Source organism: Medicago truncatula, chromosome 2, assembly GCF_003473485.1.
Source record: "Medicago truncatula cultivar Jemalong A17 chromosome 2, MtrunA17r5.0-ANR, whole genome shotgun sequence".
NCBI classification, from domain to species: Eukaryota; Viridiplantae; Streptophyta; class Magnoliopsida; order Fabales; family Fabaceae; genus Medicago; species Medicago truncatula.
Genome location: NC_053043.1, coordinates 44,050,179 through 44,188,847, shown reverse-complemented (window position 1 = coordinate 44,188,847; position 138,669 = coordinate 44,050,179). Strand labels below are relative to the sequence as shown.

General features: G+C 31.7%; 20 protein-coding genes and 2 long non-coding RNA genes across 28 annotated transcripts; 5 read left to right on the top strand and 17 right to left on the bottom strand.

Moving 5' to 3' along the window:
- Nucleotides 1-7,142: 7,142 nt before the first annotated feature.
- On the bottom strand, nucleotides 7,143-10,729 carry LOC25487595 (vesicle-associated protein 4-2). The gene is made up of 7 exons (XM_013609571.3): nucleotides 10,232-10,729; nucleotides 9,510-9,580; nucleotides 8,672-8,753; nucleotides 8,463-8,581; nucleotides 8,102-8,179; nucleotides 7,898-8,017; nucleotides 7,143-7,421 (listed from the first exon to the last, which is right to left on the bottom strand). Exons 1-7 carry the CDS (start codon nucleotides 10,509-10,511, stop codon nucleotides 7,356-7,358), a joined length of 816 nt encoding a protein of 271 aa, XP_013465025.1. The 5' UTR covers nucleotides 10,512-10,729; the 3' UTR covers nucleotides 7,143-7,355.
- Nucleotides 10,730-16,807: 6,078 nt separating this feature from the next.
- LOC25487594 (uncharacterized) lies at nucleotides 16,808-17,414 on the bottom strand. Its single transcript, XM_013609570.3, has one exon. The coding sequence runs from the start codon at nucleotides 17,160-17,162 to the stop codon at nucleotides 16,890-16,892; it is 273 nt and encodes a 90-aa protein (XP_013465024.1). The 5' UTR covers nucleotides 17,163-17,414; the 3' UTR covers nucleotides 16,808-16,889.
- A 940-nt stretch (nucleotides 17,415-18,354) lies between these two features.
- LOC25487593 (uncharacterized) lies at nucleotides 18,355-19,045 on the bottom strand. The gene has a single exon (XM_013609569.3). The coding sequence runs from the start codon at nucleotides 18,838-18,840 to the stop codon at nucleotides 18,565-18,567; it is 276 nt and encodes a 91-aa protein (XP_013465023.1). The 5' UTR covers nucleotides 18,841-19,045; the 3' UTR covers nucleotides 18,355-18,564.
- Nucleotides 19,046-23,285: 4,240 nt separating this feature from the next.
- On the top strand, nucleotides 23,286-39,463 carry LOC25487592 (uncharacterized). 5 transcript variants are annotated; one of them, XM_039830764.1, is made up of 14 exons: nucleotides 23,287-23,614; nucleotides 23,723-23,779; nucleotides 24,613-27,458; nucleotides 27,816-28,064; nucleotides 28,142-28,864; nucleotides 29,098-29,907; nucleotides 30,605-31,345; nucleotides 31,533-32,363; nucleotides 32,803-33,543; nucleotides 33,764-34,579; nucleotides 35,897-36,640; nucleotides 36,726-37,550; nucleotides 38,179-38,242; nucleotides 39,159-39,463. In XM_039830764.1, exons 3-13 carry the CDS (start codon nucleotides 24,657-24,659, stop codon nucleotides 38,209-38,211), a joined length of 9,315 nt encoding a protein of 3,104 aa, XP_039686698.1. In that variant the 5' UTR covers nucleotides 23,287-23,614; nucleotides 23,723-23,779; nucleotides 24,613-24,656; the 3' UTR covers nucleotides 38,212-38,242; nucleotides 39,159-39,463. The 5 variants fall into 5 exon arrangements, with proteins under 5 accessions (XP_039686701.1, XP_039686698.1, XP_039686699.1 ...); XM_039830765.1 differs by having other exon boundaries at nucleotides 23,287-23,618; nucleotides 31,545-32,363; XM_024776671.2 differs by having other exon boundaries at nucleotides 23,287-23,618.
- Nucleotides 39,255-39,760, bottom strand: LOC25487591 (uncharacterized). Its single transcript, XM_013609567.3, has one exon. The coding sequence runs from the start codon at nucleotides 39,677-39,679 to the stop codon at nucleotides 39,407-39,409; it is 273 nt and encodes a 90-aa protein (XP_013465021.1). The 5' UTR covers nucleotides 39,680-39,760; the 3' UTR covers nucleotides 39,255-39,406.
- Nucleotides 39,761-40,762: 1,002 nt separating this feature from the next.
- LOC25487590 (uncharacterized) lies at nucleotides 40,763-41,421 on the bottom strand. Its single transcript, XM_013609566.3, has one exon. The coding sequence runs from the start codon at nucleotides 41,204-41,206 to the stop codon at nucleotides 40,916-40,918; it is 291 nt and encodes a 96-aa protein (XP_013465020.1). The 5' UTR covers nucleotides 41,207-41,421; the 3' UTR covers nucleotides 40,763-40,915.
- A 3,457-nt stretch (nucleotides 41,422-44,878) lies between these two features.
- LOC25487586 (uncharacterized) lies at nucleotides 44,879-45,436 on the bottom strand. Its single transcript, XM_013609562.3, has one exon. It carries the CDS (start codon nucleotides 45,254-45,256, stop codon nucleotides 44,981-44,983), a length of 276 nt encoding a protein of 91 aa, XP_013465016.1. The 5' UTR covers nucleotides 45,257-45,436; the 3' UTR covers nucleotides 44,879-44,980.
- A 518-nt stretch (nucleotides 45,437-45,954) lies between these two features.
- Nucleotides 45,955-49,153, top strand: LOC120578417 (uncharacterized). Its single transcript, XM_039831120.1, has 4 exons — nucleotides 45,955-46,423; nucleotides 46,511-46,601; nucleotides 46,673-47,704; nucleotides 49,133-49,153. The coding sequence occupies exons 1-4, from the start codon at nucleotides 46,089-46,091 to the stop codon at nucleotides 49,151-49,153; spliced, it is 1,479 nt and encodes a 492-aa protein (XP_039687054.1). The 5' UTR covers nucleotides 45,955-46,088.
- Nucleotides 49,154-49,808: 655 nt separating this feature from the next.
- LOC25487587 (uncharacterized) lies at nucleotides 49,809-50,066 on the bottom strand. The gene has a single exon (XM_013609563.3). The coding sequence runs from the start codon at nucleotides 50,061-50,063 to the stop codon at nucleotides 49,809-49,811; it is 255 nt and encodes an 84-aa protein (XP_013465017.1). The 5' UTR covers nucleotides 50,064-50,066.
- Nucleotides 50,067-52,493: 2,427 nt separating this feature from the next.
- LOC120578416 (protein FAR1-RELATED SEQUENCE 5-like) lies at nucleotides 52,494-54,007 on the bottom strand. Its single transcript, XM_039831119.1, has 3 exons — nucleotides 52,995-54,007; nucleotides 52,776-52,873; nucleotides 52,494-52,669 (listed from the first exon to the last, which is right to left on the bottom strand). Exons 1-3 carry the CDS (start codon nucleotides 54,005-54,007, stop codon nucleotides 52,494-52,496), a joined length of 1,287 nt encoding a protein of 428 aa, XP_039687053.1.
- Nucleotides 54,008-57,222: 3,215 nt separating this feature from the next.
- LOC25487585 (uncharacterized) lies at nucleotides 57,223-58,049 on the bottom strand. The gene has a single exon (XM_013609561.2). It carries the CDS (start codon nucleotides 57,833-57,835, stop codon nucleotides 57,560-57,562), a length of 276 nt encoding a protein of 91 aa, XP_013465015.1. The 5' UTR covers nucleotides 57,836-58,049; the 3' UTR covers nucleotides 57,223-57,559.
- A 2,693-nt stretch (nucleotides 58,050-60,742) lies between these two features.
- On the bottom strand, nucleotides 60,743-82,915 carry LOC25487584 (uncharacterized). The gene is made up of 2 exons (XM_013609560.3): nucleotides 82,658-82,915; nucleotides 60,743-61,148 (listed from the first exon to the last, which is right to left on the bottom strand). Exon 2 carries the CDS (start codon nucleotides 61,143-61,145, stop codon nucleotides 60,870-60,872), a length of 276 nt encoding a protein of 91 aa, XP_013465014.1. The 5' UTR covers nucleotides 61,146-61,148; nucleotides 82,658-82,915; the 3' UTR covers nucleotides 60,743-60,869.
- On the bottom strand, nucleotides 63,692-64,471 carry LOC25487583 (uncharacterized). Its single transcript, XM_013609559.3, has one exon. It carries the CDS (start codon nucleotides 64,197-64,199, stop codon nucleotides 63,945-63,947), a length of 255 nt encoding a protein of 84 aa, XP_013465013.1. The 5' UTR covers nucleotides 64,200-64,471; the 3' UTR covers nucleotides 63,692-63,944.
- Nucleotides 66,497-67,567, bottom strand: LOC25487581 (uncharacterized). Its single transcript, XM_013609557.3, has one exon. The coding sequence runs from the start codon at nucleotides 66,906-66,908 to the stop codon at nucleotides 66,630-66,632; it is 279 nt and encodes a 92-aa protein (XP_013465011.1). The 5' UTR covers nucleotides 66,909-67,567; the 3' UTR covers nucleotides 66,497-66,629.
- LOC25487578 (uncharacterized) lies at nucleotides 82,275-82,723 on the bottom strand. Its single transcript, XM_024777303.2, has one exon. It carries the CDS (start codon nucleotides 82,652-82,654, stop codon nucleotides 82,379-82,381), a length of 276 nt encoding a protein of 91 aa, XP_024633071.1. The 5' UTR covers nucleotides 82,655-82,723; the 3' UTR covers nucleotides 82,275-82,378.
- A 4,315-nt stretch (nucleotides 82,916-87,230) lies between the features above and the next one.
- On the top strand, nucleotides 87,231-87,958 carry LOC112419021 (uncharacterized). The gene is made up of 2 exons (XR_003009028.2): nucleotides 87,231-87,353; nucleotides 87,526-87,958. It is a non-coding gene; the product is annotated as an uncharacterized lncRNA (long non-coding RNA).
- Nucleotides 87,959-97,766: 9,808 nt separating this feature from the next.
- Nucleotides 97,767-99,055, bottom strand: LOC120578254 (uncharacterized). The gene is made up of 2 exons (XR_005644204.1): nucleotides 98,350-99,055; nucleotides 97,767-98,088 (listed from the first exon to the last, which is right to left on the bottom strand). It is a non-coding gene; the product is annotated as an uncharacterized lncRNA (long non-coding RNA).
- An 8,707-nt stretch (nucleotides 99,056-107,762) lies between these two features.
- On the top strand, nucleotides 107,763-111,069 carry LOC25487573 (protein THYLAKOID FORMATION1, chloroplastic). The gene is made up of 5 exons (XM_013609549.3): nucleotides 107,763-108,135; nucleotides 108,904-109,171; nucleotides 109,649-109,865; nucleotides 110,111-110,226; nucleotides 110,636-111,069. The coding sequence occupies exons 1-5, from the start codon at nucleotides 107,937-107,939 to the stop codon at nucleotides 110,697-110,699; spliced, it is 864 nt and encodes a 287-aa protein (XP_013465003.1). The 5' UTR covers nucleotides 107,763-107,936; the 3' UTR covers nucleotides 110,700-111,069.
- Nucleotides 111,070-111,423: 354 nt separating this feature from the next.
- On the bottom strand, nucleotides 111,424-118,939 carry LOC25487572 (diacylglycerol kinase 5). 2 transcript variants are annotated; one of them, XM_024776667.2, is made up of 13 exons: nucleotides 118,775-118,939; nucleotides 118,262-118,492; nucleotides 117,909-118,031; nucleotides 117,521-117,649; nucleotides 117,091-117,176; nucleotides 116,147-116,270; nucleotides 115,759-115,807; nucleotides 115,179-115,261; nucleotides 114,605-114,672; nucleotides 113,150-113,224; nucleotides 112,431-112,518; nucleotides 112,174-112,290; nucleotides 111,424-111,981 (listed from the first exon to the last, which is right to left on the bottom strand). In XM_024776667.2, exons 2-13 carry the CDS (start codon nucleotides 118,457-118,459, stop codon nucleotides 111,667-111,669), a joined length of 1,455 nt encoding a protein of 484 aa, XP_024632435.1. In that variant the 5' UTR covers nucleotides 118,460-118,492; nucleotides 118,775-118,939; the 3' UTR covers nucleotides 111,424-111,666. The 2 variants fall into 2 exon arrangements, with proteins under 2 accessions (XP_024632435.1, XP_013465002.1); XM_013609548.3 differs by having other exon boundaries at nucleotides 118,262-118,471.
- A 5,312-nt stretch (nucleotides 118,940-124,251) lies between these two features.
- LOC25487570 (coumaroyl-CoA:anthocyanidin 3-O-glucoside-6''-O-coumaroyltransferase 1) lies at nucleotides 124,252-125,913 on the top strand. The gene has a single exon (XM_013609545.3). It carries the CDS (start codon nucleotides 124,317-124,319, stop codon nucleotides 125,781-125,783), a length of 1,467 nt encoding a protein of 488 aa, XP_013464999.1. The 5' UTR covers nucleotides 124,252-124,316; the 3' UTR covers nucleotides 125,784-125,913.
- A 702-nt stretch (nucleotides 125,914-126,615) lies between these two features.
- Nucleotides 126,616-128,174, bottom strand: LOC25487569 (malonyl-coenzyme A:anthocyanin 3-O-glucoside-6''-O-malonyltransferase). Its single transcript, XM_013609544.3, has one exon. It carries the CDS (start codon nucleotides 128,172-128,174, stop codon nucleotides 126,732-126,734), a length of 1,443 nt encoding a protein of 480 aa, XP_013464998.1. The 3' UTR covers nucleotides 126,616-126,731.
- Nucleotides 128,175-132,301: 4,127 nt separating this feature from the next.
- LOC25487567 (coumaroyl-CoA:anthocyanidin 3-O-glucoside-6''-O-coumaroyltransferase 1) lies at nucleotides 132,302-133,915 on the bottom strand. 2 transcript variants are annotated; one of them, XM_024776070.2, is made up of 2 exons: nucleotides 132,711-133,915; nucleotides 132,302-132,629 (listed from the first exon to the last, which is right to left on the bottom strand). In XM_024776070.2, the coding sequence occupies exons 1-2, from the start codon at nucleotides 133,873-133,875 to the stop codon at nucleotides 132,475-132,477; spliced, it is 1,320 nt and encodes a 439-aa protein (XP_024631838.1). In that variant the 5' UTR covers nucleotides 133,876-133,915; the 3' UTR covers nucleotides 132,302-132,474. The 2 variants fall into 2 exon arrangements, with proteins under 2 accessions (XP_024631838.1, XP_013464996.1); XM_013609542.3 differs by having other exon boundaries at nucleotides 132,302-133,915.
- Between the last annotated feature and the right edge of the window lie 4,754 nt (nucleotides 133,916-138,669).

The following is a 138,669-nucleotide window of genomic DNA, read 5'->3' as shown; positions in this document are numbered from 1 at the left end:
TAGTTTCGTTCCTACACAAGAATTTCTCCTAAACAAGAGCCAATTTGAATTCTTCAATCATTAGCTAAGCACCAACAAATCCATAATTTTTGTAATACTTCTCACCCTGCTTAGTTGGTTGAACAATTGAACCATAATAAACAACAAGAGTTGTTTTTATAGTTTGACTCGAATAACTAAGAATAACATGGACCTAATTGATTAAATAACTACAAATCCACAATTTATTCAAATAACTCCTAAGATTAGATGAAACTTTCATGATGAAACCTATTATGGCTATTCTGTCAAGGGCACTTATACTTATCTCACGACGTCAGGTGACCTTCCGGAGCGTGGCCTGTTTGACGATTTGTGGAGGAAGCAAGTTCCGCTTAAGGTTTCTATTTTTGCTTGGCGTCTACTCCGCAATCGCATTCCAACTAAAGACAACCTTAGGCGCATCATTCCTTCAGACGACAATTCATGCATTGGTGGGTGCGGTTCCTTCGAGACATCAGATCATCTTCTCTTTCGCTGTGATCATTTCGGTATGGTGTGGCACTACATTTATCAGTGGCTAGGTATCTCTTTTATTGCTCCAACATCCGTTAGCGAGCATCTTCATCAGTTTGGCCATTTGGCGGGGCTATCGCGATCTACACACTCTTTTCTGACGGTAATTTGGATGGCTATTATCTGGGTTATTTGGAAGGAAAGAAACCACATGATTTTTAACCAGAGGACTGACACTTTGGATCATTTAGTAGACTCTCCTAAATTTATGTCTTTTTCTTGGCTAAAGGCTAACATGTCTACCTTTGCCTTCCGTTACAACGACCGGTGGCGGCATCCTTTACCATATATGGGTGTTATAGTGTAGCATTGTTTTGTTTTGTCTTTCTTCCGGAGTGCTGCTTTATAGCACCAGACTATTAACATTGTTTTTTGATGGATGGTTCTCCTTTGTACACCTTATGCGAGATGAATCACTCTTTGTGATATAATATATTCCATTTTACCTTGTTAAAAAAAAAGATGAAACCTATTATGAATAAAATAAAATAAATAATCCACAATCTCTATTGATACATTTACTAAATTGTTATCGGTAACATATTGCTATCTTATTTTTCACAATATCACACATAATTTTCTGATCATATGATAGCAAATCTAATAATTATGTTAATTAAGAGTTTTGTTTCAATTGTGATGTATATATACATGTTTAGTACTTTTTCTGGCAAACTTTACGTGCAACTGCAAAAATAACTTATCCCTCAAAATTATTGTGATGATCTTTACGTAAGGTTGACCTCTTTAAATGTAAATCTTTTCGTAAACAATAATAAGGGATCAAATTGTGTACTAGTATATGAGATAAAGTTGAAATATTAGAACTTTTACGTGGTTAATATATTTTTATCCAGAAGTCAAGCTCAACTGATAAAATGTCACAATTGTTAGGCCGAATGTTATTGTCATACCCCAATTTTTGACCTAAGGCCCCACTGACACATGTCACTCGACTCTGATCGATCTCTGATTTTTCAGTAAAAAAAATTCGGCAGGGAGGTATATATTTTAAAATACCTCATTTTTTGATTTCGAGTCGGACCCTCTTTTCTCTTTTTTATTTTCTTTCCATCTTTTATTAATTTTAATTTTAAGATAAGTTACTTTTTTTATATTTAATAATTTTTATTTTCCATCTTTTAATTTTATTTTTCTTTACATAATTTAGTTTAATTTATTTTTATTTTTATTTCGTATTAGATTTATTTTATTTTTATTTTATTTCTTTTTAATTAATTAGTGTCCAAAAAAAACAAAGTGTTAATAGGTCCAAAAATAAAATGCCCAAGGTCTAAAAAAAAAATTCAAATCAAAGTGTCAACTTTAACATTCCTTTTTCAAAATTCACATAATTATCCATCATTCCCATTAAACCAATTTTCCTTTTTTCATCAAACTCCTCACCTATAAATAGAGCCCTCATTCCACACAATTTCACACACCAAAAGTTCTCTTGAGTTGTTAAAGAACTTTTCTCTCTTCTCCCTCTTTAGCTTGTGTTGACGAGCTATTCTTTTCTTCTCCCTCTTTTTTCTGTCCCTTCGGAATAAGTCTCTTCGAAAAAGTCCCTTCGGTAATTTTTGCCCCTACAGTTGTCAATTTCTTTTATTTTCTTGCATTTTATTTCTTTTTAGCATTTTTGCATTTTTTTTATTTCTATTTAGCATTTTAATTATTGTTATTTATTTTCCAGCAATTAGAATGTATTTAGGTCCAATGTAAATATAAATGAGAAAAGTGTGTGGGTGTGTGTCCTTTTATTTCTTTACCGCCTTAGATATATCCAAAAATGCAAAAAAAATTAGATTAGGGATTTTGTGGTGATCCAACGTCACTACAAAAATCCACGCGCTTTTATTTTTATTGCTCCGTTAGTTTAATTTTTATTTAATATTTCAAAAAACAACAAAAAACATGCAAATAATCAAAATCACAAAAATATTTTCATAATAAACCTTGATCCAAATCAAGTGACCGCATTTTTATTTTCTTTTCTTAATCAAACTTCAATCAATTTAACTTTACTTAAAGTCTCTTTTTTCAATATTAAAAAACACAAACAAACACTTATTTGCCACTTGGCTTTTCATTTTAAAACCTTTTTCAAAACTAATAAAAAACATAAAAACCAATCAGACGTCAATTTCTACCCCGAATTACGAGGTTTTGATCCCTCACGGGTACGTAGGCAGAGGACCATGTCCTTCCAAATCAATAAAAAATGTAGATAATTAGGTCTTTATTTTTTCAATTTAATTCCTTCTTTTCAAAAATAAGCAAGCAAGTTATAGCACATTAATTAAATAAAATCAAGAGGTTCCCGTAGAGTACTACGGATATAAAGGGTGCTAATACCTTCCCTTTATGTAACTAACCCCCGAACCCTAAATCTTTTCAAATAGGGGTAGTTTGAACTTTTTTCCCCTTTTCATAATAAAATTAAATGTTCAGTCGTGAAATAATATGTGAGTCAAAAGCTAATCAAATAGCCTTGATCTCCGAAAAATGACGCGACAGTTATGATTGGGGTTCGAACCCTAGTACCTCCACATGTGTGTGAGTTTATAATGACTTTACCATTTCGTTTATCTAAAAAAAAATATATATATATATATATATATTCTCTAACCGAGTACTAGTAGTATATGAAAAATCATGACATCTCAATCAATGACGAGATAGTAAATAATTGAGATAACTTTGTATTTTAAGGTTTATTTCTAATCTTGTGAGTCTCTAAAATGGAACTTACTAAAAAATATTGGACCTTACTAACCCAAGTGAAAAAAATATTACTTCGAAGAAACATCTTAATAGAGAATTGTTGAAACTTTTCATATAAAAAGTTATTTATTTATTTTTTTTGACAAATTTTTTCAAAATTTCTTTGTTTTTTTTACCAACTACTTCTCTCGTTTCATACATATCAAATTTAATTAAATTAACTTTGACACACACACAATATTATAATGAGTTTAATTTTATTTTATTTTGAAAAATGAATTTAATTTTAAAGTGGAACATTTTTAGAGATCAAACAACTATGATTCATTGACTAAGTAATCTTATACCGACAATATATATAAATTAAATATGTTATTTTGTTTTTATTTTTTAGTTAATCCACTGTAATTAAAATCTCTGACTCAATAGAAGCTTCATAGTATCTATTAAGTCTGCTACAAGACTAATCTTCACATCAACATCAAAATATTCAGTTTTCATTTTGCCTTCTCATAATGATATTATGTAAAATTTAATATAAACTAACTTTGAACTTTGCTTTGCAAAAAAACTTTTTAGGATGTTTTTAACATTTATGCAAAAAAACCGTTCAAAAACTTTATAGTTCAAGGATAATTAATCAAAATTGGTTTTAGCATAGAGTAAAACGCATACAAAAATCTTTTGCTAGCATTAAGAAAACTATTAAAACTAAGGATGAAACTTAAGATCCTCATTTTATAGTATCAAAACATTTTCAACCCAAAATTATTATACATTTTTTAGAAAGAATACTATACTACAATAGTAGTACTACTTCACACGGCACGACTGTTTCAGAATATATATTTTTTGGCAACTGTTGCTGAATCATTAACGATAGTAACATTAGGGCTATTGTCAAGATTCCCCATAACAATTGGCACTTAAATAATGTGCTTTTCAAAAGGAGATAAGCTCATATGCTTACTTTTTATATGGACCTGCCCACTTGTGGTTCTTGAATGATTACTTTATCTTTGTTTTTTCCTTACAAATGAGATTACTTTATCTTATGATGTTACTAGTTATACTACTTAATTCAGCATTTAAACAACAGTGAGAGCTAACTAATTTATCTATTATTGATTAACTTTCTGTCCATTTCTAACCATTAAATTCTTTGTATTATTTCTCTCAAAAAAACTCATTATATTATTAGAATAAAAAAATAGTAAATGATAAGATATGCAGCTTCACAAGATCTTCAAGTGATCCCTTCAAAAAAAAAAAAAAGATCTTCAAGTGATGAAGTTTGATACATCAATTTAATAAAAGTAATACTATTTAAAACCAATTATTTTTGAACTTTTTCAAGCAATAGCCTTTCTTTTTAAAAAAATTAAGACCCAAATATAATACTCCAAAGTTGCTATGCCTTGTATCTCCGATCTAGAGAATATTATAAAGCAAGAGAGCTTTTCATCTCACATAAAAAGGTTTAGCCTATCTATTATTTCTCATTACTTGCACCTTTAAAAAAATGAGACAAAACAAAATGCTGCCAGATGGGAGGTGCATAATGCACTCTGTATCATACATAATATGCATTATTTTTTTACCAAGTAACATAATGGTTAGAATTCAACTTTTTCAAGTTAAATAAGTGAAATATACGAGATTCGAACTCAGACCTTTGCATATAACAATGCATGTCCCTACTAACTGAGATAAGTTCATGACGACACAATATGCATTCTATTAAGTGTCTAACACAACAACCCGGTTCAAAAGTTACAAAAAAAAACACAAATAGAGAATACATGATGTTTGACTGCGAAGTTTGGTCAATTGTATCTATGTCTTAAACATTAGAAAGGATACAATATACACACAAGCCCTAACTCAATTGATAAAATATCAAAATTATTAGGTCGGATGCCGTGACGGAGTTTAAGTCCGGGCTCCTCCCCTTATATGTGTGAGTTTCTAATGACTATTGTCATTTCGTATATCTACCAAAAATATATATATATATATATATATATATATATATATATATATATATATATTTTATTTATTTTTATAACTGAAAGCTTAAAACTTACGGATTACATCTTATGTTCAAATGCTAGAGTACATTGTTCAACATTATCACTAAAAATTAGGAGCCACACTCAACAAAGTGCTAGTTAAAACTGTTAATTTGTCCATAGTACACAAATGCACATAACACCATGAGACCAAGTTCTACTTATTGCACTAAGAGTACAATGCATCTGATAAATACTTATTATAACGAATAACAATAATTTAATAAAGCTTGATGAAAGAATTTTATCTGCGGATTTTATTTCCAATTGAAAATGCTAAAAGTTATGCTACTTAAGTTACGAGACTCGTTTACTTAAATCCTAACAATCCTACAAGCTCAAATGGTTCTTAATGATTGCATTATTGAAAACCGGTTCCATATACATTTATTAATCATTGCACTTGTTCTTGTACACTTCAAAAAAGTCGTACATCGCTTGGAAGTCAAGTTTAATGGCAGTTTATATACAACACACACTTCTCCACCAACGAGACACTTTTTTACAAAGGAGAAACCTTGAAGGGCTTAGACCAAAGCGGACAAACAATACCTCGAAATGCAGTAGTGGAAAGGAATATTCGCATCTTCGCTGGGGAACAAACCCAGACACGCTCCCTTAGCCTCAAATGGAAGGCAACTGTCCTTGCAAACCTTTAAAAGTCTCACATTGCTTGCTTGGAAGTCGAGTTCAAGGACAAAACTGTGAAAGATTTACAACATCCAAGGCGGACAATACCTCATAACACGGTGTGACATGTTGAAGGGTGGAAAGGAACAACACTATTGAAGATGGGAATGGGATATTTTTACAAAAGAATCGTTCTGTAAATCTTAAAGGTTCAGTTGAACCATAAAAGCTGATTAATGTTTTTAATTAAGGTTCCATTTGAGTCAAAAATTATCAGGGTTCTCAATTCTACTTGCCAATATAAGTCTCACTAGAAGGCCCCATTAGGACATGCTTCCTCAATTACTGCAAGCGATACAATCTAAACTTTTTCTTATCAATGAATAAAATGTCAAACTTAGTCTCACTTTTATAGGATGTATATCATATATTGATTTGATCCCTCATTTTTATACTTTACTCCCTCACTTACTAGTAAAGGTTAGTCCTAAGTTTATCATGCTGTATTGATCCCTGAAGTTGGTCATTGTAATTACATATTTAGTGTCTATTATAGGCATATACATATTCAGTATCAATAACGTCCCTATGATTAACAAATTGTAGGTCTCAGGGACTAACTTGACACACTTCCTGTATAGTGAAGGACTAACTTAACATTTTATGAAGGTGGACGACTAAATTGACACCCTAGCAACGTAAGGGATTGAGTTGGACATTTACTCACCAATCAATGGTTAAAAGTTTTTTTTGAGATGAATCAATGGTTAAAAGATAAAACTCATTTTTCCTTCCGCAAGTTTCTAAGAATATCCAAATGCAAAAAATTCAATTGAGAAATGAAAGTTCTATAATCAAAATTGTGATAAAATACAAGCACATATGCAACAAATTTAAAATCAATTTCCTTCATTTTCCTTTCCTATAAAGTGAATCTCATACTTTTGATAAATCAATTCCTTTCCTATAATTGTAAAGTTGTTGAAAATTGTGTTCCAACCTGAACATGGTAACAAAGAGGCTACAACAGTATGCAATCTGAAGCAAATCCAACAATTGCATGAAGTGAAAATCCGATTCAAAGTTTCGATTAAAACAAGCAAAGCTATGTACAAGTTGTAGGAGATGATGTGAAAAACAATGAAGTAAAGCCGATCATAGTATTAATTCACTCACATAACATTTACCACCACAAACATTATTGGAAATGAGAAAACAAAAATAAGTGTCTTCACAATATCTCTTCATACCACTTTTATAGGTCACTCAACCATAATTGACAGATTAGTGCCTCCAAGGAAATAAATTTCAGAACATACAAAAGATCTTTGACATAAGGTCAGAAGAAAAAAGAAACAAGTACTTTACAGTTTACACTGAATCAACAACAACACCTTCAACCTGCTGCTTGGCCAAGTATCTCTCCCTTCTTTCTTTCTACAATAGGAACAAATAAACAATTATTAAGAAAATGGAAGGTAAGAGCATACAATGGAAACAACTTGATTAATTGCTTATATCATAAAGTGCTGATATAAAGTTATTTGTATAACAAAAGATAAAATGAAGATAAACTTTTTAATGTGAGCTGTATAGGTTGTTTTCATAAGCTATCTTGGAGAGCTTATGTAAATGAGCTCAAAACAACTTATGAACATGCCTTTAACTATTTCCATAAGCTCTCTCAGATAGTCTCACCAGTGCTTATTTAAGTAGATAAACTCAATTAAGTCAATACTTCATTAATAAGGGTATTTTAGTCAATGAAACTCAATTTATCATAAAAATTATTACATTCAATGATTTTTTTAATCAGTGTGAATATACTCGAACGACACTTAATATGAGACGAAGGGAGTTTCCAAAAACTAATGAGAAAAGGTGTAAACTAAAATAAAAATGTAATTACTAACCCATTCATCTATAACAAGTCCTTCTCCAGCTACTCGTGGCCCTGTCTCCTCCGGTGGTTTCTTTCGTGCTTCCAATGCAGCCTCTGCCTCAGCTAATTGACGTTTAAGTTTATCCATGGCCTTCACAAGAAACAAAACTTTTCAACTTTCACTCCAAATGAAATTTGAATACCAAAAAAATATAGTTGAAATGTATAATCTTACAGGGCTGTTTCGGTCAGGGTCCAGAAAAACAACCCGAAGAATTTGCTCTACAGCTACTTGATCTCTTTGCTCATCAAACTGCAGGAAGAATCACAGTTTTTGTGAACAAAGTCATACATAATAATTGTCTTCAGCACAACACTTTTGAAAACAGATTTTATATTTGGTACATTAAAAAACTAAGAACTTGATCAGCATTTATGTTAACTAACTTTTGGCACAATAATATGATTTTATCAGACATATACAATCAGGAAAACTTCGATTTGCTTAGCAACAGAAAGGTTTCAACTTAAGCTTACATAAACAAGCAAGCATTACAAATGAAAACTACAAAGGTTGATGAGAAATGGCACATTACCAGTTCTGGTACATAGTCCATTTCACCTTGCACTTTTAGGCTCATGATTTTGAACTTAACCCTGCTTTTTTGATCAGTTGGTTTCTCATTGTTTTCAGGTGGCTCAACAAACTTGAATACTGCCAAATTTGTGAGACAATTTGTAAGAGAATTCACCGAATTCGAAGCATTAGATAGTTTGGTAAGACAAGTTTAGAAGGAGATATTACCAGTGGCAATTATACTTTCACCAGGTGCAAGAATACCACCTGGAGGGCGCATGTAACAACTTTTCGGTGCAGTTGTTTGAAACTAAGACAAAAGAAGACATCATCATTAGTATTTAGGCCTAGTTTGGATAAATAGTTTAATTAACGCATATAGTATAATCACTTGATATATAAGTGTTTAGGTATAATCTACGTTTATAAAAAAAGATAAATAAAGTCAAATTGTCTTGATCATATAATCGATAAACTGTTTTCTTAAGCTATCACGGAGAGCTTATAGAAATAGGCTGAAAACCTCTTATGGAAATGTCGTAAGTTGTTTTAAGAAGTTCTCTCAAACAATCTCACAAGTGTTTATGTGAATAGAAAAGCTCAAATATGTCAATCGAAACAGACCCTTCGCAAATAATGTGATTACTTCTAAAAAAAAAAACAGATAATGGCATTAGATGATCATTTTCAACAAATTAAACTTCCTATCATCTAGTCAAAATAGCAAACATTCTCAAGATTTTCAAACATTTGGTGAAAAAGTCCCAAGATGAAAGCTTTCTCAATTTTCAAATGGGAAAATTGCTAATTTTCGAAAAACATTTCTAATTTTCAATTTTCTAGGTTGAAACTTGAAACAGCAGCCAAATTGCAAAAAAGTCACTAATTTATGCTATGAGTAACATGATAATTGCAAAATAGTCACTGATTTATCCTATGAGTAACATGATAATTTGCAAAAGAGTCACTGATTTATCCTATATGAGTAACATGAGAATGTTCTGTCAAACAACATTTCAGAATACAAGTAATGACAAAAATAAGTGAATGGAGAAATAAACCAGACCTTGAAAGCTACATGAGACTTGCATGTGTTTTTAATTGTGATTGCACTCCTAACTTGCTTACCAGGTTCATCTTCAAAACAAAACCACACATTAATCAGAGTCAGTTTACAAAAATCTCCTAATCAAATTAATCGATTCTTGGGCTAGATATCGAGTTTCCAAAAAAAAAAACTGAGATTTTTTTAACAGAAAAACTTGTCAATAACTTCAAATTAGCCTATATCTTTCAGCTTTTAATAAATCCCCTTATTCAACTTTTCCACAATCATCAACAAACTTCTTTGCAAATGAAAAAATTAAGCTTTCATAAAGTAAAAGATAATCCAAACTAGGCAAGGCTAAACATTAACATCTACATGAAACTCAAATCATATACCCTCTTTTTTTGTAAATAGACGAAATGACAATAGTCATTGAAACTCACACACAAGTAGAGGAGCCAGGGTTCCACACCCCATCACGATGTCCAGCCTAGCAATTTCAGCATTTTTGCCGGCTGAGCTAGGACAGACTTGTGGACAAACTCTAGTTATATTCTAGATTCCACTCGTTACAATAAATCTTAACTTAATGTAACATAATTAAAAACAAAACAACATATTCATCATACTTGAGAGTTGAGACCAAACAATTAAAACAAAACATTAATCTATAAACAAATAAACACATGAAAAAAAAAACCAAAAAAGAAAAAGAAAAACAAGTTTGAAGAAACACATACAAGGAAAGTAAAGCTTGTTAGGAGGATCAAGACGAAGTCTTCTCCTAGTAGGAAGCAAAGATTTAGCTACAGAAGAAACTGTAGCTGAAGATTGAGGAACAGATCTATCAACAGAATGAATACTCTGACTCTGATGATGAACATTGTGCATGTAAGAAGTAGATGAAGAAGAAGTAGTAGTTGAAGATGATGAAGGATTGTTACTTGTTTGCCAAAATGGCATTCTACAAAAGTTCCAAACTTTTCCATCAGATCCTGGCTTTTCACTTTCCACTTCCATTTTTTCGCCGGAATCTCACCGGGAATTGAAGTTTCCGGCAAATGGGTTGTTGAATTGGGTGAAAAGTTTTGAGCTTTTTGTTGAATAAAGTGATGGGTCTTTTGTGGAAGATGGATTTATTTGGTAGTTGTAATAAAAATGCTGTTTTTGGGCGCACACGTAGAAACCACCAACGTTGTTTGGTTCACAATTTTCTGTTGCTTTGTTACAGTACGGTGATACAAAATGCTGATTTAGATTTTCATGCTGTATTTTAGCTTCTTTAAAAAAAATAAAATTCATGCTATTTTAAATTTTCTTTGTCGGTAAATGTTTTGGTATAAAAGTGATTCCGATCAAAAGAGTTGAAGGTAAATTATTTAAGTTTGAATACATTATGTAAACTTGAATTTAACTTTAAATTTGTTTGTGAAAATCAAGTATAGAATAAAAATCTATAAGTTCTAGTTTTAAACATAATCAATTATGCAGTCAAAATTAATTATAATAAAAAATAATCAAACATATAGAGTCAATTTTATATCTTGAGGATCAACTTTGAAGAACCTAAAAGTGAATTCAAACATATACGTAGTGATAAATATCGTTTGAATATCACATGTGAAGTAATCTCGAGTGAAGATGTATAGTTTAACAATATTGATATTGTGAGAGTTGGGTTAGACTCGACAAAATGTTTTTTTTTTCTTTCTTTTGATGATCCGAAATTCGGTTGTGAGGTAAGTATAGCTCGGTCAAAATTTGTTTCCTTCTGAAAGGAACTCTAGTTCTTTCGAACAATTTGTCATTTGTGGAATTCATCAATCATTGAGATTAATTGTTTGGTTAAACTATATTTTAAATTGTAATAGGTTGTTAGTGTCCTTATAAGTTAAACCAAGTGATAAATATCGTTTAAAACTCATACATACAACTGTCAGGTCATCTTAGATGACGACATATACTCTACGCCCCATGTTTAGTTGTACAATGATGAAAATTGTTTTTGATAAAATTGATTTTGGTTAAAATTAATTATTACTAAAAGTTATTTGTATTTAAATACATTTATGTAAAAGTGAGTTGAACAATAAATACGAGTCTAAAACTATAAATTCTAGATTTAAGTAGAATCAATTCTATAGGTAGTAGAATCAATTCTACAATGATACACCTCTAAAAATCAATTATAATCCATAATCAATGAAACACCTCTGTAATCAATTATAATCCTTTTAAAAATAAAACCAAACATATATTAATAATATTGGTATTATCTGTTAAACTAGATGAGACAATTGTGTTTTAAATTGTAACAGGTTGTTGTTATTGCCTTTATGAGTGAGACAATTTGGTGACAGTGGGGGATGGTGGATTGATTGGTTCGTGAATTTTACTGTGATGTGATGATGATGGATGGAAATGAATGAACAATTCGGATCTCAATGTTGCCAATTTTGTGAATTTGATTTTTTGTGTTTGAGATCCGGATGTTTATTGGTTCATTCTTTTTTACAGTTGGTTTTGATTTTGATTGATTCTACTGTGTACTCTCTACAGTCATATGCTGCTTTTTTAAGATTTCACGTTTAAGATTTGATACTCTTTTCTCGTTTGATTAGCATCATCTTTTTCATTTCTTATCCATGGTAGTAATTTCAAAATAGATTAAATAAAGAATACTATTTATTTATTTTTGGCTAAATTATATTTTTGATCATTTAACTATTTAGATAGTATCGTTTTAATTCTTTAATTAAAATTCGATTTATTTTGATCTCTTAACTTACCTCTGTGTTAATTGACTAACTAATTTTAGCTTCTCTTTTAGTTTTTTTGACATTCATGTTATGGATTGAATACTCCTCCTAGTGAGGTTTCAAGTCTCATTTTTTGTGATATTCCGAAGGCTTGCATGCCTAAAGATATTTGTATGATTATGTAATATTTTTGCTTGGGGCTTTAGCCCTCTTTTTTCATCGAATTTTTTTTTTTGAGTGATTGTCCCCCACAAACGTAACTCAATTGGTAGAGACAATGTATTATAATAATAGGCAAATTCTATGGTACATCCAAAATTTTGAGTGTACCGGTGCACCAAACCTTTAAATTAATAATCAAATTAGTTGTTTTTTGAAGAAAAAAAATTATTTTCTATCATTGAAAATTATAATACTTAAATCCTATTTACCAAAAGCATCGATAAATGTAAAATTGACTTTTTTTGAATTTTTATTACTCATAAGAAAAAATATTTATTATTTTTTATGAGAAAATGTTAAAAATTTAATATGATTCTTATAAATATTGAAATGAAGTTTTTTCCTTATGAAATGATGTTTTCTAAAATATAATATTGACAAATATCTATTTATTTCATAAAATGATCGTTAATTTATAAATTTATGAAGTAAGAGTACCGGTACACCTCAATTTGTGAGGTGTACCGTAGAAGTTCCCATAATAATAATATACATGAGTTGATGTTCGAACTTCAGATATCCCAATTAATTTACCTTTTAGAAGTGAATTTTTACCCATTACACAAAAAATTGATTGACAATGTAATGTTTATTGTCACTGTATTTTATTTTAAATAATAAAAATAAAGAAAATATTAACAAATGTTGCTGGGAAACTTGTTAAAAGAAAAACTTGTGTGAGAAAAATATAGTAAAACTATCTTTAAACTTGTGTAATTAACCACTTAAAAGTTTAATAAAAATAATTTTTTTAATACAATTTTTTTTTAACAAATGGTCAAGGAGCCCTGCTTAGCATGATCCTAGTAGTTTAATAAAATACACAAACTTTCAAATAATTTGGTGTATTAAAAATGTTTTATACAATATTTATTATTTATATATATAATTCCCACCCTTAAAACAAATATATAATTCCCATTACCCGAAGTGACCTGTAACTGTCTACTTAATGATTGCTGCATTAGATGGCTGCATTGCATCCATATATGATATATATGTATATGTCATTTTTATTGTGTCATTTTTATTTTTATTAATTTTTCTTCAAATTTTGTTTTTGGTTTTGTGAAAGACTTTCTCAACTTGTTTGATACTTCATCCGTTCCTTTTCAAGTGTCACTTTTGGAGAAATTTTTTGTTTCTATTTAACTGTCATTTTTGAAGTTCAATGCAACATTAAATGTTGTTTTACCAATATTGTCTTTAGTTATTTATTGCGGAGAGAGAAATATATGAAATGAGATATTAAATGAATAAGTTCATTATAATATAGCTTATTGCATCAAAAGTAGTATCAATTGTTGATTGTTTTGGTTTGTGTAAAATGTTAAAATATGACAAATAAAAAGGAACGGAGGTAGTAATAACAAAATCGATAATTAGTGGTAAACAAAACACTAGAGAAAGGTTTAAGGTAAGAGTTATGATGTCGACTCTTTGAAGCAAAAATCAATTAAGATAAGAACAAAAGTAAAATCAACATCCACCACAATCAAGTTGGCCACAGAAAGGAGAAGATTAACAACACCACGGTCCACGGGCATCGATTTATGCTTTTTACTAAATTGACGTTTATATCATCATTTTTCTTCTCTACTTTTGTTTGATTCACATTGTGCTCAAAAAGAATAGTGAAAAGTTTCTTTTAGCCAAGTCTTCTATCCAATATTATTTGTCATGATATGCTATAACATTACCTACTAGTGGTGCTGTTAATAATGACAACACAAGAAAACCCACTCGCCCTCTCATGCCCTCACGCGCAAAACTGCAAAAGGGAATCATTATTTATTCGATTTAGCTGAGTCATGCTAATTTTTGCTCTTACGATACATACATGTTAAAATTTCATAAATGCTACTCCTTCCGTCCTAAAATATAAGCAAAAATTTTTTTATTTTTTTGTCTTAAAATATATAACTAAAAAAGAGCAACTTTTATGTTATTATTATGATTATGTTTTTCAAACAAATCATCTTTTCCAATGTAAAATTATATACAAATTGCATTAATTTTTTTTTCTTCATAATTTTTAACCAATGAGAATTATTTTTACATCTTTCCAAAAAACTTATTCTAAGGAGAATACAAAAAATTATACTTCAAATCACTAAGTGTTAGTTTTCTTAATAAGTGTGAATTAGTGTTTTTTGCTTATAAATTAGGACGGAGGGAGTAAATATTTATTTTAAAACATTAATTTTGCATTAGAAACCAAAAATGACATTTTTTTTCTGAAACATTTTTGATAGAAATTGAGCAAGTGTATTGATTCTTGAAGTAATAATTCCAAGTTCGTATAAACGAGCATTGTGTTAGTCTCGACTCAACAATTTAATTATAAAAAAGGATTCAACAATTTTGGAGTATGTAGAGCATATACTTCCTCCGTCCCATATTATAAGCAAAAAAAAAAAAACAGTTATTAAGAAAACTAAAACATGGTAGTTTGTAACATAGTTTTTTGTGTTATCTTTGAAATAAGTTTTACAGGAAGATGTAAAAACAATTTTCATTGGTAGTTGATTATAGAGAAAATGAAAATAGAGCAAATTGAATGCACTTTACATTTAATTTTCCTTTGGAAAAGATAATTTTTTGAAAAAACATAATTAAATATGATAAAAGTTTGTCTTTTTTGCTTATAATTTGGGACAAAGAAAATGAGTTTTTTTCCTTATAATTTGGGACGGAGGGAGTATTTAAGTTTAACATAAAATAGAATGAAAATAATTTGTTTTGGAAAATATCAGAGATTAAAGTGATCAGGTCCTTTGAATCAATTAATTCTCGCTGTTTGGTCAATTGCACCTAGTCTCTAGAGTTATTCTTCTAATTTCACGACAAATTAACAAAAAAAATAGTTCTAATCAATTTCTTGACTCAGAGCTCTCTTCTCAAGTTACAACACCCTAATCACTTAGGTGAGTCCGTAAGCGTTGAAGGTTTTATATGAACGTTAATTTTTATGTCATAACCTAACAATCATCTATCCCTAAATTGACCCGTTAGATTAACCATAATTATTATATTCAATTCAATAGCTAGTGTCAATAGTCAATTGATATTTAAAATATTATGTATATCATCAATATACGAAAAGCATTAAGAACAAATAATTCTGAATAAAACTAGGATTATAATTGCATTGAAAAGAGTTTATACAATCACCTAATTCAAACAGTTCAAATTAAAATCATCTAAGACCTAATCAAGAGAAATTAGCTAGATATGATCAAAGGAATAAACAACATCGTAAAAAAAAAATCCGATGGAGTTCCATCGTTGTGGGCTTTACTCCTCAATTTCTTTTCAATCGCTATTGTTGATGTTGTTTTTCCATATCCATGTGCCTCCCTCCTGTCTCGTGATGCGTGAATAATCTATTTTTCCCTTCCAAATCGCGATGTCTTGTGTTTTCACATTCATTGTTTTCGATAAACAGATGGAAATGACAAAAAAATCTAGTGGTATGTTAACTACCGTCGATTTTCTAATTATAAGCCAACAGTAATTAACTACAGCTAGGGTGTTTTTTTATCATTTCCATATGTTTTTAAGAACCAATGAATTTGAGAAAAGCAATTTTCGTTCCTGTGCGTGATCACCCTTTTAATTCTTTCCTCCTCTTGGATCAACATAAGCCCATCCATTAATATGAATTCTTAAAGTAATTGCTTTATGTTACCTCTTGTTTTGCTCTTCTTTGCTCATATAACCAATAATAATGATAATAGACCACTAATTTTAATCATTTCACCGCTTGATTCAAAAACTCTAAAATGATAATTTATTTAAAGTGATTCAAAATTAAATAATAAATAAATAAAAATAGACTAAAAATTTAAATAAAAATACTCTAAAAATATGATATGAGACTGTCATCGTTTGTTTTTACTAAAGAGACATTCATTTTAAAACCGAGGAAATATTAGTCGATGCTTTACTAATTTTATGCTCTTTCTTCTCAATTTACGAGAGAGAGCAAAAAGGGATGGAATCCACGGCATTCTCTTATCAAAATAATCTCCCAATCAATGAGATGAAATCTCCAATTTCTCTTCTTTTTCTCATAATCATCCAAATCAGAGGAGTACTTGATTTTAGTCACATCTCTCCTTTTCTTTTTTAACAAAAGTCACATATCTTACGTATCTAATATTAAACTTTCCAATCACATTTAAATATCAAGAACTTGCAAACATGATTATATAGATCTTCCTCTATTGAGCTTCGGTTTTGATCGAGCAGAAAAATTGTATTTCAAAATGATATTGTTTCAACTTTCACTAGACGGCAAGTAAGCACAATAATGCTAAATAACACACATAATATTTTGAATTTTCATAACACTTCCATTTTCTATTTATCAAAATTTACATATAGATCAATATGTGTCATAATATAAATAGCTCTAATTGTTAGGACCCCAACAGCTTAAGTACATGACTGTTCTCAAAGATTCCTCTGATCGCTTTGCTTCTTGTTCCTTTAATCTACTAGAAACCATAGCATAAGAATTAGAGGTAGAAAGCTTCTTTGTTTGAGACGAAGATCTGAAATGATGTTTAACATGATGTTGAGCTGATCTTAAAGCACAATTCCACCTACATAAGCCTTGGTCTTTCAAGGCTTCCACAACTCCAACACTAGCTGCAACTGTCCAATTTCTGATTGATGAACTCATATTGAATAAATAAAAATTCTGCTTGAATATAGTGTAATTTTTAGGAAATTGAAGAAGGTTCTCTAGGTTGATTTTGTTTTGATTGATTGTGCAATTGAGTGAAGATGTTATTTATATACTGATAAGTGATTGTGTGTGAAGGTTTCTAAATAGAGGAAACCGGCCAAAACTTTGGGAAAACCAGTGGCATGAAGAGGTTGCTAGCTACTTGTTTTGGTGGAAACCAATGGTTTTGTTATCTTATGATAAATGATAAATAAAAGTGTCAGAATCAAGTTCATTGTATTCTCAATTTTTGGGACCACATGTCTATATCACATAAGTGTCACACACACACTTACATCTTGTTCATTTGTATGTGTCATTTTGTGAATGTTTGGTGTAAATTTCAAGCAGCTGTATGGCCCTGTCCGGGTTATTTTTAAATGCGACCGTGTGAGAGAAATCCTTATAAAATACACATATTAAAATATCTCAATGCTAGTTGCTTAACGCTTAAACGTTTGTTTGGTCTGTAAACTCATATTCAAATTTTAAATTCAAACTTGAGTGATAGTGTTTATTTTTTTTTTTTTGAGAGAAGTGATAGTGTTTAACTTAACAATTTTGGTATTGTCAACTGAGTTAGATTTTATAGAGAAACATTTTAAATATAAGAAAAACAAAATGACTTTCATTCTTATTATTGGTAGCATATTTTCACAACCTTATGTATTTGTCATAGTCATATAAATTGCATATAAGTAGTTTAATGGTGATATATATGGCATTGTATAAACTCACTGTTGAGTGGTTATTAGTGGAGTATACTTTATTTTTCTCTCATTCATAAACCCATCCATTTAAGCCCTCACATCCAATTATTATTATTATTATTATGATTTTTTTATCTATTCCACATTCAATTTGGTGAATCTAACTAATAAGTCTTTGATATCACCATATTGGTCATATTTTTAATATTTAAAATTAATAAAATAGTTTTTAAATTATATTTATTAATTTTTTTAAAACATATTAAAATTAAATTATTTGAAGAAATAGAAGCATTTATTTATATTTTACTTTTTTTTTTGGTAGAAATATTTTACTTTTTAGAATTTTATGAACTTACCTTCTTAAATGAAAATATCAATTAAATTATTAAATTGAACAGACAAAAACTTTAGTAAACTTCTTATTTCCAAAAAGATTTTTTATAGTAAATTTCCTTCTTTCATCTCAAATTTATTTACTTTGTTGTTCATTGAGTTGACTTGTTTTTCGTTACTAATTCAAGATAAAAAAAATAACATGGATAATACAAAGCATTGGGACCCCAACAATATCTTCATTAATTCATCATAATTTACATCAATATCTTTCAATAATATTGCACAATACGTGAAGAAAGATCAAAGAATTAATTGGGACCCCAACAACTCAAGTACATGACTTTCCTCAAAGATTCCTCTGATTGCTTTGTCTTCTCTCTTTGTCTCTTAGAAGAATTAGAAACCATAGCAGAAGAGGAAGAGGATGAAAGCTTCTTTGCTTGAGAAAATGATCTGACATTGTTTTTAACATGATTTTGAACTGATTTTAGTGTATGATTCCATCTGCATATTCCTTGATCTTTCAATGCTTCAACAACTGCAACACTGCCTGCTGCTACCCATGCTCTACTTGTTGAACTCATCTTGATTAATATTGATTCTTGAAGTCTTTTGCTTGCTTTTTAGATGACAAAGGAAATTGATTCTTGTGTTTTGGTTGGTTGATGAAGAAGAGTGAAGCAGGTTGTTATATATAGGAAGCTTTTAGATGCTAAAGTTAATGAAATGCCCAAAGAATGGGAAAATACCAGGGGCTGAAATCTGATGTTACTCTGTTAGTGGTTTTCTTTTCTAGACTATGGTTTTTGTGAGTTAGATAATTAAATATATAAAATAGATTGAGTATTATTTTTTGGAATTTTCGCACTCTCTATTTTTTTTCTTTAAAAATGTTCTTAAAGTTTCCGAATTTCATAATCCGAATTCATGTTTTCTTTTGTTATAGTGTGAAAAAATGAGTTATGGATTTTATAATCCGAAAACTTCAAAAAATAGGGTGTGTTATATGATTTTTTCGGATTACATAACCCAAACACCCATAAACACCCCTTTTCAAGGGAAAAACAGTTCATATTATATAAACCGAACAGTATTAACACAAATTCTAAATATGTTTGTAAAATGGATAGTCATTTTAAGGACAATATTAATCTTCATTACTCTCAGGTGGCATTTAGCCTAGGAAAGGAGAGTATTTTCCCATTATGGGAAAGTTAAATTTGAACCACTGATATAATAATAAAATATTCAACGGGTAAGATTAAACACTGGCAACCTGTTGTTCACATTTTTGGTACGGTATTATTCTTTTGAAAAAGGAAATCATTCTCTGACTAATTAAATTCAATTACTTTTTTGGTGAGAAAATTTAATTGCCTTAACTAATTAAATTACCCTTTTTATTTATTTAAATATCAAATGAATATTGTATTCACACAGAAAACATGCTTCCTCTTCTTCCTTTACTGTGTTTTGACCGCTCACCATCACCCTTGTAATTTTTCTTCTTCTTTCTAAGATTTGTCCCCCAAAAAAAAAAACCCAGGTTATTGAGATATGTCAACTTAATTTAACATAATTTTAATTAAAAATTAATTATTCATCTTCATGTGTTCTACAATGAAATCTTCATCATCTCCACCAATTTTTCTTACTAAAAGTTCAGATCTAAAAAACAACAACAAGAAAATGTACAGATGTAAAAAATCACCACATCAATAGAACCATAAACTTTTTTAACTGTACATATTAAGTGGGTAAATCATACATATTGTGAAAAACTTTACATTTCTTTGACTAAAAACAATAGCTGTTCTAGATCTGATGGGTGTGGTTGAACAAATTTGAAGTAAATTCTCGAACAGCCATTGTCAAAATTCTCTCAGCAAGTGAAAGAAAAATTGATGTTTTCAAAGAATCTTTCCTTAAACAATAGTAGGAGAGTATTTGGTTTTTTGGCTTTGCTGGGTTTTCCTATGAAGAACTTCACCAAACTTACAGTTTTATGTCTGAGTTAGAAAAGAATTCTGATACAAAATAAGATGGTGTATATTAAAAATAAATTGTTAGTGAAATAGTTTATGCAGTCATGAAAAAGGGGTGGTGAATCAGTAAAAGGATAGACAATATTAAAATATGAAAGCTAGAGTTTTTTTTTGTTTGGACTCAACAGGTGACAACCTCCAGCTGTCCTCAAAAATCAGCCTTTTCCATCATGGGAAACTCTTTCCCTCACCCACCCTAAATGCCACCTTACTCTCATTCTTCTGTTTTGGGTTATTGTTACCTGTTCTTAGTAAAAAATTAGATTTTCAGGCTATTTGATCGGATTGCTCCGAAACTTTCCCATAAAATCAGAAAAAATTCAAGGATCATGACTCCTGTAGAAGAGACTTCTTACGGGACTCCGCCCCTCAAAATCCAAAATTTCATCGTTTAGACCCATTTTAATTTTTTTTTTAATTTTTCATAATCTCAGAAAAATCCGAAAAAATTTGCTTTAGTTTTATTTGATTTTTAGAATTTTTTGGTGATATTTTTATGATTTTATTTGACATGTTTTTAGTATTTTTTTACTTAGTTTTTTTGTTGTTTTTAAAAGCAAAACTCAAAACTGCTGAAATGTGAGAGAGTCTGATAGCAGATTATACATAAGAATTGTCTGGATTATGAAATCCGGAAACTGTTTCATGAATTCGGATTATGAAATTTCGAACTACACAAGGGCATTTTAGAAAAATTTATAGGGTGAGGGAAAAGGCCATAGGGTGAGAAAAATAATACTCAAATAAATTTTATAATCTTCTTCTATTTTGAATAAAAACAACAATGATATTTAAACACCCTTTATTTTTAAATACTTATTCAATATTTAATTTTCTCTCTATTTTTCATTCTTTATATTACATCACAAACCTTTCACATCTAAAATATAATTAATGTTCACAATTATGAGTGCTAAAAATTCAAAAAAAAATTAATTTTATTTCGTTGACACTTTTGATGAATAAGATTTAGTTATTATAAATATAAATGATAAAAAATAATATTTTTCTTCAAAAATCAACTCATTTAACCATTCATTCAAAGAGTGGGTGTACAAGTACACTCAAATATATTGGATGTACCATAGAATTTGTCTATATATATATATATATATATATATATATATATAATAGATGTGGAAAAATGTAATATACTTATATACGAGCCGGCCTGATAGGCTTTTTTATAAGCCTAAATCCGGCCTAATTAAATTAATAGACTTTTTAAAAAGTTCAAGCTTAACTTATTTATTAAACGAACTAGGCTGAATCGGGTTTTTAGTAGGCTGAACCATAAACTCCTGATGGGCAGACTGGCCTATTCCAATTCCCACCCTACATGCAGCACCTACATAGAGTAAGTTACTCTATGTTCTAAGGCTACATGCTCACGTCTTGCCCACTCCACTCTGTTTTCAATGACCACGTAACCACCGACGTATCACCAAGCTCATGTATCCTTCCAACAATTTTGATGAACTTTAAATTGTTGGCTCTTGCAACGGTATCTTTTGTATGGTCGACTGTAATAACACTTCTGTTTTATTATGGAATTGGAACCGCTTATTGAAAAGCCAAAAGTGAATTTGAAAAGAAATTATTCCAAACTAAAATTTTTGTAAAGTTAAACCGGAAACGACATATTTATTTATCGGAGGAAAAAACTATTAACTCTTAAATTAAAAACTCGAAAAAGCTTGATAGATAATATTTATTTATTTAAATGTGGATATGAGAACCGATAGTTGTGATTTTTTCTTTTTGAGCAAAGTTGTGATTTTTATTTATTTATTTTAAAATTAAAATATATAAACAATTGAGAAGGCAGCGTGTGGACTGTGTTATCCTATAATTGTTGGACTGTGTTTAAATTAGTTTATAAATTTTATTTGAAAATTGTGTATTTTTTTTGGTATCTGAGTTCGAACCTCATACCTTATCTTGCATATATTATGTATTGTCCTTATCAACCGAACTAAGCTCACGAGGACGAAAATGTGTATTTATTAGGAAGCAGATATTCTCACTGTCTAAATTAATTTATTAATTTTAGGGATTAATTAAGTTTTTAGTTCCTATAAATATACCGAATTTTGTTTTTACTCTCATAAAAAAATTTGATAGTTTTTGTCCCTATAAAATTTTTTAACACATAGTTTTAGTTCCTGTTAAATTAAAATTTGTTTAGTTATGCTTAAACTTCTAAATTTTTAAAAGATTTTTTATAGACATGTTCTTAACATCGTAAGACACTCTTTTATAAAATCTTTTAATTTTTTTTTAACATGTAATGAATTAAATATGAATTTTTCTAAAAGACAAATTTTCAAGATTATATTAATGAAAATTTGAACGTGGTAATAAAATTTTGAGCTACTTTTTTGAGGAGGAAAACGTTCTAAATAAGTATGTGAAAAATATGTTAAAAATTTAAAAATTTAAACACAATTAAGCAAATTTTAATTTTACAAGGACTAAAAGTATGTGGTGGTCCCTGTTAAATTAAAATTTGTTTAATTATACTTAAAATTTTATATTTTTAACAGTTAAGAACATTACAATAATCTCTTTTATAAAAAATTAGAAATTTTTAACATGCAATGAATTAAATATAATTTTTTTTAAAACGTCAAAAATTCAAGATAAAACTAACAAAAATTTGGACCTAAAAATAAAATTTTGAACTAACCTATTGTAGAGGAATGCTTTATAATATTTTAAAAAAGTATGTAAAATATCATTAAAAATTAAAAGTTTTAAACATAATTAAACAAATTTTAATTTAACAGGGACTAAAATTACATGTTCAAAAATTTTATAGGAACCAAAAACTGTAAATTTTTTTATGAGGACTAAAAACGATATTCGATATATTTATAAGGACTAAAAACTTAACTAACCCTTAACCCTTAATTTTATTTGAAAATGTGTATTTTTTTTCTTCTTCAAAAGGGTTAGTACTTAGTACATGCAATTGCAGACGATAACAGCCACTCATTGAGGTCAAGTCAAAATCCAAACATATTAACAATAGTTCCTCAATACCTGAAACTGAAACCCATCTCTCAGTTTATTGCTCTTGAGCTTGAGCTGAAACAAAAAATACCTTTGCTCATTGTCTTTCACTTTTCATTCTTGAATTAATCTCTTACTATTTCTGTTTTATTAATTTTTCTTTCACTTTTTTGCTACTTTCCCATTCCTATTGCAAAAACAAAAAAAAAAAAAAACCCAAAAATAGTGAACGAAAGTTATCTTATATATATTCTCTGTTCATTTCAAATATTGGAGTTTCTTCAACTAATAGAGAGTAGTAGGTACACATTTATTTGTTTTCCTTCACTAATAAAGAGTAAAATTTTGCAATTTGTGATTGAAGTTTGTTTTAATATTTTGTTGTTGTTGTTGTTGTTCTTTGCAGATCATTTACTCTGCACATCAATAGCACCAGTTGTTCCATTGATTCATAATCTAGCAGGTAAGAGCTTCATGCTATGGTAAAATGTAATATACTTAACTGAAGCTATTAATTAGAATTTGGTTTAGGATTAATTATGTTTTGATTTCCTCTGAAATGATTGAATCTTGCTTTAGGTCACTCTAAATTATTTTCATTTGCTTAATTTCATCCCTATAATATAAATTTGTAATTTTTAATATCGATCATTATGCAACATTCGTTAATTTTTGTGTCTATGGAAAATCATGTAGACTGTAGTCGTCTAAACCAATACTTTTGGTGGTAAAATGTTAGCACATGACTACCAGAAAACATTTTGTTGAACACTAAAATGTTTTATATTGTATTTATCAAACATAAAAATAAATGCCTAGGACTTGAAATCATGAGTTCGGTGTAAAACAAAGGAAAATAATTATGCAAGAACCAAAACAAAAATTAGCACATTTCATTTAACATAGGATAAAAACAATACTTTTAATTCATTTTACATAGGATAAAAACAATACTTTTAAAACATGAAGGGATGGAAATAATTTTTCTGGGGACACAAAAACTAAAATCGATCTTTTTATAGAGATAAAAAATATATTTAATCCTTTTATTAAAAAAAAAGTTCTTTAATTTTGATTGGTTATACATAATTGTTATGAAATTCAATTTGCACAATCTACCTTTATTTTTGGATTTTATTTTGTCTATTTTTTTTTATTCTAACCAAAGCATATGCTCTATTTAATAATTAGAGTTTTTGGTCAAAAATAAGAGTAGCGTGTTAGTCTTCTCACATTTTCAAATGTTGCCCTTTTTTTCTTTTGCCCTCAACTATAAACAACATCTTTTACTTTCAGATTTTGACTCAAGTCACAAGGAAGACGAGAAGAAAAGAAAATCAATGGAAATTTTAACTTCTGTTGTTGCAAAAATAGCAGAATATACCGTTGAGCCTATTGGACGTCAAGCAAGTTACTTGATATTCTACAAAGGTTACTTCAAGACGTTAATGGAGAATGTTGAAAGCCTTCAGGCTGCAAGAGAAAGAATGATCCATTCGGTTGACAGAGAAAGGGGAAATGGTAAAGAAATTGAAAAGGATGTTTTGAATTGGTTAGAGAAAGTGAACGGGGTCATTGAAAAGGCAAATGGGCTTCAAAACGATCCTCGTCGTGCCAATGTAAGGTGCTCAGCATGGCCGTTCCCCAACTTGATTTTACGTCATCAACTTGGTAGGAAAGCCAGAAAAATTACAAAAGATGTTGTTCAAGTTCACGGAAAAGGGATTTTTGATCAAGTTGGTTACCTTCCCCCTCTAGATGTAGTAGCCTCCTCCTCAACAAGAGATGGTGAAAAGTACGACACAAGGGAGTTGCTTAAGGAGGACATTGTGAAGGCTTTAGCAGATCTTAATTCACACAACATTGGAGTTTATGGGTTGGGTGGGGTGGGTAAGACCACTCTGGTGGAGAAAGTTGCTCAAATAGCCAAGGAACATAAATTGTTCGATAAAGTGGTTAAGGCAGAAGTATCGAAAAATCCAGACATTAAAAGAATTCAAGGGGAGATTGCAGATTTCTTGGGTCTGCGATTCGAAGAGGAGACTATTCTTGGCAGAGCACAACGTCTAAGACAAAGAATCAAGCTGGAGAAAAGTATCCTTATCATTCTAGATAACATATGGACCATACTTGATTTGAAAACAGTGGGGATTCCATATAGTAATGAACATAATGGTTGCAAATTGTTGATGACATGCAGAAATCAAGAAGTGTTGCTGCAAATGGATGTTCCAAAGGATTTCACTTTCAAAGTTGAACTTATGAGCGAAAAGGAGACATGGAGCTTATTTCAATTTATGGTAGGGGATGCAGTTAAAGATAGCAATTTGAAAGATGTACCGTTTCAAGTGGCCCAAAAATGTGCAGGTTTGCCTCTTAGGGTAGTGACAGTAGCGTGTGCAATGAAATATAAGAAGGATGTTCAATCTTGGAAAGATGCATTAAGGAAATTACAAAGTAATGATCATACAGAGATGGACTCTGGAACTTATTCTGCTTTGGAATTGAGTTACAACTCATTGGAGAGTGATGAAATGAGGGCTCTCTTCTTGCTTTTTGCATTACCGATAGGTGAAAACATAGAGTACTTTCTGAAAGTTGCAATGGGGTTGGACATATTGAAGCATATTAATGTCATGGATGATGCAAGAAACAGACTTTACACAATAATCAAATCTTTGGAGGCAAGATGTCTTTTGCTTGAAGTTAAAACAGACGGAAATATCCAAATGCACGACTTTGTTCGTGATTTTGCTATCTCCGTAGCACGTAGGGACAAACATGTACTTCTAAGAGAACAATCTGATAAGGAATGGCCAACCAAGGATTTTTTTAAAAGGTGCACGCAGATCATTCTGGATAGGTGTGATATGCACGAGATTCTTCAAACGATTGATTGTCCAAACATTAAGCTTTTCACTTTGTTCAGTAAGAATCAATCTTTAGAAATCCCCGATACTTTTTTTAAGGGTATGAGAAGCCTTAGAGTGCTAGATTTAACATACTTGAACTTGTCATCATTACCCACATCATTTAGGTTGCTAACAGACCTTCAAACATTATTTTTGGATTTTTGCATTTTGGAAAATATGGATGCAATAGAAGCTTTGCAAAATTTAGAAATTCTTAGACTCGGGAAATCTTCAATGATCAAGTTGCCAAGAGAAATAGGGAAATTGACTCAATTGAAAATGCTTGATTTGAGCCATTCAGGAATAGAAGTGGTCCCACCCAACATCATATCAAGTTTAACTAAATTGGAGGAGTTGTACATGGGAAATACCTCTTTTAATTGGAAAGATGTGAATTCAACTGTTCAAAATGAAAATGCTAGTCTCGCCGAGCTTCGAAAACTAACCAACTTGACAGCTCTAGAATTACAAGTTCGTGAGACTTGGATGTTGCCAAGGGACTTGCAATTGATGTTTGAGAAGCTGGAAAGATATAAAATAGCTATTGGAGATGTATGGGACTGGTTTGACATTATGGATGGAACCTTAAAAACATTGATGCTCAAACTTGGTACAAACATACATTTGGAGCACGGAATTAAAACATTGATTAAATGCGTTGAGAATTTGTACTTGGATGATGTAGATGGAATTCAAAATGTGCTTTATCAACTAAATGGGGAAGGATTTCCATTTCTGAAACATCTTCACCTCCAAAATAATGCAAACTTGAAGCACATTGTTGACTCTAAAGAGAGGAATCAAATCCATGTGTCTTTTCCCATCTTGGAAACACTAGTACTTTTTAATCTTAAAAACTTGGAGCATGTTTGTCATGGTCAACCTTCAATTACTTCTTTTGGAAATCTCAGTGTTATCAAAGTCAAAAATTGCGTCCAATTAAAATATCTATTCTCCTATGAAATGGTCAAAGAACTTTCCCACATTTCTAAGATTGAAGTTTCCGAGTGCAATTCTATGAAGGAGATAGTGTTCGGAGATAACAAATCAAGTGCAAATAATGATATCACTGATGAAAAAATTGAGTTTCTTCTATTGCGTTCTTTAACTTTAGAACATTTGGAGACACTTGATAATTTCGCCTCTGATTATTTGACACATCATAGAAGTAAGGAAAAGTATCAAGGTCTAGAGCCATATGCTTCTACTACACCATTTTTCAATGCTCAGGTATGTTATTTTGTTTTTAGCTTCTTTAGATACAAATGATATAAATTGGTACGTTTAGTGAAGAAAAAAACAACTGAGTAAATTAACAAGATTAATATTTTCTGTTAAAAAAACTATAATGCTTATTTTTTCCAAGAAACTACAATAGATGTGATAATAAAAGTCATTCAAAAAATTATAAGCATACTATTAGTTATAAGTTAGTTTTTATTCTTAAAAATATTTAAATAGATTCTTGTATTTGAAGACTTCATACTGTTTCATAGTTTTTACTTTTTAATTATACTATTAGTTATATGTTGTTTCAATGTTTCATATTATAAGACTAATGATTTCTGTTAATTTGTTTTTATGTAGGTTGCATTTCCTAATTTGGACACCCTTAAATTGAGCTCACTTCTCAATTTGAATCAAATTTGGGATGACAATCATCAATCTATGTGCAACTTGACTAGCTTGATTGTCGATAATTGTGTTGGATTGAAGTATTTATTCCCCTCTACTTTGGTTGAAAGTTTTATGAACCTCAAACACCTTGAAATAAGTAATTGTCCTATGATGGAGGAGATAATAGCTAAAAAAGACAGAAATAATGCATTGAAAGAGGTATGGTAATTCTACTATCTCCCGCTTGCAATTTAAATAATTATTTATACTGATGATGGTTATTCATGAATTCATAGGATCATTTTTTGAAATTAGAAAAAATCATATTGAAGGATATGGACAACTTGAAGACAATATGGCATTACCAATTTAAAACATTGAAGATGTTGCAAGTGAACAATTGCAAGAAAATTGTGGTGGTTTTTCCTTCTTCATTGCAAAAAACATATATTGAGCTAGAAAAGTTGGAGGTTAGAAATTGTGCTTTAGTTGAAGAGATATTTGAATTGACTTTGAATGAAAATAACAATGAAGATGATACATCACATTTGAAAGAAGTTACTTTAAATGGATTGTGGGAGTTGAAAAAGATATGGAGTGGAGATCCTGAAGGAATTCTTAGTTTTCAAAATCTAATAAATGTACAACTAGATGGTTGTAGAAGCTTGGAATATCTATTACCATTCTCCGTAGCCACTCGTTGTTCACATCTCAAGGAACTTCTTATACAATCTTGTGCAAACATGAAAGAAATTGTTGCAGAGGAGAAAGAATCTAGCGCGAATGCAGCTCCCACATTTGAGTTTAATCAACTGAGTACTTTATTGCTTTGGAACTTACATAAACTCAATGGTTTCTATGCTAGAAATCATACTCTGCTATGTCCATGTTTGAGTAAAATTCATGTTGCCGATTGTACAAAGTTGAATTTGTTCAGAACTCTATCTACAAAAAAGTCAAATTTTCAAGATGATAAACACTCTGTTTCAACGAAACAACCACTTTTCATTGCCGAAGAGGTATGCATAAAATTAAATATTCTGCATGACTTGTCTGTGTGTGTGTGTGTGTGTGTTTTTTTTTTTAAAGCTGGTGTTATTCTTTTGAAATACCAAACAATTATTACATTTGTATTCATTTATAAATTTGGAACAATTTAAGACAACCCAAAAACTTTTTAAAATGTTTAATTCTTTTACATTTGTATTCTTTTAGTCAATAGTAATCATCGTTTTGTTTAAATATGATTTAGGTGATTCCAAACTTGGAGTTGTTGATGATGGTACAGGAAGATGCCGACATGATATTGCAAACCCAAAACTCAAGTGTCCTCTTTAGCAAAATGACATGTATTGGCTTGAGTAGCTATGACACTGAAGATGCTAGCTTTCCTTATTGGTTTCTTGAAAATGTGCATACTCTTGAAGAACTAATTGTTGAGCGGAGTTGCTTCAAGAAGATATTCTGCGATAAAGGAGAAATAAGTGAGAAGACTCGCACACATATCAAAACACTCACATTGAGTGCATTACCTGAACTTCAACATATATGTGAGGAAGGATTCCAAATTGACCAAGTTCTTGAGTTCCTTGAATGCTTAAATGTTTTTAGTTGTCCTAGTTTGACAAATTTGATGCCTTCCTCTGTCACCCTTAATCATCTGACGCAGTTGGAGATAATAAAATGCAATGGGCTAAAATATATATTCACAACTCCTACGGCGCGAAGTTTGGACAAGCTCACACTGCTGAAGATAGAAGACTGCAATTCACTTGAAGAAATAATTACTGGAGTAGAAAATGTTGACATTGCTTTTATAAGTTTACAAATTTTAAAATTGGAATGTTTGCCCAGAATCATCAAATTTTGCTCTAGCAAGTGTTTCATGAAGTTTCCATTGTTGGAGAATGTAATTGTGAGGGAATGTCCTCGCATGAAGACTTTTTCAACGGGAAGCACAAGTACACCAATTCTACAAAAAGTCAAAATTGCAGAAAATAATCCAAAATGGCTTTGGAAGGGAAACTTAAACGATACAATATACAACATGTTTAAAGATAAGGTATGTTTATTTACCACTTTACTTCTTGTGTAACAATATAATGATTTGGGTTTCTATTTTCTTTTGTTTTCTTTGGATGAATAATAGTTGATTTTTAATTTACAATGTTAGAAACTTTGTGGAAAAACAACTATTTGGAGATTTTAAAAGTATATCGCAATATACTAGTGTTAGCTCGTCCAACACTAGTATATATAAAGCACTTCAATTGAAAGAAAATTTAGCGTTTAGAAAAATATAATGATAATATAAATTATCATTTTGGAAAAAAACAGAGGTGGTTATTTATAAAACAAAACACCATATAATAGTTTAATATGTGAACTTATAGCTTACTAATGCTTAATAATAGCATACTTTTTAGGTTTGTTAAAAAAATAATGTTGAGAAACATTAAATCCACGGAAAGAAGAGAAAAAACTTAAAGTCGTGTTATAGGTGATTACATCCTATATATAGAGCATTTATCTACTAACAATCTACCCACTAACTACCAAATACTAATATTTCTTTTGACTGGACTAAATTTAAAATTTATTGTTAGAGAAAATTATTATTACTATCCTTAATTTAAAATGAATAGAATTTTTAAATGTAGTTTTACAATAATTAGTGTGTAAAAAACTATTTTGTACATGCATTATATTTTTACTACTACGTTTGTTTAAACTAACTCGCAATACAATTGTTTTTATAGGTGGCATTTGGTAGTTTCAAGCATTTTAACCTATCTGAATATCCCGAGTTAAAAGACTTGTGGTATGGTCAGCTTGAGCAAAACACATTTAGGAGTTTGAAGTATCTAGTGGTTCATAAATGTGATTTTTTATCCTATGTTCTCTTTCAACCTAACTTACTAGAAGTGCTGATGAACCTGGAAGAATTAGATGTGGAGGATTGTAATTCATTAGAAGCAGTTTTTGATTTGAAAGGTGAATTTGCAGAAGAAATTGTTGAGCGGAATTCTACTCAATTGAAGAAATTAAAACTATCTAATCTTCCAAAATTGAAGCATGTATGGAAGGAGGATCCACATTACACTATGAGGTTTCAAAATATAAATGATGTATATGTTAAGGAATGTGAAAGTTTGATAAGCCTCTTTCCACTCTCAGTGGCTAGAGATATAATGCAACTTCAAAGTCTGAAAGTAAGTAACTGTGGGATTCAAGAAATCGTTGCCAAGGACGAAGGAACATGTGAGATAGTTAAGTTTGTGTTTCCTCATTTAACATCCATCACACTTGAAGATTTGCCCAAACTTAAGACATTCTTTGTTGGGGCTCATTCTCTTCAATGTAAATCTTTGAAAACAATCAAGTTGTTCAGATGTCCAAGAATAGATCTATTTAAGGAAGAACCTTTGAGACAACAAGAAAGCTCAAGAAATGATGAGCTCAATATCTCAAAATATCAACCTCTCTTTGTGATTGAAGAGGTATGGGTAGCGTTAAATATACATGTACAAATTTGAGCTGTTTTTCAATGTTTGTTAATTTGAAAATAAATTATTCAACATGTCTATTATAATTGATAATTAACTTGAGTTATTATTCTATTATCACAAATAGAATATTTTTTATTGTTTTAAAAATATAGAAGCAAAATGTTTTATTTTGATTTAGTTTTTGCAACAGGTACTTGCTAATGTGGAGAATTTGAACTTGAACAGTAAAGATTTTGGCATGATATTGCAGAGCCAGTATTCAGGGGTTCAATTCAACAACATCAGACACATTGCCGTGTGTGAGTTCTACAATGAAGAATCTACTTTTCCATATTGGTTCCTGAAAAATGTTCCTAATTCCGAAAGCTTGTTGGTCCAGTGGAGTTCCTTCACGGACATATTCCAAGGCGAACAAATCATTAGAACTGAAAAGGAAACTCAAATTAGGCCGCAACTCAAACAGTTGGACTTATGGCACCTGAGCAAGCTTCAATGTATATGCAAAGAAGGATTTCAGATGGACCCCGTTTTACATTTTCTTGAAAGATTAATTGTTTCTAAGTGTTCCAGTCTGACAAAGTTGGTTCCATCCTCTGTTACCTTCAGTTACATGACCTATTTAGAGGTAACAAACTGCAATGGGTTGAAAAATTTGATAACACACTCAACAGCAAAGAGCTTTATCAAACTCACAACAATGAAGATTAAAATGTGTAATTGGCTTGAGGATATAGTGAACGGTAAAGAAGATGGGACAAACGAGATTGCATTTTGCAGTTTACAATATCTAGAACTAATTTCTTTACAAAGGCTTTGTCGATTTTGCTCATGCCCATGCCCCATTAAGTTTCCGTTGCTGGAAGTTGTAGTTGTCAAAGAATGTCCTCGAATGGAACTTTTTTCATTGGGAGTTATCAACACAACAAGTCTTCAAAATGTACAAACTGATGACGGAAATCATTGGGAGGGCGACCTCAATGTAACCGTAACGAAATTGTTTGATGACAAGGTATGTTTTACTTTACATTACAATACAGAATCAACATTTTGGTTTTGGGATAACATCCCTGTATGGGCATTAGTTGGATCTTTTCTGGCCTGTTTTTGTAGTATTTTTCATCATTCTATTCTATATCTTAAAAATAACTATTTGAAAATGTCCTTGGTTAGGAATCTCGTGCTGATGAGTATTTTTTACTTCATTTTCATATTCACACCCCCAATGAGTTGAGAGCCTTTTTGAGCCTCCTAACTCAAAGGAACAGTTTCACCTTCTATTTCACCTTATAATATAAATGAATAAATAAATAAATAAATGATGATGATTTGCTTGAGGATATTGGCTCAACGTTTTTAGTTTTTCACTTTTGGTAGGGGATATCTGCTTCTGCACTATATTTTACTACTACTTTTGTGTGAACTAACATGAAATACAATTGTTTTTGCAGGTGGGATTTGGTAGTTTCAAGCATTTAAAACTATCTGAATATCCCGAGTTAAAAGAGTTGTGGTATGGTCGACTTGAGTATAAAGCATTTAGGAGTTTGAAGTATCTAGTGGTCCATAAATGTGATTTTTTATCCAATGTGCTCCTTCAACCTAACTTGTTAGAAGTACTGATGAACTTGGAAGAATTAGAGGTCGAAGATTGTAATTCATTAGAAGCAGTTTTTGATTTGAGAGGTGAATCTCCGAAAGAAGTTGTTGTGCAAAATTCTAGTCAATTGAAGAAATTAAAACTATCTAATCTTCCAAAACTGAAGCATGTATGGAAAGAGGATCCACATTACACTATGAGGTTTCAAAATTTAAGTGATGTATCTGTTGTGGGATGTGAGAACTTGATAAGCCTCTTTCCACTCTCACTGGCTAAAGATATGATGCAACTTCAATGTCTTCTAGTCAGTAACTGTGGGATTGAAGAAATTGTTGCCAAGGAAGAAGGAACAGATGAAATGGTTAAATTTGTGTTTCCTCATTTGACATCCATTGAACTTAATTTCTTGACCAAACTTAAGGCATTCTTTGTTGGAGTTCATTCTCTTCAATGTAAATCATTGAAAATGATCAAGTTGTTCGGATGTCCAAAAATAGAGCTATTTAAGGCAGAACCTTTGATACACCAAGAAAGCTCCACAAATGATGAGGTCAATATATCTCAATATCAACCCCTTTTTGTGATTGAAGAGGTAGGGATAGCGTTAAATATCATCCTTGCTCTAAATATACATGCACACGTTTTAACTCTTTCAATGTTATGTTAATCTGAAGATAAGTTATTCAATATTTCTTTTTATAATTGATAATTTATTTTGGAGTTATTATTCTACTTACTACAGATAGAACATTTTTAATTGTTTTAAAATTTTTGAAGCAGAATGTTTTGTTTTAATATAGTTTTTGCAACAGGTACTTGCCAATGTGGAGAGTTTGTCCTTGAACAATAAAGATTTTCGCATGATATTGCAGAGCCAATTTTCAGGGGTTCAATTAAACAACATGAAACACATTACTGTGTGCGGAATCTACAATGACGAAGCTAATTTTCCACATTGGTTCCTGAAAAATGTTCCTAATTCAGTAAGCTTGTTAGTCGAATGGTGTTTATTCACAGAGATATTCCAAGGCGAACAAATCATAAGAACAAAAAAGGAAACTCAAATTAGCCCACGATTTAGAGAGTTGAAATTACGGAACCTGACCAAGCTTCGATGCATATGCAAAGAAGGTTTTCAAATGGACCCAGTTCTACAGTTTCTTGAAAGCATTTATGTTTATCAGTGTTCCAGTCTGACAAATTTGGTTCCACCCTCAGTTACCTTTAGTTACGTGACCTATTTGGAGGTAACAAATTGCCATGGGTTGATAAATTTGATAACACACTCAACAGCAAAGAGTCTTGCCAAACTCACAACAATGAAGATTAAAATGTGTAATTGGCTTGAGGATATAGTGAACGGTAAAGATGAGACAAACGGGATTGTATTTTGCAGTTTACAAACTCTAGAACTAATTTCTTTACAAAGACTCAGTCGATTTTGCTCATGCCCATGCCCCATTATGTTCCCGTTGCTGGAAGTTGTAGTCATCAAAGAATGTCCTCGAATGGAACTTTTTTCATTGGGAGTGGCCAACACAGAAAATCTTCATAATGTACAAACTGATGAAGGAAATCACTGGGAGGGTGACGTCAACCGAACTGTAAAGAAACTATTTGATGACAAGGTATGTTTTACTTTCATCCACCAATTTATTTGCTTTGGGATAGTTTAAGACTATCTATCTAGATCATGATCATTTTGAAGGTGGAAAATTGTATTGTAGATGGTGGGGGGTAACGTGATGGACAAATTTTACAAACAAAATTAAACATTTTTTGTCTACTTTTTTTTTTATTTTTTTATTAATAATGCTATATATGATAGTATTTTTAAATAAGGGTAAAAATGGAATAAAAAGTATAATTTATTTCATTTTGTCCGTTTTCCAAACAATGGAATAGAGAGTTTGTTCCCTTCCCTTCCTCCGTAGAATACTCAAACAGTGGAATGGAAACTCTATTTTATTCCGTTCCGCTCCATCCCACTCCATTCTATTTCGTTCCGATCTATTTCGTTCGTTTTAAAATATCCAAACATAACCTAAGAGTCAGTTTGGCAAGAGTCGGTCTGACAAGATTATTAAGATAACTTATAGCTTATAAATGTATTTCATATTAAAGGTATTTTTGTCATTTGTTGGTAAAATCAATTTTTTGGATGTGATTGGAAATTTCTTAATTCATTAATAACAAACAATTGTATTTAGAGCTATTATATTATATATATAGCGAAACAATGTCTCAAGAAATATCACTTCTTTAATTTTCTTTGCTCACTAAATATCACATAGGTCATTTTCTACACCCCTCAAATCCAAATTTGCTCTACATTTTTGGTCCATATTGCCTGTTACACATGAATCAAGTTTAGTAAAAAAAGAACTTTCTCAGTCTAAACTTGGTTTTGTGCATATAACAATCACTGTTACCGACTCAGACCAACAGAACCATAAACATATCAAATAACCATTAACAATGTTCTAATTTTCTAATAAAGAAGTGAAAATTTAGATAAATATTCTGATTTGATAAGAATATACAAATCCTTCAAACTCTAAATTTTGCAATTATGAATCTATGCTCTTTCTCTCTGAAGCTGGGTTCTTCTTCTTCTTCATGTTGCTTTGGTTTTGCACTTCTAGAGCAGATTTATATTTCTCCTTTGAAGAAGAAACTTTTCATTTTGTGATCAAGTTTTCAAATCGAAGTGATGAAGATCGAAAGTTACCTAGATGAGAAAAGTATGAGCTTTTCAGTGAAAGATACCTCTTTAAAAATTTAGTGGGAAGTAAGAAAAAATAGTAAGGTTGAAGGAGATGAAAATTGTTAAAAAATGCAACAGAGAATAGTGATGTGTGTGAAAGACAGAGATGACGACTAGAGTTTTTGATTAATTAAAGCAATTTTGATTTGTCTTTTGATTTATTCTTTTGAATGATCAGGTTGCATTTAGTAAATTCAAGTACTTAGCCTTGTCCGACTATCCCGAGCTAAAGGATTTGTGGTATGGTCAACTTCATCACAACGTGTTCTGCAATTTGAAACATCTTGTGGTGGAAAGGTGTGATTTTTTATCACATGTACTTTTTCCATCAAATGTAATGCAAGTGCTACAGACACTGGAAGAACTAGAAGTAAAAGATTGTGATTCATTAGAAGCAGTGTTTGATGTGAAAGGTTTGAAGTCACAAGAAATAATGATTAAACGAAGCACTCAATTGAAAAGTTTAACTTTGTCTAGCTTACCCAAATTAAAACACGTATGGAACGAGGATCCTCATGAAATTATCAGCTTTGGAAACTTATGCAAGGTGGATGTTTCTATGTGCCAAAGCTTGTTATATATCTTTCCATATTCACTATGTCTAGATCTTGGACATCTTGAAATGCTTAAGTTAATGTCTTGCGAAGTCAATGAAATTGTTGCAATGGAAGAAGCTGGATCAATGGAGATTAATTTTAATTTTCCCCAATTGAAAGTTATGATGTTGTATCATTTGACAAATCTTAAGAGTTTCTATCAAGGAAAGCATACTTTAGATTGCCCTTCATTGAAGACTTTGAATGTATATTGTTGTGAAGCATTAAGAATGTTTTCTTTTGACAATTCAGACTTGCAACAACCTTACTCGATTGATGAAAATCAGGACATGCTAGTTCAACAAGCTCTGTTTTGCATTGAAAAGGTAAATCCCACCATTTTTTTTTTCTTTATCTGTCCGTGTAATAATACGTTAGTATTTATTTTTATTTTGGATGTTTATTTTTCAGTTGAGCCCCAACCTGGAGGATTTGGCAGTAAATGGCACAGATATGTTGGGGATATTGAATGGTTATTGTCAAGAAAATATCTTTCATGAAGTAAAATTTCTTCGTTTAGAATGCTTCGATGAAACACCAACCATTCTTCTGAATGATTTCCATACAATATTTCCTAATCTTGAAACATTTCAAGTGCGTAATAGTTCTTTTGAAACATTGTTCCCTACTAAAGTAACCACAGCTTATCTCAGTAAGCAAATGTTAAATCAAATAAGAATGTTGATTCTTTTTGATTTGGAAAAGCTCAAGCACGTCTGGCAGGAAGACTTTCCATTGGACCATCCTCTTCTACAACATCTTGAAAACTTATATGTAGTGAATTGTCCAAGTTTGATAAGCTTGGTACCATCGGCGACATCTTTCACAAATTTAACCTATTTGGAAGTGGACAACTGCAAAGAGCTGATCTATTTGATAACATCTTCAACAGCGAAAAGCTTAGTTCAACTCCAAACATTAAAAATAAAGAATTGTGAGAAGATGTTGGATGTCATGAAGATTGATGATGAAAAAGCAGAGGAAAACATCATATTTGAAAACTTGGAATACTTGGAATTTTCTTCGCTGTCAAGTTTGAGAAGCTTCTGCTATGGGAAACAAGCATTCATTTTCCCATCTTTGTACAGTTTCATCGTTATAGGATGTTCTCAAATGAAGATCTTCTCATCTGCACTCACAGTAGCACCATGCGTCACAAAAATTAATATGGGAGAAGAAAATATGCGATGGAAAGGTGATCTTAACACAACTATTGAACAAATGTTCATAGAAAAGGTACACAATATTTATGAAAATTGTTTACTTTATTATTCACTTAATTAAACAAGGCTCACAATATTAATTTGGTGCATGTTTGGACGGTGACTTTGAAATTAATTATGGATTTACTACAAAGTTTCAAAGTTCCTGAAAAGAAAATTAAATATCTACATCCATTAATTAGTTTTTTTGTTCATTCTACTATATTTTCCTTATCCAAGAAAGTTTGAGATTTAATTGGCTAAACAAAATTATCTAATAAAAGGGCTTTAACTCCTTTTCTATTTACAAAAAAAGTCTAATGAAACATACTTCTTTTTTTATTTTGTAATTCTAATGAAACATACTATTACATAGTAATGGAGAAAGAGATACTGCCTTCTATATTTACGTTGAATAAGTCACTTTTATCTTAAAAAAAAACCCGACGGTATGATAATCAAACTAATTTTTTTTTTTAGAAAGCAAGATCAAACTATCATAACTGTCAAGTCATTTTAAAAATATGTATCAGACTTTATCTTAAAATTTATTTACAATCTACGATTTCAACGTTATATTATGTTTCAGACCAAAGATGTTCATACATATATTATTTAGGGGTTGATGTATTTGTTAATTAATGTTAACTATTTGTCGACAGGAAGTCCCACATTCTAGTCAATACGTTGAGTGATGAGACCATCATATATCCTCATATTTGCAAGGTATGCCAGAACACACGATATGTAATTTGGTTCAACAAGGATGATAAAAGCATACTCTTACACCAAAATGGTTCAACTTTTTGTGGAGAAAATATAGTACCAATTTTCCATTTGTGGTCTGTTTGCTTGTTCTTTTTGATGTTGTCTTTTGGAGATTGTGTTTTAGGTTTTAACAGCAAAAGTTTTCACTTCCACTTTTTCCTGTCCCCCGTGTGATTCAGATGATTTTTGTGCAAGATTCTGTTCCATTCCTGAATCTTTCTGCATTGAGCTTATTTGATTTTATGATTTTCTCTGCTTTGCACTTTGATTTTATCCGAAATGGATTCTGATTTGTAGCTGCAACAGCTAATGAAACTGACATGAAGTATGCTATAGATCAATTTGTGAATAAATGCTTCAGAATGTTAAAATTTTTGGTGAAAATTATCCACTGACAAATTACATTTTCTGAACTATTCTAGGCTAGAGCATGTTGTGAACTAAAGTGCTTACAGTTTAGTGATTTACTGATATGATAAGAACCTGCACACATAATCACTAGTTTGATTCCCTTTGAAAGAATACTTAAAATATATTAGGAAAAATTCCAAGTTTTCACTTGTTTGTTGTGACTTCATGTCAGCTCAGGTGTCATATTTTAAGGCAGTTGTGATTTAAAGTAATATTAATAGGAGTTTGCATAATGCATTCTTTTCTATGTTTTGAATTCCCTTGTCTTTTGTAACTTTGCTCATTAGTGTAATATTAGAGATTACATTAAATAATGCATTATATAATCTCTTGTCTTTTGTAACTGTGCATAAATCATAATGCATCTCTAATATAATATAATCTCTGTAACTGAAGTTTGGTTACATTAAATTGGTCATTGTATAAACATTGTGTAATTGTGTTCTTTTGGTGTGGTTTTAAGATGAAAATGAAAGCAATATTGAGGAAGAAGGATTGACTAATGCAGCTGGTCAAGAAGATTGATAAGATTGACAAGGGGTTTATTGACATACCAATATATCAATAAACGCTTATATTTTCCATTTATCAAAATTTACATCAATATATGTCACAATAGTGGACAATTAATTTTGGATACTATACTACACTGATCACTATGATTCCAGATACAATTTTTTTTTTCTTTCTTCCTAATAGCCCTTGATGGCTCTAATTGTTGGGACCCCAACAGCTTAAGTACATGACTGTTCTCAAAGATTCCTCTGATTGCTTTGCTTTTTGTTCCTTTAATCTACTAGAAACCATAGCATATGAATTAGAGGTAGAAACCTTCCTTGCTTGAGACAAAGATCTGAAATGATGTTTAACATGATGTTGAGCTGATCTTAAAGCACAATTCCACCTACATAAGCCTTGGTCTTTCAAGGCTTCCACAACTCCAACACTAGCTGCAACTGTCCAAATTTTGATTGATGAACTCATATTGAAATAATTAAAAATTCTGGTTGAATATAGGGTAATCTGTAGGAAATTGAAGAAGTTTCTCTTGCTTGATTGTGCAATTGAGTGAAGATGTATTTTAGATACTGATATGTGATTGTGTGTGAAGATTACTAAATAGAGGAAACCGGCCAAAAGTTTGGGAAAACCAGTGGCATGATGAGGTAGCTAGCTAATGGTATTGGCGGAAACCAATGGTTTTGTTATCTTATGATAAGTGGTAAATAAAAGCTTCAGAATCAAATTCAGTGTATTCTCAATTTTTGGGACCACATGTCTATATGACAGATGTGTCACACACGTATATTTTGTTCATTTGTATGTGCCATTGTGGTGTACATTTCAAACAGTTGTATGTGCCATTTTATTTTTTAGGGAAGAAAAATTTGACCTTTTAGAATTAACCTTCTAAAATGAAAATATCAATCAAATATTTTACTTTCTTTTATGAATTTTTTTATGGATTTATAAATTTACCTTTTAGAATTTATTTTGATTTTACATCAAAAAACTAACCCATTTCATAAAATAAAGTGGCATCAAGACATGTGAGGATATCAAAATAATCTTGAGAGCTAGCGGTGTATATTGGCTGCCTTAGCAAGTTCATGAGCAACCAAATTAGCTTATCTCTCAGATCAAGATGAGAATTGTTATAACTAGACTCAATTAGAGATGACACTTCATAATGATAAAACCGAATTCAGGAACATCTTGCATATTTGCTATTGAAGGCGTCATCTACAATCTTAGAATCAATGGTAAAAGTAAAATTGTCAAATCCACGCTCTTTGATCCAACAACTTGGCATGGAAAAGATAGGTTCCACCCAAGCACTTCTTGCACCAAGAAACAATCCTATTTCATCTCTAATATAGAATTTAACTTCCTTATTACGAAAAAGATTTTTTTTAAGTAACTTTCCTTCTTTCATCTCAAGTTTATTTACTTTGTTCATTCGGTTTACTTCATTGCTTGCTTCTCTTTGCTAATTTAAGATAAAAAAGAACATAGGTAATACAAAGCATAGTTAGAATAATCCTGAATTTACACTACCAAAAAAAAAAGAATAATCCTGAATTTCAGAGAAATTCAAGGTTGCTATCTTCATCAATTCATCATAATTTACATTAATCTCTTTCAAATATTGTGCAATACATTATACATGAAGAAAGATCAAATAATAGAGTTAAAAATTAGTTCTATGATCTCCTCTAATTAATTGGGACCCCAGCAACTCAAGTACATGACCTTCCTCAAAGATTCCTCCGATTGCTTTGCATTCTCTTTTTGTCTCTTAGAAATAGAAACCATAGCAGAAGAAGAAGAAGAAGAAGAAGAAAAAGAGGATGAAAGTTTCTTTGCTTGGGAAAACGATCTCACATTGTTTTTAAAATGATTTTGAAGTGACTTTAGGGTAAGATTCCATCTGCATATTCCTTGATCTTTCAATGCTTCAACAACTGCAACACTGCCTGCTGCTACCCATGCTCTACTTGTTGAACTCATCTTGATTAATATTGATTCTTGAAGTCTTTTGCTTGCTTTTTAGATGACAAAGGAAATTGATTCTTGTGTTTTGGTTGGTTGATGAAGAAGAGTGAAGGAGGTTGTTATATATAGGAAGCTTTGAAATGCTAAAGTTAAGAGGCTAATGAAATGCCCAAAGAATGGGAAAATACCAGGTGCTGAAAGCTGTTGTTACTCTGTTAGTGGTTTTCAAGAAAATGGTTTTTGTGAGTTAGATAATTAAATATATAAAATATTTTCTATTTTTTTTTAAGGTACAACTATTATCTTTCCTTATATAAAAACAAAGGAAGTTAAAGACGTCTAAAAAAGGAATTTTGTATTAGAAATTGTGCATTCATTGCATTGAAACTTAAAAAAGTAACCTTTTGTACTTAAAATTTATCAATTATTTCTATTTATGTATCCTTAACAAGTGTCTTGTTAGTAAGACTCTAAAAACAAAAATGATATTCAAACAACCTTTATTTTCAAATACTTATTCAATATTTCATTACATCACAAATCTATCACATCTATCTATCTATCGTACCACTCTCTTGATATCTTTCTTTTACAACATGTATACACCTATCTTGATATGGAAAAAGATAGGTAGACACACCAATGTCATACACCCTCCTATATACCACCCATGACATGACAATGAATACTTTAAAAAATTGATCATTAAAAAATAAAAAATAAAAACAGAATCTCTTTTCCTTCTCTCTCATCAAACCTCTTTTCCTTCCTTCTCTCTCTTCTCTCTCCCCCTCCCCAACAAACAAAACCTCCATCCTCCTTCACCACCATCCCTCTGCCGACGACATGCTCTCTCCCCACGCAGGCGACCTCATCAGGCACGCCATCGATGTTTTCTTTCTTTTAAGTCACGACATTCATGTGTCCTCTGTCTCAACCCATGGTTATCCTCCGAACCGATTTCAATCTCCACCCATCGTCCGTCACTCCGTTCTCTACAGTTTTTAGGTTTAAAGTTTTCTAGATCTTGAGTTGTTCCAATTTTAAGTTGTTAGCTTTAAGATAAAAAAAACTTTCTGGGCAGCTCTATCTCCGGTGGTGATGCATGAACGGAGACAATGTTATTGTGTTGGAAAGATGGAAGGAAAAACATAATTTTTGGGGTTATGTTTACTGGTGTGAAACAAAGGGAGGTTGTATGCTGGTTGATGGGGTTGACGGCAAAGGTGGTGGTGGAAAATGTTGGCGGTGGTTGTGGTGTTATGGGAGAGAAACAGTGGTTGCTGGTGGTGGTGTGTTGTTGATAGTGGTACAGATGAAAAAGGGACGGAGTGAGAGAAGAGAGAGAGCACTGGAAGATGATGAAAGAAAGTAAGAGAGTGAGAAGAGAAAGTTGGACAAAATTATCCTTTGTCTTTTTTTGTTAATGACAAAATTGTCCATGCCACATGGGGGTGGATGATGGTATGCCACATAAGGTCGTCTACCTATTATTACTCATCTAGATATCCACCAAATATTCCATATAAAAAGCTCACATAAGATAAAACCTATATTTATTCATAGAAAAAATGCTAAAGAGGACTCTTTAGACATTGGTTAAGACGCAAAAATAGAAATGCAGTGTTGGAAAGTGGAAAATACAACTTTTTTTAAAATATACAAATTATAATTTTTAATAAAAAATTACTACTTTTGATTTTCTAACAAGTGTTCCTAAGAAACTTGTTAACATGACCATTGTTTATATATTTTTCACTCTTCTAATGATTAATATAGAAGATAATGGCCACTTGCCACACAAGCAAGACTAATATATGATATTTCATCTTTGAAAAGATAAATATACGTTTTAAATGTTCAATGCGATTTTTCATACCTTAAAAATATTGAGTTATTTTCTTATTTTTAATGTAAATAAATATATCACTTTCATTGTAAGTAACTAAACAATCATTTAACAATTCATTTTTCATGTAATTTTGCATCTTATTCTTGCGCCACATATTTATCCAAAATCTTAAGACATTATGAAGGTGAGAAAAACACAAGAGGGGGGGTTGAATTGTGTTTTCTTTTTCTCAGAAAAATCTTCTTCTGATATCACTTCAGAAGCTGTGAGAGTGCTTCTGATGTAATAATACTTCAGATGCAATCAAATTGCCTCTGATGTATTGTTCAGAATCGGATACACAGCAGAGTAAAAACAGAGTAGAGAAAAGAAAGAGAGACACAAACAATTATACTGGTTCCTTCCACAAACCGGAAGTAGTCCAGTCTCCCTTGCACTTCCAAGGAGATTTCCACTAAGAAATAATCACACAGATTACAACTGCTCAATACTACCTAGTATGAGACTTCAAAAAATGCTCAAGCACGCAGGCAAAAGACTTCCTTTGCTCAAGCACTAAAGCAAGAGACTTCTAATCAAATAGAATTAAACAGAAAATTGTTTGAGTTTGAACACTTGAAATACAATCAGTGGTGTTCACAATATAATGCAATTGAAAGACTCTAGAAAAATTTCTAAAATATATCAAATCAACACAGAAATTCAAAGTGCTTTTGAGAAACTCTTTGTTTTCTTTACCTCCAAGCGGTCTAAAAACACTAAGAACCAAACTAAAACATAAAAAAAAAAAAAAAAAGTGATAAAAAACATCATATGACAACATCTCATCACCTCTTGCAACAATCATAGAACCATTTGTAAGTTTTAAGTGTCTCAAACATTGTTTCACATCCTTAAGAGTTAATTTGGTACCATTAGACAATTTCAAATTAACCTCTCTAAAATCAAGACACTTTAACGAACGTTCATGAGCCAACTTCACATCACCAAATTTATCTGTGTATAAGAGCAGAAAATACCCCTTCTAAGAATGACATGCACTGAAGTATCAACAAGATTAACAAGATTAAATTTACTATCAACAAGAAGCAAGTTATTTTATGTCACACCAACACGGTCTTCATCTAAATTTTCTTCATTCTTATTTTCTTTATCTTTGTCCTCTCATTCCCCTTTTTAAAAAACAAACAAACGATCTTGTGAATATATATGCCCATTTTCAACACTGATGTAGGACTCAACACTTTATACCAATTTTAGAAATTGCTTTTGCTTTGGCCTCTGTTACTTGAATAATAGTTCTTGTTTCTCCCCTTATCCAGTAACCAATGTATCCCCAGATCTATTTGTGTAAGAGGGTCCATTGATCAACAATTATATCATCTGGCTTCATTGCACCAAATACTATGCGATAAGTTGATGCTAGAACTTATCCCACAATAATTAAGCATCTTTCTTTTGTTAAATGTCTCAATCAAATTCAAAATTGGAAGAAAATTTCAAAAGTTTATATATAAATTATTATTTATACTCGAATCGAACGCAAGCGGGCAAAAAGCTGCGCCGCCAAAATCTATCCCACAATGAGATTGTTGATTGATGGAAAGTAAATTCACATCACAAAATTTATCACACAAATTATGGTATAGTCTAGTAATGTATACTTTTATTGATAGCAAATTTACACTACTCCATGATTGTAATACACAAACATCAACTTCAACAGTTCTGTTATAACCTTTATCACGAACAAATCAAGTTGTGGTAAGTTTTTATGGATAAAAAATTTACGGTACTACCAAATTCAATACTGATCGGGTATGCACTGAGAAACATAGATATGTGAAGAATAAACTTTCCTCATTGAATAATATTGCCGTTTAAGATTACAAAATTTACATAATTAATATAATCTAACATCACTATGTATAAGTTAATCAATTAGGACCCCAGCAGCTCAAGTACATGACAGTCCTCAAAGACTCCTCTGCCTGTTTGGCCTTCTTCTCATCCTTAAGTTTGTTAGCAAGAAATGAAGAAGAAGAGAAATTCTTTGCTTGAGAAATTGATCTAACACGGTTTTTAAGGTGTTGTTGAGCTTGTCTTAAACCATAGTTCCATCTGCAAATACCAGCTTGGTCTTTCAAAGCCTCCACAACTCCAACACTTGCAGCCACCATCCATGCTTTGCTTGTTGCTGTTGCACGATTCATGATTTTTGGATATCAAAATTTAGAAGTAGACAGTGTTGTTTGGTAAATAAGAAAATAAGATTGTTGATTTGATGAAGTAGAGAGGAGTCATGTTCGATCTTATTTATTATATTGAAATAAGATACCATGAGCTAGCTAGATAACTAATAATACACTTGGTTTTGGAGAAACCATAGGCTATGTCTACTGGTTTTGGAAATTAAATAAAACAAAATAATCTACCTTGGACCACTTTGTCATTACGTGATCACTGCATCCAACTCACTTTGATGGGTTCTTATCCTAAACGTGCCTAAAAAAATTATTTTCATTTTTTTTTCTCATTATGATTTCAATGTCATTGTGCAGCCCCTCTAGTCATTCATATATTCAACAAAAAAAGAATTTTTTTTTTTTTCTGACCCACTTTTCGAAAAAAAATTCAAGTATGACCCCCTTTGGAAAAAAATTCCCAAAATGACCCACTTTTGGTTTTTTTTTTTTTTTTTTGTCTTTTACTGGCCGCCGGAGCTGACAGCCGTCGCGTCAGGCTGGCGCTGCTTTTTTTTTTAATTTTTTTTTTCGTTCCCGCCGTTTCATCTGGCGGGACTGATTATTTTATTATTTTTTTTGTTTTTTCTATTTTTCAATTAAATAATGATGATAAATAATAATAATGATAAATATTTAATAAAAAAACTACTTTCTCCGCGGAAACCAATTACGCCAATGTAAAACAGAAGTTGGGTGGGACATTGTTGAACCTATATTAGGAAGTAAGCCATTAAACTCTCGCCATGACGGGAAGAGTATAAGATTATCATGGCTTCAAGAATATATCAACGGTGTTGGTATGACAGGTCCCCCCACAACTCTACATTTGTTTAGAGCCTATGTCTTATACTTGATAGGCTCTCGAATAATGCCTAATAATAGTGGTAATCTTGTACATTTGTCGTTTTTGCAATTGTTGGATAAATCACCTGAGGAGGTTGGACAGTATAGTTGGGGTTCAGCTTGTTTGGCCACGCTATATAGATCCTTGTGTGACGGTGCAATATATGGCAATACCGAAATGCCTGGGTGCACAATTCTCTTGCAAGCATGGGCGTGGTCAAGAATGTCATGCTTAGCTCCCGTGCCAAGGATACCCCCACAAGCTCATGCACAACTTCCGTTGGCAAATATGTAAGTAAAATAAATGTTATTTTTTTATTAATTTTTACATAAATTTATCCAGACTTTACTAATTATAACATTTTCAAAATTAACTAGATGGCTAGAACATGGTAATAAATTCGTGGAAAATCCTCGCCATAATCTCGTATGTACGCGTTTAAAAATCGACACCATGACATATGATCAGGTATTACACTTTCTGTTAGTCTTTGCTTTTTAGTCAACAATTGAAGACTAATATTCATTCTTTTTAAACAGTTCTCCTGGAGGCCTTATGTCAACTTCAATTACAACAACGAAGAAGAAAGCCAGATATGGTCTGCAAACACATATCTCATCTGTTTTCAGATTGTCGAGAGACATCAGACAGACAGAGTAAGGCTTCAATTTGGCTTACCGCAACACCCACCTTCCTTACCAGAAAATTTGAAAGATTTCCACAAAATTAATTTGTCAAAAGATAGAATTAAAGGCTCGTGGGGAGATAAGCATCATCGTCAAGTCCAAAACTGGAACCAACGTCATCAATTAGCACTTCACGGCGTTCGGTATAACCATGAGGTTTATCCAAATCGTCAATATTTTGCATGGTATTGGAAATTTTTCGGAGATTATCTGTGGCTTTCTAGAGAAGTATTATTGTCAAACCCAAGGCAAGCATGTGCATCAATTTTACCAGGATTGCCGCGTGACTATCCTGCAGTCCCACAAGCTTATACGGTGCCAGATGAAAATATGTGGTCAAATACACCTCCACCCTATAACCAATTCATGACACCTCCACCCACTAACTTTGACCAAACCTTTAACCCATCCACCAACTACAACTACAACCAAACTTACCAATCACCGCCACAACCCACAAACCAAATCTTACATAACACCCCAATCCCATATCCAAGCTATTCTCAACAAAGTCATCATGGAGAAAGTTCTCGAACATCAAACTATTCATTTGATGACTACAATCCAACTCAATACACCACACAAACCGGTTATCCAGACCAATCACAATACTCCTCGTTCAACCTACCAACCCCTCCACACTTTGTCAACTATCCCCAAACAAGCTATGCACCTCAATGGCCAAATTCACAAACAAATCCCATAGAAAATCTGGCAGCAGGGTTTAATGACGATGACTTCGTTAATGAAATCTGGACCAATTCAGCTTCACAAATGCAAAATGAAGTCGCTATGGAAACTAACGATGATGCTGAAATTCTTGACGAGGATGTGGAAGAGGAAGAGGAAGAGGAAGACGAAGCGGAAGAGCAACACCAACGACCCGTACGGAACAAAAAAGATAAATTATGTGCTACGGGAGGTCATAGTTTACATTGGCGTAATTGGTTTCCGCGGAGAAAGTAGTTTTTTTATTAAATATTTATCATTATTATTATTTATCATTATTATTATTATTTATTATTATTATTATTATTATTATTATTATTATTATTTATCATCATTATTTAATTGAAAAATAGAAAAAACGAAAAAAAATAATAAAATAATCAGTCCCGCCAGATGAAACGGCGGGAACGAAAAAAAAAATAAAAAAAAAGTTGCGCCAGCCTGACGCGACGGCTGACGTGACGGATGTCAGCTCCGGCGGCCAGTCCCGCCATTTCAGGTGGCGGGAACGCCACTAAAAGACAAAAAAAAAAAAAAAAAAACCAAAAGTGGGTCATTTTGGGAATTTTTTTCCATAGGGGGTCATACTTGAATTTTTTTTCGAAAAGTGGGTCAGAAAAAAAAAAAATTCACAAAAAAACCTCCAATCAAACACAATTAAATAGGTGACAATTTTTTCTTCTTTAAAAGTTTTCAAGATATTATATTTTGGCTTTGTCAACAAGAAAAAAGATATTATATTTTGGAATTTAATTTTAACTTTATATCATTTGACGTGGATGGGAGGGGCGGCATCAACAACCCAGTACACCATTTTTTAGGAATATTAAAATTATTATTTTTACTCATTAGTTAGTATTAAATTAATATATTTCTTTTAAACTTTTGACTAAATTTATTGAAAATATACTATTAAAGAATTTTGATTATGAATAAATCTTTTAAAAAAAATGTAAAAAGAAAAACTTTTAAATAATTAAAAGAACACAACTTAATTGCTTCATCTAGAGTAAAAAATCTTAGTCCTCGTGAGCTTAACTCAGTTGGTAGAACGGGTTTAAACCCTCACCACCACAAAAAATGTAAAAAATCTTAAGATCGACACCCTGATTAAATTATAAGTTACACATAATTAATTATCAATAAACACATTCAGTCCCCCAAATTCTATAACATTATCAATAACTTTCAATGAATATTCCAAGATTAGCTATTAATTCTCCTAATCTCAACTTTCATATCATTCTAAACTCCTACTCTCATCTTGTTTATAAAAGAAAATTAACTTTTTAGATTCATTTAATAAATATTGTATTTTGTAATAGAAATTAAATACATTATTTATTGAATAAATCTAAAAAATTATATTTTTCTTAAAAATAAAGTGTAAATCATTCAATCATTTGTCAATTGATAAAAATCATTACTATATGATCATTACTATATGAGATAGAAGAACAACGCAAGTTTGGACATCCTCGCGTTGTTTTCACGTCATTGGGAGACCGGATAGAAAAGAGAGCTTTCATCATAAGTGAATTGCAATGCGAGTTGTTGTCATTGAATATTATTTGATGATTTTAGTTGGGTGTCATTGATCTTTAATGCTTTGTTTTTATCTTGATGGTAATCAATCATTCTCTCTCGTTTAAATAATTTATTTTAAGAGTTGATTAATTGTTTTCTCTCATCTAAAATACATCAAAACACTAATAACATATAAAAAGTCAATGACAACCAAATAAAATCCTTATTTAGACGAGTTTAAAATCCTTATTTAGATGAGTATATGCTTTTTTATCGTAGAAGTTTATTCACCTCTCCACTTTATGTTCAAGGCTATTATATCTTACAAATTTTGTACATTTTAATTCAATTATTAATCTTACAAATTGTCGATTATTTTCTATCATTCTAGTATATTGCTGCCAAGTTTCGTCACAATGGTTGTTAAGAATTTTAGTAAATCTCACGTTGTTGTATAAGCTATTAAATTCTATATATAAATCCATGAATAAAAGCTTAATAAGAGTCATCTCCATATAAAATACATCTCATATCATTTCATATAAAAATAAATCCTATATATACACGAAAAATATAACCATGCAAAAATTGAATCACTTCCAAGACCACTTCATGATCCAAAGAAACAAAAGGGATGATTCTTTCACTTGTTTTAGACTCAATTAATCTTGATAAAAAACTTTTGTGCTTGATAGGATCTTCCCTAGCTAGCATAATTGAAATGTTAATATCTTTAGTTGGGACCCCAGCAACTCAAGAACATGACCGTTCTCAAAGATTCCTCCGACTGTTTGGATTTGTCATCCCTCAATTTGGTTGAAGAAACTTTGTTGTTGGCATGAGACAAAGACCTGATATTATGTTTAGCATGTTGTTGTGCTGATCTTATAACACTGTTCCATCTGCATATTCCTTGATCTTTCAAAGCCTCCACAACTCCAACACTTGTTGCCACACTCCACGTCCAAGCTCGGCTTCTTGAACTCATTGTATTAATTCTTGAAAAGTAATTTGATGTGTTTGATATTGATTAATTGTTGATGAGGTCAGGGCCGGCCCATAGCCCGTCGAGGCTGGGCGACGACACCGGGCCTCCAATTTTTTGGGGCCTAATTTTTTTTTATTATATGTAAGCCACGAAAATAATAGTTATATATCTATTAAAAGCAAACTAATTCAATTTGTACAGCTTGCTTTAGTGGTGTGGCCACTTTTTGTTGAGTGTGAGGTTATGTGTTCAAGACCCACCAAAGTGTGATTTTTAATATTTTTTTTTTTAAATGACTTATTTATTTTTTTGGGGCCCATATATTTTTTTTTTTGCATCCCTTATATAATTAAAACCGGGCCTATGAATTTGTTAAGACGGCCCTGGATGAGGTAGTGGTGTTAATATATAGTTTGGTAGGAAAACCAGATGCTGAATGGAGTGCGTGTGGGTGGGAAATAAAAAAGGGGGACATGGTTTTTGTCGTCACCTGCATTGAAATAGAGGGTTCCACTTGTGTAACATTGGGTATTTTAAGTTATATAACATTGTCCAATCAGGGTGTGCCACGTGGCACACCCTTTTAAAAAAAAAAAATCAATTAAAGGAGAATAAGAGAGAACACGTGACTGAGAGAAGAGTGAAAAATCAAAAACGCATTCCTCTTCTCTTCTCCTCTTCTCTTCTCCAGTACGACGAACCCACCACCCACCCACCATCAACTTTTCTCCGCCACCGCCGACACTTCCCTCCGCCTCCGCCGCCGCCGTCCTCTCCGCCAACGGCCACCGTTCCTCTTCACTTTCTCTCCTGCGACACTCTTTTTCAAATTTGATGAATTTGATTTGGAATTAATTTTGAGATTCATTAAGGGATTCATTGAGGGTTGTTATTGTAAAGATCAGTAGACTAATAACAACAAATATCCTTTCAATTGTCTCTTGAGAGGTGGGTTGATTTGTGATTTTTTGAATTGTGACAAAAATAGTGAAAAGAGGGTTACAATGATGTTGCAGAGAATTGCTATTATTAGTATGCTATGGTGAAATTGAAAATATGTGAAACTGAACATCTGTTATGAAAACGCATAAGCGGAAAAAACGCAATATGCTGCTATTAGTCTGCTAAATCTGTGAAATTGAGCATATGTTATGAACAATGCTCTTTATGGCTTGAGCATCTGTTATGAGCATCTGTTATGGCTTGAAGCATCTTGGAATAATATAATATACTCCTTTCTAATGAATCTGTTTAACAAATGTTATTCTTTTCTAAATCATAAACATCCTCAATTATAGTGTACATATATATGAGGTGCTAAAAATGTTCAATATGATGAAGTGTAATGTTTCAAAGACATCAATGAAAACCAATATCAAATTGGTGAAAGATGAAACAGAGAAAGTTGTTGACAACACAATGTACATGCAGAAAATTGGATCATTGACACAATGTACATGTATTATAAAACAACTCAATATAATTGTTAATATTTAATTCAGTATGGATGTGCAATTGAAACAACTCAATAAGAGAAAAAATGCATAAGCGAAAAAAACGCATAAATAGAAACGAACAAATGACAGAGGCTGCTATAACACAATTAGGCTAGCAAAATATTGTATATTCCATTCAAAATACAAAGTCAATGTATGGCAGAAGTTGCTATAATTCAGCAGGAAAAAAATGGGACAAACCCCAAAAAATACCCACCATGGGGAACTAAAGTTGCTGCTATAACAACTTAGCAGAGGTGTGGCTGCACAATCCTAAGACAGCACACTAACAGGATCCAAAATAACACTACTAAGTGATTTTAACAGCAAAAACACAGTTCCCATGCTCCAAAAAACCGCGCCTGAACAGCAAAAAACAACATGCAAACCGGAACCCCCAGGCACCTGCAGCGGAACCCCCCAGGTATCAAACCAGAAAACTTAATAACAACAAAAAAATTAGCATCACGATACTTGTTGAATGTATGAATAGTTCATTATGAATTTGTTTTTGAAATTACCATTAGCATGGTTGTGTAATCGACTTGAGACTCATGTGCTTGTGGGGGCTCATAAGTTGTAGGCGCAGAACAAGATACTCCATCAACCTAAAATGATTATGTCAAATTATTAAGCTAAGATACATGTAAAATTATGGCAGTCACCAAAACAAGTAAAACTAAAACAAGTACTTTAAATAACAACTCATATACCTGTGAACTTTTTTCTTTAGGTGGAGCGCGCCTAGATGTAGCGCGACTATGCTGTTTTTCCAGACAACTTTTGTGTCGCTTAATTCGCTTTGAACCGGGTCGTACCCTGAACCCCTTTGCTTGCATAAAATCCAAACTCACAACTTCTGGACGAGCACCATTATCACCGTTATTGTCCATAGCTTGTTTCCGAAGTTCAATTATTTTCTTGAACATGTCATCTACACCATTATCAAGAAACTTGAGCCATTCTTCCTTAGGTGATGCTTCAGTTGCCGCTTTAATGAACTTAGAGACAACTTGTCTGAACATTCGATTTCTAGACAAGTTAGGATCTCCTTCAACCTCCTTTCCCTTAAAATCTTGCACAACGCCATAACGGGCTTCTCTTGTCCACCTTTTTAAAATATAGTTCTCAGGAATTACCTTAACATCATTCAATTCAAACACTTTTAAAGCATGTGAACAAAGTATGCCAAAAGTATCAAATTTCCTACAACTACAAGTGATGGAATTTGAAACACGGTTAAATGAAACTCTCCAAGATCCTTCATGTTTTGCCTTTGTGATGACATATTCACAAAGAGAGTCAGATTCATGTCTAATTGGTACAGATAAAGTTAAGAATAACTTAAACTCATCTTGAAACAATTCAAATACAGTGTGTGTGTGTGTATGTTTTTCCCATTTGAATTAGTATTGGTGCAGTTTCATATGCTAACCTTGCAAGCTTATGGGAGGATTCATACACACAACTCAATTCTTTTGCTCTCTTCTCCTCAACAACTATTTCAAAATGGTTGAAGAATTCTAGGATATTCACATTCGGTTTCATACAAGACTTGAAGTGAGCATTCAAACTTTCACTAACTTGTGTACTTCGCATACCAAGTGTTAACACTCCCTTCATATAACATGAAGCCCATTTTTTTTTAAGCTCATAAGTTGAAATGATCCAAGATTTGTCATGAATATTAAATTTGTGGATCATGTCAAACCAAAGTTTCTCAAAATCTGCTTCAATGTCAATATCATACATGCATTTTTTGATATCACTAAGCAAAGAAGATCCTCCCTTCATCATGTTCCCAAGATGTTTAACTCCATTTTGTAACAAATGCCATGTGCATAAACCATGATGAGTCTCGGGCATCACATCTGCAACTGCCCTTGCCATTGCTTGATCTTGGTCAGTGAAGATCATCTTTGGTTTTTTGTTGTTGTGTGCCTGTAAGAATGTATCAAACAACCATCTAAATGACTCACTTGTCTCATCATACATTAGTGCCGCCCCAAATATGACTGAACCTCTATAATGGTTGAAACCAGAAAAAAAAGCAAGTGGTCTATTGGCATAGTTGGTACAGTATGTGGTGTCCAAAGAAACAACATCGCCAAAATACCCGTAATCCAAAATCATCTGTGCATCACACCAAAACACATTTGTAATATGTTCTTCTACATCCATCTGATATGCATGAAAGAAGGATGGATTCTCCAACAATTGTCGTTGAAAATATTTTGAAAGACATCCAATCTCACCATATGCCATACTTCTTTTTCTTCGTGCAGTGATGTAGTTTCTTACATCCACCTCTGTAAATCCAACATTAGCTCTGTGCCCTGCTTGTGTGCTCAAAAGTTGAAATGTTGACTTCTGCCTTAATCCAGAGTCATTAGCCAAATCAACCTCATATGCTTGCACCTCAGTTATCTTTCTATGTGACCGAAGCATGTGTTTTGTCTCAGAATTTTGTAGATCATGGTTATGTTCTTCTTCAAAGTCATTGATGACCAACTTTCCATTCTTACGAGAAAGTGTAATTCTTACAGGGCAATTTGTTCTAACACCGGCTCTCGTATATTTTCCTTCATATGCGTATCTTTTCTCCTTCCTTTTTAGCCCTTCCTTACAACAAACCAATCGACATGACAATACGCTACCATCTTCTTTTTTGTTTGCGAAACGTACTCTAACTCCGAAGCCCACACGGAAACTATAAGCAAGCCAAAACTTATTATCCTCTTCCATAGAATCAAATCCCATTCCAATCTTTGGTTTCCAATCAACATCTGAAGATGCCATATTTGATCAAACTATCCAAAGAACCTAAAAAGTAAATAAAGAACATAAGGCATAAAAAACAATTCATACAAAACATTAAGAAAGAAAACATTAAAACAGAATGAATGATAAGAACAAAAAAATTCAAGGATCAATCAATCCCCTTTGCCTTTTTTCAAAACAACAACAACATGAGTCAAGCTTTTTTAAAAAAAAGAAACAGAGTTTAGTAAACATTGCAATGGGTTATATACATCCTTAAATAAAACCCTAAATTTCCTAAAATCAAATCCTAATAAATTGAAACTAGTTCAAAAACAATTGTTTTATCTCTTGATCAACTGTTGTTATTCTCTATTTTCATAGAAATTTTGATTTTTATTATGGGTTAATCTCATTTCTATGAATATTTCAATCATTCTAAAGAAAAAGATAAAAGAAAAAGAAAACCTTATGATGCCACAGTCATGGCAGGTTGACGGCGGCGGCGGTGATCGACGGTGGATGGAAAACTGATGATGATGATGATGATGGTGAGTGAGTGAGTGAGTTTGTTTTGAAGTGGAAGGAGGAAGCAGAAGAGTTAGCGCGCGTTTTCTATTTCACTCCTTCTCTGTCACGTGTTCTCTTATTCTCCTTTAATTGAATTTTTTTTTTTAAAAAAGGATGTGCCACGTGGCACACCCTTATTGGACAATGTTATATAACATAAAATCCACTATGTTACACAAGTGGAACCCTGAAATAGAAGATAGGGCATATAATAAAATAGGCAAATTCTATGGTACACTCAAATATTTGAGTGTACCGATACACCAAATTGTTAAATTATTAATCAAATGAGTTGTTTTTTTTGAAGAAATCTATCATTTACAATTATAAAAATTAAATCTTATTTACCAAAAGTGTCGACGAAATAAAATTTAATTTTTTTGAATTTTTATTACTCATAATGAAGATTATTGATTATTTTTTATGAGTAATGTTAAAAATTTAATATGATTATTATAAACAATGAAATTATGTTTTTCTTTATATGAAATGATGTTTTCTAAAGAATAACCTTGACAAATAGCCCTTTACTTCCTAAAATAATCATAAATTTATCAATTTATGAAGCAAGGAGTACCGGTACACCCCAATTTGTGAGGTGTATCGTAGAAGTTCCCAATAAAATATATTAATCCCTGCATTTGGATTTGATTTGTAATTGTAGGACCATGCAAATTGCAGTTGGTACTGTACGGAACCATGGTTTGGAACGTGTGAGTAAAATGCCTGAAACCATTGTTTGTTGTTAAAAACCAGCAGGTGATGAGGTATAATTTGGTACACAGACCTATGTGAATATGAGTGGATAAATATAAAGTATGGATAATAAGGTGTGAAAATTCAATTGGAAGATAAAATATATATAAATAAATTTTGAAGAAATAATAATCGGTGATGCCATTAACATATTAAAGTAATAATTATAAAAAATGATCATTTTACGATGTTTTACAAAAGGAAAATCGGCTGTGCGTGTAATTTTCTTTTAAAGAACTCCAATAAGGTTAAATTATTTTTGATATGCATGCATCTGGATATTGTGGAAAGGTCGCAATGAGTTTAAATATGTAGAATCATAAAATTAAATTTTGACTCTCGAGTTAAGTTTTAATTTTGAAATATCTAAACTCTGAACGTATAGGAAAGTATTTGAAGTAAAAGAGAAGCTTGTATGATTTGAAACAAAATATGAAGAAAGGTCAACTAGAAAGTTAACATCCTAATCAGAAGATGCTTTTCATTGAGAAGCTTCTAAAGGAATGGAGACTCTAAAGGATGAAGCATCTGAAGATGACGTCAGTAACTGAAAACTTTGACTCAGCTTGTCGTCTTTTGAAGGAGTGTTGTTATCAGACTCTCATAAGTACAATTTATCATCTTATTATGACCATGTGCAAAAACACAATTCGCTATCGGATAACAAAATTCAAACCCTCGTGTTTTTCTCACCTTCAAATCATTACATTAATTGTATGCATAAAATTTTAAAAAAATAGTATATGCAAGATAAAAAAAAAAGATTAAATTACACTTAAAATACTTGTGTAAATTTAAATTCATAAGCATAACTCACATAATAGCATAGCATAACACACTAACACTCAAATATGAACAACATAACACTTGAAATACTTATGAAATTAATTACACTGGAATGTTTAGGATTAAAATCGGGATTTTTACTACCATAATTATATCTTCACCTAACTTTGGTTTATTAGCAGCAGTGAGCAGTGAACACCTTGTTTGTGCAGCAGGTGTGGGTGAATTATGAATAGTATTGGCTCATTGTATCTTATGCTACCTTTGCTTTGTTTGTGTAATTTTGGGGTAGCTAGTCTCAAATGTATAGGGTGTTGGAGTAGGTGTAAGTGGAGTCTGGTTGATTGGTGCATCAAACACCTTTCATTCAGCATTGTAATTCCTTTTGGTGGTACCACTGGTAACTTATCGTCTTAATAAAATCATGTTTGGCTTTTCAATTTTTTTGTTAATTCATGTAAGTTAAGAAAATTGCATGAGTTACTTAACAAATCTATGATAAAATAAACACGTTATATGAGTGAAATCAATTAGTTTTGCTGTCTTAGAATACCCTAACAGTACTGCACTCAAAACACAACACTATATGACTAGACTCACTCAGATTATTATGAAGTTGCATGACTCAGATTGCAATTTAATAGAGTGGATTCACAACACTAACTTAGAATGTAAAGTGTCCAATATTCTTTTAGTATTGTGGGATTAAAAAAAGTGACATGGTCTTTTCTAGAAACTAAATTCACATTAGAATTTTTTTTTCATCAACAAATTAAGCTGCTAAATTTGTATTGGTAGCAAATTTACATAATGAAAGTGCTATTTTAACATTTGAGCACTCGGCTCTCAAGTTTCATACAGAAATACATATATCAGTGACACCATATTTTTCTGTGATTTTGAATGTTGCTAATTTTGTTTCCATTTTTTGTTCTAAGAATTTGGACTCCATATGCGCTCAAGAACAAAAGGGTTCCCATAGACTCCTCTGCTTTCCTCTTCTTCTCATCACTCATGAGCTTTTTTGGAATTGTTGAAGAAGGAGTAGGATATAGCTTCTTGGGCATGAGCTGAGGAACTCATTCAATGTGCAATATCCTTGATCCTTCAATGTTTCCAAAGTTCCTCTTAATTGGGACCCCAACAACTCAAGTACATGACTTTCCTCAAAGATTCCTCTGATTGCTTTGTCTTCTCTCTTTGTCTCTTAGAAGAATTAGAAACCATAGCAGAAGAGGAAGAGGATGAAAGCTTCTTTGCTTGAGAAAATGATCTGACATTGTTTTTAACATGATTTTGAACTGATTTTAGTGTATGATTCCATCTGCATATTCCTTGATCTTTCAATGCTTCAACAACTGCAACACTGCCTGCTGCTACCCATGCTCTACTTGTTGAACTCATCTTGATTAATATTGATTCTTGAAGTCTTTTGCTTGCTTTTTAGATGACAAAGGAAATTGATTCTTGTGTTTTGGTTGGTTGATGAAGAAGAGTGAAGCAGGTTGTTATATATAGGAAGCTTTGAAATGCTAAAGTTAATGAAATGCCCAAAGAATGGGAAAATACCAGTGGCTGAAAGCTTTTGTTAGTTGTTTTTCTAGACTATGGTTTTTGTTGGTTAGATATATACCACTAACACATTCAATATATAAAATTTTCCAATTTTTTTTTTTTAACGTATCTCTCTTTTTCTTTTATATATATTTTGTATTCATCTAATGATTTGTTTTTTGAAGACAATATTAATCTAATTATAAATAAAGAAGACATTGTCATTGGCAAGTCGGCACACAAGCTAGCAATATCTATCTCACTCACGTGTGATTCTCATATAGTGTGACATGATATTAATCAATTCAAGTGTGATATGTGGTAATATATTTTTTAAATATAAAAATATGTGAGAGAGGGAGAGAGTGAAAATAATTGTGTCATAATTAAAGAAAAATGATACTTGTACAATCATTTTTGTACAACTTTTGTACAACCTTCTCTCTCATATTCACATTATCTTCTTATTCTCTCTCTTCCTTTTTCTCTCTCTATTGTTTTTGACCAATAAGAAGAGAACACAACAAGGTTGTTTCAAAAGTTATACTAAAAGAGTTGTTTAAATATCACTACTCTAATTAAATTGACCAATGTAGTAATATTCTCACCTTACTAAACATAAGTGGAGTCTCTATGTCATAGCTCAACTATTATTGAAGTATATGACATTTTTAATTATTTTTGCATGTACTTTGTAAATCGTGAATACTTCATACCTCTTGATAGACTTTTATTAAGTGTACTAAAACTATTAAAGCAATAAAATATTCATTTATGCGAGACCGCGTTAATCTTAATTCAACAATTTCGTTATAATGTTGGATGTATAAAATGTGGGATGTACGGGGCAATTGGATTGATTTAACTTGCATGAACTAAATAACAATGTGTAAAGATAGTTGGAGAAATATGATTAGGTCTTTAGAATTCCCTAATCGTCACTATTTGATAGACAACACTTAAATCCTATAAATATTTCTCTAGTTTTACGATAATTAACAAAATAGCTCTGATCAATCTCTTGACTTGGGATTCTCTTCTAAGATTACATCCCCCTAATCTTTTAGGTGAGCCTGTAATCTTCGAAGGCTTTATGGTACATGAATATATTATCACAACCTAACAATCATCTATCTCTAGACTGACCCATTTGATTGAACAATATAATTAGATCCAAATTAAAAGCTATAACTAGTTGTCATTTATCTCTGAAATCATTTAATATGTGATCAAGATATAAAAACCATTACACCCAATTATATTGAATAAAACTATATTTGCATTTACATAGAATAGTATTTCACAACCTACATGGTTCAAGCAGAACAAATCAGATTCATCTCAAGACCTAATCACTAAGATTCAATAACTCGATTCAAATAAAACATGATTACATACATAAGGATTGACTATTACATGGATGGCAAGCCATCGTTAAATCTTCAATCATCAGCTCAAAAATGTCTTCCAGATCTCCAAAATTCAGGACCTTTGCTTCAGAAACATGATTGGCTTTTACAAACAAATTTTTGGGCGCCTGAAATCGTGCCACGATGTACCAAAATCGTGGCATGATGCTTCATTAAATTCAAAATCTCAGGTTTGATGCTATCAAAACCGTGTCAAGATTCTGCAAATCATTCCATGATTTACAAGTTAGTAGCAACTCCTTATTCTGATTCAAAAATTGTGCCACGATAAAAGAGATTGTGTCACAATGTTGTAAATTCAAAATCGTATAATTCTTTGTTTTCTTTACCTCCAAGTTGTCTAAAAACACTAAGGACTAAACTAAAAATTAAGATAAGTGATAAGGAAAAAACATCATATGACAACATGTCCACACCTCTTGCAACAATCATAGAACCATTTGTAAATTTTAAGTGTCCCCCAAGTACAAGTTCTCATAACTTTCATAGCATAACATAACATGTATCTATTGAAAATAAATTCAACCAAATGTCTGAAACATTGTTTCACATCCTTAAAATTTAATTTGGTACCATTAGACAATTTCAATTTAGCCTCTCCAAAGTCAACAACATTCATGAGCCAACTTCACATCACCAAATTTATCTAGTGTATAAGAGCAGAAAATATCTTTTCTAAGAATGGCATGCTGAAGTATCAACATTGATCATCCAATTAAATGTACTATCAACAATATTAACAAGATTTTGCTCGTCAACAAGAAGCAAGTTATTATACGTCAAACCAACACGGTCTTCATCTAAATTTTCTTCATTCTTATTTTCTTTATCTTTGTCCTCTCATTCACCTTTTTAAAAAATAAACAAACGATCTTGTGAATATGCCCATTTTCAGCACTGATCTACAATTATATCATCTGGCTTCATTGCACCAAATACAAATTTGTGTGATAAGTTGATGCTAGAACCTATCCCACAACAATTAAGCATCTTTCTTTTGTATGTCTCAATCAAATTCAAAATTGGAAGAAAATTTGGAATGTAAATTCACATCACAAAATTTATCACACAAATTATGGTATAGTCTAGTATACTTTTATTGATAACAAATTTACACTACTCCATCTATTCGGTCTTAATACACAATCATCTACTTCAATAGTTCTGTTTTAACTTTTAAACACTCAGCTCAAAAATATTTATCACGAACAAATTAATCAAGATGTGGTAAGTTTTTGTTGATAGCAAATTTAAAGTACTACCATCTGATCATCATAACACACTCACTACCAAAAAAAAATAAAAAAAATACTGATCGGGTATGCACTGAGAAACAAAGATATGAAGAATAAACTTTCCTCATTGAATAATATTGCCGTTTGATATTACAAACTTTACATAGTTTATCTAATCTAACATCACTATGTAATATAATAATTATATTTACAAATTAATCAATTAGGACCCCAGCAGCTCAAGTACATGACAGTCCTTAGAGACTCCTCTGCTTGTTTGGACTTCTTCTCATCCTTAAATTTGGTAGCAAGAAATGAAGAAGAAGAGAAATTCTTTGCTTGAGACATTGATTTAGCACGGTTTTTAAGGTGTTGTTGAGCTTGTCTTAAAGCATAGTTCCACCTACAGATACCAGCTTGATCTTTCAAAGCTTCCACAACTCCAACACTTGCAGCCACCATCCAGGCTTTGCTTGTTGCTGTTGCACGATTCATGATTTTTGGTTGTTAGTTTTTGGATTGGATATCAAAATATAGAAGAAGTAGATAGTGTTGTTTGGTAAATATGAAAATGAGATTGTTGATTGATGGAGTAGAGAGGAGTGATGGCTAATCTTATTTATATGGATTGAAATAAGATACCATGAGCTAGCTAGATAAATAACACCCTTGGTTTTGGAGAAACCATAGGCTATATCTACTGGTTTTGGAAATTAAGTAAAACAAAATAATCTACCTTGGACCACTTTGTCATTACATTCACTCCATCCAACTCATCTTAATGGGTCCTTATCTTAAACGTGTCTAAAAAAATTGTTTTCACTTTTTTTTTTTAATTATGATTTGGATATCATTGTGCATCCCCTCTAGTCAAATATTAAAAAAAAAAAACCTCTAATCAAACACGATTAAAAAGGTGACAATTTTTCTTCTTTTAGTTTTCAAGATATTATATTTTGGCTTTGACAACAATTTTTTTTTTTCAATTTTAACTTTGTATCATTAAATTCAGTGGTGGCTCTGAGGTGGACGGAAGAGACGACATCGACAACCTAGGACACCATTTTTTAAAAACATCAAAATTATTAAGAGAATGCTAACTAGTGTTCCAATGACATTTGTTAAACATCCAAAACAAGCCCGTTTTAATGAAAAAGTTATGTAATTATTATTTGATCAAAGTAATATCTTATATTTTTAAGATAAAATTTCTATTTGTAGAATCTTTAACCTCACAATGAGGGTACTGGTTAGAGAAACCTAAATTATTAATTTTACTTAGTTAGTATTAAATGGATAGAAAAGAGATAGAAGATCAACTCAAGTTTGACATCCTCGTGTTGTTCTCACCTCATTGGGAGATTGGATAGAAAAGAGAGCTTTCATCATAAGTGAATTGCAATGCAAGTTGTTGTAGCTGGTCTTTGACGTCTTTAATGCATTTTGTTCCTATCTTTATGGTAATCAATCCCTTCTCTCTCATTTAAATAATTTATTTTAAAAATTCTTCTATTATTTTTTTCTCATCTAAAATACACCAAAACACTAATAACTTATAAAAAGTCAATAACACCTAAATAAAATCCTTATTTAGACGAGTTTATGTTTTTTTATCGTACAAGTTTCTATACCTCCCCACTTTATGTTCAAGGTTTATATATCTTATAAATCTTGTATATATTAATTCAATTATTAATCTAACAAATCGATGATTATTTTCTATCATTCCAGTATATTGCTGCCAAGTTTCGTCTTCAATGTTTGTTAAGGTTTTCTTTGAGAGTTTGGAGGGGAGGATTTTGGAAAAAATGAAGGAGCAAGTAGAAGAAATAGAAGACATTGAAAGGAGAGGGTTTTGGAGGTTAATTTTTTACTCATAATAAAAAATCTCTCTCATTTGGGGAACTCAAAAATTGTATTGGGGAGGGTTTTGGGGGGTTATGGAGAGTTTATATAAATTTTTCAAATCCAATCAATGTTGTTATAATATTCTTAAAATTAAAAGTATATTAATCATAAGAATTAGTTTATCATTCTCTAAAAAACTGTTCTTTCAAAAAATGTGAATTTTTTTGTCCATTTTTCTATATATTTTCAACCCCCAAAACCCTCCCCTCCCTTCCCTTCCCCTCCAAACTTGTAGAAAGGATTTTGATGTATTGGACTGTCTAGTGCTATGTAGAACAGTGTTGTAGATCAGAAATTTGTGGCTACCAATTGGAAATAAAAAAAAACTGGGTTAAAAAGGTAATTGTCAAATTAATAGACCTCATTCCATTCTATACACCCCAAATTGGGAGGAATGAAAATAAAGGAAGATGATGGCATGTGGTGGAATGGAATGGGATGGAGTGGTATATAATAGAGTTCCATTGTTTGGATATTTAAAAAATGAGTGGAATGGAGTGGTATATGATGGAATCCATTCCATCCCATTCCATCATCTTCCTTTATTTTCATTCCTCCCAATTTGGGGTGTATAGAATGGAATGAGGTCTATTAATTTGACAATTACCTTTTTAACCCAGTTTTTTTTTTATTTCCAATTGGTAGCCACAAATTTCTGATCTACAACACTGTTCTACATAGCACTAGACAGTCCAATACATCAAAATCCTTTCTACAAAGCCAAACTACTCATGAAAATCAATGAAAGTTCATTATAATTAAATAAAAAAATGTAAAAAACGCAACGAATGGAATTGGTGGGGGTAACGTGATGGACAAATTTTTCAAACAAAATTAAAACTTTTTTGCTACTATTATTTTTGTTACTATTTTATTATAACTATACAATTCTATATATGATAGTATTTTTAAATAAGGGTAAAAATGGAATAAACAAGTTTGTTCCGTTCCGTCGTAAAATGAGTTCTATAAAATACCCAAACAATGGAATGGAAACTTCATCCTGCTCCGTTCCATTCCATCCCGCTCCATTCTATTCCGCTCCGCTCCATTCCATTCGTTTTAAAATATCCAAACATAGCCTAAGAATTTTAGTAAATCTCATGTTCTTCTATAAGCTATTAAACTCTATATAAATCCATGAATAAAAGCTTAATAAGAGTCATCTCCATATAAAATACATCTCATATCATATCATATAATAGTAAATCCTATATATACACAAATTTCTATCCATGCAAAAATTGAATCACTTCCAAGACCACTTCAAGTTCCAAAGCAATAAAGAGGATGATTCATTCACTTGTTTCAAACTCAATTAATCTTGATCAAAAACTCTTGTGTTTGATTGGATCTTCCTTTGCATAATTCAAAATGTTTCTTTCTTTAGTTGGGACCCCAGCAACTCAAGAACATGACAGTTCTCAAAGATTCCTCTGACTGCTTGGATTTCTCGTCCCTCAATTTTGTGGAAGGAATTTTGTTGTTGGCATGAGACAAAGACCTCATGTTATGTTTAGAATGCTGTTGTGCTGATCTTATAACACTGTTCCATCTGCATATTCCTTGATCCTTCAAAGCCTCCACCACTCCAACACTTGTTGCCACACTCCATTTCCATGCTTGGCTTCTTGAACTCATTGTATTAATTGTTAAGAAGAAAGGTAGTGTTAAGCAATTTGATATTGATTAATGTTTTTTTTTTTGTTGTTTTTGACAAGAGATATTGATTAATGGTTGATGAGGTAGTAGTAGTGATGTAGAAAATAGGCTAAGGTTGTAGTGTTAATATATATAGTGTTGGGATAGAAAAAGTGACAATAATTTAGTTTGGGAGGAAAACCAGATGCTGTGTGGAGTGCGTGTGGGTGGGAAAATAAAAAAAGGGGAACATGGTTTTTGTTTTGTGGGTTATTTTTGTCGTTAATTAGCTGAATTGAAATAGATAGGGTATCTAATAAAATAGAGCAATGATATTTGTACATCATTTAATGATAACTTTGGTGACAATTTTGTTTCTCTCTCTTTTGATTGGTCAAAAACAATGGAGAGAGAAAAAGGAAGAGAGAGAATAATAACATCATGTAAGTATGAGAAAGAAAGTTGTCAAAAAATTATACTAAAATAGTTGTACAAATATCATTTCTCAATAAAATATATCAATCCCTACATTTAGACTTGATTTGTAATTGTAGGACCATGCAAATTGCACTAGGTGCTCATTGTTGCTCATGTAAGTGACAAAATTATAATGTTGTAGTTATAGAATCGTTTAGGACTGTACGGAACCACGGTTTGGAATGTGTGAGCAAAGTGCCTAAAACCATTGTTTGTTGTAAAAACCCAGCAGGTGATGAGGTATAATTTGGTGCAGCTGAAATTTGGTACACGGACCTATGTGTGGATAATTATAAGGTGTGAGAATTTAATTGAAAGATAAATATATATAAATAATTTTTGAAGAAATAATAATTGTGTTAAGAGTCCCACATCGGATAGGACAATGAGTTTATATAGAGGAGACAATCCTCACCTTAAAAATTGGTTCATAAGGTGAGAATTGTCTCCTCTGTATAAACTCATTGTAGGTTGAAGTTAGAATTTTTAGCTTCATAAAAGTGGCGTTGAACTTACATATGCATTTTTATGGCGTTGAACTTACATATGCATCTGGATATTGTGGAAATGTCGCAATAGATCAACGGAGACTTGGTTTGAAGAAATAAAATGACTGTTATGGAAATAGTTATCTAGCAAGCCGTCGGTGTTAATCAGTCTGCATCATTGGCTGAGCGTGAATGTCGAATTTAGGACTGTTTTGGTCATTGGATTCGGTTTGTGTTAATTTAGCAACAGGGGAGGCTGATCTTTTAGTAGCAATTCTTCATTTTTATCAACCTCAAATTCATTCTAATTATTATGAAATTGCATGATTCAGATTACAATTTAATAGATTGGATTCAGAACACTAACTTAGAATGTCAAGTGTCCAATATTCATTTAGTATTGTGGGTATTGTGAATTTGATGTAAAATCACACCAATAACAAATTTGATGTATGGAGCAAGGAATAATCAAGCAACCAAAACAAAGTGTATGGAACAATTATAATCACAAGCTAAAAGTAGAAAACAGCGAAAGAAAAGAAAGAGAAGGTTACAAAAATAAGTCTCCCGCCTAATTCTACCCAAAGCCCCCAATACCAAGAGACTCAATCCTAATAGTGTTTACCATGGTGAATCAACCCTCAAACCCTAGTGTTTGTTTCCAAGAGACAAACTCTACACAAACCCTAGTTTTGTTGTTGCCTTTCTAAACCCTTGTTTCAGCCCCCTCTATCTCTACAAAACCCTAGTTTTGTTGTTGCCTTTCTAAACCCTTGTTCCAACCCCCTCTATCTCCAGGTTTACACCGATACAATGTCTATATTTATAGTAAAAAAATCCTCAATAAAACTGGAATAAATCTAGGCCCGAAAATACGTTTCTGTTTTATTTTCTACTGTCAAAATCGGCCACTGATTTTTGCTGAACCAACAGACAAAAAAAGCAGAGTTGAAAATCGGCCACCGTGCTCTGAAAATCGGTGAATTTCTTCAATTTTGAGGCACTTTCACAACAGTGGGATTAAAAAACAAGTTAAATGACATGGTTTTTTCTAGAAACTAAATTCACATTACAAATTTTTTTCAACAAATTAAGCACGTAAATTTTTTATTTGATAGCAATTTTACATAATGAAAGTGATATTTTAACTTTTGAGCACTCAGCTCTCAAGTTTCAACAGATTTACATATTATTGCAAATTTTTCTGTGATGTTGAATTTTGCTAATTTTGTTTCCATTTTTTGTTCTTACAATTTGGACTCCATATGCTCAAGAACAGAAAGGGTCTCAAAGACTCCTCTACTTTCCTCTTCTCATCACTCATGAGCTTTTTGGAAATTGTTGAAGAAGTAGGAGATAGTACTTTCTTGGCATGATGAGCTAAGGAACCCATTCAAAGTGCAATACCCTTGATCCTTCAATGTTTCCATCGGTCCCACATCTGTTGCAACAACCAAAGCTCCTCTTAATTAGGACCCCAACAACTCAAGTACATGACTTTCCTCAAAGATTCTTCTGATTCCTTTGCTTTCTCTTTTTGTTGTTTGTTAGCATTAGAAACCATAGCAGAAGAAGAGGAAGAAGATGAAAGTTTTTTTGCTTGAGAAAACGATCTGACATTATTTTTGACATGATTTTGAACTGACTTTAGGGTATGATTCCATCTGCATATTCCTTGATCCTTTAATGCTTCCACAACTGCAACACTGCCTGCAGCTACCCATGCTCTGCTTGTTGAACTCATCTTGTCTAATTCAAGTGATTTTGTAGCTTTTTAGATGACAAAGAAAATTGCTTACTTGAAGTGGTATCATGTGTTTTGGTTGAGCTAGAAGAGTGAAGGAAATTATTATATATAGAAGTTTAAAGACGCCCAAAGAATATAACAAAACCAGGAGCTACGGTTTTCAGATATATGTATACTTCACCTCACCTCTATCTCAATTAAATATTTAAACTTTTCCAAATATTTTTGAATCTTTTTCTGTGTGTAAAAAAGAGATCAAATATATCATCTGATTCTTTAAAGTTTTGTTTTTACTAGACTAGACTAGACTAGATGACTCCATTAAGTTTGTGAGGAAAACAAGAGGCTGTGTTGGCGATGTATTGTTGGTGGGAAAAAAAGGCACATGGTTTTGGTTTTTTGGGGGTATTTATTTTGTGGTTACATGAACTGAAATAGGAAGTAGTATCAAAGAAAATCTCAATACTTGTATTTGGACTTCATTTGTAATCGTAGGACCACACATCTTGCAATTTGCCAATGCTCATTCATTGCTCATCCTTAATTCAAGGCACACATCGTTTATAGTAGGGATGGCACAAGGTTCAGCGAGGTCTCACAAGTACAGATAATTGTCGCGTCACAAGGTTTAACAATCAAAATAAACGGAAGGGGGTAATTGACTAACGTTTGACGATTTCATGAAAGTTTTTGAAATTTCGTAAAAGTCAGTAATGATTTTGACGAAAAGTTACAATTTCGAAGTTTTTTTTGCCTATTCACTCATTTTACTACGTGAGTTCTCACCAATATTGATCGAATTGTTTTAAAATATGTGTATTGTGACAATCATGACAAAGTAAACAAAATAAGATTTTTAGATTAATTGAATTGAGGCCGACTAATATGGAATACAGTAAAGCTTACCTCAACGAGTTCATTTTTAGATCATCCACAGCTCGCCAGGCAATATTTTCTCACCATGGCGAGCTCTGATCCTCTAATCCCAACGCTTTTACGCCTTATTACTCTCCATTTTTATTATTGTATTATAGTTCACACAGTTTTACAACAATCAATCAATTAAACCCTAACTTAAAATGATAATCGATGTTGAACGGTTTATGGGATCGCACTATTCCTTGAAGAGACTATATAAAAACATACTTACTTTTAATACTACATCAAATATGACGTAAAAAATATTAAGAAAGACAGAACTGTTATCTGAAATTACATTAAGGGACAATAAGAGTAATTTTTCCAAATAATAAAGGAATGTCCCTTTACACTATTTTTTGACAAGTTATATATATATATATGAGGAGGGATCAAATTACACCGCTTAAAAGTTACATCAATGTTACACTTCTCAATATCGTTTTACTCGATGCATATTTTTTAAATTTGACCGTTGCATTGTAAGTTTATATCACATAGATCATCCACGTAAATTTTTACGAAAATCTAAAGTTTATTAAGATACGTTAAGATTAACTGTGTTCTATAAAAGTGCATAAACCGTTAATCTTGATGTATCTTATTAACATATGAAACGATTTTAGATTTTCGTGAAGATTTACGTGGATGATCTATGTGATATAAACCTACAATCCAACGCTCAAATTTAAAAAATATGCATAGAGTAAAACAATATTAAGCGGTGTAACATTGGTGTAACTTTAAAGCGGTTAAATTTGATCCCTCATATATATATATATATATATTATTAATACCGTTGAAAAAAATATAAAAAAATCAAACGAAATCAATTTTTAGCTACTGAAATAAACCGAACTGAACTAAACTTATATACACTTATAGTTCGTGCTTATTAAACTCTTAAACAAAACTAGTAAACAAGCATTTTATATCAATAAAAAAATGAACTGAGCCACAACTAATGTCCAAAGCAGAGGACAATGACACTGATACATATAAAATTAAAATAAGTGTGATTTCAGGTTTTTGATTTTGTTTCTTTTAGTTTAAAATAAAATTATCATTTTTGTACGTGTTTACACTGGATATATGTTGCATAAATTCTGAGTGATTTCAGTATTTAAGGACTAGAAGTTTTGTGGTATTTGCACGTTTGCAGACTATCCTACATATATGTGTCTTACTTTGCAGGAGGATTACAACTAGAGTGAATCAAAATAAAGAAATTACAATTGAATATAGTTGATACAAAATGTAAATATTCACACACCAAAATAAAAATATGCATATATAATTTCAAATTGCTATGAATCTAAACTCAAAACTATAACATGTTATAATATTTTAAATTATACAAAAAAAACTTAAAATTATATATTTTAATAAATTCTGAAGTACAATTGCTACAGCTGGCTCAAGGACAAAGGCCACCAATGCAATTACAATATGCCTAAAAAAATATTAAAATATAATTACATGATAAAAAAGACTTTATATTCTACTATTTTTAAAAATTTACTTGATTTTGTCAAAACAAAAAAGTTAATTGAAAAATGTCTCACATTCTACTAAAATTAATATAGTCAATAAAGATTAAACCGGTTAATTCTATCATCGATAGAAAAATAAATATCAAATGAAATTGATCATATCAGTTTAATACATGATTTTGCATCTAAAATGTCTGGAAAAATGTAGTTAAAATTAAAATAAATTTAATTTTATTGAAGTACTATTACGAAATTTAAAAGGGTCTTATCTTAAAATTTGCTTTAGGCCTCAATATGTGTTGTGTCGTCCCTAACAAATGCTATTTAGATAAATCACATACAATTGATTTTTTTTTCAATCACAAACTACATGCATGAACCACCAATATATTTTTTGAAATAATACAATATGTCACATTCTTTGTGTATTAAATATGAATTTCATTCTTCATGTATTCAAATCACAAGCAACAATACCAACTACATACATGATCCACTTTTATATCTTTCAAAAAATATATATTCTTTTCATTCTTCATGTATTCAATAAGTCCCTTTGAATCATGTTTGTAATGTGAGAATAAATAATATATATGTTAGAAATACAAATAGATCCTAACTTTAAATCCTTATTACATTTATGCTTGCCTATAACACTCGCTTTAATGGTGAAGGTTGATCAACAACGTCTAATCTTTGGGTTCTTTAATTTCTTTTCTTTAGTGCATGTTTTTGTTGCACTAAAGAGAATAATCAGTAAGCATGTCATCACAGTATGAATCTAATAAAGTGAATAATACCACAAAACTTTTTCATGAATATGAAAAAAAATTGTGCACTTGAATGACCATATTAAATCATAAATTAAAACTATCGTTATATGTTGATAGAAATTTTGGAAAGTGTACCAAATACTATCGAAGTAGTAAAAATATTGTTCCCACGAGGACTGTGTTAATCTCAATTTAGCAATAACGTTAATATCTAGGATGTGTAAATTTCTTTTAGTGCCCGAGGCAGTAGTTTTGATTGCATAAATTTAAATAACAGAAAATGAGATAGTTTTGGAAAAGACAAGGAGAGAGATGAGATCAGGTCTTTCGAATCATCGATGTTCCCCTAATTGATATACTGAACCTATTCGTATTAATGATTTTCTAGTTCCACGATAGTTAACAAAATAGCCCTAATCAATCCCTTGAGTTAGGACCCTCTTCTCAAACTACAGCCCCTAATTCCTTAGGTGGTCTAATAATTCTCGAAGGTTTAAAGCACCTTAACCTAATATCACTAACAAATGATTATCCATTCCTAGACTAACCATGTTTATTAGAACAATTCAATTAGGTCAAAGTCGAAAGCTAGGGTCAGTAGTCATTCGTTCTCACTAAATCATGTTTATATTTGATCATGATATAAAAAGCATTAAGAACAATTGAATTGAATAAAAACTAGATTGTCATTAATAATAAATAGAGTTTCACAGCAACATGGATCAATTAGGGTTACAAGGAATCATCTCAGACCTAATCTCTAAGAGATTTAGCTACTCATAATTGAGTTTACAAATAGCATAATCAATGGAAAAATTAAAACATACATAAACTGGATTAGAGATGATGAAATCGCCCCTTCTGCAGTCTTCTGGGTGTTAAAATCGCACTTTAGCTCTCCAAAATCGTAACCCTTGTTTTCAGAATAGTCTTCAGCTTAAATAGGCAACATTTTCTGCTCCAAAATCGCGCCCCGCCTCATAAAATCGCGCCACGCCTCATAAAATCGCGCCACGATTCTGAAAAATCGCGCCACGCCACCAGAAATCGTACCACGATTTTTGTGGCAGAACCAAACCTTCATTCTGGTCAGAAAATCGCGCCAAGCCACTCAAAATCGCGCCACGGTTGCCAATTTCCAGCACTTCCAGAATTTCTGCGTTTTACACCCCCATGCTGTCTAAAATTGCTACAGACTCAATAAAAACATCAAAACAACTGTTTCTTCAAAATCTTGTATTTTTCATGCTTTCCTTGTTGTTTAAGCTTGCTTGTGAACTCAAAATTATCATAAAAAGACTCTAAAAATAGCAAATGACTGACTGTCATCATATGTAATAATTATTAACATTCTCCACTAAAGAATTCATCTTAAGATTTATCATAAACTTTTTCAACTTCTCCTTATCAATAACACTTTCAAATGTTCAAATTCAACCATCACCCTTGCTCATATTCTTCAATTTTGGGTTCTAATAATGCAACATGAAATAAATTAAATTCCTAACCAATTTCCCAAAAGTCAATTAGAAAACTTTTGAATGAGTATTATTTTAGACATAGTCCCGAACTGAACAACTGATCAACAGAAAACCGACCATACATATGCAATTCAAGATCAGAAAAAGAATATAAGCAAAAGGTTCACTCATGCTACCAAATATTAATCTCTGATATAAAGCATGAATCAAATATAAAAACAAAATAAAAACACAAATCAAGAGCAAATCAACTAAAACCCAAAAATTAACTATTTCTCATGTTAAAAAACATCCAACAGATTCTGAAAAAACAAAAAAAATCAATGGTTATCTACATCAAATGTAAAATAAAATTACAAACAAACAAAAAACATACAATGCGATAATTAAAAATATTAAATGCTAAACATGCAAAACAATAAAACAATCATTTTGTTTCAACATGGTATTGTATCTTTCAAATTATAAAACTCTCTACCCCTTTTTGTGGTAGAAAATTCTCCGGTCGTTAGAATTGCAAACGAAATTTGCATAGGTGATAGCTCTGCTAAATTTCCCAATTCATCGTGCAAATGCTTTCTAGGCGCTGGAGCATTTGCCGGAGTCTGCATTGGCAACTCCTTTGCAGGCCTAGAAGACGCATCCTTAGCGGCTTGCTTTCCATCAAAATGATTTTTCAGAAGGATTTTTACATCCTCAGGTGTTTTCTCACAAGGTTTCACTTCTCCCTTGATCCTTAATTGATGTTTTTTTTTGGCTCTAGTGATTCCTCCAGTTGGATGTCAGCAAAAATCACATAAAATTGTTTTTTTACTCTCGTCTTTGTAAGAACTCCATGGCCAACCAATATCAGTGGATTCATGATGAATAGGTTTAAAATAACCCTTGGCAGTTGGTGTTAGACTTGCAGATGAAGTTGATGCCATTGAAACAAAACCGAGTAAGAATTGGGCGAACAGAACTAAACCTAAACAGAACAAGAATAAACTATTAAAAATGAAGCAGAAAACACAATGCAAAGAGGAAAATCGAAGCAGAACACAGGGAAAAAACGGATAAAACAAACCTTCACACAAAAATAGAGCATCAATGACAGAACACGAAATAGAGATGAAGAACGATGGCAGAGCAAGACATAGGAACACTCAAATAGGAAGAAACTGGGAAGAAATGTAGGCTCAAAGAGAAGAAGGAACAAAACAAGATCCAGTGGCCACAATTGTGCTCTTAAACACCTAGGTAAGATAATTACGTCACCCAAAAGGTTATGAAAATACTAATATACCCTGAATAAATCAAAACAATTTAAAAAATTAATATTTACGAGAATTTTCTCCCAAATCGAAAATAACATGGTTAACCATGTTATTGTCGTTTAAGAGAGTACCATGAACAAATTTGTTAACCATGTTATTGTCGTTTTGGGAGAAAATTCTCTTAAAGATTTTTTTTTTTTAAATTGTTTTAATTTATTCAGGGTATATTAGTGTTTTCATAATATTTTGGGTGACCTAATTTTTTTACTTAGGTGTTTAAGAGCACAATTGTGGCTGCTGCATCTAGTTTTGTTCCTTCTTCTCTTTGAGCCTACATTGTTGCCCGGTTCCTTCCTCTTTGAGTGTTCCTTTGTCTTCCCTGCCATCGTTCTTCATCTCTATTTCGTGTTTTTTCATTGATGCTCTATTTTTGTGTAAAGGTTTGTTTTATCCTTTTTTCCTTGTGTTCTGCTTCGATTTTCCTCTTTGCGTTATGTGTTATGCTTCATTTTTAATAGTTTATTCTTATTTTGTTTAGGCTTAGTTATGTTCGCCCAATTTTTACTCGGTTTTGTTTGCAATGGCATCAACTTCATCTGCAAGTCTAACACCAACTGCCAAGGGTTATTTTAAACCTATTCATCGTAAATCCACTGATATTGGTTGGCGATGGAGTTCTTACAAAGATGAGAGTAAAAAAATAATTTTATGTGATTTTTGCGGACACCCAACTGGAGGAATCACTAGAGCCAAAAAACTTCAATTAGGGATCAAGGGAGAAGTGAAACCTTGTGAGAAAACACCTGAGGAAGTAAAAATCCTTCTGAAAAATCATTTTGATGGAAAGCAAGCCGCTAAAGATGCGTCTTCTGGGCCTGCAAAGGAGTTGCCAATGCAGACTCCGGCAAGTGCTCCAGCGCCTAGTAGGCCTTTGCAGGATGAATTGGGCAGTTTGGCAAAGTTGTCACCTATGCCAATTTCGTTTGCAATTCCAGCGACCGAAGAACGTTTCAGCCCCAAAAAGAGGCAGAGGGTTTTATGATTTGAAAGATACAAGACCATGTTGAAATAAAATGATTGTTTTATTATTTTGCATGTTTAGCATTTAATATTATTAATTATTGCATTGTATGCTTTTTGTTTATTTGTAATTTTATTTTACATTGTTGTAGATAACCATTGATTTTTTGTTTTTTCAGAATCTATTGGGATGTTTTTTAACATGAGGAGCAATAGTTATTTTTTGGGTTTTAGTTTATCTTGATTTGTGTTTTTTATTTTTATTTTTTTATTTTATATTTGATTCATGCTTTAGATCAGAGATTAATATTTGGTAGCATGAGTGAACCTTTTGCTTATATTCTTTTTCAGATCTTGAATTGCAGTTCTATGGTCAATTTTCTGTTCATAAATTGTTTAGTTCGATACTAAGTCTAAAACAATACTCATTCAAAAGTTTGCTAGTTGACTCGTGGGAATTTGGTTAGGAATTTAATTTATTTAATGTTGCATTATTAGAACTAAATATTGAAGAATTTGAGCAAAGATGATGGTTGAATTTGAATATTTGAAAGTGTTATTGATAGGGAGATGTCTGAAAAAGTTTATGATAAATCTTAAGATGAATTCTTTAATGCAGAATGTTAATAATTGTTACATATAACGGAAATTTTAATTTATGATTTAATATGGTCATTCAAATGCGATTTTTTTTTTTCATATTCATGGAAGAGTTTTGTGGTATTTATTTTATTAGATTCATATCTAATGTGATGACATGCTTACTGATTATTCTCTTTTACTGATTATTCACTTTAGAAATACAATTTTTTTTTCTTTTAATAAATTTATTAGTGGGTAACATATAAAATAGATTTTTTGGAAGTGCCAACAAAGTTGGAACGTTTAAGTTTCATCGTGGTGTTTAACCACACTTTTAATTCATTATTTTTCTTCTTCTAATAACTGAATTAATTTTTATAAATAATTGCATAAGATTTAATAATGTTCCTTTATTTTATGAAAAAAAATATAAAACATAATTTACAACTTTGAAATTATACGGGGAATATCAACAAAGTTAATTATTTATTTTTACTGTCATTTGTGTTCATTTATTTATTCTTTTTTTTTTTCTTTTTCCACAAATGCGTAAAATAAAAGACACTTTTGTGAACACATGAGTACTAAAAATGGTTACCTTTTAACTTTTTGATACTTAACATTAAGAATAATTGGTGCACATCTTAGTATTGTATGTATTATTATACCATAAACTTAGTCTGATATGTGCAATATTTTTTCTGTCAAGTTTGCATAGTTTTTTTCTTCTAAGGTTTCATTCAACCTTTAAGTATACTTATACTTATAAATTTGTTCAAATTGATTAAATATATCTATATATTTATCTACCTATCTATTAGTGTTTGTGTATGGGTTCGTTTGAATTGACTTATTTTTGAATATATGCAAAATAGCTTATGCAAATAAACAAGTTTATATATGTTATTTATGGCTTGGCAAAGTAGTTTATGAAAAAAAACTTATTATGATATAATTTTTGTTAGTGAAAACTTATGAATTAACAAAAAAAAACTTATTTATTTGTATAAGCTATTTTTCATAAGCTCAAAGATAAGACAATCCAAGGAGACACTCTTTTTCTTCACTTTTTCATCTTAAATTTTCATCATTCACTGCAATTATTTGAGTTTGTGTAATGGCATAAGTTTTATGAGACAATTTATGACATTTTTTATAAGCTTCTTTCAGCTTATTTCGACAAGTTCTTCAAGATAACTTACCAAACAACTTATAGCATATACATGAAATAATTTAACATTATTTTATCTTTTAATATAGAAACAACTTACGTAAGCTTAGACGTAAGGGCATATCATGATAAGCACTTGTGATATAAGCTGCAAATAAGTTGTTTATCTAAACAAGTAGTCGATGTCTGATCTTAGGACCAGTTATAAACCCAAATACTGGACATGTGAGGCAAATTCCAGCCATTGATGGATGACCCTTTCAAGCTTTTGATAGGCACAAATACCATTTTAACCTAAAGCATGACTTAAAAAATACAACATGAGATGCATAATCTTCACAACCATGCTGAAATTCAACTTATGATTCAAGTAGTTTACTATACAAAACAAACTAAGTTGCCATTTTAAAAAACTTACCTTTGTTCTGCCCAGCTTTCCAGAGTCGTCCAACCTTTGGCAATGTAGAGAATGATGTAACTCCAGTAAGATTGGTTATAATTTTAATACAATCCAAGCACTGTAAATATACGAATGATGTTGTAATTATTCAACCATGATAATGTCAAATAAGAACTAATGATATACTGTTAAAAACACACCTTGATGGCCAAATCTTGAGTCAGACATATAATAAGAGCCTCAGGAGAATATACAACATGATCTATGGTATTTAGGGAAGCAAGAACCATACACGTTGTCTTCTCAGCTCCTATGGGCTTGAGCAATCATGCTTCTCATAGGATAATGATTAATGAGAGGTAACACCACTGGATGTAACTCCAGTGGGAGACTTCTCACCCCATTATACTCATGAATATTTGGAAGAATACATTGTGATAACAGGTTTTTGTACGATGATAACAAATCGTTGTGTTGATATGGAATCGAATTGACCTGCATAAAATTCAAAAACTCATTAAATTTTTGAAGAGCTTTAAAAAAGAAAACAAACAAAAACTTGAGAAAACCTCGTGCACGGGGTAGTTCAGGGACACCATTATGATAACAAATAATTGCAATAAATTAAAAATGTTACATTCAAATTAATATGATCATATATACCGTACCGATCGAAGAAGACACTATCGAAAATTGTATCAACCAAAACCCTAAAAATAAAATTAAACAAGCAATGAAATAATAAAAGTTGAAGCTATAAAACCTATAACCCTAAAAATTAAATTAAATAAGCGATGGCATAATAAAAATTGTATCTTTGAACAAGTAATTTTAAACACCAAAAATCTAAAACCTAACACACTAAAAATAAAATTAAAGAAGCGATGAAACAATACAAATTGTAGCTTTAAACAAGCAATGTTAAACCCTAAAAACATACAATCTAAAAAAATAAAATAAAATAAAAAGCCACGAAACAATAAAATTGATCATATGAACATATGAAAATGTAAAAATCGAAGAATTAAGACGAAACCCTAAAAATTTAAAACTATAAATCACAGTAAGAAATGAAACCCTAAAATCAAATTAAAGAAGCAAAAAAACAAAAATTCGAATAACAATTAAATGTTACCTGAAAGTTTTTGGAGAAGAAAAAAGTTATGAAGAAACGGCAGTGACGAACAGCTTTGGCGATTGGTGGTAAGTAGGGTTGGACAAGGTTTTTAAAGCCGGCCGAAACCGGGTGGGCCGAAATGTAACGGGTCGGGCCGGAGCGGTTAAGTGGTTAATTCGGTTCAGTTGCAATGGTTTGGGTGGCTATTATTGGTTGGTTACGGGTTGTAATTACAACCCACAGAAAACTGTTCCAAACTGAGTACAACCCATAATTAGATCACTAATATCCAGCCCAAGATCCAGTCCAGTTCAACCCACATATATATAGTTAGTGAGAACATGAAACCCTAGTTCTCTTATTCATGTCTGTTGCGGCCGCTTTCCTTCCATACATCAGAAATTGTTTTTTCCTTCAAATCAAACATCATAAAAAAAAAAAAGGCTTAATTACACTTTTGGTCCTACCATTTTGACCAACTCACGAAAATGGTCCTATCTTTTTTAAATCGAACAAAATCGTCCTTAAACTATATGTTTTTTGCAGTTTTAGTCCTATCTCCCTATTTCCAACTCCATAAACGCACATAAATGATAGTTTTAGTCCAACCACCTATGCTCAACCATGAAATAAACAAAGAATAAAACATGTGGGTACAAGGAATCTACTTTATTCAGCACACTAACCTAATTTCTGAGACATGTTACATACCTGAAACATGTCTTAGAAATTAGGGTTTTTCTTGGTTAGTGTGCTGAACAAAGTACATTCTTTGTACCCACATGATTTATTCCTTGTTTATTTCATGGTTGAGCATAGGCGGTTGGATTAAAACTGTCATTTCTGTGCGTTTTTGGAGTTGGAAATAGGGAGATATGACTAAAACTGCAAAAAAACATATAGTTTAGGGACGATTTTGTTCGATTTAAAAGAGGTAGGACCAATTTCGTGAGTTGGTCAAAATGCAAGGACCAAAAGTGTAATTAAGCCTAAAAAAAACCCATAAATCACAAATCATAAATCACAAAATCGTTCATCTTCTTCCATTTTCCACAAAAAAATTCAAACAAAAATCACAAACAACTATGTTAATCAAGATTTTCAACCTTCCTTTCTTTTTTGTTACATAAATCCGAATCTCAATTCAGTTTTTAAGATCTCTCAAAGGTTTGTAAGCTCTAATCACATTTGTTCATATGTTTATACTTTTTTTATATTTATTTTCACCCTTAAGATTTCTAATTAAATCTTTTTTTTTACTTGTTTTTGTTTAGGGTTCATTGGCTTTTGGAAACACTAGAGATGGAGGCTGAAGAAGGAAATGATACTATAATCTTTGATAACAGTGAGTTGGAATTTGTAAATGTGCTGTTTTTTTTTTTTTTGTTGAGTAATTATGTTTCTATGAATATAATTTGTTGTGTTTTTTTTTTTTTTTTGCTGTGTTTAGTAATTATATTTCTATGAATGAAAAATGCTAACTGACCGACTGTCCACCTCTACTGATAAGGCTTTAGATTGTATCACAAGTAAGAAGCTTTCGTTTTTTTTTTTCTCAAAAAAAAATGAGATTTTAAAAACCTAATAATAAATTTTTTCCTCCTCTCAATTGTTTTTCTTTCTTTCCTTTCAAAAAAAAAATTATTTAGAAAAATAATAATAATATAACGAGCTTTTCTTTTCGCTTTTTGTGATAAAAGTTAAACTTTATTTAAACTAATTTTTTGATGGTATTTTAATTTTTTTTGGGTACACTTTTTTTTGAGTGGATTGAGGGTACTTTAATTTAACTAATAATAGCAATAATATTTAAAACTAAAACTATATGTCCCCATAAATATTTAGAATTTTATTTTTAGTTTTTATAAAATAAAATTGCATTTTTTAGTCATATACAATTTTCCATCAACACTTTTAATTGTTGTAAAAAAATTTGTCAGCATTTGTTGTCCTGTAAAATTTTCTGCCAATTTTATTTTATTTTAAATGCTAAAGCAAAATGTCATAGAAATTAAAAAATGTGATTTTATTCTGTAGAGTATTTAAAACAAAATTTTGAATATTTATAAGGACCAAAATCATATTTAACACAAATATTTACTTTTACATTTAACTATTTAACTGTTCTACAAAAAATATTTACTTTTCGATTTAACTGCTCTTTTGTTGTTAACAGAGTAATGACGACGACTATAATTATTTGAATCCTCTCTATGTCCTTGTTGGGCGAAATGTATTCATAGTTTAATTACTATTCTCTGTGTATGCAAGGTTCATGCTTTGTAGTCAATGTGTGAGACGCATTGATCATATGCAAAATCTCTTATGTGTTTCATTCTTCATGCGTTTTTTAATCCTTGATATGAGATTGGGACTTGAGACAAAATTCCCCCGAATTGTTTTGTCTTTAAATTTTCATTGTACTTGATTCTCTAGCTTTCGCAACTTCCATGAGATGTCTTAGTTTGCCAAATTACACATTCATACAACAACAAAAAAACGACTCAAAGCACATATGAAATTGTCTTATAAATTAGTTATAATTTTGACGCCGTATAAATTAGTTATAAGACTAAAAATATTAAAAATAATTTAAGTAAATTATTTTTATTAATCATTAGTCTATTTTTAATATAGTATAAGTAAAATAGATGATTACAGTCAGTCATTCACTGTTTTTAGTGTCATTTTCATGATATTTTGAGTTCACAAACAAGCTTAAACAACAAAGAAAGCAAGAGAAATAGAAGATTTTGAAGAAAGCAAAATCGTGTGACGATTGTCGAAAACGTGTCACGATTTGGAGCACAGGATGAGGTTCATTCGACATTGGTTAAAACGTGTCACGATGGCTATTTCGTGACACGATTTCAGGAACATGTGGCACAAGGAAATAAATGAAAGCAAGAGAAAATATGATTGATACAAAAGAGCCAAATAAGGAGGAGTTGTAAATCATTGGGTGGTGTCAATAAAAAGTAATGAGAAAAATATATTGGGCTTAGCAAATCAAAAGAAAGAAAAACGTGATTAGGCTTGGAGGAAAAGAAAGAACTTAGGTTTGAAACATTATAAAAGAGGCCAAACTATTCAGGTTGCAATTCATTCACGCTTTGGCACACATCACGCTTTTGGAGCATTACGGAGATTCATGATTGGGAAAGAAAAGAGAGGCACGCATCACAAGACGGCTAGGAGGCACATGGTTATAGAAAAACAACATCAACAGTAGCACGAGGAAGAGAAATTGAGGAGTAAAGCCGGCAACGACGGAACTCTATCGGTTTATTTTCTTTACTATGTTGTTTATTCCTTTAACTATGTCTAGCTAATTTTCTTAGAGATGAGGTCTGAGATCATTCTTTGTAACCCTAATTGAACCCATGATTCGCAAAAGAATCCAACACCTCCCTTTTTTTTTTTTTTTGGCTTTCGCACCAGTTTCCGATCCACCAAAGGTGGGCGACTAATCCGGCTCATGTGTAGAGGCATGCGCACTGGCCAAGCGTTGTTCCCCTTGGGAATCGAACCCAGTATTCCCCGGGTACGTCCTTGGAAGGAGCTCCTTGCCACTGGAGCCCAAACAACTTGGTTATCCACCACCTCCCTTCTAATCTCCTACTTCGTACACCCATTTGTTGCCCACATTTAATGTCTTAATCCCATTTCTAGGAGCCCTAGATTTGATGCACTTATGGAAGTACTTTGAATTTGCATCGCCCTCTTTAAGCCACTTTGATTTAGACCTTTGTAGCAACATAGCCTCCTTACTCTTCCACAACCTCCACAACTCCGCAAACTTCAACATTCTATCCCCTACTTCTTGCATAGTCAATATTCCCATCTCACTCTTAGCATCCAATTCCTCAATATCCTCCCTTAAACTCACTAACCTCATCTCCATATTCCAATACTCTGCCTTATTCCACTCTTTAATATCCCCCTTCAAACCCTTCAACTTGGACTTCAACACAAACCTCATCCAACCACTCCCATTGTGGTTCCCCCAAGCTCTCTCCACCACCTTCTTAAACTTCCAGTTTTCAAGCTAATGATTGTTGAACAGAAACGATTTTGGGCCCCAATCGGTAGTATCTGTTTTCAACACCAATGAACAATGATCAGACACATATTGAGGAAGCGCCCAAAGAAATCAAATACCCCAATACTTCCCCCACTTCTCTGATACCAAAGCCCTATCTACTCGACTCATAAATAGACCATTTGGATGAAACCAAGTAAACTTCCTGCCCACAAGATTCACATCTTCCACCTCCAAATCTTTAACAACCTCATTAAATAAGGTAATCTCTTATCGCAACTCCACACTCGTCACCCCATTAACACCTCTTCTTTCTTCCCTACTATTCGCCGCATTAAAGTCACCAATAAAATACCAAGCACCTACACCCAAGTAGTTCCGTAGAAAAACAAGCTTCTCCGACAACCTTCTCTTTGCCACCAAATCACATTTAGAATACATGTTGATAATAAAACACTTCTTCCGAGTAACCCTCCAATCTACGCACACTCCAACCCTTCACCCACAAAAGAAAAAATAAACTTAGCTTCGAACTTACGTCAAATAGATAAAATACCTCCGCTATTTCCCACCAAAGGACGGAGACCCATTGACAATCTTCATCACCATAAAGATTATAGCATAAAGACTCCGAAATGGCCTCCATCTTTATCTCTTGGAATATAATAGAACCAAAAAATTAACATTATACGATGCTTATACAAATGGAATAAAATGTATCTCATAGTTTCCTATTGACTAGGATTTACTAATTATTCTCGTGAGTCAAGTAAACTGCATAAATTACTTGATGATTTAACCGTTCTATGACAAAGATAAATACACTATCTGTGTGGAATCCAGATTTGCTATTCTTAAACAATGATGCAGTAAATCTAAATAGTTAAATAAAGGTTACAATACAATACATATACATGACTCAGATCAGATTCCAACTTTATTAGATTGGATTCAACCCACAACTTAGAATCTAATCTGTCCAATTTTCATTTAGTGTTGTGTGATAAAAAAGCATGTGTCATGTAATCAAAATACCATTACCATCTAATCATCGTAATACACACACTCACCAAATTCAATACTGATCGGGTATGCACTTTGAAACATAGATATGTGAAGAATAAACTTTCCTCATTGAATAATAATAGTACTGTAGTTTGATATTACAAACTTTACATAAATAATCTAATCTAATATCACTATGTACAAATTAATCAATTGGGACCCCAACAGCTCAAGTACATGACAGTCCTCAAAGACTCCTCTGCCTGTTTTGCCTTCTTCTCATCCTTAAGTTTGTTAGCAAGAAATGAAGAAGAAGAGAAATTCTTTGCTTGAGAAATTGATCTAACACGGTTTTTAAGGTGTTGTTGAGCTTGTCTTAAAGCATAATTCCACCTACAAATACCAGCTTGATCTTTCAAAGCTTCCACAACTCCAACACTTGCAGCCACCATCCATGCTTTGCTTGTTGCTGTTGCACGATTCATGATTTTTGGATATCAAATTAAGATATAGATAGTGTTGTTTGGTAAATATGAAAGTGAGTTTGTTGATTGATTGATGAAGAAAAAAGGAGTGATGGTTGGTCTTATTTATATGGACATTCCAAGATTGATCAGTGGAACAAGATACCAGGAGCTAGCAAGATAAAAAAACACATGGTTTGGAGAAAACAGAGGCTATGTCTAGTGGTTTTGGAGATAAATAAAAGAAAAAACAAAAGAATGTGACATAATCATGGAATACCATTTACTCTACGTTGGTTCCACTTTGTCGTTACTTTCACAGCTAGATAAGTAAGATATTTGAGCAGCATGCCTTATCATCTAACACATCCAATCCACCTGATGGTTCCTTATCCTAAACGTGCCCAAAATTTTGTTTTCAATATGTTTCTTTCATGATTTCAAATTTTCAATATCTTGTGTTGTGTGCAATCACTCTAGTCAAATAAAATTGGATTAAATAGGAGACATTATTGTTTCTCTTCATTAGATTAGGAATTGGGATTTGCTAATGAAATGTTTAGTTCTCTTTTGCGAAGAATTGATTTTGAGTGAATTGATTTTGATTAAAAGTTAATTGTAGATAAAGTCATTTATGTTTAGATACATTCACGTTTAGTAATTTGTGTTTCTGAGGAGCGGTTGGTGGAAATTAAATTTTTTATGGCATTAAATACTGTCTCTGTGATCGATCACAACTTTGAAATAAAGGTGTTATCATTGCTTGTTAGAGACAACAAAATTACTTGCGGATGATTTTAAAATATCTCATGTTTGATGCCAAACGCTTTGTATTTTGTTTAGTGGAAATGCTTTATGTAACGAAAATTACTCTCGTGAATGCATTGCGAATGGGTATTATTGGTTGATGACCTCTGTATTCCAACCATGACCGACTTGAATTTCTTTGCCTCTGTTATGAAAGGTCGACGCTTGTATTTTTCGAATGTCTGATATATAGCTTTTAATTAGGCAAAATAGAAAATATATAAAATAAAAGGAAAGAGATACAAAGACTGGGGGCATTAGACCTGATCCAGGAGTAACCCAAAAGGGAATACATCGTAATAAAACAGTCCAAGTGGATCGACAACTCTAAATTGTTCTAACAAAAAAATCACTAATCACAGGCGCAACCCAGCAAACCCGCGTACGGGCGCGAAACCAAGTTACAAAAAAATATGAAAAGTGAACATCTACATAGAATCATTAGAGTTTAAAAATGGCGAATGGATCGACCGCCAGCACGATAACAAAATTCTAGTGCCAACGGCTCCCTGATCAACATCAAACATAAAATACCCTTTCGAGCAAGACAACACGTAAGAACTCAGATCGAGGGATGAGTCCAATACGTTAGTAAGCATACCTTTTTGGGTTTTTGAGACGGTACCGGAGTGGAGGCAGACTTGACGCATAGAGACCTGCAGATCTAAACAGACCTGGAACATCAGAGAAACGAGCTAGGACCATCAATACAACCGGCTTTAGACGCGATTGAACCCATATCGAGGGATGAGTCCAACATGTTATAAAACAAACAGCCCTTTTGGGATAATAGAACATACCCTTTCAGGTTTACGACGAACCACTGCAAAATAGGCCACAACTAATGTCATCCGGTCTTTAATCTGAAACACAACAACAAGGTACAAACACAACACAATACAAATAGAGTAACCAAAAACAAAAACACATAAGAACATTACAGAAGCAGCAGAAAACAAAACGACACAAAAAAACCAAAATAGCGGAAAAGAATGTCTGATATATAGCATTTCGCTACTTATAGCATTTTTTTTTAGGTACAAAACAATTCCACATAGACCATTCGATCATTTTTGTTATAACTCCATGGAGCATTTGAAAGAAGAGAATTTTGAACCTTTGGGAGAATGACAATAAAACGGCCTGGACAGGTTTTAAGATTTTTGGTGTCCCGGATAAATCAATAAAGTTGTATCATTTATTATTCGAATGTCTTTCTTTATACTTTTTTTTTTCAAACTATTCGTTCAAAATTAAGGTTCTATAAAAATATATTTTGAATATATTTAATACGAATATATAGAGTTATCTCTCGAGCATCTAAAATATTACATTCTTGACAACATGCTTGCAAACTAGGTACTCCTACAACAAATGATTTTTCACCACTGTTAATCATAAATTTACACCTCCCCAAATGGATACGTGAAGTTCAATGTGCATGGTGCAATTTTTCTACACCAAAATCATGTCGGAATAGGAACTTGTGTGATGAATATGGATTGACATCTTATCATGGCAAGAACTAGTTGGTTCAGGCCCCATTCGAATTGCAGAAGGTGAAGTTTGGTGATTGTTACAATTTACCAAATGAATTACCTCAGTTGGAATACCAAATATAATTTTTGAGATGAATCGTAAACATGTAGTTGGTGATGGCGCAGCTAAAACAGTTAGACCATAAAATGGCTCACTCATAATTATTTTTGTACCATACTTGGAAGGTTAAGATAACTTTCAGATTGTTACTAGACAACAAGTTAATGACAATGCTGATGCTCTTGCAAAAATATCTATCTCTTATGCTCCTCGAAGTAAAATTGATCATATTCTTGATGGTATTTTTCAATTATATGCAATGAAATGAGTTGATTTTTTTTTTTTAAGAAAAAAAAAAAAAAAGAGTGTAACAACACATATCCACGATAGAGAAGATGCATTTTGTACAAAAAGATGTTATGTAAAGCAATATAATTGCAATACTTGAATCTCTTATTTTTCTTTGATTGGGTAAAGGTTAATAGGTTTTTATCCCTATGCCATTTAAGGGTTTTTTGGTATACCCCGCTATGAAAATAAAAACTTGGAGATTCTCCCCAGTAAAATAAAGATTCTTTGGTTTACCCCCCACAGCCAATAGTCAGCATCTGACTGGATAAATTTGATGACGTGGCGTGCTGATATGATATTTATTTATTTTTTAATTTCCACGTGGCATAATTTAAAACAAATATATCTTTTTATTTTGAAAAAAATCTGAAATTTTTTTAATTTCGATTTTTTTATTTTATTTTGATAATTAAATTTCAGAACTTTTAAATATCTTCTTAATTTAAAAAAAAAAAAAAAAACTGAATTTTTCTCTACTTTTAAATATCTGGGAGTTTTTTTTTCAAAATTTTAAAAATTAGAAAAAAAATTCTGATTTTTTTTAATTTAAAAGTTCTGAAATTTAATTATAAAAATAAAAAAATTGAAAAAATATGAATTTTTTTTTTCGAAATTTAAAAAATTAGAAGAAAAAAAAAATCAGATTTTGTTTTAAATTAAAAAGATATTTAAAAGTTCTGAAATTTAATTATCAAAATAAAAAAATAGACGCCTTCCGCACAACTTCAACACAATAGTTTACTTTTTTCTTTTGCAGCTACCGTAATTTCCTTGATTAATTATAAGAGGATATTGTTGGAGAAAAGTTGTAGAACCAAAAGAGTCTGCTACTCAACAAAGTTTCTGTCAACCTCGTCAATGTTGTATGTAAATTGTTTGTGTAAATTTTCAATTTTGTATGTAAATTATGTTTGTGTAAATTTTATTGATGCGCTAGTGTGTTTGTGTAAATTTTATTGGTACACCATGTTTATTTATGTATTTCTTTATTAAGTAAAGAAAATTGATGTATCAAATTTGATGGGTACACTAATGCTGAGTGATTTTGTTTAGTTGGGAATTTACACTGAGAATTAGGCATGGCAACAAAACCCATATCCGTGGTTAGTCGCCCGAACCAAATTCAATTTGACGGGTTTCCCCCATTTTGACTGGGTATGGGTATGGGTTTTCCCCGATCTCAAAACACGGGTATGAGACGGGTAACGGGTATATAAGTACCCACCCCGAACTCATACCCAAACCCGTCCCAAATGTAAAAAATTACTTTATGTTGATATGTTATGTTATTTTGTTTGATAATTGTCATGTTAATAAAAACTACCATTGATATTTAAAGGATCAACTAAATCATTTTGTCTAACAAATGTGAAAGTGAGCTTGTCGTTAGATAATGTATTACAACGTTGCTCTTGGGGATGCAAAAAAACTTCTATTTTTTATTAAAAAATTATTCAATGCGGGAACGGGGATGGGGCGGGGATACCCGAACCCGTCGGAGACGGGGATGAGATTCAATTTCTCATCCCCGTTGGATACGGGTAGGGTAACGGGTAATTATATGAGAATCGAGTATGGGGACGGGGAAGGTAAAACCGTCTCCACCCCACCCCATTGCCATGCCTACTGAGAATTGTGTATTTAGTGTAGATTTAAATTATTTAAGTTATTATTTAGTATTTTGAAATTTATTAATTTGATTAAAATAATATGGATCCTCTCCTTCACCAATTCTCTCCTTCTCCAAATACTGACCTTTAGATCAATGAAATGGTCAAAAGTTAAAATAGAGAATAAGTTATAAAAAATAAAATAATATCTTAACCCCTTTTGACTTTGACTTATCCCTAAATCCCTCATTTTTTCATTGCAGCTGTTAAGTAACTGATATACAGAATAGGTGCCACAGTATACTCTTCATACACAACAATTCATTAGATTGCATACTGAACTTATTTTAGTCTTACTGTCAATTTTCTATATCTTATTTCTTATCATGTAACCCATTTTTGTAACAATAAAGGTTAGATGTCGCTCACATGTGTTTGATCAGTATAAACAAAGCATTGTAATTTTATCAGTATAACCAAGATACTTTCATACCATTATTAGTTTTGAATGTTTTTAGATTTTGCTTTTGTTATTGAATTTTTCCCCTGCTTTTTGCTGATTATTTCTGTTGTATATATTGACAGGAGAATGTGACACGAAAATAGTGATATGGATAATGAGTCAATTACTACTTTGGTTATAGTGCAAAACTGCAGCGCTTTGAAATTATTCTACTTGATTTCTTGGCTTAGGAGGCACTCTTTTATGAATTGGATGTAACCTTGAGAGGGATATAGATTAATTAGTAGTGGTTGAGTTATGAATATTGTACATAATGTCTTGTCTCATATTGAATGAATTGGATGTAACTTTGGGATCAATGGTTGTAAAAGGGATTTATGGTTACTATAATGTAAAGTTTCATTTTGATTTCTTTGGCTTAGGATGCACTTTTTTATGAATTGGATGTAACCTTGATAGGGATATAGATTAATTAGAAGTGGTTGAGTTATGAATATTGTTTATGGCTACTATAATGTAAAGTTTCATATTTGAATGAATGGCTTTGTTTTCAAATTATTTTGTCCATAAGTAAAGTAATATAAATTGTTCAGGCTACAATAGTGGTGATGATATTGCAGAAAAAATGCAGCCAAGCAGTATGTTATATTGCATCTATAAAAACATCGGATTGCATCCAAAATGCAACCAAAATGTAGCCAAAATGCAGCCAGAAAAATGCAACCAAAATAGCCTGGAAAAACTAGAAAAATGCAACCAAATACCAGAAAATAAACTGTGCAACCAAAACAGCAAAAAAAAAATGCAACCAAAGAGCCAAAATGCAGTGTACTTTGTGTTTACACTAATCCTGAATTTGTACAAAATTAAAATATCCAAAAAGCATAACACCCTGCATTCACAACACTAATGAGTGTACTTTGTGTTTACACTTGTATCAACTAAACTGATCCTGAATTTGTACCAAATTAACATATCCAAAATAACTTTTATCAACTAAAGTAATACTGCATTTGTGCCAAAACAACATATCCAATAAACATCCAAAATAACTTGTATCAACTAGGATTTTCTTCACATCTTTAGTGATTGATCAATGTTGTGTTGTCCTCATCAAGGTTATCCTATAATTTAGAAGACAAAGTTATTTAAAAAACACAATATTTGACTTTGTTGAAAGTGACACTTATGTAGTTATTGAAACTTACCATCAGTAAGTTAGTAAAACTAGTGACATCATTGATCCCTACAGGCACACTTGTGCTAGGTCCCTCATGTTGCACTTGTCTTTGAGAATCCCTTAAGTCACCTGTTTTCCTTTTTTTGGGAGTTGGCCATTTACCCTCCTCTGATCTTGGTTCTGCGTATAAACACATAAATGTGAACTTCTTTATTTCACTAAAATTAATATTGAAATTCAATATTTTGATAATTTAATTTGTGAAGCACTTGAACCACCTTTTTTCTGCTTATTGGTATGTCTGCTCTCTACCCAGCCTTTTTTACGTTTTGTGCCCCTTTTGCTTTCTTTATTTTTTAAGCTTTTTACTTGTGTTGTGTTGAACCATCAATGTTACTTTCAATTTCTTCAACTTTGCTAAGAAACGCATTCACTTGAGAATCACTTACTTGACCATTTTGAAATTTCAGGATTAGCCTATCCAATTCATCAACAACTTTGGTAACTCATTATCATAAACATTTTTTGGAAGCTAATTTGATTCGTTAAGTTTTCCGATTAAATTTGGTTCATCAAATAAATTACAAAGCAAAAATATGAGAATTGATACAGGGCAATAAATGAAAATAATATGTTGTAATAATCAAGATATAAAATTTAATGTAGAATTGATTCAAGGAAAGCCAAAAGTTAGGAATTGTAGCTTTAAGGTGAATTACTTTTGGAGGATAGAAGCAATTATGAAAAGCCAAACCAAACAATATTGAAAACTCAATTTCCACTTTTGAGGTTTGTAGAATTGCTTCTTGTTGCTGAAAAGTCAAAAGAAACAGACACATAAACTAAGGTGAAGTTTAGCATGGGAAAGGCTAATTTTTCCCATCATGGGAAAGTTAGTTTTTAACCATTAGATCAAATCAAGAACACATCCTTATCATACTCCCTCTGATAGAAACATTTTAGTTTAGATAATTTAGGAGGAAAACCAGAGGCTGTGGGGGTGATCTAGTATTGTTAGTTGAAAGAATAAGGCACATGGTTTTGTGGGTTATATATGAGTCCTTGTAATTGTAGGACCACGCAACTTGCATTTTGCCATTACTCATTGCTCGTGTAAGCAAAAATTTGTGTTATTTTAGTGCTTCATATCGTGATTATCCTCAACGCACACGCATTGTTTACATTATAGAATCGTTTAGTACTGTACGGAACGGAACCACGGTTTGTAATATGAGACAAAAAGCCAAAACCATGAAAACTAGCAGGTGAAGATGTTTAATTTGGTGCATGCAGCTGAAATTTGGTGTGGATGATAAATTGGAAGATAGATATAAACTTTTAAGTAATAACCGGTGATGTCATTAAGTACTCAATGGAATCATAATAAAATATGAACATGATATCATATAAAAAAATAACGTTACAAATGGAATAAGTAGTAGAAGTATTTTTTTTAAGCAATTCCAATAAGGTTAATTAACTTCCTTGTAATTAACTTCCTTTAATTAACTATGATTTAACAGTTCTATGACAAAATAAATATATTATATGAGTGGAATCAAGATTTGCTATCCTTAAACAATGGTGTAGGAAATCTAAATTATTGTGCATGACTCTGATTACAATTTAGTAGATTTTGGATTAACAACCCTCGCTTAGAATGTAAAGTGAATAGTCCAATTTTCATAAATGTTTAGTTGAAATCTTCCTTATCCAATTTCCTCTTGATGACTAAGACCGTATGCGTATAGATAAATGAACAACTCATATTCAATTGCGGAAAATTTTCACCTAAAATGATTAGTTCCCCATTTTTAATTCTTCACTTAGATAAAACAAATTATTATAGTTCTAGCTTTATCATAAGAGTTAAAATCTCAGTATATATGAAGAAAAAAAATTCATTATAGTTAGTTGAGAAACTTTGTTCAAATCAAACGTGAAGCATACACTAGCTGATAACTTAAAGGAAACAAACCCCTAGGAAATATAAAGGAAATACAATATAATTATACTAGACCATCGACCCGTGCTAACACACGGATCATATGGAAGGTAATATTTGACGGTAGTAGGTAACAAAATAGTTTAGATAAATGTCATGATTGTCATATAGTATTTCATAATATTAAGAAGCATAGACGTTGGTATTGTACCATAACATAATTTTCCATGACATCGTCCTTGATACCGTAACGTAACATAATAGGTTAAGTATATCAAGACGGGTTAACATTTATAGTAAAGTCACGCGAAAAAAATTAGGTTAAATCTAGGGTTAATATTGCGTCACTAGTTAACATTTAGAAATAAGAGAGGAAAAAATTAGGCTAAAATTAGAGACGACATTTTGCATAAATTAAATCTAGGGTTAATATAGTAAAGTCACGCGAAAAAATTAGGTTAAATCTAGGGTTAATATTGCGTCACGGGTTAACATTTAGAAATAAGAGATGGAAAAATTAGGCTAATATTAGAGATGACATTTTACATAAGTTAAATCTAGGGTTAATATAGTAAAGTCACGCGAAAAAATTAGGTTAAATCTAGGGCTAATATTGCGTCACGGGTTTAGATTTAGAAATAAGAGATAACATTTTGCATAAATTAAATCTAGGATTAATATAGTAAAGTCATGCGAAAAAATTAAATTAAATCTAGGGTAAAATTTTGCGTTCAGGTTAACTTTTAAGAATAAGAGATATGAATGTCACTTGCACATTATTTGTGTTTGCATGAGCTTCTGGTTAGCATTTAATATGATCATGTTTTGATAATCCCTTGCCTCATAAATCAATTAACAAAAAGATTTTTCTTCATTAATGCTCTCTTGTACTAACATTAACATGAATTAACCACTTAATTATGAATGAAATGTTTTTTTTTGACAAAAACAAAACGATATTCATTCATTCAAATTGATAGAATACATCAGAATCAACATCCCTAAAATCGTAAAAGATGAATCTGCGAACAAACTCACAACACCCAAGTTAATAGCATATAACAGCAAAATGCCTACAAATAATATGATAAAATCTAAATCACCGGAATATTCTTTCTTCCGGATCTGCAACGCTGACGTCCAAATCATTCATTGAATTTGTGATGTGATTGACTGAAGCTGATTTTTCAATATGAATCAAATGAACACTGCAACAAGATGCAAAATCAAACAATGCCGTACAGGAAGACGAACAACACAACGCCGCACTCAGACAACGAAATCACGAAGATAAAAACACAAGAAAACACTTGATCTATGTGAAAATCACTTATTTAAATCGAAAGAAAGGGGAAACAAAATGCAGAGGGGTGATTCTAGGTCAAAAATGACCTAAAACCACCCTTCCTCGATGATTGAAAGAGAAAGAAAACCTAGAGAGAAGTTGGAATTAACATCATTTAGTAAAAAAAAAAAAATGAATTCCCTCTAACGTGAATAGTTTTATATTCTCACTCAAATTGAAAATTGGAGGAAATTTTGGAAAGAAAATTCACATCACAAATATTTTCATGGAATAAGCTAGCAAGTTTTTATTGATAGCAAATTTACAAAACCCGCGTCTAATCTAATCGATCGAAATACACGTGCACGCACCAACCTCAATAGTGCTCTTTTAACTTAAGAGCACTCAGCTCAAAAGTTTTATACAGAAATACATGGCTGGATATATTTCAGTGACACCATATTTTTCTGCAGTTTTGCATTATGCCAATTTTCTTTTCATGTATTGTTCTAACAATTGGGACCCCATATGCTCAAGAACATAACAGTTCTAAGAGACTCCTCAGCTTTCTTCTTATTCTCATCACTGTGCTTTTTTGAAATTGTTGAAGAAGAATTAGGACACATATTAGCTTGAGACAAGGATCTCATTTGATTCTCCACATGCTGTGCCATTGATCTCATGATTTTGTTATTCAATTTGCAATACCCTTGATCCTTCAATGTCTCCACCAATCCAACACTTGTTGCTACTACCAAAGCTCCTCTTGTTGCACACATTGAAAATAACTAGAATTTCACTGTATTTTGATAACAATAGTTGAAACTTGAATTGAAGGTTTATTATGACAAGTGGTGCTTATATATGTGAGGCTTTTGTTTTTACCTTGTGCGGTTTTGGTATTATTAATTTATTAGAATACAAGTGGTTTGGACTATATATGCTTAGATATACACGTGGTTTTGCAATAAGCCCATAATATAGCAATTTTGGACCCGTAGTTTTGGGAGTGATACCATTTGTTTATGGGAAATGTTAAAGAGTGTCTCTGAAGCATTCTTTAAACATTTTAAATAGTAAATTTTTAATAAAAAATTATGTATTAAATGCATTGAAAATTGTAATAGTTGATTTTTTGAAAGAATAGTTATTAAATTTAGAATGTTTAAAGAATGTCCCGAAGACACTCGTTAACAGAACTCTTTTTATTTAATCAACATATAAATGATGATGGGGTGGGGGCATAAATCCAAGAGGGACATGTCTCGTGTTAGTTTAGAATTGAAGGAAAAGGATTGAAAACAAGTACTTCGTATTTGGCTATCCCATATACACTTGTTGTACTATATCAAATTGTCCTTTATTGTATGATAAGGAGTGGAATCAAAGTGAGTGACTGTTGTATTTGCTTATTCACTCAACTTTAAGTGATGAAATCATCATTATGAAATTAGAGATGTTTAGGGAATTTAGATATACGAGGAGATGATAAAATTCCTCAAAATGTAATTTTGATAATATTTGGAGACTTTAACATATTTAAGGCGAAGGTTAACATGATTAACTATCTTTATTGATTTCCTTTAAAAAAAAAATGTTCATTGATCCATTACAGTGAATTCAAATATAACCAATCATTTTAACTAAAGAGACTTATAAAAAAATCGTATACATTATATACTAATAAACACTATTTTGTTTGTCCCCGTGAGTATATCTCAGTTGGCAGAAACATGCATTATTATATGAGGAGCCGGTGTTTGAACCCTTAGATTACTTGACAAAAAAAAAACTATTTTGTTTTCTATTTAAAAAGAGAAAAGTTAAATAACAACCAAATATGTTTCTTATGGTCTTGGGCTTCTCCTGTTTTCATGCACTTTTTAGAATGTTGCTCATCTCATTTTGCTCTCTCATACCTCAAAATGATATTTAATTACAGTTAATTGTCGTTCGCTCCTTAACATTCAGCTTAGGAACGAATATCAGTTAAAAGTTGTTGGAAGTTTTTTGATCATTTTGAGGTGTGGGAGAACATTTTCTGAAGTGTAAAGAGTAATTTCCACTTTTTATGGATGATGATATCCAATGTGGTCTATGTGAATGTTGTTATAAACTCCTAAGTTAGACTTTAGAGTTCAATCCTAAAAAACACTTATTTACCAATTAGCCCCTTTAAAAATATCAAATTTTAATTTTAGTCCTTCTAAAAAATTTCTTTAATTTTAAGTTCCTAACTTTTTTCATGACATATTAATGATAAGACTTTAAAATACTATTAGTTTAATAATTTAACTATTTCATCTTTAATCTTTATTGCTTTATCTATGACGTCAAATTAAATTTAAGATCAAATATTTAAATTATTAAACTAATAATATTTTATGGCCTTACCATGATATGTCATCGAAAAAATCCTTTTGTAAAAAAAAAAGAACTAAAATTGAAAACAGAAAATTTAAAGGGACTAAAAAGTGAAGAAAATTCTTAGAAGGACTAAAACTTAAAATTATCATATTTAGAGGGACAAACAACTTTTTTTTTGTAGGGAAGGGACAAACAACTTATCTAACCTTAGTTCAATTAAAAACATTTAGATTTACATAGGTATTGAGATGATATTCGATATGGATAAAAAAAATAGCATTGTTGAAATTAAAATGGAGTTTTGACCAAAATAATTGAACTTATAGTAAAATTATACTAATTCTCATTCAAGGGTCCTTTTTTTGAGTACAGGGGTGTTTGTTAAGTACATTAATGTACTTAAACTAATAAATAGTTTATGGTGAATGTTAAAATGCATTTTATCTATCTATAATGAACAAATGTTTTTTAGGCAGGTTATACTAAAAAAATGTTTTGGCGCATTTTTTATCTTGATTGATATCCATCCATTTTAATCCAATCCAAATATGGTAATCACGATGATTTTCATCTTATTTAAAATTTAAATAATCACATTCTTATCATCTAAATTCTGTGTATATGTGTGTTTTTACACACAAACTATAAGGTTGGTGAAACGACAAGTTTATCCATACATGAATTGTTTACTTTAACCATAATTAACTTAAAAGCCACTTAATTTTGATCCTATGAATCATACTTGTTTTTACCTTGTTTAAATAGAATTATATTTCCATACACAAAAAACAGCTCTTCACACACACATACGTACTCTTCCAATATTATGAGAGTGATAGCAGAAATTAAGAAAAATTCATGATTTAAGCTAGCTAGCTAGCCATGAAAGATCATCATTTTCCTTTTTTTTTTTAGACATTTTTCTTTTTTAATGTACATGCAGTTTGTCCTTTTTTGGTTAATAATAACTGTTAGGAAATTAATGATTATAACTTTTTTCTATAAACAAAATTTAAATAAGTTGATCCCCGGCAGTGTGTTAGAGCCGGAGCAAAGTTTCATGGCTTAGAGACCGCTAACATTTGTACATACATTTTATCAACTCACAAGATTTATATGTATTGGTGGTGGGAATAGAATTCAGATTCTTGTGGAATTTGTCTAGTCTTAATACATACCGCTGTGTAAAATGTGAGTTAAATCTTACATTAGATAAAAGAGTTTAGATTGAACAACATATGAAATCAATCGTAAACTCAATGCTTCAAGATTTTAGATGAAGATAAAATATCTAATATCATTTATGCAAGCGTTTCTTAGTACGATGTGATGATCCAACGTGATGTTAAAGCCCTTGTTTACATTCACAATCACAATCAATAATTTTTAAGTTTAAATTTTGGATTTTTTTCCTCATAAAATGAAAAAGAGAAACTAGAGTACTCTTGATTAGAACTCTTTTAGAGTATTGAGCTGATAGTAACATATTAGAGTGAAGACTCATTTTGCTCTCTCATAATTTTCTGACAGTCCAATTTAGTCTTCGACAAAAATAAAACCTAAATTGATCCCTGATATTTTTTTATCGGAGATAAATTAATCACTCTATTATGATAAATCAGGGACTAATTTGTTCATAATATGAAAATATCAGGGATCAATTTAAATTTTATTTTTGTCGGAGACTGAATTAGGCCGTGAAGAAATTGCGAGGGACTAAAATAGGTTTTTACTCAATACTACCTCCGGTCCTATTTATAAGAGAAATTTAGGTCAACAAAAGTGAATGTATTTGGACTGAATTTTTAACTAGATACATCAACTTTTGTTGACCCAAAATTCTCTTATAAATAGGACCGGAGGGAGTATTTTATAATAATTCATATCGGGTGAATATTTCTTTATGTACATAACTCTATTCCTCGTTTACAAAACTGAAAATCAGAAAATGTTCATAAATCATTGATAAAGTTTCCAATTTTGAAGAGGTGGCTCAGCCTTAGAAGAAATTAAGGTGCTTGACAGAGACATGTTAAGAAATGACAAGATGGAATACTTGGCACTTGGCAGAACCGTTAAACTATCATAATATCATTCATTGTCTACTATATACTGATGATGAAAATGAAAGTTTTAATACGACAATTGCTACATACATATGCATCTCTACATTCTCAATACCACACCCACATTTAACTACCGCTAAAAAATGTCGAACGGCAGTTAACTGCTTCTGATATAGTGAATGTGCCATTTCATAAATGACAAGAGTAATTTTCTAATAATTATCTGTTTTTTGTAGTCCAAGCTCATAATCACAAAGAAAACGGTATCAGACCTCAATAATGATTGGCCCATATTTTCAATACATATCTCTCGAGTCAATTAAGATTCATTTAAAAGATTGTTATTGTTATCTTTAAACATATATACATGTTTTTTATATGGTAACTTCTACGGTACACTTCAAAATTAAAGTGTACCGGTACTCTTGCACCATAAAATTATAAATTAACGATAATTTATGAAATAAAAAACTATTTGTCAATATTTATGTTTTATAAAACATTATTTCATAAGAAAAAACATCATTTCATTGTTTATAAGAATCATATTAAATATTTAACATTTTTTCATAAAAAATAATCAATATTCTTTATTATAAGTAATAAAAATTCAAAAAAAGTAAATTTTATTTTGTCGAAACTTTTGGTAAATAAGATTTGATTATTATGATTGTCAATGATAGAAAATAATTCTTTTTCTTAAAAAAAAAACTCATTTAATTGTTAATTTAATGATTTGGTGTACCGGTACATTCAAATTTTTAGACGTACCATAGAATTTACCTTTTTGATAGTACAAATCAAGGATCGAATCGTAGACCAAACGATTAAAAATCTCATAAAATTGGTTAGACTTAAGGGTTGAACATGTTTGATGTAGATATTAAATGGTTTGAGGTTTGTACTGTTCTCAATTTTAAAGGAAAAAAAATAGTAAGAGAATAATCATATATTTTTTTCAATTATTCTTTTTAGACGAATTGAATATCCAATGACTCACAAAAGCAGACACAAAAGGGATGTCATATATATTTTCAAACTATCAATCAACAAGAATTTTACTTTGTGGCTATTTGGTTTGGTGGTGGAAGCACAAATATCACTTTTCAATGTTCAACTACCGTGATTTTGGTGAAGCTCAAGATTAGTAGCTTTGGTCAAAACATGCGTCTACGTTTAATGCACCGCATAAACAAATAGAACAACTTAAAGTTGAACTCGTGTTATTACTCCCTCCGTCCTAAATTGTAAGACGTTTTGATAATTTCACACGTATTAAGAAATGTAATTAATATTGAAAAATTATGAGAGAAATTATGAGTTGTTTTACAAAATTATCTTGAGCTTGTTTCTCAAAATTATGAGTTGTTTCTCAAAATTAATATTGAGAAATTATGAGTTGTTTTACAAAATTATCCTAAATTGTAAGAGAAATTATGAGTTGTTTTACAAAATTATTCCTAATAAATGGTATGAAAAAGATAAATGAAATAATTGAAAGAAAAGAGAGTAATTAATAGTTAAGGATATAATAGGAAAAGTAACATAAATATTTCATTGGTATTGTAAAACGACATATAATTTAGGACAAATTTTTTTTTCTAACATACAATTTGAGACGAAGGGAATATTAAATATGAACGAACTCTTTATCAAATGACAACAATTATTATATACTATTACCGCTAGTACTGTACTGGTTTGAGTGTTTTCCAATTATTGTCTGTCGACATTACTTTCAAATCACCTCATGAATCATCATTAATTGCTATTTTGGATAAAGATGTGTTTGAAATTCTCAACATAAATATTACTTCCTCCATCCCACAATAAATAAATGACCTGTTTGAAAATGCGCAATTTTGATCTAAGTTACTTTGATCATATTTTTTTACTAATATACAAAGATAAATAATATCATATAAGATGTCATTAGATTCGTCTCGATGAGTATTTTCAAAATATCAAATTTTCATAATTTTTTCCAATATATTATTCAAGATATTTAAACTCAAAATTACACATTAATATGCGTAATTAGATCAACTGTGCCACTTATTAAGGGACAGATGGAAGTAAATATCAAGCAACTAGTCTACGCACCTGATCTCACTATCTCTTTTACTTTACAATAGACAACTACATATTCCCCATGTCACAAATCATCATGATAAATCCAATTCAGGCATAACTTAATTCAATCCCAGTCTGTAAATTTTCATAAACAACTATCAAATAATATAAGCATAAATATAAACACTCTAACACTCACATAATAGGAACATTTACTTGATATTTACAAAGCTAATTTATGAACATTCAGCTACTACATATATTTTCAAAAATCACTACTAAAACATTAGCTATATATATGATAATTTAATTAACCTTTAGTTAGGACCCCAGCAACTCAAGTACATCACAGTTCTAAGAGATTCTTCTGCTTTTTTAAATCTATCAACAGCATCAACATTTGCACCAGCTTGATGAAACACATGGTTCTTTGATTTAGAGGGAAAGTGTTGTACTCTTGAGGAGCCTTTGTGAGAACTAATAAAGTTTTTTCTTTGTGATCCATCTTTGATTGCCTCCTCCATGTTTGGAACAACTTGGAGAATATCTTAGCTCGTATAAATCTCTTTAAATCTTTTCCAATTTCAAACAATTATGTTAGTTCACTCTTAAACTTTTTGGAAAGAGTGCTAGATATATAGATTAGATTTGGGACAAGAAAGATTAAAGAAAACAACTTGTTCTAAAAGAATATAAAAGAGAGAGAGATCTCAACTACTCAAGCATAAAATGAGGCATTGCCTTGTATTATATACAGAAATAGAAATGATACAGCTAATTTTTTAATCTTAACCTTTAGATAAGTTTTTTTATTTTTGTTTTGTTATCTTAATCAACCTATGAAACATGAATACTCTTCGGATTAGGTTTGTTTCCGTGTCAGACACTCGTCGGTGTCCGACACCAACACGATACCTATGATTACACTCAAATATATCATTTTTTCAAATTATTATCTGTGTCGGCGTGTCAGTGTCGTGTCCGAGTCTGTATCCATGCTTTATAGATCTTAACCTTCATATTCCATGAGGGATATGGGGCCTATAGATTTGAAATACGACCAAATGATAAGTAAATTCAGACTGAAATTGTTTATGCTAAGATTTAAACTTTAGTTCTCTTGGATACTTAGTCTTTAGCCGAAGTTCATTAATCACTTGAATTAAATTACACTTTGTTTAAATCTTATAGTTTGTTCTTTGGTGAATAAAAAGGGTTAGACCTTATGGAGTCGGGAAATCTAGAATAAGAATCAAAGATAAATAAATTTAGACTAAACTCACTTGAGTTGGATTAGCGATGTTGACTTAAAACTTCAAAGTGTGTTCCTTTAAGATTCAAGTTTAATTATCATCGGTATCAATTTTGGAGGACAAGTTTGTTTTCTTAAAAAGAAATTAAACTCAGACTAAAAAACATGTCTGCTAACATTTAAATTTGAGTTCTTTCAAATAATTAATCATTAACTAAAGCTTACTAATTATTTAAATTCAACTACTTTGTTTAAATCTTATAGTTTTTTTTTTTAATAAATAACCCTTCAGATCATATAGTTTAGACACAAGTCATAAAATAATGTGTATAATATTAAAAAAAAAATGTTTCATGGACATCTCATTGGATGAATACATCTTGAAAGAAAAAAGAAATAAGAGAGAATAATGTAATATATGTGATAAATTGATAAAAAAAATTTTTTGAGAAAATATGATAAACTGATGATGAAGTGATACAAAGATATAAATAAAGAGAAAGTCATTTGTTGAATGAATGTTAAGAATATGAAATATACAAATATAATAATTGTAATTGTGATTAACAGTAAGTATTATGCTTGCATAATTAAAATTTTCACATTTACCAAAAGAAAAATGGTTGAACTTTGCACTTTCAATGATATGTAACAGAAGGGACATAAAAAAATAAAAATATAATACTCCCTCCGTCCCAAATTGTATGACGTTTTGATCATTTCACACGTATTAAGAAATATAATTAATATTGTGTGGGGAAGAGAAATTATGAGTTGTTTTACAAAATTATCCTTAATAAATGGTATGGAAAAGATAAATGAAATAATTGAAAGAAGATGAAGTAATTAATAGTTAAGGATATAATAGGAAAAATAACATTAATATTTCATTGGTATTGTAAAGCGACATATAATTTAGGACAAATTTTTTTCCAAAGCGACATACAATTTGGGACGGAGGGAGTATCCCCTAAAAATAAAAATATGCACAATAGATGTAAAAATGATGTATACCAGATGTTATATTTTTTATATTTTACAAAAGACTCATTTGTTAAGAGACGGATTGAATAATTTTTACATTTGAAATTGTATATTTATGATTTTTATATGTGTTTGAATAATGTCTTATGACACTTGTTAACGAGATTCGACAAGAATACGGGATACTTAAGTGATAAAGATAAGAGCTTTGCTAACCAATGTCCTTAGGAAGGACATTGGTTAAGGATATCAAAAATAGAAAATTTTCCTTTAAAACAACAATTTTTGACTTTCATAAAGTTTAACATTTCACTTTTCACCAATTTTCAATGTATAATTTCTATATTAATCTTATTAACTAGTGCCCTTAGGATACTGGTTAGTATTTCCGTAAGGCTAAAATAAGTATTTCGTCCCTGCAAATATATGTCATTTGATTTTTCGTCTCTGAAATTACTAATCCTTCCAATTTGCCACTGCAAAATTTAATCATTTGACTTTTGATCTTAATTAGGTTTTTTTGCTGAGGTGGGCTGTCATTAGCAACGTGGTACCCATGTGGCAAGTGATGATTGAGTGAGATGGTTGGCTTAAATAAAATTTTCGTCCCTGCAAATATATGTCATTTGAATTTTCTTTCATGAAATTACTAATCAGATGTAATTAGGACCATTTTTCAAATAATTAATATTTACAATGGCAAAATGGAAGAATTAGTAACTTTATAGACGAAAATTCAAATGATATATATTTGCAGGGAAAAAAGCCCTATTGCATTCCATAAAAGATAATTACTTGTCCTTAGTGTTGGATTCAGAATTTGATGCAGTCCTTGAAGCACGTGGTCCAACACGCTGGTGAGTGTTGATATTATATGCCTGTGAAGAAGATCACTCCAATGTAATGAAAGTTTGCTCTTATCCATTCCAAACCATGCCAGCTAGCTACCTACAAAATACTCACTCCGATACACTGACCATTCCAAACCTTTTTTTTTTTTTTTTGAAGGATGACCATTCCAAACCATGACAGTGTAATTTAACTTGCAACATTTTTCTAAAAATTGTTTTTTTTTTTTTTTTGTGTGGTAGGGGTTTACCCCGAACTTCGCATATATTATGCATTGTTTATACCAACTGAGCTAAGTTTACGAGGACAAATCAAGTATAAATCTATTTTTAAAAGTTGTCATATTCAACATTTTATATTTGTTTTTTTTCAAATGACAAATGTGTATAATTGGTAAGCCCTAAAAAATATGTTGGTATATCAATTGTTAGTTTTTTCCTTGTCAAAAATCTGTTTTTATTTAATTACGAATAAGTTTTCACCATATTCTTATATTTTTAATTTCTATATATTATTTTCTGTTATTCTGTGTGGGGGGAGCAAATCGCTTTCTTACTAAATACCAGTGAGCTAGTGGATAGAATTCTTGTTGACGACGTCTGACATAAGCATATTCTTTCAAAGGTGTCTCTATTTGTGTGGCGCCTACTTCGAAACTGACTTCCTACTAAAGACAATTTGGTGCGGCGGCGTGTCCTTCAGCTTAATAATACGGCGTGTGTGTCAGTATGCGGGGACTCGGAATCGGTAACACATTTGTTTTTAGGATGCGCCATATTCAGCTCTCTTTGGTCTCATGTGTGGCACTGGTTGGGTATTTCTAAGGTTTTCTCAGGTGACATTCGACATCATTTCCTTCAGTTTACTAATATGGCGGGTTTGCCTAGATTCACTCATTCCTTCCTAAGAATAATTTGGTTTGCTTCTGTTTAGGTTCTTTGGAAGAAAAGGAATAACCGTATCTTCCAAAATACGACTTCTAATTCTTCTATTCTAATTGAAAAGGTTAAATTGAACTCTTTCTTGTGGTTGAAATCAAAATAGGCGACATTTAGCTATAGTTATCATGATTGGTGGAAACATCCTCTCCTTTGTATGAGTGTCCACGTGTAAATTTTTAGCCTGTTTTGTTGGTGCTTTCATTATTTTGGCACCTTGATTTTGTAAATATTCTTGGTTGGTTTACCTTTTGCACGACTTGTGCTGGGTGAATCAATATTGTTTATACGTTTAATAGTATTTTCCATCACTGTAATATAGGTCATTTTCGGTTTTTGCCCCTATAAATTTTCGGTTTGGTTTCCGTCCTCGTATTTTTTTTCCTGAAAACCCCCTTCCCCCATCTAACTCAGCAGATTCGCTTATGTGGCGCTGACATGACTTTTTTTTCATTTTATTTGATTGGCCACATCAGATTTTATTATTAAAATATCTGAAATTTAATTTTTAAAAATCCAAAAAATAATATAAATTTAAAAATAAAAAAATTGTAAAAAAAAGAAAAAAAATTCTGGAAATGTTTTTTATTACCAATTTTTTTTTGTATAAAAAACCAACTTTTTAATTTTGAAAGAAAAATCTGAATTATTTTATAAAAATTTCGAAATACATTAAGTTCGAAAAAGATTTTATAAAAATTATGGAATAAAATTTTCGGAAAAAAAATGATTTTTTTCTAAATTTGTATCCAGATTTTTAAAAAATAATTTTTTTTAAAAAAAATCTAATTATATTTTTAAATTTTGAAAATTAAATTCCAGATTTTTTAATTTCGAAAAAATCTGATTTTTTTTCTAATTTTAAAAAAAATTATAGTTATTTTCTGATTTTTTAAATTTTAGAAAAAAATCGAAATACAAAAAAAAATGGTAACGGAAGAAGACATAAGGGACCAATTTGAGACGTTTTTTAGTTAGGGAACCATACTGAGAAAAAGAATTAAGTTAAGGGACCAACGGATGTATTAAACTTTTTTTTTTTTTTATCTTTCGATTATGTCATCTAATTAATATTAAGAGGGGGTATTGAATTAGGATTTTAAAAGACAATTTTTCATGAAAAAGTCTAGTGGATTTTAAAAGACTATGTTGTAATTTGGATTTCAAGGAATTTATATCCTAAGATTTTATAAGACTTTAAAAGACTATCAGAATTTCAAAGGATTTATATCAACAAACCAATTGTGTTTTTTTCTAAATGCATATGAGATGGTTTTTATTTTTTCCAACACTGTGTATTACACCATGATATTCAAAAGATGAAATATTTTCTGTGCACTTTGAAACTGCAATAAACGTCAAAAGATTTTATAAAATATTACACCATGATTTTATAAAATATTTTCTGTGCACTTTGAAACTGCAATAAATTAACGTCAAAAGATGAAAAATATAAAACAAATTAGATGACTTTTTATACTAAACCCTATGCAATATTCCATCATTCATTTTCCTTGCATATCTCTTTATAAATGGCCCTAGTATACACATATAACAAGACATAAAAGCTTCACATTGGTTCTTCTACCACACAACCAAGATATATAACCTCTGATGACAATTTACAAGTAATGCAAAAACAGGCACAGTGGTTATCAGAGAGAAAGAAGAAGTATGATGGCATAGATAAAAGCAAGACATGTAAGGTAAATGAATTCACAATATCTGGAACTAGTTGGAAAAATGAATCTCGTTGGACAGCAAGGAAAAGAAAATTGTGAGTCTCACAAATTTGTGTGAGATTGTTGAATGAGCATTTTGTTCACATTTTTAATTAAAAGTCTCACAAATTCTATTCCATAAAAGAATCCATCAAAATCTATCAATTTTTGAATACCTAAGGACATTTTATAAGTTGTGAGAAATCCTAATTGAATACCAACGGATTTCATTGCATTGAAAAAAAATCATGATTGTCTTAATTGAATACCACAAAATTTATTTATATTTTATAAAAGTTTTGATTGAATACCACATGACTTTTCTATAATCAAAAAATCTTCTAAAATCTCTTGAAATCTCAATCTAATACACCCTTCTTAATTTCATCACTGTCAGGCCAATATCTTGAGATTTTACATTTATGATAAGAGTGAGTTCACCACCATTTGATCAAGATGATGTATTAAAAGTACTATTAGGTCACTTTGTTTATATGTTTTTCATAATATATGTGAAATGTTTAAATAGATCATTTATTTTGTTTAAATGGGTCATTTCCAGTCACTAATATAAATGGAATTATACTTTGATTTTCAATTCTTTTTTCCATTTTTTTTTTAGTAAATGGATTTTTTTACATTTGTTATTTTGTCTGTTGATTCAAGAAAATCAAGAAAACGTTGTCGATGGATCCTAGCAATACTACTAATACATAAAAGGATATGTATACCCCTTCTATGAAAATTTTGAAAAAAGAATAGGATTTACGTATTAATCGAACAAATCTTCTTTGTAAGATTTGCAAAATATTTTTTTTTTAATTTTAATCTTTTAGCATCATAAGTAGTTTTGTTTGAATTCAAATTGATCTCTGAAGTTAGAATCCCCTCTTTTTTTTTTCTTCTGTCATTGTTTTTATTTGTTTTATGATTGTCTTTGTTTTAACATTAAGATCTTTTATCCTTTTTTCTGTGAATGAAGAATTTGTCCAATTAATAGATTTCATTTTAACGGGTGATTCCTCAATCACCTCAATCTTTGAATTATTCTTACTGATTGTTGAAGTTTTTTTGCTTTCACTCAGTTCATTTATTGTTTTGAACCTTTTAAGAATCCTTTTGATGTTCCTGTTTTTTTTTTTTTTTTTTAACATAGTTCGAAACCATTTTTTATTTCATTTAAAAATTTTAGAACTAGAAAAAATTAAACTTTTGATTATATTAATGACCGGAGGATGTACATCAATAATTTTTCGTATTCCATCTGTTTTTCATTATAAGTAAAATTGACTTTTTAGGTTCATTTAATTAATGATGCATGTAGTCCATATGAACTATATACATCATTAATTGAATGAACCTAAAAAATCAATTTTACTTATAATTAGAAATAACAACTTTAGATTAATTGGATACGAGGCGTTAGAAGAATTCAACATTTGATATTGATACTCTTTTGACTCCCTATTTTTTTTTTAAAACACACTACTAATATTTTTAGGATCATGTTAACTTGTGTCCTAAGGGCACAAGTTAAGAAACTAAAAATGGAATTAAAAAGTAACTTTTGTATTGAAAATATAAAATTTCAAACTTTTAATATATTGAATGCACAATTTCTAAGAAAAGGTTTATATGTTTAGCTTCTAAACTTGTGCCATTTCCCATATTTTTATGGTGTTTTACCGTGGAACTAGAAAATCAGGTCAAAAATTGAACTTTCAAAAATCTCAAGTGCTTTTCTCTAATAATATCTCTGTAGATCTTGCTAGTTATCTAAGTAGAGATTTGGAAATTCAAAATTCAAATTATCAAAAGGATCTTGGATTATATCTAGGTGCTCCAATGCTTCATTAAAAGGATTCTAAATCTGGTTAAGAGTTTATTCTTGACAAAATGAGAAGGAAATTATGAGGTTGGAAAGCGAATTCCCTCTCTTTTGCTGGAATGAGATTACTCTTGCTCAATCTTCCTTACCTATCATTCCTGAGTATGTGATCCAATCAACTAGAGTCCCAACTTCAGATTGTATAGTCGCTAACAATATTTGTAGAGATTTCATTTCGTATTCGACAACTGATCATAGGAAAATTCATCTCATATCTTGAGAACATGGAAAGGTATTTAGTGTATTCAAAATGGTAATCATGTCCTCTTTTGGAAAGATACTTGAATTTGGGATCGTGACCCTTGTTGTATCTCTTCCATGCAAGTGTTCAACTTTGTCAAATGGATTTTTATGTCTTGTATTACACTATGGATGGTCATGGAGCTGGGAAGATCCCAATCAACTTCTACTTCAAGATACTTGCGAGAAGATTACATTATTTAAGCCTTCGTCTAATGGAAAATCAGACTTTACTTACTGAAATCTTACTACATATGGAAATTGCTCTCTTAAGTCTGCTTATTGTATAATGCATAGTGAGCATCCTCTTTCCTAACAAATCATGACATTTTCCAACACATTAGGTCTTGGCCAGATCCGAACAAGTACAAAGCTTTTTATTTTTTTATTTTTTTTATTAATGAAAAATAGCTAATGATAAAATTCTAATTAATGATGAAATAAAATATATCATAAAGGTATCATTAGAAATAGTTTATGTCCTAGATGTGGCGACTATCCTGAAACTATTATGCATGTTCTAAGACACTTTGAAAAGGAGAAAATATTATGGAATGATCTTATCTCCAAAGATGTTTTGAGTAAGTATGTGGTCTTGGGTTGTATCAATGACTTGATTGAAACATCACAATTTTTAATATTGATAATATAGAAATACTATGGTGTTTAATAGGAAATATGTGATTTGTATTCAACTACTCCGCCGATTACAAACAAAGCTAATTTCATTAATGTGATTAATATTCAACTCTTCCAACGTTAATGTGGATTCTCAATCTCACTCCATGAGACATAGCATTGAGGTTTCATACACAAGATTAATGTTGATGGTCTAATTAGAAATTCTCATGGTAAGTTCAATCTTGATCTTTACAATAAATTTGGATACTCCTATGTTATAAGGGTAGAACTCTGGACATTTCACATTGAATAGTTATAAGAGTCATTTGAATATCAAAAATATCATTTTTAAAATGGACTCTCTAGTTGTTGTTAATCAGTTACATCTAACCCATCTCTTAATGCATTTGTCCAACCTCTCTTTTAAGAGGTGGTCTCTCTTCTCCACCTCAATGGATGGAGAACATATGTTTATCATGTACATCGCAAGATTATGTGTCGACTTCTTAACGAGTCACATATACTCTTCTTTAGATTTTAATTATATTTTCTTTAATGTTTTTCTACTACTTTAATTAGAAGATGATGCTTGCCTTGTTTAATTTTTTTTTATGGAAAAGGTTAACGGATGCTTCTGGGACACTCTTTAAGAATCATTAATAGTAAGTTTTTATAAAACCAATGCATTAAAATTTGTAATATTTGACTTTTTTAAAGAATATTTTCTAAATTTGGGATCTTTAAAAGTGTTACAGGACACTCGTTAACAAGACTTTTTTTATTTAACACTTTTTCTCATTAAAAATAAAATAAAAAAAACCAGCCTTGAGTAAAAAAAGAAAAATTAGAAAATCATTTTGAATGTCAAATCTCTACGTGTCATTATGTCAGCGACTCCTTACAATATCGACAACAAAAAGGTTTGGGTTTCCTTTTTTCGACTTCACAGTGTGGATAAGCTTTTTTGTCCTTTTTTTCTTCCTTATACTTTGTTTCCAACACAAATATTTTGAAAGCAATGCAGTTCCTTCTCTGAATTTTGTCCTTCCTTTTCATGAAGGATATTTTCTGAGTCTAATATTGCATCTACCTTTTCTCTTTACTTGTACTTTCAGTTTCTAGTTATGGCTGCACTAACTTCTTTGTCATTCTCAGCAACTTCTCAATGCTCACAGAGAAAATCCACTTTGTCTTCTACTCGTTTCCTTGCTTCAAGTTCTGATATGTTTGGAATTCGGACAGATTCCTCGTACCATTGTGTTGGTGTTAGAGTTGGCAATTCTGCTTCTAAAATGGTTATTCAATGCATGTCTTCTGTCACAGGTTTGTGCTTTTGTTAATTTGGTTCCAAATCAATTTTAGAAAAGGGAGGTGATTTTTTCATGTTAATTAGATATAATTGTTAGTTACAATAATTAGTTACAATAGTTAGTTAAGTTACACTAGATATAATACTTGTTAGTTGCATGCATGATTAGGCATTAAGCTTGTTAGATCTTATGTACTGTAATCTTTTAGGGATCCTGTTTGGAATATCTTTTGGTTATTTTAGTGGTGAGTTCTATTGTGGATCACATTGATAGGTGGTTCACCATGGACCAGTCTTTATAAACTGCTCAAAACTCTAATGGCAATCGACGACGTCCCTCTGAAGTAGAAGCTCTCGGTCCTTCTTGTCCTTACAATTGAGACAGTGACTTGATCAGTGTCAATTTGACCAAAGCATGGAAAAACGGATATGAGTTGAGTTTTGAACCACGCATATCCCTTATTTTTGTTGAAGTGAGATTGATCAAGTCACCGTCTGATTGACAAGGTGGATTGAGACCTTCTATTTTCGAAAGACAGTTTCAACCATCATTGAAATGTCCAACGATTTTCAAGTTTCAGTCCACGGTAGACCACCTACCAAAATAGTCCATCATAGAGTTTGCAAAACATAGGCATGAGTGTAGGACATGGAGAATTTTTTTTTATATTAAGTTTGTTTATGTTTCTAACACCTACTGCAAAAAATGGAAGACTAAATAAATAAAAGAAGACAATGAACCTTATTATTGTTAGTTGGTCATGGGTTATCATCTACTGCAGATGTTCCTAGTGTTTCTGAGACAAAGCTAAATTTCCTAAAGGCATATAAACGACCAATCCCGAGTATCTATAACAATGTGCTGCAGGAGCTCATTGTTCAACATCATTTAATGAGATACAAGACATCATACCAATATGATTCTGTATTTGCTCTTGGTTTTGTCACTGTCTATGATAAACTCATGGAAGGGTATTCTAGTGAAGAGGAGCGTGATACCATCTTCAAAGCTTATATTAATGCATTGAAGGAAGATCCAGAACAATACAGGTTTCATGATCGACTAATTTCCCTTTGCTATATTGTTCTTTATTTTTCTCTTTGTTGTTCTTGATCTAAATCTTTGACTCAATAATTGAAAAAATAATAATAGTAATAATAATTAATAACGGCTGTAAGTAAGCAACTGAAGACTATGTCCAGCAGAGGTTTGGGTTGTGTGCAGTCACAACCCTTGATTCCACGCAATCAGCCACTTCTAGACCATCTGATCAAGACCGCAACAGCCCTGATGTGGTTGACTGCTGCATGCAGTCACACCGTACACAATCCAGAGTTTGTTTGCCAAAATCTAATTAGCATCATATTATTCCCAACCGGAAAGAATAGAAAACTATTGACTTTACTTTGTAATTTGTATATGTTTTTGCTTAGTACTAGTTACATAACAAGAAAATTTATCTGAAGGAAAATCTTTCATCATAAATGAAAGCAGCATCAAATGATGTTTTATGTTACCCTCTACAGAATAGATGCAAAGAAGTTGGAAGATTGGGCTAAGGCTCAAAACTCAATTTCACTGGTTGAGTTTTCATCCAGAGAAGGAGAAGTTGAAGGGGTTTTAAAGGATATTGCAAAAAGAGCAGGAGAAAAGGGTGAATTCAGTTATAGTCGTTTCTTTGCAGTAGGTCTTTTTCGCCTTCTTGAGTTGGCAAATGCAACAGAACCAACAATTTTAGACAAGGTAGCCCAATTCATTCAGGGCATCATGCATGATTTATAATTGGAATTATTCAAATAAATGTTTTATTATAGTTTTCTATTATAGAATTATTGAAGTTGAGCCTATAAGGTCTAGTTCTTATTTTAACAACCTCTAGAAGTTCCAATAAAGTAGTTTGAAGTGATACTATAGACGTGTCTATTACATGCATCTTTATGAATGTTTGTAGGATTTATGATAGTTAATCTTTGGTGTCAATATAACAGCTTTGTGCGGCTTTGAACATCGACAAAAGAAGCGTTGATCGGGACTTGGATGTGTACCGTATGCTGCTTTCCAAGCTGGTTCAAGCAAAAGAGCTGCAAAGGGAATTTATTGACAGGTAGACATCAAACTTTCAATGCCCTTCAGTTGTTCTCCTCTCTGTCATTACGGCTTTTCATTTTAATTTGATATAACTACGCTGTAGTTACTACTGTTATAACTTTGCTAAGTGTGTGTTTGGTTTTACGGTAGAGATCATCATAATTGATTTTCAGAAAACATGGTATTGCAAAACTTGTTTATAACAAACTGAGAACTTGTTTCAAGCTTGTAACATAACCGTTGAATTTGTGAGAATCAGACTATTTTACTTCTGAGCTATGACACAATCTGATATTCCATCTACTCTATAAATCTGAGTATGCCATTCACAAGTTAAAGTCTAATAGATGAGACAGATTTACAATTACAGCTTGATGGTTCTTCTCAGCAAGATTTAGATTCATATATATGTTTTTTTTCCCCAGGGAGAAGAAGAAAAGAGAAGAAAGGGTGGAGCCACAGAAGGCTAATGGGGCCATTACAAATTGAGTGGGGAAACTACTGTCTGTTCTGTAGCTAAGTTCTTCAAAAACGATCTCCATGTGAAGATTTCTAATCCTTGACACACCTTTTCTTAATCCACTGAGTTGGATAAGCAAGAATCAGCATGATTTCTCATACTGTACTTGGTTTACATTGTGGTATTTGTTCTTCTAAAACCACAATTTGTTCACCCTTTTCACACAATTTGCATGTATTTTCTAGTTTTACCTTGCAGTCACAAATTTATTTTCGCAGTTCTAAAAACAAGAAAGCCTAAAGGCATACATTCTGAGTAAATAACTTTATATTTCGGTGAGTGCGTTCACTTCGACATCAATTTCATGGTTAGAATTTACTATCATCAGTTATTGGTTTATACCAACACTTTCATTTTTCTCCTTCTATTATAAAGTTGTATGGTCATCTATTCCTTTATTACACGGCCTTATGTATCAGGTCTTCATTCAGCCATGCGACAATGTGCATATTAAGATCATATTCAATCGTCAACTCTCCCCAAGTGTGAGTTATTGCCATAGGTTTACAATTATTACAAGTAGAACGCAGTATGTATCTAAGAACACTATTTTAAGTCTTGTGAGTTCAATGGACAAACAAACACTGAATTTGAAAAATTTATGGAAGATTTTCATATACTTCATTAAAACGTACTCTCATTTTTGTCACTCGGAAAACACTGAAGCCAGGAACCTACCACAATTGAGCAGAATTCAAAGGACAGAAGTTACTTCGAGTATATATTTCAACTACAGGAAGGTTTGAGAACAAATCTAATATTTCATCTCAATTCTAAATTACAATTACCATGTTTGCAGACATAATGCTGCTAGAATTGAGCAAATAGGTGATACAGTTGATGGAGGCTACCATATATAAATACATATAAGGTCTAAACAACTGTATAGGCAATGTCAATTGCATAATATTAAAGAATGGTCTAATAGGGAAAAACCTAACTAAGATGAGTAATATCTACCTCATCTGGGATTTTGAATGTTTCTGCTGCACCAAACTTTCGAAATTCATCTGCTAAACTGTCTTCATCATCGTCTTCTTCAGCACCATTATGATGAGGTGATGATGGATCATACACACTTTTAGACTTGGATTCATAAGTGGCAAGCATGTTAACCTGGCCATGGTGTGAAATCTCTACCAAAACAGTATCATCATCAACTGGGAGAGGTTGCTTCCAAGGTTCCCCATCAATCCTCATGAATGTATGATCTGCCGCACCTTTGTGAAACTCAAAGCGGATTCTTTTTGCCTATTGACAAGATTATTTCAAGACATTTAGAATTTTAAAATCAATAAAATAATAATAGTAATTGGTATCGATGGCAAGTAAATTATTGGAAAGCATTTCCAAAATAAAAACATGACTAAGAATGTTGTCATCTGAGAACTTTAAATAAAAAAAGAGCAAATATGCATACAATATTTCCTCGTATCCACATACCTGAGCAAGGCGCGTTCCATGACCATTTGGAGCAAGTAAAACAAGTCCATGCCAGGCATCTCTAAAACCAACAACTTCAATAAGACCATCATCTACATATGGAGGTGTAAAATCTCTCTGTATTTGACCAAGATAGCATACTCAGAGTTTTGTTTGTTGATTGCATTATCATTAATACTTCAACTTCTAACAGACTTTAAATTACAGGGAAAAGACTGAAACAAGTAAATTATTTCAGAAATAGTTACGAAATTTACATCACGCTGCTTCTTTCTGTTTGGTGTACCCCATGGGTTCAATCCACCAGAAAAGCTAGGCAAGTTAAGGCATACAATTGATCGGATGCTGCATATAAAATGGAAAGTAGGTAACAAACACATCAGATGTTATTCAAACAGTAAACAGAAGCAGAAAGAAAAACAGATATAGAAAAAATGGAAGTTGATATAACCAGCCATGTGGCTATAAAATATCCATACACAAGTAGTTGACAACATTGTCGTAAAACGTTAATCATCAAATAATCAACAATCGATACAATGATAAATGCAATGAAGTTCTGAAAACATGAATGGGTATGATTCACGTGACAGCAGTGATTTTGTTTGGAACCCAAGAATTGCATTGAGAAGAATAAACATTTAATTGGAAGATTGAAAAAGGATAAATATTCTATATCCTAACAGAACTAAGAAAACTATCGAGCATAGTTATGTATTGCTATGAATTTTTTATAATTTTGAAATGTAGTTTTTACATTAACCTGAAATTTTCGGAACAATTGTTTTGCTAAAGATAGATGTCAAAGAGCTTGTAGCTTAATAGACAATTAGGCATTGCCAAGTTGTAAGACTTCAGTATGATGTTAATGTGGAAGTTTCAATCCTCCACTAGACTATATTTTTCTCTCCACTACCCAAGTTCTTACAACTTCAATATAACCAAAAAAAAGATACAGTTTCACAAAATGTTTTACCTGGAAGGTATTTCGAGGTCTTCCCACTGACCAGCTGTTTTCATGACTTTGACCTTTCCCATATGTGCAATGTTCCTGCAGAAGATCGAATTACATTCACTTAACTGCTCCTGGCAACACATATAGATAGGAAAAAATTTTGCTTAAGGATAGATACAATGATATTGCATGTGTAGTTGGTGCATAGCTGTGTTCAATTCACCACTGGTCTAAACAAATAATGAAGAATGGAAAGAACTACATAGTATATAAAATTCAAAATGATTAAGACTCTGTTATCAGTCTCCAATAGAAAGCATCATATTTACAATCATTTAAACTATATAATTTGACATTTCACAGAAGGAAAACCCAATGATATTCTGTTGAAAATTAATTTCTACATGTATCATTGTACATTCCAATCTATGGACTTGGTTAAACAAGACTCGTCATAGATGAGAAACCAAGTAAGCGGCAGAATAGCAATCACTACTAAGTTTATATTTTATGATTTTGTAGGCTACAACTAGATTCAGTGGCTTTAGAAGAACCAGAGAGTGTTGTCATACCGATGTAGTTAGTTCTGATCATAAATCAGCAGAATTACCTAAGCCCACAACAACTTCCAACAGGAAAGATGGCTGCCTGACAAATGGGTTATATATTGAAAATTTGCATGACCAATAGTGAAGATAGGACTACAGTATATTTCAGATTTCAGTGTTTCTTCTACCATAATAGCATATAAATGGAAGGTATGTATAGGGATTAATAAGACCACCAACAAGGATATCGTGTGATTTTGAGATTGGAATAGAAAATAACATCTGTCTTGTTTTTGAAATGTCAAAATATGGGGAATGTTGGTACTTTATAGTTTATTCCTCGAGCCTATTGTTAACTTTTTTGTAGAAGCTAAATTAGCCCACCTAAATTGGCACCGGAGAGAATCGAACCTGAGACTTTGACAAGGAGCACACTCCAAAGATTCATAAACAATCAAAAGTGGGATGGCGAACTTAGTACTCTAAAGATTCATAAGCAAAAATAATAAATTTGAATTCAAAATAACCACATATTTAGTTAAAGGACCAGTTGCAAGTTGCCAATTTTAATTGTTACTAATTTTGAAAAATAAATTTCCAATGTCATTTGTGTATCATATATTACAAGGGGAGTTGCTATCGTTTGTCCAGGTGTCGCAGGTTTTAGTCGGGGAATCAGCCTCTTGATGATGCAAGATAAGGCTGTCTATAGTATATCCACAATGGGCCCAACCTTCTTAGATCACCCTATGGTGGGAGCTCTATTAAAAACCAGGTTGCTCTTTTTCTGTGTAGCATCTATTACCAGTATGAACTTTCATGAATTTACAACAAGGACCAATATTAGATGGTTCATTAATTCACTCAGCTTGGTAAAATCAAGCTATAAAGCCTTTGTGAAATCAACTACAGGTCTACATGAACTGACCTGGACGGAGGATGAAATAGTGAAGCCATAAACCATCCTTGTGTGCATCCAAGCTTAGCATAAGTGCTCTGATACAATTTTAAACAGAACAACAAAATCAACCATAAAAAATAAAGGGGGTATAAGGTTGGGGTGGGGGAGTTAAGGAGTGGAGTAATCGGGAGGTTGAGGATTTTATTCCCACTCACAACATAACAATAACATAAAAACATTTGTTATTAAAAAAAAAGAATCACAAAAAAGAAAAAGTGGATAATGAAAGTACATCTCAATAGTCTGAAACTACACATTACAATGAAGAGTGAGAAAGACACCCTAGTTGTTGAAAATAAGATTAGGATCTTTGTATTTATTGTACAGAATTGACATATCACAGTGTAAATAGAAATAGAATTTCATGTAATTATTCTATTAATTTCTTTTAAACCTATATAAAGAGAGCCTGTTGCGTAGTTAAAACAGTGTCACCACTCACCATATGTCTCTCTTTTTCTCTCATTCAGAAGTAGTGTTGTACTGTTGTTATTCTTCAGCACAGTACTTTAATGTATAATTATGCAGAAAAACAACATACCTGATTAACCAACTGATTTTTGAATTTTTCAGGGTGCAATTTTCGTTCAGAATGAAATGCATAAGAAACTTGAGCATCCATTCCTACAATCAGGAATCACAGATTTTTCAACCACTGCTTAAGCAAGATGAATTGATGGAATTCAGGAACAAAAATTCCCTCTAACAGATTCTTTTAAGTAAAATACAATCAGAAGAAACAAAAATAGCCAAGCTAAAAACAATTATCACTACTGATGAAGATAACCAATGAATTTTACTGAATAAGCAAATTAACATAGCAATATACAAATTGTTGTTTTATCATTTCATATTTCATATTCATACTTTTCACAGCTTGTGTAAGAAAAGTAAAGCTTTTATTGCTATAGTTAATTTAAATTGAATTTTGCAATCTCATAATTTGATATTACTCATTAATATTAATTAATAAGCAAGAATAAATGATGTGAAACAGACAAAATTAAATATTACTATAATGAAGAGCCCACTAAATCAACTAATTGATCCCACTAGAAAAAAGGACAGAGATGATTAGCAAGGTAAAGTTAAAGTATAGAAGTAGGAAGCAGAATATTTACCCATGCTGAAGTAATTCCAAAATCCTCCACGAAAAGTATGGCAACCTTCCTGAAGAACGATAAGAAACAACCACACAAGGAAGTAAAGTGATTAGAAAAGAAGCTAAAACTTCTGTAACAAAACATTTATGACCTATCACCACAGTTTACTGTGTAAATTTAATAACTAAAAGTCAAAGATAAAAGTTAAAATATGCACATATTTTACTGTACAAGGCCCATGCACATAATAGATCATAACAAAAACTTCAACCCAGACTAGGTGTGATTTAGTTGCAAGCCCTATATCATCAACTCATCCTACAAAGAATTGCAAAACTTAGCACCCAGTCACCATGAACTGGATGTAGTATGAAATTTATAAATAGTGAATTGTATAGTGTCTTACTATATTAAGTTCATCTGTCTCAGAGACACGATGGAAGGCATGCAAAGAATGGGGTAACTCAAGAGGTGCAATAGGATCACAAGTACCATGTTTCGGCGCCTTCATCCGCATAAGAAGGTGCCAGCTGAGAGTTTAGAACGAAAAACAACAGAAATTATCAGCCGAGCAAATGATATAAAAATTTACGAATCATTTACTAAAGATCTTGAACAAAAAATTATCCCTTAAAAAATCATCACAAATTTGCTTTGGGTTAAGGAGTATTAAGAACTTGAGCAGAGTCAGTAAGGGAGAATATCAAAACACCAAAGAATAAGCAAATCACTCCTTAAGGCTTAAACTATTGGAACCACTAAACAATTCCCAATAAGAGAATAAATAATAATGATAATAGAGTGAATACTGAATACAAATAATAATAGTAAACAGTCAGCATGATGCTTTCAGATTAATAAAATTATAAGAAACAAAGTACTCCTTGAGGCTTAAACTATTGGAACCACTAAAAAAATGCCTTGTAAGAATAAAATAAAAATGTTAAACAACAACAGTGAACATGATGGTTTGAGATTTATAATACTATATGACACCACAGAAGAAATCATATTGAGCTGGTATTCAGAAAACGGAAATAAATTACAAAATTGAAAAAGAAATTATAGCTTTTCAATTAAGATATCAGTCAATTGATTTTATATTGAAGAGGACTGCAGTTAGCCCAACTATACTGTCATTAACCCTGTACAAAATCAATTCAGGATATTATGCATCACTTGGCAAGTATTATAATTATTAAATCTATAATTAAAATTCCGTAGAATTTTGCCAATAGTATGAAGGAAATGTAACTATAGAGTATAGACTAATATGCTAGCTATTCAACTAGCAGAAAAACAAAATAAAAATTAATTATAAGATGAAAAAAAAGGAGGAAATTTCATTACTTGTCAATTTTCATTTCCTTAGCTTTCATTACTTGATTTAGAAATGACAAAACAGATTGTTCATCTGTTCCGGGATTCTTCTTCCCCTGCAATACAGAATAAAACAATAAGATTTACAAGATCCATCATTCTTTTCATACTTTTCTAAAAATATTTATTATCATAGTCATAACAACTGCTTAGTGCTTCCTCAACCTAAAAACCAAATCGAAAGGCATACTAGGAACAAGGAACAGAAATCAGGAAAACGAAGCAGCACAATGTGTACACTCCTAAACAGCATCCAGACAAACAAGGAACAGAAATCGGGAAAATTAAAACTTCTTAGCGTTTAAACAATCAAGTCATGGCAGAGGCAGCATATGTTTTAAACGTGCTTCGAGTAACCTTGAAACTTAAAAGGACAAAATATATAAATGTGATTTCCTACCCAGCCAAATGCAAATGGTAGATTATTCCCTGTGCCCAAGGGAACCGTGGCTATGGGGGGTGAATGAGATAATTTGAGATCACAAACAACTCCAAGCAACCATCCAGCTGTTCCATCACCCCCTGCAACCTAGAGACAAAATACATATAAAAAAATCAAATGAGAAAAACTAAATGAAAAAAACCAGTTGCATATAAATTGAACAAAAAATGCAGTTGCAGCAATTGTGGTCTAATAAGAGCTATCTATGTTGTGCCCCAAGCAATTACAGTTCACAGTCACGGCCTGATTCGATAGCAGCAACCACAGAAATCGAGCCACTGCCTTCAATTTAAAACTTCCAAAGTCTATTGAAACAAAAACACATGAAAAAGGAATTTCAACTTACAATTAATCTCAATCTCTCCATAGTCGATATTGCAAGTCGATCACCCTGAACCTTCAAGTTTTCCAAATTCGCATAGATTCTGCTCAAAACCTTATCAGGTGTCTCTTCCCCCAAATCAAACACCTAAACAAACACACACAAGCTCAATTCATTCCTTCATAATAAAAACATATGAAGCACACACACAGATGCCCGACACGAGACTAACATGTCGACAATGTCAATAGTTTTAAAAAATGGCATAATTGAGTGTAATCACATGTGTCAAGTGTCCTGTTGGTCATAAACACATCATCAGAAGTGTCGTTGCTACAAAACAAAAACTCTTAACAATCTAGAAGAATTTTTTTTACCTGTTTATCTTTAAGAACTGCACGATAGGTTTTCAAGAGTTCACCACCTAACTGACCACCACTCTTAGAGTTAACAAAAACAAGCACTGGACACTTAGGTCCATCGCCTTCGATCTCATCATCAACCTTAGAATCCGACACAAGAATGTGATTCGGGATCCAAAAGTTCTTCAGAAATTCAGAATCGTGAGACGCCATTGTTGCATTCAGCTGAAAACGCAAAACCAGTAACTGAAATTCAATTGCATGAAAAAGCTATTAAAGAACTAAACAAGTGATATGAAAGCAACGTAATAATGAGGATAACGTGTGACGTTGACAATTACTTTAAATCGTGATTTTGAAATTAAGCGATTATGATTACGAAAGTGATTGAGATGCAGATGCGGAATTGAATTGGTGAAACGTGATTATGAAGGAGAGTGAGATGTCACTTGTTGCGTGATGTTTAGGTGTGAATGTGAAATGGTGAAAAGTGATTATGAAAAGTGATTATGAACGAACGTGATTTACCTGAGGCGATGAAAATGAGGAACGCGGAGTGTGAAGCGTGAATGATGATGAATATGAAGGAGAATTGAGATATGAGAGGGAGTTTATAGAATGTAGCCAATGAGATAAAAGAGAAAAGAGTGTATGAATGGGAAGAGCGTCAACTTTGCCATGTTAGAGGGGGAGATTATAATATTCCATTATCATAGTTTCATTCATTGTCATAATTTAATCATTGGTCCACACATCAAAATAATTTAATCATTGGCCCCTCTAGTATATACTACTCTATCCACTTTAAAATTTAATAGAGATTAAGATAAACTTTTGAAAGAAAAAATAATAATTACACAAGTGGTAAATGATATTTTGACATTTAAATTTGATTGTGTAAGTAGTTAGGTTCATTGATGATTAATGAAAATAAAAAGGTGTTGCATTTGCCATCATTTTGAAAACGGCCATTGTTAACCTCAATTTGAACACAAATTGTAGTCAATTGATATATATTGTGTATTTTTTGGTTTTAACGATTGGTTATATGAACATTCATTTGTGTGATAACTAATTATACAACCATATTATTATAAAGAAAAGTATGTATTTGTATAAAAATTTAAGTAATAGAGAGAAAAAGTAAAAATATAATGTGAGTATGAAAGAGAAAATTGTCAAAAGTTGTTTTAAAATGGTTGTATAAATATCATTTCTCTTATAATTATCCTATCTACATGATGACGTGTGATACTAAAACTATGAACAATGATATTTGTACATCCATTTCATGACAACTTTAGTGACAACCTTGTTTTTCTCTCTTCTTATTGGTCAAAAACAATGGAGAGAGAAAAGGGAAGAGAGAGGATAAGACCATCATGTGAGTATGAGAGAAAAAGTTGTCACAAATTGGTTGTACAAATATCATTTCTCTAAAACTATTCAACAATTATTATCGTTGTAAGTAGAGATTGAAGTTGTTTGGTTTATACATAAATCGATCAAAGCATTAAAATGAAAATACAATAATAGAGTGATAGTATTGTGTTAATAGAGTGATAGTATTGTTGTCAGAAGTTGAACTCAAATTTTTCTAAACAATTCGTCTTTGGTGGAATTCATTAACCATTTGAGTCTAACTGTTTGGTCAATTGACGAGTTTAGATTTCATCAACTACTCCTTTGATTCTAAAGGGAAATCTAATTTTAACACGTGAAAATCTAGATTTTGAAGGAAAAAAATAAGGCAATGAACCCTATTGTGGATGCTCTCACATGAAATTTGAGATATTTATAGGAAACAAAAACTTATTTAATCCTTTTAATAATTTATATTCATAAACATGGCTCTGAAAATATGAGTAAACCATCAATTTAATTTTTGAACTATCGTCATACTTCTATTTAGTTTCTAAACTATCTAAATAAAACAAGTATATAAAATCTGTCAATTTAGTCTATGCAATTAATATGTTAGAGAGTATATATGGTGTAAAGCAAGTACCCTCTGCTTACAATTGTAGAGATTAATTTCTTGAGCTGGATAAAACCACAATGGATGACAAAACTCTGCTTAAAGATATTTAACTGGTACATTATGAGGATTGGATTCTAATTCAAAATCTTTGGTTAAGTTGGAAAAGATTTGTTGAAATATGCCTTGAATTAGTGTTGGGAAAATGTCTCACATCGGATAATATGAAGAAATATGCAAAGACTTGGATATATAAATAAAAGTCTTTGTGTGTTAGTATTTCTTGCACCAATAGTTAATGGGTTTTGCTGGACCAGGATTTCCCGCTGTAAAAACAGCACGCAGTTTCACGTTGTAGGGAATCTTGACCATTGATTTGTGATCCGACGACTCAGTTTAAAAAATTAATTTTACACGGTAAAACAATCTCAACCGTCGATTAGAGATCGTATGGCCAAAATCTGTTACAGCGTCCTGCTGTAACAGCACTGAATCCAAATCCGGTTTTGCTATAGGTAACGTTACCTCTACTATTCAGTATCTGTAATTATCGATTATAGTGAATTCTTTTTAGTGACTCTGCCCATGGATTAGTCACCTTATTGTTGGATACCACGTTAAATCTTGTGTCGTTTTCCATTTTGTCTTTTACTATTATCTCATTATTCTCGCGTCATGTTATAACAGGATTCATTATCATCTCATCCAATTGTTCTTTGGTAGATCTTAGAGACCAAATTGAAGAATTTGTTAAAGTTTAGGATCATTTTTAACACTCTCTTTTTAACACTCTTTCATTATCATCTCATCCAATTGTTCTTTGGTAGATCTTAGAGACCAAATTGAAGAATTTGTTAAAGTTTAGGATCATTTTTAACACTCTCTTTTTAACACTCTTTCATTTATTGTGTGGAATACATACGAGCCTCGTCACCATAAGTGAGATCCATTTTCAAAGTTTAGGACCCATATAATTATTTTTTAATAAAAAAGTGAATGTTAAACAAGATGGGTAACATTACACATGTTGATTTTTCACCAATCAAAAACTTTTATATGTCTTCCACCATCTATTTATAGTAAAAGATAAATAAATGGTTTTGATCCGTGGAAACTCAACATAGAGTTACCTACTTTTATTGATGGATAATGTATGAGTGAATAGACAATTACTTTCCCCCTCGAAATTGTAACTTTTGTTAAAAAAAACCCACAATTTTTAAAAACTTCATAAATCCTCCAAAAATTGTCAAACATCTGTCAAATACGCCCCTCCATCAGTTTTGGCAGTTCGACCCTGTGACATGGCTGTTAACTGTATATGTGCCACCTCCACTTGGACATAATGTTATGCCATGTCATAAGGGGTAATTGACTTTTAAAAATAATTTCTTTGTTTTTTTTTGTCTAAAATCTATGAGATTATTAAAATAGGCAAATACTTCCCTCAAATTTAAAATTTATGTGCAGATATCCCTTCAATTTTAAAACTTATGTGCACTTTGATCAGCTTCAAGTTCATAATCATTCTTCTATCTCAAAGATCTAAGATAAAATAAATTACAAACGGCATTAGTCAAAGCTAGCAAACAAAAGGAACGATATGATAACACTTAAATTTGAAGCTAGCCTCCAGAACAGATATTAACAGTGCTCAACCAAAATTGCCAACTAAATATCCCTTGGTGAAGATCAAAGCTGACACCAGAGTCTTTGAGAAAAAAAAAATTAATATTTTTAAATTGCATCTTAAAACCATATCAGAACAATTACCTCCAGCAATTATAGAGTCCTATCCAAAATCTCAGAAGCTATAATGACAACTTTCAAATTACTCCCCCAACTGCATGGACTGAAGTAGCAAAATACACGCCAGAGATTTATACAGAAAAATGAAGTGCAAAAATATCAGAAATCACTAGCCTAAACCAGATAGAAATCTTCTCTATTTTGACACTAAATTCCTAACAACAGAAAACCAAGGCAAGCACTTGGGTTCAAGAGATTAGGTAGGTGATAAATCTCTGGAGACATGGAAAACAAACTTACCGAGTCTCGAACAATTACTTACCGGAAAAGGGAAACTCAATGAAAATGAAGCACATGTAGTTCAAATCCTTTTGTTTGATAATGAAAGAATGTTCCACTATCTAAAAATAAGAATTGTCCCTTTCAAAAAAAAATAAGAATTGTCATATTTGAATTCAGTCATTAAGCATTGACACTAAGCCATGTCAATTAGTATTATTGTGAAAGTGACTCAAAATTGGTTTTCTGGAGGTACAAAATCGGGGCCCGAACTGGACTTATTGGTGGCCGAATTTGACTTGGTTTTTTCAGCCTTGCATGCGTGAATTTTCGACAGCCGATTTATGGAGTTCAGTGGCCGAATTGTCGTGACAACATAACATTGATTTGTATTTTTATGGGCCAGATTTGTTCCAATTTTATGATGGATACTTTTACTATAAATATAGACTTTGTATAAGAGTAAACCTTGAGATAGAGGGGGCTGAAACAAGGGTTTAGAAATCAAACTAGGGTTTGTGTATAGTTTGCTCTTGACAACAAACACCATGGTTGTGTTGATTCCCCTTAGAAAACATTATTGAGATTGAGTCTCTTGGTCACCTGAAGAGATTGAGGCTTTGGGTAGAATTAGACGAGAGACTTATTCTTGTAATCCATTGATTTTTTTGTAAAGTTATTCATCATTATAGTGAAACAGTGGACTGATCTCTCTCCCACACTAGGTTAATTTGGACCGAACTGGGTAAACAAATTTCGTGTGTTCTCTTTTTCTTTTCTCAAGTTGTTTTCTACTTTTATTTGTGATTATAACTTCTATACACTCTGTTTTGATTACTTAATTATCACTTACTCCACACATCAAGTTTATTATTGATGTGATTTTTCATCGAATTCACAACAAGTATTATTTGGCTCTATTTTTCTTTTAAACGTGTACCTGACCATATGAGGAAGAGGTTGGATGATAGGGCAGAATACGAAGATATTGCTTGGATATCATACAAAAAGTGCTTACTAATTGTATGATCTAAGAAGAATGAAGGTGGTCATCAATGGAGATGTCATGGTGGACAAAATCAAGAGTTGTAGCTGGGAAACAAGTTCTGCCAACGGTAGTGAAAAAAGAATGATTATGATTTATGAACCTTGAAGCTAGTTAAAGTGCACGTACGTTTTAAATTTAAAGGAGGTATTTGTGCATAAGCTTTAAATTTGAGGAGGGTTTTACTACATAAGTTTTAAACTTGGGGTATATGCACGTAAGTGTTAAATTTGAAGGGGGGCATTTGCCTATTTTAATAATCACACATATTGTAGACAAATAAAGTAAAATAAATTAAAAAAAAAAGTCAATTATCCCCTACGAGGTGGCATAAAATTATGTTCGCATGAATGTGCCATGTGTACAATTAACAACCACTTCATAGGATCAAAAGGTCAAAATTTAACATACGTTTAACAATTTTAAGGAGATTTTTGAAGTTTTCCAAAATTTAAGATGGTTTCTCAAAACTCTAATACATTTTCACCTCCTTAGGGCCACTTCTAATACAACTTTCTAATACATTTTCACCTCCTTAGGGCCACTTCTAATACAACTTTCACCTCTTAAAGGGATCATACGAGGAAATGATTATAAAACCTTCCACGAGATGCATGAGCCGGCCGACATATACTAAAATAAGCCAACAATTCCAAACACAATTCTCTTTCAAAAAAATAAAAAATTCCAAACACAATTTGATTCCTTCACCTGATTCTTATCTTAGGAGATCTCAACCCTCCAATTACTCATACATTCCTCCATCTAGTTTTACGTGGGACCAATAATAATTGGGGTAACACTTGGGTGACATAGAGTTGAGTGATATTTGTGACATTGACCAATCACAATGCCACAATGCTTGTGAAAGAGAGAGAAACACAAACATTATGGCATTGTGATCGGTCAATGTCACCCAACTCTATGCCACCCAAGTATTTTCCTAATAATTGGCAACAAATTCCAAATGGACCACTCTTTCTCGACTTCTCCTTTCTCATTCCACAACAACACTAAACATGAACAACACAAACACAAACATAACTCACGAGACCAAGTTCACCATGAAGGTGATAGAACATAGTCAAGTTGCACCACCACCAAATTCACTTACATCACCAACCATTCTACCCTTAACTTTCTTCGACATACCATGGTTTTATTGTCACCCAATTCAACGTATCTTCTTCTACCATTTTCCTCATCCAACTCATCATTTCCTTCAAACAACACTTCCCATTCTCAAACACTCACTTTCCATAACCCTCCTACACTTCTTCCCTTTTTCCTCTAACCTCATCGTCCCTCCAAATTCCCAAAACACCGATCCTTACATACGTTACCTCGATGAAGACTCTATCTCCTTCACCGTAGCTGAATCCTCAGCAGACTTCAATATCCTCGTATCTGATTCACAAGATGCTCAAAACTGGCACCATCTTGTTCCAAATTTACCTCCACCTCGTACCGAACAAGACAACACTCGCATCATCCCTATAATGGCTATTCAAGTCACCGTTCTTCCAAACTCCGGCTTGTCTATTTGCCTAAGTTACAACCATGTTGCTGCAGACGGAAAATCACTTCACCATTTCGTGAAATTTTGGGCCTCTCTTTCAAAAGCCATAGCAAAAAACAACAATAATTTGTCTCTTGAATACTCTCCGCCTCTTGATCTTCCTTCACATGAAAGAGATAGAGTTAAAGATCCAAATGGTCTTAAACTTGTATACTTGCAAGAATTAGAAGATTCTGAATCAAATGAAATGGAATTTGCGGGTTTGGTTCGAGATTCTTATGTTAACAAGATAAGAACAGCTTTAGTGTTGAGCTATGAACAAGTCCAGAAGTTAAAGAAATGGGTTACTGATAAATGTAAAGAGAGTTGTAGAATACAACACTTGTCAACTTTTGTTGTAACAAGTTCCTTGATTTGGTTTTGTATGATAAAAGCAGAGGAGGGTGATAGCAAAAGTGATGAAGGTGATTGTGTTGATCTTGATGATCACTGCTACTTTGTGTTTCTTGCAGATTGTCGTGATAGCGGTGAATTGTCATTACCAAAAACTTATTTTGGAAATTGTCTTGCATCTTATACCGTGGCTGTAAAGAGAGATGAGTTAATTGGAAAAAATGGGATTGTTTCGGCTTCAATTGGTATCGAAAAGAAGATAAGACATTTAAAGAGTCATGCTTTGTTAGGAGCTGAAACATTGATGTCTGATTATAGGGAAATGTCAAAACCTGGTAAGTCTGTAACTGTGGTTGCTGGTTCACCGAAATTGGCTGTTTATGAGACAGATTTTGGGTGGGGGAAGCCTAAGAAATCTGATGCTGTTCATCTTGATTCGTCCGGTTCGATTTCTCTTTCTGATTGTAGAGACGGCGGAGGTGGAATTGAAGTTGGTTTGGCTCTTGAGAGGTCTAGAATCACTAATTTCATCAACATCTTTCAAGAACAACTTGATAATATTTGTAGCATGTGAATGAACTAAGGAAACTTATAATGAGTTTGTTTTCTCAATTTAGGCAAAACATTCCAATTTCCTTTTTCTTTTGTTACCAATTTGTTGTTCAATAAGTTTGGCAAACATTAAAGTGAACTCTATTTACATGGATCGTTTGCATAATTGAGCCTAACAAATTGTCTTAAAATGTAGTACGATATTTCAAGTTTTCATCTAATTGAGAAAATGCTACCACATTCAATGTGTTATAACACCGTTAATTAAATAACACATTTACAATGTTTCACAACATCAACTTAATTGCAAAAATGTCTTCACAAGTCACAACACAACATCTTTTTAATATGGCGATAATAGCAATCATTTGAAAATGGAGTCTTTTAATCCCCATTCTGCACTTGTGTTAGTTTTGTCGAGAAAACTTCTTAAAAACCATAGACTATAATTAGACAAGATAAAAATTAATTAATATATATAAATCAAAAGTTCATCTTTGACAAAATAAATAAAAAAAATCAAAAGTTCATCATTATTACACACTTTGGATTGAAAAGTTAAATTAATCTCAAATTATCAGGTTTGCAGTGGCTGCTGCTGCGTTTTGTTCCTCCTTGGCGCGGCAGTGGCTTGGTCTTTTGTTGTGATCCCCTTTGGTGTTGTCCGGAGACCGCTGGGGCAGAGCTATGAGACTGAAATCTGGTGGCTTTAATTAGATTTCAGCGTCATAACTTTTGCTATTTGCTTGGTTTTAGCCCTTGGTTGGGGTTCCACTGTTTTAGCTTACGGTGGCTTCGTGGTGTTTTTTGGTCGATGTTACGCCTATATGTGGCATCTTATTTTTTCACATTAAAAAAAATAAAAAAAATCTCAAATTACCAATCAAAACCCACAATTCATGATTCATTGTTGGAGTACTACATTTCCCATTCAATATTGAAATTAAAAGACAAAACATGCACGAACCAATTAAAATTTCAAAGCTTGTAGTCCTTGTTCAATGATAGAAGAGAAATATTTAAAATCCTCGGATTTGAATACCAACCCAACCTCAAGTCCACCTTCTCTATTTTCACTTTCAGCAATAGACATACACGTAAATGGGTGCACCATTTCAACTTTAGCAGGTTTTCCAAATCCAAAATCAGTCTCATAAACATTAAACTTAGGCGAACCTGTTACCAACAACACACTTCCCAACTCATACATCTTTTTAAATCTATCCCTCCATTCTCCCATATCTTTAAAAGGTTCATTTTTCATTTCACTTATTACCCTTTCAATTACCTTAACAGCATTCACATAACCATCTTCCCCCTTCATATCCTTTCTCTTCATAGTTGCATGACATAATGTTAGACAATTCCCAAAATACCCCTCTGGTATTTTGTACCCAAGTCTTTCTCTACAATCACCTGGAAAACCAAAATACTCCTCTTTTTCATCATCATCGTTATCATTTTCCTTTCTACATCTTGTTTTAACCATACTAGCCCAAATGAAACCACAAGTTACAACAAATTTAGATAAAAATTGTGGCGCTTGAACTTCACAATCATTTTTCTTCCATTGATCAAGTGCCCATATTTTCATTCTCTCAATTTCTTCTTTTGCAAAAACAATAGTTGCTTTTACATACTCTTCTTCACTAGTTTGACTTTGAGTTTGACCAATGAGTTTATCCTTCCATGTTTTTCTTTCTTCAAAATAGTCTCTTAAGAAAACATTTTCAAGCCCTTTTGGGTCCCTCAAAAAATTTCTATCAAAACAAGGAGTTGACTTCAAGTCAACTACTTCACAATTTCTATGTATAAAAGACCAAGACTTCATGAAATGACTACAACAACTATCATCCATTACATGACAATATGTGATTGCAATGCAAAGACCATGGTTAGGGAAAACAGAAGCTTGCAAAGACAACAAAGGGAAAATGAATGTGTTATTCTCAATGTCATTACCATCATAGGTTGTTTTGCGGCTTAATTTTGGACTAAGATAATTATAGTCTTTAAGATTTTTGGGGTGGTGATTGGTTGATAGATGGTTGAAATCTGCCGAGGATTCGACGATGGTAAAAGCGACAGAGTCATTTTGAGTGCAAAGAATAAAAGGTTTGTGGGGTTGTGGAGGACATTGAAGATTTCCAGCTAGAGGGAAGAAATGTTGAAGAGTAAGAGAAAGAGAGTGTTTGAGAGATGGAAGTGTTGTTTTACAAAAATGGGTTGTTGAATGTGGAAAGTGATAGAAGAATAAGCGTTCAACATAGACTGGACCTGCAAAAGGCAAGTCAAGGAATGTGAGAGGAAGAGAAGTTGTTGTTGTTCTTGGTGTTGATGGAGAAACAAGAGCTTGCTCAATAAGCTTTTGCTCTGCCATTTCTGAAATCTCAACAAGCTTATGCTCCGCCATTGGGGAGAAGCAATAAATAGTATATTTCAAGATAATGCATGTATAAAACTAGTCGGAGTACCTTGCAACGCACGGGACAACGCTGTATTGCTTAATTATATTTATTAATACTAATCAGATTTATAATGTTAAATACTGATAACATTATTTTCAAAAATGCTATTTATAGCGAAAGTTATTATAGAGAAATCATCCCGACCATGTATTTCAGTTGGTTTTTATTGTGGATTGCCGCTTTATTTGCAGCAGCTTCCCTTGATTTTCACACAACTCTCTTTTTTCATTCGCTGATTTCTCCTTCGTTATGAATTCCAAACATGCTTGTTCGCTTGATATAGCAAAACTCTATTATTTTTAATTCATATATAGTAAATCTAAGCAAACAATGACTATGGATCAATATTTTTAGATAGTAAAAAAAGATAGACTACTATGACAATGGTAAATAGTAATAATATTCTTTGTTAGTCTTACAAACAAAACGCCATATTTCTAGACGTCCAAAATGAAACACCAATAATAGTATTTACTGATAATATTTTTCCATACATCAGTACCTACTAATAATTTTTTTCCATACCAATTCAGTACAGAAAGACTGATATAATTAATAAACATGGATGGTTTAAACCAACCAAATTAATAAGGTCAATGGTGGACCACATATAATGTTGATCCACAAGAGATATTTGGGGTTAAACTTAATATTCAGGATTTCTTTGACCGACGGAGAGACAATTAAGGGACCAAAACATGAATTTTATTACTTATGGGACCAAAATGAAAATTTGAAATTAATTAAGGGACCAAAATAAAAATTTGAAATTAATTAAGAGACCAAATGACCTATTAAGCCTAAATTCTAATTCTCTTTGAAAGATTTTTATAATATTCAAACATTTCGACAAAAGCTCACTCAAAATTTTAGTAACACACATGGTTTGACTTAAAAACATGGACAAAAAGTGGTGATTTAAAAATTTTGGAGAACAAAAAACGAAGGAAAATTTTAGAGGAACTAGCATCAAAAATTAAAATAATTGTAGGGACGAAAAATATATTTAACTCATTATTTATACAAATTTTCCCTTATTTGCTCTACTTGTATTAAAATAGGAGTAAGTCAGTGATGAAACAAGTTACATTTTTCTTCCTCATATATGCAAAAAATGGCTATATTATATATTAAGTCCCTTAACTTGTTTATTAGTCTTATGGCAGTTTTTTTTTTTGTTACGTTTAGATTATTCAACTCTACTTTCGTCAGTTAAATTAGTCATTTTGTTATTTTTATGTGTGAAAAATCATCTTCTTCCATCTTCTTGAACAATGAACAGAAACTTGCATCCTGAACAAACCCAAAAGGTTATACATTTGGTGCACGCTCTCTCGTTTGGTCTTTCTCCATTGATCTTCCCCCTCTTCCTCCGCCATTAAGACCGTCATTGGCCACCTGTTGCTGCCGCAAACAACCCTCAATCAAACTTTGATTTGTATCACCTTCATTTGCGCATGCATTATTGATTCTGAAAAATCCAAGTTAACACATGTTTTATAAGGATGAATTAGACCTTACAAGTATCAAGTCCAATAGTGTTGATCAATGATGTGTATTGAGAAAAATCCAAATCATACGTTGAAAAGATTGACTCTTGATAAGAGTTTACAAAGAGAGCATTCATCACTTTATAAACGTCATTTTTTTTTTTTTGCCAAAGAGACCCATATTTGAAACTCTGATTTTGTTTTTGTTTTTGTTGTGTGAAATTAGTAAGCTTTTGGGTGAAAATACAACACCGTTTGGTTCCCCTCTTTCTCCTCACTACTTATATATATATTATCAAAGCTCAAATTAAATTCACATATTATTCTTTGAAACTATTTTGAATGCAATAGTTTGAATAATTTTTTAAGCAAGCATGAATCTGCAACAATTATCACATTATTTCTACACTTTATGTGCTTATGGGGTTGTTGAATTTGTTTCTTCAACTTTGACTATTTTATGAGTTGTTTGATGAAACGTTTAAGTTTTGTAAAATGTGAAACTTATTTGGTTACAATTCTATATAATTTTGAATGAATGAGACTGTGGTTCTGTTTGTCTTTTTGCGAAGTTGTGTGTGTGCGCGCGTGTTTTTCTTTGAGTGAGATGAAAAGAAGATAGAAGAATAGGAATTGAAGAAGATGAATGAGAGGATTTTGCCACATCACAATGCCACATGTATCACTTTCAACGTTTTTTCACAATAACTAACAAAAAGTTATAATTTGCCGGACAAAAGTAGAGTTAAGAGACTTAACATAATAAATTAATTATAGGACCATAATGAACCTAATAAATAAGTTAAGGGACTTAATTACTATATAATAAATATTTTCTCGACAAACATATAGTATGCACCTTAAAATTGTCATGTGCTCATTGAAAGGAGTAAAAACTTAGAATATATGTTCTAGGTTGTCTTAAAGGATGGGAAATTGCTCTTTAAGCATCTAGCATTTGCTCACAAGCACCTTAAAATTTCAGAAAATACTCACATCAATAGTTAACTATCATTTGTCTGCGAATGCTAGTTATAAACCGTTTGCTACTATTTAAATCGGTTAATAGAGTATATGCCGAAAAAGAACCCTCGTTTTTGGTCCAACCTAGTTCAAATAAGTGCGACGTTAAACCCACTTGGGTTAGTTTTTTTTGTATTGACTTGGGATTTGGAAGTGTGCTCCTCAAGGTTTCAGGTTTGATTCTCTCAGGAGCGGGTGAGCTAATTTAACTTCTTTTAAAAAAATAAGTACAATGTTTTAGAGCGGTTAAACGTGTAACTGATGTAACAAATTCTTTCAGATAGCAAATTATAACTTTTTAAAGTCGTTAAACCTATAACCGATCTAAAAAATATTTGGGAATAGTTTTTAACTATTGTTCGTTGCAGTAACTCCCGATGGGGCTATTTTTGGAACATAATATTTATAAGAACATAGAATTTATTTAACCCATAAATATATCTAGATCCATCTAAAAATTAGTGACTCGTCATCTAAAATTTGTCATGTAACACGATTGAAGGAAATAGTGGGGCGAGAGTTGAGGGTGGATACCTGTCAGAGACAAGTTGGTGGCGGCTCAAGGTGGTTGAGGACCATACTCAAGGAAATAGGGAAATGTCAAAACCTGGTAAGTCTGTTAATGTGATTGCTGGTTCACCGAATTTGGCTGTTTATGAGACAGATTTTGGATGGGGGAAGCCTAAGAAATCTGATGCAGTTCATCTTGATTCATCCGGTTCGATTTCTCTTTCTGATTGTAGAGGTGGTGGAGGTGGAATTAAGGTTGGTTTGACTCTTGAGAGGTCTAGAATGATTAATTTCATCAACATCTTTCAAGAACAGCTTGATAATATTTCTAGCATGTGAATGAACTAAAGGAAACTTCTAATGAGTTTGTTCTCTCATTTTTCTCTTTGTTACCAATTTGTTGGTCAATAAGTTTGTTCAAATAATTTTGTGGTTCAAAAGATTTTTTTGACTTACAATGTTTTACTCCTCTTATATTAACGTAAATTGATGTGGATTGCATAATGATTGATTTACAATGCTTCACGATATCAACTTAATTGCAAAAATGTCATCACGATTTTTTTTTAACAACAAAATTTATTGATGAACGGAGAGAAGTACAAATAATACTTGACCCACAACTCAAAAACTATAAGGGGTATTTTACCCAACTAAAACAATCCCATAAAATCGAGAAGTAAGTTAAAGAAGAGGGTTTGAAAACCACTGAAAATACACAAAGACCCTATTTTTTTCCTAGCTAAAAACCACCTCAAAGAGGTCATTTCGATAGTTTCTTTAAACTCTTCGACCTCAAAGCTCTTTGAAGAGAAAACAACCTCATCCCGTACTTCCTAAATTTTCAAATTGTTGCAAGCCAAATAAACATTAGACATTTTCTGTGTTTTTTACTCAATGAAGAGGATGTAAAGTAATCGAGAAGAGAGACAACACTTCGCGGTAGGAACACCCCGTTCCAATCAATTAATTCAATTAAAAATGAGGTCTTTTAATCCCCATGTGTTAATTTTTTCTAGAAAACTTCTTAAAAAATTCGACAAGATACATATCCAAAGTTTACTCAATATAAATCAAAAGTTCATCATTATTATACATTTTGGATTGAAGAGTTAAATCAATCTCAAATTATCAATCAAAACCCACAATCCATGATTCATTGTTGGAGTACTACATTTCCCATCCAAAATTCACATTAAAAGATAAAACACTCACGAACCAATTAAAATTTCAAAGCTTGTAGTCCTTGTTGAATGACAGAAGAGAAACATTCATAATCCTCAGATTTGAATGCCAACCCAACCTCAAGTCCACCTTCTCTATCTCCACTTTCAGCAATAGACATACACTTTAATGAATGCATCATTTCAACTTTAACTGGTTTTCCAAATCCAAAATCAGTCTCATAAACATTAAACTTAGGTGACCCCCTTACAAATAACAAATTTCCAAACTCACCTATCTTTTTAGCTGAACCTTCCCATTTTGTTGCATCTTTAAGAGGTTCATTTTTCATCTCAGTTATTGCCTTCTCAATTACCTTAACAGCATTCACAAAACCATCTTCTCCTTTCACATCTCTTCTCTTCATCGTTGCATGATTAAACGCTAAACAGTTTCCGAAATACCCCTCCGGTATTGTGTACCCTAGTCTGTCTCTGCAATCACCTGTGAAACAAAAATACTCGTCTTTTTCATCAATATTATGATTACTTCTATGCATTGCTTTAACCAAACTAACCCAAACAAAAGCACAAGTTACAACATATTTAGATAGAAATTGTGGTGCTTGGATTTCTTGATCTTTTTTCTTCCATTCATTCAATACCCATTTTTTCATCCCCTCGATTTCTTCTTTTCCGAAAACAATAATTGCCTTAACACAATCTTCATCATGTTTTTCAATACTTTGAGTCTTACCAATGAGTCTATTATCCTCCCATGTTTTTCTTTTTTCATAATAGCCTTTTAAGAATAAATCTTCAAGTCCTTCTGGGTCTCGCAAAACTTGTCTGTCAAAACAAGGTTGCGACTTGAAGTCAACTACATCACCTTTACGATGGATAAAAGACCAAGATTTCATTAAATGATTGCAACAGTTATCATCCATCACATGGCAATATTTGATGGCAATGCAAAGACCATGGTTGGGGAAAACCGTGACTTGCAAAGACAACAACGGAAAGATGAATATGTCATTACCATCATCAAATGTTGTTTTTTCTGTTAGTTTTGGAACAAGGTGATTAAAGTCTTGGAGATTTTTGGGGTGTTGGTTGGTTGAGAGATGGTTGAAATTTGCTGAAGATTCGATGACGGTAAAAGTGACGGAGTCATTTTGAGTGCAAAGAATAAAAGGTTTGTGGGGTGGTAGAGGACAGTGAAGATTTCCAGCAAGAGGGAAGAAATGTTGAAGAGTAAGAGAAAGAGAGTGTTTGAGAGATGGAAGTGTTGTTTTAGAAAAATGGGTTGTTGAATGAGGAAAGTGATAGAAGAATAAGCGTTCAACATAGACTGGACCTGCAAAAGGCAAGTCGAGGAATGTGAGAGGAAGAAAAGTTGTTGTTGTTCTTGGTGTTGATGGAAAAACAACAGTTTGCTCAATAAGCTTATGATTTGCCATTTGTGAAATCTCAAGGATGATATTGGGGAGAAGCACTTAATAGTAGTATATTTCAAGAACATGTATGCATGTACATAAAATACATTATTTAACATGTGTGAAAACGTAAAAGCGTGGGGCATATGGTAGGAAATTAATTTAATTATTTTGGCTTAGTGGTTCCATTAATATTTGTATATGCAATCTACATATTCCTCGAGACAAACGAGGTCAAATTATTGATAAAAAAAATAAAATAAATCATTTGACTGGATCTGGATCTGCTCGGTCACATATCAAATCAAATTGGAGAAGTATTGATCTTTTAATAAAAATATAGAAAGAATCATGTTATTAGTTATTTGTTAAATATGTTCTTATTTCTTAGAATTTTCTAAATTTTCGTCTTAGTCCTCTTTAATTTTTCCTTTGATTTTGGTCATTCAAAACTTTAACATCATCACATTGTTATTTTTAAGTCAATTCATATGTATCATTTTAAATTTTAAATTTTTTTCACAATTTTATTTTGTTAAGTTGGTGTTCACCAAGCTGTGTGATTTTTTTTGTCTTTCAGAATCATGTTTATTATATTATAGAATTCTCTCTTGCATTTTTTTTAACAAAGGACAAATTAAATATGATTTTTTTTTATGGTTTTGACACTTACAAATTCATATTTAATTTATACTTTGTTAAAAAGTTCTAATTCTCTTTGAAAGATTCTTATAATATTCAAAACATTCTACAAAAACTCAATCAACATTTGAGTGATACACATGAGTTGATTTAAAAACATGAACTAAAAATGGTGATTCAAAAAATTTTAGAAGACCAAAAGTCGAAGGAAACTTTTAGAGAAACTAAAACCAAAAGTTAAAATATTTCTAGGTACCAAAAATACATTTAACCCTTATTTTATTTAAATTTTCCTTGATTTACTCTACTTATATTAAAATGGGAGTAAGTCAATGATGAAATAAGTTACATTTTTCTTCCTTCTATATGCAAAAAAAAAAAAAAAAAAAAAAAAAAAAAAAAAAAAAAAAAATTATGTTTATATCTCAGATGCGCTTACTCAATGGATGAGTTGAGATCCTCTCCATTTTCTAAAATAAACGATGTTATACCCTGTTTTTGGACCTAAAAATACTGGGCCCAATTTCATTTCAAACTTTGTCAATTATTAAATTTCAACTGCACAGTTCAAATTGTCTCTGCCTCGCAGCATTTTCAATCACAATTTTACCTGTGTTTTTCTTGCATAAAACCTTTTGAAATGTCTTTACTTGTCTTGTAAGTCATTCAAAAGTGTCTTTGAATCATTACATTGTTTTTACCTCAGTTTATTTCAAAATTTGCAAAAAAGTCATACAGAAGGGTATTTTGGTCATTTCCTGCAGCGGGACCCATTTTCATCCTTGTGACAGTCTCTGAGTCTTTTCAGATTGTTTTTTACCTTTCGTCAGTAAACCTTATTAAATTCATTTCAAACTTGCATCTGAGTCAGTGTCAAGTCAATTTGAATCTGTTTAGGTCAATTTTAGCCCTAGGGGCATTTTGGTCATTTCACCCAAAATTTTGGCATAGAGAGGTTACTTTGAAGTACCTCATTTAGGCCATTGGTTCGTTTTAGTCCGTTTGTTGATTTTATTTTAGGTTCACTTTACGTTTGGTCAAAATTACAAATTTTAATTCATTTTATTTTTACTTTGCATTTTAGTCCCTTAATTTTGTTAAAATTGCATTTAAGTCCAAATTGTCCAATTTTTATATTTTTTAGTTTTGTTTTTAATTTTGCAGTTTAGTCCCTATTTCTTTCAAAATTGCAAACAGGTCCTTCAAGTCAGAATTATAGGGCAGCGCCCCCTTTCTCAGTCCAATGCCACATGTCAGTTTCCTATTGGTTCCAATGCACACATGTCAGCTATAAATACAATGAGTCAGATTCAGAGCCATTGATCACACGCCACTTCACCAAAAACAGAATCAATCTTTCTCTTTCTTGTCAGTTAGATCAAAACCAAAAATCACAGAGAAACCAGTAAGAACACAAGAACCCTAAAATTTTCCAGAACCCAAATTCATACACAAATGCATTAATTTTCGCATCAATCCTCAGAGATTCGTGTGAATCTTCATCACCGGATTGAAGAATTCTCCTACAATTCAAAGTGCGAGCTCACATTGAAGCAAGCTCAAGCACTGATCATAGGGATTTTTCACGCAGATTCAAGAAGCATTGAAGCAAGCTCAAACACGAAATCACAGAGAGAGAAGTAGAGAAAGAATCAGAGAAGATGAAGAAGCAGAACCGGTAAACCGATTTATTTTCGGTCCAAAAGCAAGCAAAATCATCAAAATCATCAAGAACAGAATCAAGATTTCCAGAGATTTCCTCCATTAAAGGTTTCAACCAAAACCTTAGGTAAAACTCATAACCTCTTCTCAGAAAATAATATCATAGTTTAAACCTGTAAAAAAAAATCACGCGAGCAAGCATATAGAAAAATTTCCAGAATTCAAAGAAAGCCGTAACTGTAAACACAAAACCTAGATCCATAAGGATCTGAGTTTTGAAAGCAAGAACAAGCACCAGAGAAGTAGTAAACGGTGAAACGATGTAGATCCGTAAAGATCTAAACCTTTTCCTTCAAAAAAAGATCAAAGAAAATCCATTTCAAAACCGTACGAAAATTTCAGATCTACATCGTATCAAGCCGCGTTTGAGAAAATAATTGCTGGATTCGTGTTTAGGGTTAAAGGACGAATCGTTTGATGTAAAAATCTTTAAGTTCTGGAAATTTTTCACCGGAAAGTGCATAGGACTCGCCGGAGAAGATGAAGCTTCCGGCGGACCTTCAAGGTCTCCGCCGTGGCTTCATCCTCACCGGCGGTGAGGGTTAGAGAGAGGCGAGAGGAGAGGTAAGCTTAGAGAGAGAAAGAGATGGAAGAAATGGACTGGACCGGTGTCCGCGCCCTTATATAGACGTTTGAACCGGTCCGGTTTATTTTGCTTTCATTTTGAACCGTAGGATCTAGGGTTTCTTGTGTTGAATGGCTGTGATGCGTTGTTACCATATGCTTGATCTACGTTACCATGCGCTGCGCGTTTTGAACCGTCAGATCTGAATCTGGATCAATCCAACGCCTCTGAGGCCTTTGGATGATCCAGGTCCAGTCTGTTTTGGGTTTTGTTTTGGGCCTGAGTTCTCTTTCACGTTTTTGCTTATTTTCCTGCTATTTGCACCCTATCTCTTTGCTATTTGAACCAATGTTTTGATTAAAAATCTTGATAAATTTCCTAGAAAATCCATGCTTACTTCTTGATATTTTCTTGATGTTTTATGGTATTTTTGCATGTTGGAATTGGCAAAATTCTTGTATGATTAATCCATGGCATTTAAATTCTTTCTTGGATTATTTCTTATGATTGTTTTTTGTCAATTTTATCATTGATTTGTGAATATGTGATAAAGGCCATTTGATATGTTAATGTGAGGTGCTCATGCCTACAATCCTATGTTGATTTTGCTGTTTTAGATTGATTCATGACACCTTGATTGTATGAGCAATGTATGCATATTCTAGAAAATAATAAAATGCTAATTCTATCTCAAAATTGGTATGAAACTAAGCTTGCTTGTTTCTAATGATCCTATGATTATAGCTTGAGATAAAAGAAACTATTTCAAACTTGCTATAGCATGAGAATTAGAAGCTACAAATGCCTTAGGTTTCATATCAAAATTTTAGGTTTTATTACCATTTTATTACTATCTTTGTGGCATATTATGCGTTTTTGCCTCTTGCTACTCTTTATGCTTTATTTCACTAACAAGTTTATTTCCATGTTTCATGCACCTCATTTAGCATTCCCTCCACTTTCTTTAGCTTAGCATTTATTTTTGTAAGTTTTAGTTCACTTAGTGGTGTAATTTGTTATCATTGGTTTGTAGCTTGGCAAAGAGGCCATAGAATGTATTTAGGGAATTTTTGTAATATGGACTATGGACACTATGACGCACCGGCACGCACACACTCACCCTAGATGTATGCCTAGGATTGCATGTGTAGATGTATGGCTAGGATTGCATGATTAGATGAACGCTTAGTTTCGAACACTTAGAGAAAATCCAATTTTTTCCAAAAAATATGCAAATAAATTCACTTCAAATATTTTTATAAAAAATGGAGTCAAAACTCCAATGACTTTTCCCTTTTATTTTCTTAAGTAAAACTTTTAATGAACTTTAACCATGCTTAGACTTCATTTAGCAAAACGATTAATTCCACCTCACATTTTCCAAATCTTACGCCCTTGAGGCCTCTCATCTCTATTCTTCAAAACCTCTTTTCAAATTTAAAATCAAGCAACAAAAACAAAAACCTTTTTTTGAGAATGAACTACGAACGGTTTTGATCCCTTAAAAGGGTACGTAGGCAATGAGTCAAAACTCATCCAAGCCGAAGTAAAAATCAAATTCTACTTCTTCTCACCCCCATTCTTGACTAATCACACCTCCCCTTTTTTACAAATAAGCAATAAAATTAAAGCGTAGAAATAAACTTAGGAGAGCGGTTCTTATGGAATACCATAATCGCTCCGGGTGCCTAACACCTTCCCGTAGCGAAAACGACCCCCGAATCTAGAACTTTTTAAGGGTTTTTCCCCTTTTACCCTTCCCAAGAAAAAAGAGAGATATCAACGGTCGAAAGGTTCAAGTCCAATTAATGGCTTGGTACCCAAAAACCATGATAACAGAAATGGCGACTCTGCTGGGGACTTTTTTTAGCGGGTCGCGCCTAGTTTTC

Bases quoted from the DNA above. Each gene is read 5' to 3' on its own strand.
- LOC25487567 (XM_013609542.3), bottom strand. From the start codon at position 133,875: ATGGCAAATCATAAGCTTATTGAGCAAACTGTTGTTTTTCCATCAACA.
- LOC25487572 (XM_024776667.2), bottom strand. From the start codon at position 118,459: ATGGCGTCTCACGATTCTGAATTTCTGAAGAACTTTTGGATCCCGAAT. The intron at 117,650-117,908 runs GTAAGTTGAAAT...TTTTGTCTCTAG, and splicing joins TGGAGAGATTGAGATTAATT to GTTGCAGGGGGTGATGGAAC. The intron at 114,673-115,178 runs GTATGTTGTTTT...AAATTGTATCAG, and splicing joins AAAATCAGTTGGTTAATCAG to AGCACTTATGCTAAGCTTGG.
- LOC25487583 (XM_013609559.3), bottom strand. From the start codon at position 64,199: ATGAGTTCAAGAAGCCAAGCATGGAAATGGAGTGTGGCAACAAGTGTT.
- LOC25487573 (XM_013609549.3), top strand. From the start codon at position 107,937: ATGGCTGCACTAACTTCTTTGTCATTCTCAGCAACTTCTCAATGCTCA. The intron at 108,136-108,903 runs GTTTGTGCTTTT...CATCTACTGCAG, and splicing joins ATGCATGTCTTCTGTCACAG to ATGTTCCTAGTGTTTCTGAG. The intron at 110,227-110,635 runs GTAGACATCAAA...TTTTTTCCCCAG, and splicing joins CAAAGGGAATTTATTGACAG to GGAGAAGAAGAAAAGAGAAG.
- LOC25487569 (XM_013609544.3), bottom strand. From the start codon at position 128,174: ATGGCGGAGCATAAGCTTGTTGAGATTTCAGAAATGGCAGAGCAAAAG.
- LOC25487590 (XM_013609566.3), bottom strand. From the start codon at position 41,206: ATGAGTTCAACAAGTAGAGCATGGGTAGCAGCAGGCAGTGTTGCAGTT.
- LOC25487586 (XM_013609562.3), bottom strand. From the start codon at position 45,256: ATGAATCGTGCAACAGCAACAAGCAAAGCATGGATGGTGGCTGCAAGT.
- LOC25487578 (XM_024777303.2), bottom strand. From the start codon at position 82,654: ATGAATCGTGCAACAGCAACAAGCAAAGCATGGATGGTGGCTGCAAGT.
- LOC25487581 (XM_013609557.3), bottom strand. From the start codon at position 66,908: ATGAGTTCAACAAGCAGAGCATGGGTAGCTGCAGGCAGTGTTGCAGTT.
- LOC25487591 (XM_013609567.3), bottom strand. From the start codon at position 39,679: ATGAGTTCATCAATCAAAATTTGGACAGTTGCAGCTAGTGTTGGAGTT.
- LOC120578417 (XM_039831120.1), top strand. From the start codon at position 46,089: ATGACAGGTCCCCCCACAACTCTACATTTGTTTAGAGCCTATGTCTTA. The intron at 46,424-46,510 runs GTAAGTAAAATA...AAAATTAACTAG, and splicing joins CAACTTCCGTTGGCAAATAT to ATGGCTAGAACATGGTAATA. The intron at 47,705-49,132 runs GTACGGAACAAA...TGATGATTTTAG, and splicing joins AAGAGCAACACCAACGACCC to TTGGGTGTCATTGATCTTTA.
- LOC25487592 (XM_039830764.1), top strand. From the start codon at position 24,657: ATGGAAATTTTAACTTCTGTTGTTGCAAAAATAGCAGAATATACCGTT. The intron at 32,364-32,802 runs GTATGTTTTACT...TTGTTTTTGCAG, and splicing joins CGAAATTGTTTGATGACAAG to GTGGGATTTGGTAGTTTCAA. The intron at 34,580-35,896 runs GTATGTTTTACT...TTGAATGATCAG, and splicing joins AGAAACTATTTGATGACAAG to GTTGCATTTAGTAAATTCAA.
- LOC25487594 (XM_013609570.3), bottom strand. From the start codon at position 17,162: ATGAGTTCATCAATCAGAAATTGGACAGTTGCAGCTAGTGTTGGAGTT.
- LOC25487593 (XM_013609569.3), bottom strand. From the start codon at position 18,840: ATGAGTTCAACAAGTAGAGCATGGGTAGCAGCAGGCAGTGTTGCAGTT.
- LOC25487585 (XM_013609561.2), bottom strand. From the start codon at position 57,835: ATGAGTTCAACAAGTAGAGCATGGGTAGCAGCAGGCAGTGTTGCAGTT.
- LOC25487595 (XM_013609571.3), bottom strand. From the start codon at position 10,511: ATGGAAGTGGAAAGTGAAAAGCCAGGATCTGATGGAAAAGTTTGGAAC. The intron at 9,581-10,231 runs GTATGTGTTTCT...TTTGTTTTGAAG, and splicing joins TAACAAGCTTTACTTTCCTT to ATGAACCTGGTAAGCAAGTT. The intron at 8,582-8,671 runs GTAATATCTCCT...CAAATTTGGCAG, and splicing joins TGAAAGTATAATTGCCACTG to TATTCAAGTTTGTTGAGCCA.
- LOC25487570 (XM_013609545.3), top strand. From the start codon at position 124,317: ATGAACAACACAAACACAAACATAACTCACGAGACCAAGTTCACCATG.
- LOC25487584 (XM_013609560.3), bottom strand. From the start codon at position 61,145: ATGAATCGTGCAACAGCAACAAGCAAAGCCTGGATGGTGGCTGCAAGT.
- LOC120578416 (XM_039831119.1), bottom strand. From the start codon at position 54,007: ATGCTTCGGTCACATAGAAAGATAACTGAGGTGCAAGCATATGAGGTT. The intron at 52,874-52,994 runs GTTAGCATATGA...TGTACCAATTAG, and splicing joins TCCTCCCATAAGCTTGCAAG to ACATGAATCTGACTCTCTTT. The intron at 52,670-52,775 runs GTAGTTGTAGGA...TATTTTAAAAAG, and splicing joins TGTTTCAAATTCCATCACTT to GTGGACAAGAGAAGCCCGTT.
- LOC25487587 (XM_013609563.3), bottom strand. From the start codon at position 50,063: ATGAGTTCAAGAAGCCGAGCTTGGACGTGGAGTGTGGCAACAAGTGTT.